Source organism: Anarhichas minor, unplaced genomic scaffold (genome assembly GCF_050575085.1).
Source record: "Anarhichas minor isolate MPS153535 unplaced genomic scaffold, ASM5057508v1 ptg000010l, whole genome shotgun sequence".
Lineage (NCBI taxonomy): Eukaryota > Metazoa > Chordata > Actinopteri > Perciformes > Anarhichadidae > Anarhichas > Anarhichas minor.
Window position 1 is genome coordinate 9,922,211 of NW_027466456.1, and position 121,209 is coordinate 10,043,419.

Consider the following 121,209-nt stretch of genomic DNA (forward strand, 5'->3'; position numbering starts at 1 on the left):
ACAAGCTCTAGTTTTGGAGAACGAAGCGTACTTCTGCGTCCTAGTGAAGTTGGTGCATGGTACAACGCATTACCGCACGTTGTCTAACACCTCAGCCGCCGCCACCTTTTTTCCCCCTCCTTGTCAGTGTGAGTGTGTTGGAGGGATATTGTGGTATGAAAAGTGTGTGCTCGTAACACTGCGCCTATTCATGCCGTCTGTTCATTCATCATCAGCATTTAGAGAATACAAGCGGAACTGTTTGGATTCCCAGCACAAGGCCGCTCCAAAATATGAAACCTGAACCTTTCTGTTCAGTGTGAACACGGGCGGAGTAAATATTAGCCTTGAAGATTTGGAGGCCAAGGCTGTGCTGTTAGCAACAATGCTTAAACAGAGCCGTGTGTCTGCCGGGATGAAGTCTTTTCTCTTAAAGACTGGAGTTTGAGAAAGACAAACTTTTCTCAGAGTTAGAGAAGAAAAACAAACTGACTCTCTATTTCCTCACCATCACTATTCCACACTTGAGTATCTTGGTCAAAAGCAGCGATTGGGCAGAATGAAGGAGCCGATCAGATCAGATCTGGACAGGTACTCTGCAAAAAAGTGTGCAAGTTAGTCAAGTAGACTCTAACTTTGCTTACAGTAACGATTAACATTTTTCTGTAACTATAGAGTCAGTATACCGGAGTGAAACTAATCAAAAGTTGTCTTATTTCAGGAATATTCAGGCTTGTTCTTTTGCATTATAAGTAATGAAATGACCTCATCCAACTGGCATTATCTTTTTTTTATTTGTTTGATGAAAGTAAGACCTCAGTCACCACTGGACTCGGTGACTTGTTAACATGAATATGGTCTGTTGTTTGGTCCCTGCCAGTCTCAGCGGCATTAATGGGGCTTGGCCCCGTCAGCGTTTGTTCACATGGTGTTTTTATGGAGGGGAAACGTCTCCAGTGGCGGCCCTTCATTTCTCCACAGGCAAGCCGACCACAGACTTCCTGGAAAAGGCCCGGCGGCCGATTCACCGAGCAAAGCCTGTGAGCTGGGCACAGCGGCCGGACCAGAAGGGCATCAGGTGACTTTTAAATTCAGATCTCATACAATCTGGCATTTATAGATGGTAAGAGAAGTATCTTATGGAGTGCAGGCATGGTGCTGCAATCTTCACTAAGGAGAAGTATCTCATTTTACTTAATAATAACATACTAAAAGGAATTCAGCTTTTTTTATGTTTAAGTTTATTTTTATTTCTCCCTCTTAGAATTAGCATGTACAGTATGCCATGTCTCTCCGTGTGTTGATTTATTTTCTTACTACTGCACAGGGTTTGAACAAAACTGACAAATATCAATATCAGATACAAAATCCAGTATAAGAGGCTATAATTCAAAAGCAGTTTCTGATAGAACTTCTAGATAGAAATGTGTGAAATGGTGTTTTTTTGTGCATCAAAACTGCTGAGACTTCCTCTTTCTGAAAGTTAAATGCAAATTTCAAAATGGCCACGTGGGAATAAAGTGAAAGCCTGTTGCCTCCGACCCTGCAGCCATTGACGGTAAATCCACAGTCATTATTTTGTGTCACTCTGCTTTCCCTTCATCCTGCTGTGTCACATCGACGGTTCGCACACGACATTTTGTGAGACGTGAGAAAAACACAACAAAACTCAATCACTATTGCAGAAGCTTGTTTAGTGTGTTTAACACGAGCGTGTCCAGAAGTATTGAGATGAATTATGATCGTCTTTCATTGTTTCGAAGAAGCAATGTGTTTTCAGGAACATTAGTTTGAAGCAGACTAAACGCACTCGCTGGTCTGCTGTACACACACACACACACACACACACACACACACACACACACAGGACTGCAAGTCATTTGAAGTGGTGGGCACTACTGGCATGCGTGCCTCTCATTTAACTAGCAGCAGAAATAGACATGCTGTAATTATTAAAGGTGGAATGGGATTGGGGAATACATCCACAGATGTGCATCAAGATTGGCACAGGGAGAAGATCATGATCTCACCAGTGTACATTAATGAATGAAGCCTCTGTGTATTGAGAAAAAAAATATTCATTTCCATCCCAGTTTGCGGTTAAACACAAAGCCTTGGCTGAGTTTAACATTCAGAGCGCTGTAGTTTTAGTTTATTGTAGTGACTTAACAGGTGGACGTATTAAAAATGATAAACTGCTATAAACTATAAACACAGAGAGCAGAAACATCACAAATCAAATGCTAGTAGGATTTGTGTGAGGCTGAAAATGAACTTCAGGTGAAGTCGGATAAAGTAAATACATTACAAACCAGGAGTAAACTCAGACTTACGCACAGTTGCCTTTCAGGATCCTTAGCTGCAGTTTCAGGCTGCAGAGGCCAAGAATTGTTTCCTCCGAATATGAAAGATTGAACGCAGCCTTCCCCCTGCTGGGCGGATTACACTGCTAAACCTAAACCCGTAAAGGCCTTAAAAGTACAGCGGAGGAGGAAAACACACTGTGATGAAAATAAAAACATCACGAACTAAAAAAAAAAAAGAAGTAATTTCTGATCACCTCCTGTACACACTAAATATTCCCCAAATATTCAGTGAAAAGCCTTTGTGGACAATTTCAAGCATGCGTGCGTAAATAGATAACATCACTTACTCGTCATCTGCCTGCAGGACGCCTGCATCGAAAGACATTTATAGTGTTTAACAAGTTGTTTCTCTGCAAATGTATTTCTTGTCGACACATTTTTTTGTGTTTGAAAATCCTTCAACCGTACTTTAAAAATCCAGATCCTGATTCTCGGTGTCTGTGATTTACATTATAAGTAGAGTCATTGACTCACAACCTCACTCAGCATGATGTACAACGGCAAAGGTGAAATAAGATATTACACTAAATGAGCTACAAACACAGAGAAGTGGAAGTGACAGATTCTCACTTGATTCAAGTATATTTTAGACACTTCATTGTAACTTTATAACTATAAATTGGATAATTATCTTGTTTCGCAAGAACGCAAAACATAATGGAGCAATTCTGCGATACCTTTAATAGACCATGTGCACAGTGGCTGGCTGATGAATTACTGCTTTGCCTCGCTGTTGAAAAACTCAAATATGATTAAGAGGAAATGTTGACGCCTTAGAGAAGATGTGAGACTCTTTCATTGGCTTCTTATTTTTATTTTTTTAAACATTCTGTGATGAATCCTCAGTCCTTATGTATTGAAGCTCTTACATATTACAGGTAGAATGCAGTACATGTATACTGGTATACAGACAGGCAATACAAAATATGCTAATATTACCAAAGAACAGCATATACAAAAGCTTACATAATGATTCAAGTACCACTAACTTCATACTTCAGTTCTCTGGAGATTTCAAAACCATCTGTACAAACTGTACAAGAGTTGTATCCCATGCTGTATCTGCCAAAGGTTTCCCCTGCGCTGCATATCATATGTCACTATATACTGAAGAGAGAAGATTTTACTGTTTTTTTTTTATTTTTTTAGAAGACAAACATAATGGCATAATTAATTTCTGGACATTTCAGTGCAGTCGTCTGATGTTGTCACAACTAAATCAAACACTCGACACATGAAATGTCAGTGACTCTCGTCCTCAGCTCATGCCTCGCTACAGAATTACCACATAGTGTAATAATCTCACACATATCTGGACTTGTGTGGTATTTCTGTAAAAACTACAGATCCACAACTTCCCAAATTCATTTCCAGGGAAGCTAACTTAAAAGTTCTCTGTAATTTGCTGCTATTACAGGGAGTGTTTAATTGGTACACGTCCAATTAATTCATTTCAATCACTTGCCTGCATTGCAGAGTATTGCAAAGCACACAGCAGGTCAGCTGAACATGCATACATGTGAATGCAGATGTAGTTAAGGGACAATGGCTGTGACTCAGCTGTATTTGCTTTCTTGCTGTTGATTGAACGGGGAGAGGACACCAAATCAAGTTCTCGTTCAATCTCGTTCTATCTGCGTTTTGACTGTTTTCGGGGGAGGGTGTTATGTATATGTCCATATTATTGTAGAGTTCTTTAACTCTAAATCTTAACGTTTTAATATCAGCGTGAGACTGAATCTACAAATGATCAACATCTCAACACGACTGAAGCTAGAATCAGCAGGCTGACGGACGCGTACTGCAGCTACGGACATGGGCAATTTAAATCGTTCAGAGAAAAGTGCAGAAAAAAAAAAAAAACAGCATTTAAAAAGCAAAAAAACATCAATAACATGTTTACTTTCATTAAAATGTCAAAGTTTTATCATCAAAACTGGTAAACATCAGTGGCGGTTTAAGATAAAGGGATTTGCGCAAAAGAGTAAAAGCATATTGTCGAGTTTACTAAAGCAACACTTCAATATAAAACAGATGCCTTTGATCAGAAAGAGAATTGAAAAGAAATAAATTGTCTTTGAATTTCTTCTGTCAGGAAGTGTGACACAAACGATTGAAATAACCGACCGCCTTGATGGCAGCTCTACATTCAGATTGTTCAGGACTTTGCAAAACCTTTCAAACACTGAACCATTCACTTATTGTAGTAGTAGGTCAGTAAAAAAAAAAAAAGGAAAGTGAGGTTTGCTGTTCACAGAAGTTCCCCTTAACGTGGGTGAAGTGGCTTTAACGAGGGCTGTATACACAGCTGCAAGACAACTATCTGATGAAAAAGGCGCTTTGGTCCCGTTACGGTGACACGAGTCCAGCTACGGCAGCACTAACCAGCGTTAATGCTCAATGACGTTGGAGGGAAAGTGGACGATGTCTGTCCAGACATCTTCTCGTCTCTCTTGGGCTGAGCAGACATGCATGTATGACATGTGTATCTGAGAGCTATCGGACGGCGTTTCTGTCGAGTCAGGGTCACTGCGGATCATACTGCTGGTAGCGGTTCAGCTTGTCCGGGTCATTGGAGGCCATGTGGGTGAAATCCTGGAAAATGTCCTGGTAGGTTTCATCTCCTGCACGAGAAACAAGGACGCGAGACATCAGCAACTACAGAAGGCAAAACAATACAAGTCAGACGGAGCCAATGGTTCCACTTGTTACACACATCCTTTCTGGATTTCCTCTAAGCCTGTAGATTCTTCTTTCCAATTACACAGCATGCTCCTTGGTTTCCACAGACTTCCTGCCGGCCAATCAGCAGAGTGGGGCTCAGAATAAAAAGGAAGAAGCCTGAAGGGTTCCCTCTCTTCGTTTTTGTTCTCTGCCTGCTTAAACTGTTGTTGATAACTTGTTAAGGTTCGTGGTGGGAGGTTGAGGACAGTAGGTGAGTAGTTACCCGTTACATTTTACACACACGTAGTTCCCTTTTGTCTAGATACCTGAGGATTATTGGCCGGTGCTGCCCCTGAATTTGATTTGGTAAAGCTATCTTGTTTGTTGTTTCCAGAGCAATAAGTTAGCCAGGCCCAGCTTTGTCCCATCCTCTCCGACATCGTTTGAGAACCTTTGTTTGCACGTAGCCGAGTTTAAATCAAATCCCCTTAATCGTTACTTCTACTCTCGACTCTTTCGTATCCTTTGGTTGTCGTTTTATCGCTATTCCTGAGACTCAAAAGAGGAAGTAACAGCATCATCAGAGCAAGAAGGAAAAAGGAAAAGTCGGCCATACCTGTCAAGCGTGTCGGCGCGGCTCGAAATATGAAACGCAGATGCAGAAAAGATGAGAAAGAACACAAGAGGCAAATGCTTGAGGGGGAAACAGCAGGTGAGCTTTTTCAATCAGGAACTGGAGATCGACTCAGGAAGAAAAGACAAGCTCACAGAGATTCGTTTTTCTTAACAACTGTATTGTGTTTAAAGTGCAGGAGTTTATGTACAAAAATACAGTTGTGTTGGCCTCAGCACCCCAAAGACAAAATGAGAACAGAAGAAAGGCACAAAACTCTGGGGAGGAGAGCGAGGAGAAAACAAAAAGAAGCAAAATACAGAAGCGAGAGTGAATTTACAGAGAGAGACACAAGTGGGTGAGAGAAATAAAGACGAGTGTGTTGTAGAAGTGAGAGAGCCTCCTCTCACACAAGAGCAGCGGTTCTCAATCGGTTCAAGTTTCAAGTGTACTTTTGACCTTTTCAGGATTTTAAACACTTTATAGAAGACAGATATTGATCATAGGAAAAATATATTTAAAATACATCTTAAAATAATTGTCATTATGTTTTTGAAACACTTCCTCTGGGAGTTTCCTAAATTAATGTTGAAATGCTCAACAACAACAAAACAAATCCCAGAGCAACCCGCAGGCTGAGAACCACCACTCTGCACTTCTTCCACACACTCAACCGGGGAGAAACACTCGAGCTGAGGGAACGGTGATTCTAATGAAAGGGTGGGTCGATGAGGTTAGTTCTCCTTCTCAGTCATTGACCCTGAATATCCTTCATCAAGCTAATCATCCGTCAACTGATTGGAGGCGCTGATGGAAAAGCACTCGAGTATCAAAGAGGACGAAGCAAAACAACGCGAGTATCACTCAGTGACTTCAGACTCCACCTCCGTCTCCTCCTCTCTGCTGTTGACCTTTTTTATTAAGGCAACGACATCCAGCAACACGTTCTGTACCGTTCCCTCTCAACAAAGTATTGCACACGCTAAAAATAAAATAAAATACTTAAGAAAAAAGAAGAATTCATTCTTTGTCATTCAGGTCCAAAGCAAAAAAAAAAAAGACCACGGAGTATAGAAGAAATGCAGCATTCAGGCTGATAACAGTCTGGCTCCCTAAAGCAGCACATCTAGCCCTCAACAGAAGATGCTTCACTCTTCTCAGACACATGGACAACACACATAAATGCACGAGTCCCTTTACCCGACGACCTAAGAGCTCTCTAGGAACCCCTCAGCGTCTACTCACACAAGTACTTCATTTACCAGTGAACACATTTAACAACACAATCAATCAGAACTCTCTATTCTAACGACTCAACGCATCCCCCACACACTGTTCTGTCAGCACCAGGGGGCGCTGCTCTACCAATGTGAATGAACAGAAAGGACCATTTAATCAGAGTTTTGGTGCACTGCCAGGATTGGGATGAAACCGGGGTACATTTCAATCCTGATTTTCATGATTATCGTGTCTGTTCATCCTCTTCTTTGTAAAGCTCCCTCATGATTAGGATGAATATAAGCTAGGACCAGCAGGTGATATACGTATATATATATATACACACACACATTGGACATTTTTCTAACACTACGATGAACCGTCCTCAGGCGGTTTGTCTATATTTGAGTAAAAACCCACTAACATTCAATACAATCAATGCAATGGCACTAAAAGGCCTTCGTCGTCTTACAATTCTGGATTTCCTGTGATGACGGTCCATGAGCAAGCACACAACCGACTAAGAACCGAGACACAACGCTGTCATAACGAGAAGTAAACAGCGTTCGATGAGAAAAGAAAAGTACGGACGTGAACACAGAGCAGTGCGGAGTCAGTCTCAACTCTGCTTCTTCTGTCCAGCTATGAAGAAACGTACGTCTGCACATCATTTACAACATGTACAGGAAGTATACTTATCATATGGTTCCTCGAATAATGTTTATAAAAAGCAAACTGTTCTAAAATAGACTTTTTTTTGTCACATGTCACAACAGCAAGATGCATTTTGGACATCAAACAGTTCAAATAAAGTAAACAGGCCTCGAAAATGGTTAAGACTTAAAATGGGAACCGTACAATCGCAGGACAAGGTACAGTAGTAGTTGCATAACCATTAATTAGGAATGTGCATAAATTACTTCTGACAGGTCATTTAAAAATGAAACTTGGTTGTTTATAGACACACACGCTACGCCGCTCCAGACTGGTCAGATGATTCAAAACAATGTCATTCAAAAGTCATGATTATTGCCGAATGGTGAAAAGTGCCGTCACTCTGAGGTCACTGGATACTTCTGGCAGTTACCGGTTAGATTTCTCTTTTTTGCAAAGAGACACAACACTAACTGAAAAATGGTCAAAAAATATATATATATATATCATTAGCTGCTATAAATCACTGAATACTTCTTAAATAGAGGGAAACAGCAAAGGCTATATTATTTAAACTTAAAGGGAGGAAGTACAGACGATCTAGTGAAAAGTGACACTGTTTCTTTTAGTTTTGAGCTATCAATAAGACAAGCCCAGAGTCGATGGCTTTAGCCCCGTCACATGAATACAGCATCGCACCTGGCAGGAGCTGGGACGCTAACATGATGCACTCACAGGACAGCAGCGACACAGGAGCACCGCGGACCGAGTTGGGCTGAGTTCTCTCGAATCAGTGGATCAAATCTCCTTTCACCCTGGGGTCTCGTAATAAAACAAAAGCTACCTCCAATTTGTAATCAGAAATTATTGACCGGGGTTTATCTGGGTTTTAATTTGCCGTTTTCAGACAACTGACCCCAACTGTGAAACCTGGGCTTTACATGTCCTCTGATGAGCCCGGGTTTCACAGCACGCTGCCCCTGTGTCTCAACGAGAGCGGACAGTTATTAAGTTTCATCCAGCTGCAGGCTAATAAACTCCTGCAAGCACTTCCTGTACTGCATGTCGGTGGGGCTGTTGGTGTTATATTGACCTGACTGGCTGTAGGGCCCCTCCGCCTCTCGCATCTCTTCGTTCATCTTGGCCAATCGCAGCCTGGGGTGCAGGTCAAGAAACAGGAAGTGACAGATTAGTCATCGGTACGAGATACAATCAGTATTCAGACTCTTAAAATGTCTCACTATTGCCGGGGCTCTTTTAGGAACCGAACTACAGGCCGCTGTGTTCCATCTAGAGGTGAGAGATCTGTAAACTGACTAAGTAGTGACACCTGGTGGAGGAAGTTGTTACTCCTCGATTAATGCAGACGGTTCAGCTGGGTTCGGTTCTGATAGACGCTTGTGTAATGGACGTGATAATGTACCGGTTGGTTTGTTTTAGAGAATAATTCTCTACCGGGTGATCTGTATCTGGTTCTTGTTTTACTCCATCAGGGTTTATATAGTGACAGCAAATGATCCCTTATCTAAAGGTTAGGAAAACCACAAAAAGAATAAACACTCACAGTGTGACGATGTCTGCGTTGGCTGCATCCACTGCTATTATCAGGGGGGTCTTCTCATCGATGTCGGTGGCATTTTGATTGGCTCCTCTTTTTAAGAATAAACACACTTGCCTAAAACAGAGAGACAAAGGTTTAGCATTGCTTTGAGTTCACACATAATCTGAGTTGTATCACTTAAAATAAGAGTAAAGGTTTGGTGACGTGATGAGATGTGTAAGACAAACCCCGTGTGTCCCAGCATGGTGGCGTGGTGGAGGGGTCCTCGGCCCTGAGCGTCCTGCTGGTTCACGTTCCCGGCGTTTTGGAGCAGAAACTCGCAGCAGACCAGCGAACCCTGAAAGGAATCATTTAACGATCATAAGTAAGTGTTGCTATTATCTAAAGATCAGCTGTTCCGTTCCACTGTGAGTTACTTGGCTGCTCACCCCCTGCACCGCCATGATCAGCGGCGTCCTCTTGTCGTCCTCCGTGTTGACCCAGTTGACCTCGGCTCCGTGGGCCAGTGCTTCCGCCATGTCCGGCAGGCTGCGGGCACATGCGGCCCAGTAGAGCTGCAGACCCGAGGAGAACTCCTTAGGCTCGTAGAAAACCACCTCCTTACACGGCGACGGAGGAGGCAGTGTGGCAGGCATCGGCATGGGGGGAGACTCAGCGGCGTCTGAAACGTGGGAAGAAAAAAGAGATGTGAGACATTTCTTCTCAACAAGAAATACACTTTTCAAGCTGTTGGGACAAACTCCAAACTTTTCCAGGCTGGGAAAATCATGATATTCCTTGATAAGGTTTTCCAAACCTGCTCTAAATTACTGGAGAAAACGTTCTTACTCTCCTATAACTCAAGAGGTTGTCCTTTTTGTCTTCCAACATAGTGAAACATTACAAAAAGACGAGGACATTTATTGTCTTTTTAACCATTTCTTCATTTTCTTGCAACATACTTATCCCCCTAAAGCTTGCTCAAGATATATCTATTATTTTACTTAATATGTCTCCTGCTTTATATTCAAACATGCAGGGATGTCTCTGTAATGACGTGCGTGAGTGTGTGTGTTTGTGTCTGACCTGCATCTATCAGGCTGTTACTGGAGGCAGTGGTGGCCAGCATCTCCCTGCTCCCATCAGCGCTGTTCTGGATGCCGCTGTCTGCACTTTTTACTGTAAAACAAAGAGAATGAATCACGACTTGTAGAACAACACACAGGTGTCATTCACTGAGTGTATAAAATAAAAGGAACACCTTCCTGCTGATTGTTTTCAGATCATCACACAACCCCTTTAATGTAGCCCCTCAGAAACCTTATGATGAACGTTTTGTTTTGTTTTGATGTTGAACATCTGCTGGCTTTTGACAGCTGATCATTTTCCTCCAGTATGATCACAACAAACAGCAGGTGGTCCTAATATTTTGCACAGTAAGTGTACGCACACAAGTCCCCGGGTGAAATCAACAGAAAGAGAACCGGAGGACAGATCCCCACCATCACCTTATGTTTCAGGTCCCTAAATAGCAAAAACATGATGAGACGGAGACAAATGCAAATACCAGGCACTGAACAAAACCACGTGAGAGAGAAACACTTCCCAGCCCCGGGAAAAACTAAACATCTGCAATGCTCTTAAAATGACGGGATGGTCCGTTAAGGTCTGGATGAAGGAGTAACAGAGCAGTGGATGAAGGGTTGATAGTCCAAAGACCCAAAGCAGGGAACACAAATGGAGAGCGGAGGATGGAGAAGCAAGCCGAACACTGAGCATTTAGTACTTACTGCTCCTGAGCTTGGCAGAGTTGTCAAAGTAGGAGAAGAGCGAGTCAAGCTCGTCAGCACAGAAGAGAGAGTCGCGGCGGGCCTCCTTGCCGCTGGCAACAGCTACGTTAGGGATAATGGGAGTTTGGGAATTGAAAGGCGGAGGGTGTAAATTGAGTGGCAGGGTGAGGGGGAGTTAAAGGGTAGGCAGTGAGAGCAGGGGTTAGTCCAGAAGCACATAACATGAAAGGGGGGGGGGGGGGGGGAGAAATATTGAGGAAGAGGAGAGAGAGAGGAAGGCAGGGTAAAAGCAGAGATAGTTAGACTACCAGCTTGGTGGACACTGGAGTCTGGAGACGGACTACGAGAAGCAATGGGAGGCAAGGAGGGCTGAGGCATGTGCTGTTCACAGAGAACATAAAGTATGCCGATGGGGGGACACTTCTCCATGGCGGTGCTTAAATCACATAGAGGATATAGTAAAAGAAAAAAAGGTGGCAATACAATCACAAATGACGCTGACCTTGCCATCTTGATGCAATTTTGTTTCGGAAGAGAAACTAACAGTTCTGTATAACAGAAACATCCAATCTCTGAAATTTGTATTCATTTTTAAACGTTGCAGGTGAATACTGCATGTGCTCCCAGCAGCTTGTGGGACCTCGTGGTCTTACATCCATCCAGCTAAAATTCAGTACACTGTTTTGAGTGGTAATCATTTGTGTTATCGTCAGACAAGAATCAGGCAAAGATCAGTACATTTGAATGAGTTTTGTCGTCAGTTATTTCATTAAGTTCAGCGATGAGTGAAAGGTTGCGGTCGACAGACTCTGTGTAATAACTGTGTTACGTTATGTTAATGTTTCGACTGACCTGACTGGCCGGGTCGGAGTTTTGGGGTGGGCGGTGGCGGTCTCGGGGGCAGATGCTCAGAGCTGCTGCTCAGTCTCTTCTCCTGTTTGCTCAGAGAAACCACTTTGTTGCGAAGCTCCTCGTCTGTGGGCCGGCGTACAAACCGCCGGTCCACGTATTTGGCTTTGATGTAGGCCTCGACCTCGTGTCTGTTGGGAAGCATAGCACAAGTTCAATGTGATGCAAAAGCTGAACAACAGTTTGTAGATTGCAGATTTAATTCATCACAACGTCATGTTTTGTCTATATAAAGATGATAATGCCTCTATTCTAATTAATTTTCTCATCAAAAACTATTATGCTACGCTGTCTACAGCTTCTGTACCTTGGGTCTCCTGGGTGCGGTTTTCTGGATCCCAGCTCCTCTCGCCGAGCCTCGTAGATCTGATTGATCACTCCGTTTCCAAGTTCACACATCAACTGTGAAAGGTTCAATCAAAATAAATTAGAAGCGTTTTGTTATCGGCGCTTTGTTGAAAGTAAGACTTTCAGTTTGAAGTGGATGTTTGTGTATATTTGTTCATGTACATCACCTTCAGAAGTTCTGGCTCCCATGTATCCAGAGTCAAAGACCGAACCTTAGAGAAGTGCACTCCCAGACTCCTGCAGGTCAAAGAAGCATTAGAGAAAAGCACAAAGGCATTGTTCATTCGTTTCAACACACTTGAGTGTAGATTTGTATTTTAACCGTAAAGTAAAAATCTGGCACGAATGATAGTTAAATATTTTACTCTGGAAACTAAAGTAACAAAAGGTCGTCACAACATCCCAAGCAGGCTGCGTGAGTTTACATTTCATAAATCCCTAAACACATCAAAGCATTGAACAGAAAAACATGCAATGAATGCTGATAATAATTTCCTGTTTTCATGGAACCAAAATGAACTCAAAATGAACTGTGATCCTGCAGAGTGGTAGATAAATAAATACAATGTGCTGATATTAGTTTCTTCAGTTTATTAGTTTCCTATTAGTTCCTCCTCCCTGGAACAAACCCCTTTACTTTTCATAGCACTTAAATGTGTAAGTTTCTTTTTCTTTTATTGCCATTTTTATGTGTCTAGCTCTTCGCAACCTCAACATTAAAAGACACATTATAAGGATTAATAAATGACTTTACCTGTGGATACCGGAGCACTGTATACAGAGGGTGATGCCCAGATTGATGCTGGCCCAGCGGGGGTCTGGCTGGCCACAGTCGCAGCAGCAGGTGTTGCCTGGGATGGCCAGGACCTTCTGCAGGGCACTCTCTCCTTTGATTGGCCTCTCCTTCGGCTCCCCGCCGGAATCAAGGCTCCCCGTCGACGTGGACGACTTCCTATCAAGCTTCTGACATAAGAGAGACAGGGAGATACACAGGATGGATGGTAAATATCTACCAACATGGGATAGGATGAAATTAAGCTAAATCAAATGCTTATCCCTGTGGTGTAGTTGTGGTATTATAGCAGCAAACACTAACAGTCTAGACAAGGGGGAACTGAATGTATACTTAAGTATGGGAGACTGGTTTTACATACGTGACCACAGGTTCATTAATGTTTCCATACCTGATCTATTTATCCATTTATTTAACTAAAGTATATGTGAATCCCTTCGACCATCCACTCAGTATATGTCAGTGTGTTTGGTTCTTACCTCGCCGTCTTCTCCCTTGTCGCGGAAGGCGGTGGCAATGCTGTTCTGGACGGCTTTGATCCAGGCCTGTCGCAGCTTCTCTGAGTCTGCCTGCAACATACAGCTCCTGTTGGGACAGACAAGCATCACACAACTGCGGTCTGCTAAATGTATATGTGTGTGTGTGTGTGTGTGTGTGTGTGTGTGTGTGTGTGTGTGTGTGTGCAATTGGGAGAAGGTGGGTACACTGCTACTCCACCTTCCCACCTTTAGTAACATATTCCACTGCTCACTAGACTAATAGGGACTTAAACTTACTTGGTGGGCGACACCACTTCGAAACAGAAACGACGCTCTACGTCCTCACAGTGTTTGACGGTACACAGCCTCAGGTCTTCCACCACCACTGTAGGGTTGTCCTGTGGGGACAGCGCAGCAGCTTTGGTTACAACACAACACAACCACACACACGCACACGCACATGCAAATAACAACTTTGCATAGATATGTTTCCATACAGTGCCTGATGTGTCAATCAAAGCTACAAGCTGTTTTTGTCCAACTGCTCTTAAAATGGAGCAAAAATATATAAAAATAATTCTTCGTTGTTACATAATACAAAACAATACATTTTGACATGGACTGCATCATATTAAACGATTACAGACACACATCTTCACATACAGCTGTGGTTTATTCTACAGTAAGCGTCTGTGTTGAAGTGGTTACTACAGCTCTTAAACGAAGCTACGTTAAAAATACATATGGGGGGGGGGGGGGGGGGGGGGGTCGAACACATGCATATTTGATTGTGGTCAGTGTGCAGGGAGTCACTCGACATACCTTAAATTTCTTCTGGTAAACTAGCTGATTGTTCTGGATGGAGAACCAACGCCTGAAAGACAAAACAGAGTCACATGCAGCTGCTGGTGATACTCCTGAAATCAGACGCTTTGACGTAGTTCTAGTGTGGATGAGAGCGATGGCAATGTCTAGAGAGAGAGCCGGTGAGTATCTCGATACAGTAAAACTACAATCTGCCGGATTCAGTCAGTGTTAACATTCACTTTGGAATAAAACGATGAGAAGAACAGCAATCCCAGCTGGAGCTTTGAATATTTGTTGGGTCGAAAACTATTATGCAACCTTAAGGGTCAACCTTAAAAGAAAGCGGTGACTGCGGTTTGATTGTCACGAATGGCGTGAAAAAAGTATCAAAACTGGTTTGAAAGTAATTGATGATGTAATCAAATTTAAAGCAATATCTCTATTCTAAATTTTGATCCTTATCATATAATGGAATTGTAAATGTATTCATAAGGAGACTAAATGAATTGTGTCTTTTGTACCTATTCCACGTCTTAAAGGCATTGCTGGCCCTCTTAAACAGATAACCCTCCATTGCGATGCCGTTGTCTGCATCCACATTGTACTCCAGCTTGGTGTCGTCATTCGAGAAGTCCTGAATAAAAAGAAAGAGAGCAAAGACAGAAAAAGTAAGCAAACATTAAATACAAATTTCTCAAATTACCAACATTTAAAATGTGGATATTTTCCTCTGGTCCTAGTGATTACTGCTCGGCTGCTTCTCATACAGACCTGGATGTTTCACACCAAGAACAGGACAAGATAGAAACAACACGCCAGCACAGCTGACGGTTCCAGAGTTAAAATCTATATCAATCATTTGTATTGTTTCATCCACATCTCCCTCTGTCGCTGAAGTTGATTTGACAAGTGGTACTAATAAGAGTAATAATTACAGTATATTCATAATAGTTAAAACCGTCAGTTACAATAAGTTAAAGTCATATACTCTGTGGTTTGCCAACTAGACCCACCATGTCCAGTCTTCCAAATACTCTAAACACGCACACGACTTCTTAAATTAAGACTGAGGCTACATCAACAAACGCCACTGAACAAAGATATTATAAGAGTTTAATTAGTTAGGTATTCAGACACATAGTTAGTGAGTTAGTTATTGTTTTCCAAGTAAAGTAAAGTTTTCCTACATCCTCTCTCTCACTGAGTTGTCTTTTCATGTCTTGCCTTAACTACCTGAGCTGCTGCCACACTTTCCTAACACCCTCCAAGCTTTCTCAGCTTCAAGTGACATTGAACACCATGATGCATTCATGTGTGTGTGTGTGTGTGTGTGTGTGTGTGTGTGTGTGTGTGTGTGTGTGTGTGTGTGTGTGTGTGTGTCCTTGTGGAGTCAGGTTACACCGAGTGTCACCATCTCCACAACCAGTCACGACTCCAGGTCTGTCACTGTAGTGAGCTGTGGAGTCACCTTCCCTGTTGTTCTTCTACAAACATTCAGAGTCGTTTCCTGACACCGACAGAGACTCACCTTATTTAACCGACGATGACGCGGCGCTCTGATAGAAAAACCCTGACCAATTGAAATGAGCTGGTAACACGGACTATTATTTCCTCCTAACTTCCTGGAAAACAACCATGCTAAACATGTAACAAGTGGACAAATATGTATTAAGATTCTACACATTCCTATTCTCAGTGGAGGAAACTAGTGGAGGAAAAGAGCAAGTGCTCTTGAGTATAGATCAGATCCAACAACAACAAACAACAAACTGTTTGTGTGTTTGATGTTGTGCATTACTTATAGTCCATGACTGCACATAGTCTCATTGCTTGGATCTGTAAACGTAACCTGAGCTTAAGTTAAACCCCTCTGCCCTATGATACCATGGTGTATCAGATGGATGCACACACACACACACACACACACAATTTTCCAGCAGGACATACACTGGGACAACTGAGGTTATTTTGGGTGCACAAGGGGAACAAACTGTGTCTGTATTAAGCTTCTGCAGAGGAAGATAATGGAAAGCACCAATCCAGGCATTCAACAAATCACCTTGAATATGAACCTCGGGAGTAGGGCCACACAATTCTCAAAATTGTCCTGATAACTAAAACAAATACATAACTCAGAACCTCAGTGGTGGAATGAAGGAAACAACCCATAATTTAGCTTTGGTCAGGAAAAACCTGACACCAACACTGGCCGCCTTGATGCAAGCGTGCGTTCCCTCGGACATGTACGCACACACACACACAGACACACACACACACACACACACAAAATGAAGCCCGAGGCCAAAGAATGAAACATATATTGTGCAACACTCTTGCTGTCATGTGAAAACCTTTCTGGTTCTCTTGTTTCAACCACAGGTTGAGAAATGACTGTAACCGCGTGGGCCTGAGAAACCCTGAACATTTAGCTGTCACACTAGAAGTAAGGCCGTGGTTCTTAGTTCCTGAAACATTTTAGAGATGCAAGGTTTTCGCCTGTCAACAGAGATGTGTGACAATGGACTGACAAGCAACCAAACCACTCACTGACATCAAACCAGCAACCTGAGTTCACTGCAGCACACAACAGCATCGCCAACGAGGCATCAAAACAAACATGCTGCATAATCAAAGCACATCAACACCAATGCATGTGTGGCACTCTGAAATGAGGAGAAAGACGAAGGTGTAAACATGTACACAAACACTGCGATGCGGTCTCTTAGCGTGTGCAGGAGAGGAGGTGAAAGACGGGGGGGGGGTGACTCTACGTACGGAGGTCGACCTCCAAGCGCGAAAGTTGCGGCAGTCTGACTCGAGCTCAGTCACGTCCTAAAATGTCACACACAGCAAGAGAACGGCACACAGAAAAAAAGAAATCATGTATTTTTCTCGCTACCACAGGAATATTAGAAATCATGGATTTTTCTCGCTACCACAGGAATATTAGAAATCATGGATTTGTCAAAAATACAAATGGTGTAGACACAAGACAAACACATACAAACATTGACTATTACTATAAATAGCCATGAGCACAGAGACGCTGTCGCATGCATGGACACACACACACACACACACACTCTAACTCAGCTTCCTTTGTTTAGGTGCACTCACCAGATACCAAACGTAGTGAAAACGGCTGAAAATCTTCATTTTCTGCCGGTTTTGTGTTTCCCCGTTAGGCCGATGAATCTTCGCTATCTCAAAGTCTCTCTGTGCAGCATCTCAATGGCAGTGTGTCACTCTAAGCAGCGTGGCCCGTCTCTTCAACAAACCCTCACCACCTCCTCTCGTATGACAGTGCATGTCCATCAAAACTTTCGTCACTGACTCTGCTGCTGCTACTCCTCTTCCTGAGGCCTAAGCGAAGGTCACCTGCGCCTATGTGTGTGAGTGTGTGTGTGTGCGTGATGCTAGTGTGGCTGTTAGAATAATTAAGTGGACCGTGCAGTGGAGCTTAGGCATCAAACATTTATACCGACTTCAATTTACCAGACGCGCGCTGAGCTTTTCTCCTCACTCTCTCATCTCCCTCGTGTGTGTGTGTGTGTGTGTGTGTGTGTGTTACTAAATGAGCTACTCCTGAAACAATGTTGAATGTCTGAGCTTTTGAAATGGCATTTAGTGTGTATGACAGTTAACAGACTCTGGCAGATTCTTGAAGAAAAATAAATCAGATTATTTTAATATCATAGTCGCTTCAAACCCAATCACACGTATTCTCTTTATCTCTCTCTCTTCATTAGCCCCATTGGGGCGCGGTAATGCCCTGTGGTGGTCATAGTGCTGCTGCAGAGGCAGATAGGAAGCATTCAAACACAACACCGGGTCGCCCTTCAGCTCTCGTGCGGATGAACGGTTTCATCAATACAGCGATAATGGGAAAGGTTTGTGTGCAAGCACAAATCAAGTGGACAGTGTGTAAATATTACTGTCGTAAAGTTGGCAATTAGTAAAGGTTTTAGTGCCAAATGACACACAACACGTAATGACATGTAATAAAATAACAGGGGGCTTATATGGTCATTCATCAATACCAACAACCAATTACTTTAGAAGACTTCTGCCTTTCAAAACTCACTTTCTGGCTCATAATCAGGTATAAAAGAAGCATTCTCTGTCCAGTGGAGTTTCACAACACTGCCCAGTATGCCCAACCTTCACGCATCATTCAACCAATAAGTGATGAGGACGAAACAACGAGTCAACGGTCTGCATCACCAACGCAACTACAAAGACAAGAGGAGGAGTCAGAGACATCCATAGAAGTCAGTTTACTTTATGTGCAAATGACCCTGGTCACTAATACAGGCCATTAGATCAGTTCAAACTAACTATAATGTATTTAATCAGCATTGTACGTTCTATTGCAAGGTGGTGAAGTAGCTTGATGGGTTGGAGAACCATAGATACAGTCCCTGTCACAGCAGGTACAAGTCGAAATACACAAATGCAACATGCTGAAGTGCCTTTGACTTAAAGTCAGCCTGGGAACGCGTGTCAGTCTAGTATTATAATACGCAACGTTATGGATATTTCATTAAGTAATGCAGCACTGTTGTGATATATATAATATACCAGAGTGAAGCCACTGTAAAGTGTTACCAAATCATCTTAACACCAAATGTTGCTTTTGCTCATTTTCAAAGTAAATATGTGCAAGTTCAATGCATTTCTTTTCTAATTGTGAAATACCCATAACTGAGTACTATTAGCATGCTTCACTTCATTCAACTGGAAACCTTTGAGAGATAACTGAAAAGACATGTGACGAAGACAATAACAAATACATTTAGCTTAACATATGTACATAACTGAACCAAACTAAGCACAAAACAAGCAGCATGCTGCACTGTGGCTAGTCTTGTGTGATAAAGCACAATTGAGGTCAGCTTATACACTAACTGCAAAAGGCACAGGGACACGCGTGATGACATGAATATATTAATTAGCATCATATCATGCATAATGCCAGTTGAACTCGTGATGAACCGGCTCCATGTACAGTATCTATCCAACCATGCAGACATGACACAGAAATGACAGTGAAGGGAAAAAAAGGAAGAGTAACACAGCTTACCTGCAGAGCAGCCTGAAGTGAGTAGAAAAAGAAGAGATGGGGGGGGGAAAGGAGCAGAAGTAGAAGAGAAGAAGAGACAGTTGGTTAGGTCTGTCTGTGTATGAGCAGCCAGACACGAGAGAGAGAGAGAGAGAGAGAGAGAGAGAGAGAGAGAGAGAGCGTATAAATAGCATCTAGATAAATTGAGGGAGGGGAGGTGGAGGGTAGGTGCTCAAGGACAGGCGGAAGTTGGCACACGTACCATCACTGACTGAGCAAGAGGGAGGAGAGAGAGGGAGGAGAGAGAGGGAGGAGAGAGAGGGGGAGAGAGGAAAACAGATGGAGAAGGCATTCAAAATAAAATTACAAAGCAGAAGGAAGGAACAACAGAGCTGGTGAAAAAAAAGAAAAGAGATCTCAGAAGATGCACCGCTTGCACACAGTTGGAGACTGAAACGAACGTCACCGATAGGCAGACGAATGAACAGAAGCCAAGCAGATGACAGCTTGGTTAAAAGCTGGCAGATGTTGTCTGGAGTCAACGATGTTGTGTGATGTACAATTAAAGCTAAGGGCAATTTACCACCACCGCATACTGTAACATAACACCTCATGTCCTGCTTTATTGTTAATTAATTTACTCGGTTGAGGGTTCATAGAGCTAAAAACAACAACAGCCTCCAAAATGAACACAAGACATTAATCCTTTGTTAATTGTTCTTGCCTCTTTACAGTTCCGTTTTTTGTCAAAACATCTGGTGCACCTTCTGGTATGTAACATATCAACAAGTGTGACTCAGTGGGGATTTTCGGGTTGGCGTGGGTGCTGACCAGAGACGGGAGGGTGCTGAAACTCAACCTTGTTTATTTGGAAATGGGTTTCTGTCAGCCGTCAATAATGCATGGGTGTGTGTGGCTGAGATCATCCTGAGGGATCACCTTACACCTGAGGGCGGAGTCCTACCTCCATTCACTCAAAAGACAAATGTACAGTGAATGGCTGAAGTTGATAACGTTATTATGTGAATGCCCCTTTGGGCAAATTATTTCATATGCAGTTGTTTTTTTCAATTCCAAATAATTGATTTGTCCTTAGCCTTTTTATTGCCTTGCCATGAAAGACTTAACTGTACTATGAGGTTGTGATATTTTAGCATGGTGACCCAAACTCTGGCAGCATTGTGAAGGTGAGCAGGTATAGCAGTGAGGGAGGCTACGAGCACAAGAGGCCGTGAGGTAGAAGGTAAGCCCTGCAAGATCCCAGAAGAGTGCTCCGAGTTCACTTTTAATGGGAGGAGGCCCTGAGTGCAATAAGAACGGCTTTGTGGGATCTAACAGCCATAACGTCACGACACATGCAGGAGAAATCCTGGCTCAGAGTATCTATGTCATGTTGAGCACACTCTGAGGTGAGCATGGGTTTATGTTTCTGTGTTTTTCATGTTGCTGGGCAGAGGAAAAGAGGATAAAGGTGTCATTTATGATTTATATTCACAAGTGTGAATGCGGTTTGGTTTCCATGTGCTTTGTGAATTTGTCTTTGAATGGAAGTGAAGATGGGATCATGTTGAGTGAGTGTACCTTTTGCTGGATGGTGGAGTGTTTCTGCTCCATGTCCCTCTTCTCTTTGGCAGCATCCACCACCAGCTGGTCCAACTGCAACAGACAGAACGACTGATAAGTCAAGCTAACCAAACCAGACATACTAGAATCAAAACAGCATACGCAAACGTTTAAGACACATCGCTCGAGTTGTTGTTTTCAGAAAACCCATTTTCTGTATTCTGTAAATTCAAATCAATGAAACCCAAATTGACAAAAACACAACAACACATCTTCCAATATTGATGAAGATGTTTTGCTTTGCTACCTACATGTTTACATTCTTACTACAGGCCAAATACGAACGAGTCACATTCTTTCTTTTGATTTATCTCGCCATACAATTAGAGACAGTGAGTGAGTGTGAAAGTCATACAATCTCACGCTGGGCCATTCAAATGAAAACACTCTTTTCGCCTGCACTTGAAAGGTGAATGCAAGCGTGTGTGTGCGCACAGAAGCTTTCCTTTCTATTCCTGAACGCATTAACGACTCCAGCAAATAAACAACTGTTCCCACAGGCCGCATCGAGACAGGACAGGCCTTCTCCTCTAAACAAGACGGGCAGTGGGGGCTTCGTCATGTGTGAAATTGGATCGGGGTTGATTGATTCTCCTCGTCCCCCCGAGTAACCATCGCGTGTAGTCAACAAAAACAAAAAGGATCTTTTGAGCAGAGACGAAAGCAAAAAAGTAAAAAGACTTTAATGAAGTGCTGGAGGTCATAGGGCGATGCCGAAAATGTGTTATTTCACCTAAGAGCAGTGAGATTGGACTGTGTGCCTTTTGATAGTCTGTGACCGCAATCTGACCTAAATCATTGTGTCTCCAGCTTCAAACACAGAGGGATCAGTATCTGCATGTTTACTACAGATTAGCTGTGTTGCTCACATGGTTGTAATGCCTGCTGTGGCTTCACAGACCACAACTTCAAACTGAATGATCATTCATACTAACGGGTTACAGAGAAGTCAGCGTGCCAAATGAGATAAAAGAGAGCAGAACCACTTTACCACTTCTGAAAAAACAACATTCTGTGTATTCTGTATAATTCACTTTGTTTTCGTTCACTAAATATAGTACTTTTAGGGGAAATATGACCAAAAAAAAAAAGAAGCTGCGACCCAATTATTTCAGAGAAGACAGCGTTTGAGGCAGCCGGATCTTTAGTTGTGTTTGGAGAGGAAATGGGTGGACGGCAGAGCGGCAGGCTGATAACATCAGATGGGAAATGTTTTCCTCTGTCGCTCCATAACTAGTCCAGTCCAGTTCCTGCTGTCTATCTGCTTCTATGTGCATCTACAAAGGCAGGTGTGTGTTTCTATCTCCCCATACTTTGTGTAAGACTCACCTTACCCTTCACATCTCATCTCTCTTACTATGCAAGACGCCAGTCTCCTGCCGACCACACACTGAAACATTTGGGTCGCTCGGACTTCTGCTCAGATCTGTCTCAACATGCAACACCGTGATGACAAAACATCCTTCTGAATGAATATGTGCACTCAACACATGTCCATCCCTGAGGCTTTGTGTCATGGAACGATGCAATCAGCAGAATATCGTATATTTAGAAGCCGTTTCCAAAGGCAAGGGTGGAAAAAGTAGCATCTTTGACATGAATCATAAAGTGGTCATTCAAACACATTGGAAAAGCTTAGTCTATATACCAGCTCAGTAACTCATTACCAAACAACCACAGGAACATTACTGTAACGGTTCCTCAGCTTTCTGCAAAAAACATCTTTTTATCTTTATTTTTATAATAACTCCAACAACCAGTCTTCTGTTCCCAAACAAAAACACTGGCAGCAATATCACGAAAGACAACTAAACGCCTACGATGCAGTGTATATTGCTGTAACGGAGTGGGAAACCAGCTTTGTTTGTTTACCTTCACTTCCATCATTTCCTCTCACCAAACCTTACAGAGTATATGAAGTATACGCACTAGCATTTTGTGGGTCTGTATTGTTGATTTTGCCCCCCTTGATCTCTGTCTCTCATTGGCTACAGGCATCGAGTCACATTATCAGACCTGTTGACAGCTCCTCCACACCTCCCTGCACAGCCTCTCCACCTTCTTCAGCTTCATGATGGAGAGAAGAAAAGAGATAATCCACAATCCTCTCCGTCGCGGCTTCCCACAGCTCGGCCTCTGATCTTCCTCTCCTTTCAGTTTCGCACTGTTCCAAATTCACTGCGACAGGCTTTACGATCCACACAGCGCCGGTGTACTTCTGTAACCGACCCTCTAGCTCTCTTTTCCTCCCTTTCCAGGGCCGGGTTTCTAAAAACAGTCTTTTGCACTTCTCTCCCTCTCTCCTCACACAAGACTTGCCGTCTTTTGAGTGTTGAAGGCTTACAGTCCATGCCTTTCCATTCTACTTCAATCACTTTTTGCTTTGAGAAGATTACATTTCGCCTCTTATCCCTTCCTATAATCTGCTTTTCAAAGTGGGTCCTCTGTTCCCCCTTCTCTTTTCTCGGCACTCTTTGGTTCTCTGTCAAGTTCTTGATAGCATCAACGTCAGATGGTTCCAACGTCAGAGCATGAGGGTTAGCAACTACACTCTTCTATCCCAACTCCTCAGATCTGGCTTCAAAAATGGTCTTAAAAAAAAAAAATTAAAACACAGTTTGATTCATTGGCCTTCTTTTTTTCTTGGTTAAAACGTCAGAAAAAGATGTTTACACGCCACGCTTTTCTCTTAAGAACTGTCCTCTACTCTTCTGCTCCCCACTGTGACTCCTTCCTTCCCTGGTCCTGCACCCAATTTTGAGAAATATCCTCTTTGTCGGCTCTTCTACTGCTCCAGTCTCAGAGTTTATGGTCCACAAGCTTCAGCATCAATCTCAGGTTTCTATGCTGTGTTCACTCAGCTGATAGTCAGTGAGTCCGGCTGTGGGAAAACCTTTTTCCAGCCCTCTGGCTGCTTTCTTCCTCATTCCTGCGCTTACTGTAACAGCAGCTCCACTGTGATAATCATCTTAAAGTCACAACCGGGCCATCCTCTGGCTCAGAGGGACGGCTCTGTTTATCAGAGGATGCACACAGACACACACACACAGAGCTGAAATATCAATTGACATGAAGATAGCTTTAAACACACACACACACACACACACACACACACTGAGAGGACAGGAACACAAACACAAAGAGAGAGGTCGTCTGCTGCTCCCTAATCATCGAGGCAAAACCCCACGACCACTTGTTTCAGAGTCCCTGAAACGAGCTCTACATGAGCCCCTGAACACGAACGCTCTCGGTAATCAAACAGCATTGTCCTCGTGTAAGTAGTAAAAAGGCTTTACCATGACAGTGCACTGGTGTGTAAACTTAGCTAACAGGTATTCCACTACTCTTCGATATTTGAGAGAGAAAACAGAACACTGTATAGCTGCTGCTGAAGCTTTGTGAACATGCGAATGCTCAGAGATGCGTCGCTGTACCTGTCCTCCAAGCTGCTTCATCAGAGGTTGCAGTTCACTGAAGAGGTCATAGCCTTGGTGGAAGAAGGTCAGGTGGGCGTACATGAAGGACAACATCTGTGGAGAAGACGGTGAACATTCAGAGAGCGAGTAGGTTTGCCGCACAGATCATCTCACGTGAAAGAAAATTGTACTTACCGATTTCAGGATTTCCGATCTTCTCTTTGATTGTAGCACATTGATCTGTAATGAACAAAGACAAACAGTGAGAGGTAGGAAGAACAAACTAAACTAAAAAACTAAATAAATCTACAGTGGAGATATATCTGAGAAAAAAATAAATAAAAGGATGAAAGAACACAAGACAGAAGGGAAAATGAGGTAAGAACAAAGAAAAGAACAAATTAAAGAAAGTAGACGAGCGTGAAATGAGTTGAACTGAAGCAGAAAAATCCCCCCAAGCATTACTGGACAGCAGTTCTTCCTAACGACACCAGGAGGAGCTCCGTGTCTCATGTTCAACTCAAGTCTCACTTAGCATCTACATTGCCCTGCTGCAGCCATTGGAGCCTCCTGTTTCGGTTTATTTTTCTGCGTGTGCGTGTGTGTGTGTGTGTGTGTGTGTGTGTGTGTGTGTGTGTGTGTGTGTGTGTGTGTGTGTAGCAGACTCCTCTTCATCTACAGAACTAACCTACACTGTGCTGCTCATCTGGCCTGGGAAGTTATTTTAGGTAAATGTCACAGAGTAGAGATGCATTATAACAGGTTGTAAATACGGTCATGCTGGCTGGCTTCACTGTGACTGAGAGGAACTCATGATGGCTGTGCGACAGTGGACTCACTGACTGGGCGTGGCGCATTCGACCACTTAAGAAGGCAAGGCAGCTTCTGGATGAATTTTAACACTCTGCCTCATGCTTATGCTTTGACCTGGGTCCAATGGTTTTCCTTTTATTTTAAACATTTGATTCCACTGAAGAACACAAGTTCAAATCCCTGCTGTGGCTGTACGTTGTGAGTCCCTTTTCCTTAGTAACACCAACCACACTTTGTGTTTATACACAGATGTAACTCCCCACCCAGGGGAGGAAGCTTATTATTCCATCTCCTAGCCACAGCGGCTGATGCATCACATCTTTTACAAGCCCCCCCCCCCTTCTCTCGATTACAGTCAATTAGTAGTTTTGAATCGAGTGGCAGCTATGAGCGATGGTTGTTTAAGTGTATCATGGTGTCAACAAACGCAACTGCCACGAGCAAAATGTATGAGCATCATGTTGGTAATTGGTTGGTAAGTTGTGGTAAAAGGATTTGGGCTTAATTAGTCACTATTGAGGCAAGTTTAGCAGAAAAACAACTTCAATGTATCTCTACTAACTGTGCTTCTGCTTTTACTGGTTTGTGTGTCAGAGGAGACGAGCTACATCTGAATGAGATGTTTACTCCATGTTGTGTTTTTCACGTCATACATTACATTTACGTGTTGTTTTTCTAGGCTTGACCAACATGCAATAAAGCAAACCAACAGTTTAAAGTTCAGTATTTTTATGATCTAGCTCTACGTGGCACAACAGGGCAAAAAGAGAAACGCTACATTCTTAAAATGTCATGAATGCAAGTCTGGCTTACAACCTCTCTCATATATTTTCCTCTCCCTCTCCCTCCACCATCTTGCATGTCACTGTAAACTGTGCGCTGTATAATTAAGCAAAAATACCACAAAAACAATCTAAAAACAACAAAAATTAAAGCTGGAATCCATCGGAAATGTTTCCTACAAGCAAAGCTGCAGAAGTTAGCAACATTTGAAAAGTGCTGACAGCGCTACCCGGATGAGAAACTTTAAAAGGAGACTCATTTGCATCAGCTGTGCAAGCTCTTGGGTGCATTGATTTCCTATAATCAGACTAAGAACTAATTTCTCACCGCCAGGCTTCAATTTATGAGAGAGTGATTACGCAGTGGGCCACTGGAGCAGACTGCCAAACCTATTTTGAAACCTGCTTTGTGGTTTCTTTTCAAAATCTAATTCTGGAGCGAACTGTGCCCGTACAGCTGCCTTATCAGAAAGCATGAAGCATTCGTCAGTGCTTCTGTGGCCACGAGGAGAGGCCGAGGGCTCGACTGTATTCAATGACGCATCGGTTTGGCTTTGACAGAAAAAAACACAGATCTACCAGATGCATAAGAAGAAGGAACATATTTGCAGAAAAGGGGATCTGCAGTGTTTGATTTAATTTATTTGGATACCAGTTGTTTTTCTTACAATGTTCAATTTGTAGCAGCATTCTTCAAATACTGTTAGACCCGAGAGGTTTTTATGAATCTCCTCCTCCTGCTTGTTCTATATTTATCTTACCTAAAAATATGAATCATTTCTCCACCATTCATCAAGTATGATGACTCATCGGCCACAAGAACATTGTGTTACTGACCAAGACTTGTCAAATTTAGGATTCTAACGCTTAACGACAGATCTATCATTTTTCATCAGTCTAGGAGGCCGAGTTGAGGCCTAATGTGAAAATGCATATTAACTCCTTAATCGGATGAGTTATAAAGAAGACAGAAGACCCAAATGAATAACTATCACGTCACTGTTCACACAAGAAGAAAAGGAAATCAAAGACGACTTCTTCTTCTGCTGCTGCTATTCCTGTTGACACTCCTTCAACAAACCGCTGCTCGCTGTGTCCTGCTTATCAATCTGCTTCTACCTTCTTCGTCTTTCTGCCCGATCGACTCTGATGAGGTAAACTGGAGCATGTGGATGAGCTTTGAATGCAACTGAATCTAACACAGCTGCTGTTCATTCCTCTTCGTGCAACATCAGCATATTTCAAAAGCTGCACGTCAACATTCTCTTACTGCATCACTTTAGAGAACCGAATGTATTTTTTTTCATGAGCTGTGAAATGTGGATTGAAATGAGGCTCAACAGGAAATGAATTCAACGATCACCGCATGTATCGAAATACACTGGACCGGGCCTTTCTCTCATTTCTCACACACTTTAAGTGCACGCATAGTTTTGCTATTTAAATCCCCGAGTGAGTTGCTGCACCTGTAAAACGTAGTCGAGGACGATGTGTCGGAAGCACTTGCGCGTGGCCGTGAGGATGTTGGTGGCCTCCTCCACCTCGTGCTGCTTGTTGCGGGGAGCCTGGGCGTTCTTGATCAGCGCGCCCTCCTTTTCCTCGCTGACTTTGTCAAATTGCTTCTTGGCTTCTTTGAACTTACGTATGTCACTGAGAAAGGAAGGGAGGGGACAGACGTCCATTAAGACAAACACATACAGTTAACTGCATACATTGTACAAGTATTTCTGAGCATGAAGGAGAGAGCCAATGGGGAAATCAAATTTAGGAAAATAATCTGCTGTTAATTAAATCTAAGATACTAATTGATTTGTTTGGATTTCAGAATAAAGGTTTTACAAATTATTTTTTGCGCTGTTGATCTATAATCTGAGGTGGAAATACTCTTAGTTGTTGCCACAAATATTTAAAGTGTTATAACAGCATGTTCACAATGTTTGACAAACTCTATGACCCGAGGTCAAATAGGACATGTCCTTTTGTTGTCAACAATGTTGTGAGGGGAAAGGTAAAATGTTAAAGGAAGCCAAGTTATCTCTGGATATGACGCAACACAACCATGGTCAGGCAACAGGAACACGCAAAGGTTAAAGGTGATTACATAAATCTAGGTCAGGGGGAAATCCAATAAGGTTGAAAAACTAAATTACTTTGTGAAGTTGCTTGATCCGGGTCTTGTGTCTCTGTAAGTAAGGGTTGTTCAGGACAAAGTGCTCAAACTCTGCGCCCCAAAACTTGTTCTTTGGTGAGATTAGTGTTCGAGTGCAGGAAGGGAGCGAGTAATAATGATGTTTCCCAGCCTTCTCTGAGAAGCATGGCTGCTGCTGATGTGGAAGTTAAGCCTCGGTGTGCTAGAGGCAAAAGCTGCTTAATCCTTATAATGAAATAAAGCAGAAGGCCTCAATGCTTCATACGAGCAGTCTGGAATCCAGTGCTGTATTAGGAGGCTATAAAGAGAAAATATTGTCCTGTATACTAATAACTTAGTCCTTACATGCACTGTCTGGATCATCATCTGATACATCCACCGTCTACTTTATATTCAGAATATTCAAGAGAGGGCTTTCTGTATTCAAAATCTGCTCCACTTTTCCTCCAGCATGGATTTGAAGCACAAGCAAGTTGACCTCATGTATGTCCAGTGTTCCTCGTTAAGTTGATCTGGGTACAATCATGAGTACAAATCTAAATGTGCTGTAGCTCGGTCTCAAACAGAGATGAGACAAAAAAAGTAAAATGAGGCCATTCTTCAAAAGCACAGATTGCCCAGCGGTGTAACCAGCTTCGTTATCTGTCTTTATCCAATTAATACTCACTCTTTGACAAATGTTAGAAGCTGGGTCTTGATTGATCTCTGAGCCTGATCGAATAATATCTGTGAAGAAAGAGGGAAAGAAAGAACAATTCAGGCATTTTACATTCTTTAGGCACTTCTCTAAGAAAGCAGCAAAAAGCTGATGCATGTATTCACTTTTCAGGCCACGGGATGCTTCGCGAGTCAGCGTCGGGCACCTCTGTTTAGGAGGATTTCTGTTAACATCACAGGGTGCACTTAGAAGGCTAAATTTACACAAACGAGCGGACTTTGTAAACTCCCCTCATAAAGACATAAACACGAGAAATTACGTGATTTGCTTATTTTTGGTACTGAGTCATACTCTCATTAACCTGCATGCTTCCTACAAAATGAGCTTCCGAGCTAAAGGCCGAACAAGCACATGAATCTCTAAAATGGGGCTTCAGTGTGATTTCATGGCCAGACGAGACAATATGAGCAGTGTGGCTGGAAGAGGTTACCAGTGACAAACAGATTGAGTACTGTGTTTGAGTGCATCGTGTGCTGAAAGATCGCTGAGTGGCAAGAAAACGATCCGACAGTCAGCTGACGTGACCACAGTTTCCCCTGTTGAGCCACAGTTGCAGGCCTGCTCTGTGGCTCCTGGAGGCTATTAGAGGTCTAGTCAAGGAAGCTAATAAGTGGATTTGGTGAGGAAAGACTCCGCTGTTGACTCACGGTAGACTGCCCACCGCAGCTTTTTGGGATTCTAGTTAAGAAGACAGAATACAGAACCTCATTTAATCTGGGAATATTACAGTCTGGCTTTAAGGTGGAGTCTGTAGAACAGCCACATGCATAATGCTCATTTAAAGCTTTTTTTATTTATCAATTAACTGTTTGCTCTGTAAATTGTCAACAAAAAATAAATAGCCCACAAGTTCCTTGAGTTCAACGTTAAGCCAAACTGCTTTATTTGTCTGATTAAGACAATAATAAATGTTCTGTTTATCTACTAATCTTCTCATAATATGCTAAATCTGCCCATAACCTATTTGACCATTCTCCTGCTTCACTAAAGGTGGTATTGGAAGTTAATAGCAGCAGCTGTAATAGTATCAATTAGGGAGGTGCAGAATAGGTATTTAACACTTTAATGGCGGCGTCATTAATGTTATCAGCTACAGTGGTAAAGTCAAAATGTCTTCCACAAATAAAGCCTTTTAATCGATGTCTGACATTCAAGTTGTTAAAATTCTTGATCTAAACAAATAATTTTAGGAATGCACATTTGGTGCAGAGGTTACGTTCCCATCCACAATACTCGTAAATGTTCAATTCCCAGTCGCAAATTCCCCCGGCTCCGTTTGTTCTAACAAACATGTCGCAGACAGCGTGATGCTGGCTGGGAACTCACACTGAACATGTTATGCGGAGCTAATAGAAACACGACATGACAGGGGAGATCACGCAATACACCTTCACTGTAGAACAAAAGGCCTCTAGCTCGCCCTGTGCCTCCTTAATGAGAGGACATTTCTGAATGGCACTTTCATTCCTGCCAGAGACGGACAACCAAGGACGCCGACAAGGGCACTCTGGGAAAAACACCTAATCAGATCGGTCCTTCAGGGCTCCTCGGAGAGTTTGGTCCATATCTAGTGGTTGGAAGTGGAAGCTTTAGATGGTCATGTCAAGCCAAAAAGCATACTTATATTGCTCTGACGAACGGTTCTTCTTGTAGTTCAGCTGTCTCCAGGGTGCCAGCCACATTGTAAAGTGCCTTTAACCTACTTTGCTCCACAACAGGCGGTATTGCTAGTTGCAGCCGTAGTATTGTCAGGTAGGGAAGGTGCAGAGCAGTTATTTTTAACAGGATGCCAACCACATCGTAAAAGATTGACCGTGACCAAGTTTACTGCAGTAACGCATGATTTATTCCAACAGATTCCACAACATGGGAGGCAGGGAATGAGTTTTATGAGACAGGAAAACCCTCTCTCTCTTTACCAGGGACTTTATATGCTGGGAGAAGTAGCAACTTTTGAGGATTTTTATGACAAGAAACCCCAAAGCTATGTTGGCATTTAAGAACAGATTCAAGAAAAAAAAAAAAGGGGGTTTCAGGCCTCTGACCCAAAAGGTTTCCCTTTAAACACTTTTTATAGAGGATTATGTTTGCAAATCCAAACTGGAAGCTGCATGTTATAGACACTTTCTTATCAGTTGAAAGGTAATGTCTTGCTCAAGGAAACCCAAACATTATTGCTAAACCTCTCAAACCAGTGGCCATCCTCTCACAGACCTAACGTCTCTCTCTTGTAGTCTGCTGCTGTAAATAAATAAAAACTCTGACAGTTAGAGTTCCAGACTGTCGGCCCAGCTGAGTTTTGTCATCACCCAGCCGTAGCGGTGGGGGAAAAAAAATAATGAGAGTATATATTGAGTTTCACATGGCAGTGAAAGCATACCGTGTGATAGTTGATCATCTCCTGCAGGCTCTCGGCAAATTTAGTGAGACTGGACTGTGGAGAGAAGAGGACAGAGGGAGAACGTCAACATATATTCTTATAACAACAACACACAAACAAAGTCAACGAATAAAGCAAGGCCTGTATTAAAACAAAATAAGATGCAATACTCTACACAGAAACTGTGGTCTTTTTGGAGACACAATAACACGCTGGGAAAGAATTATTTTGGCAAAGTTACTCCCTTCAAATGCATGCAGTGGCTGAACTTCAAACCCAAAGGAGAGGCATTGAGGGAAAGAGACAAAGGCAGAGGGGAAGTGCTTGCCTCGCAAAACTCATGTGAGAAAACAAAACATCTGACCTCGGCAAGACCCAGTGGACAGTGCAAGGTTTTTTTTATATTTAGATATAGTACGGTAATGTCATGAGAGGATGAAAACATGTTGCTCAAAAGAGACAAGAAGAAGGACGTGCATGCTAACAGAGAGGATCTCCAGTCCTCTTTATGACGGGAATAAGTCAGCCATGGCTTTACACGGTGCTGATTTTAACTATACGACTAGTTTTTATTTTACTATTATTAAACAACTTAAAATCATATTAAATAACTAACAATTGTAGAAAATGTCAGAAGAGGCTCGACTCCATAAAGGCCAAAAAGAAACGAAAAAAAACAAAAAACAATGAAATGGAAGTAATGTTGGTCGTTCTTTGTTTACCTCGATGACCTCATCTTTGGTGGACTGCTGGGCTAGCTCCCGGATCCCGGTCACAAACTGCTTGTTGGCTGCATTGTAGGCTTTGCCCGCATCTATCATCCCAATGCACAACTTCACCAACTAGAGAGAGAACGAGAACGAGGCAAACGCTTAGGGGTAAAAAAATAAGAGAGAGAAAAATGACGTAATGCAGCAATAGACAGAAGATGATAAAAACTTAAGTGAAGAGAAACTAGAAACCGCGCGGGTCATCTCATCAGGACATTCTCTCTAATTAACAACATTTGAAGCTTGCTGCTAAATATGGATTCAGAAGCTGTACATTTGCTGGAACGTGTTGCTGCAGAGCGAAGGGCCAACACTGATGCTCAGTCCGCTTCTTGGTAATTAGCAACAGGCACTTCCTCCCCCTCTGACTCATCGGGGGCAAAGATAATTCCAGGTTATGTAAACTGAACTCACAACAACTGCTGGCCGCTCTCCATCCACTCCTACACAGGAGATGACACAGAGCCTGAATGTGCCTCTGCAGCACAAGCAAACATGCTCATTTTAAGCAGTTTCCTAGATTACCGAGTTATTAATACATTAAAAAAAACTGATGGAATACAAAACTGACGTTGATATTTTGCAGCAAAACTCAAGTAAATTAGGGATTTGAATCAGAAATGAAATAAAACACAAACGACTCATTTGGTCATAAACTATATTAAACTAATCTAAATAATTTTGGATTCAGAATGTGGTATTTTATTTCTAAAACATAACAGATATTTCATATTTGAAAAACAAAAGAATTCAGTCTTAAACATATACCGTATTTTCCGCACTATAAGGCGCACTTAAAAGCCTTTAATTTTCTCAAAAAACGACAGTGCGCCTTGTAATCCGGAGCGCCTTATATATGGATCAATTGGTTAATTGGTTGATCCATACTGGTTGTACACGGCGCTCTGTCAAAATGTTTCAGTACGACTGGTAAACTACAAAGCCGCACCGCGGTAAACACCGGTACTGTGCTTACTCCTAGTCCAACACCACTTGTGTGTATAAAGACCCCAAAATGGCACCTTTCAAGAGACACGCTTACGACGCTATTCTATTCTATGCGCCTTATAATCCGGTGCGCCCTATATATAAAAACAGTTCTAAAATAGGCCATTCATTGAAGGTGCGCCTTATAATCCGGTGCGCTTTATAGTGCGGAAAATACGGTAACTGTATTGGTAGCAACGGCCAGAAGGTAAAAGGTGACTAACAGTGACCTGCTAACACCCCCCCCCCCCTCCCCCCACTCACACTCATCATCATAATCTGTGTTTCTTAAAGGATCTCCTTTACATAAGAGATGTATTGTGTCTTTCTTTTTGTCCGTCTGCCTCTAAAATATTCATACAGTTGAGACGTTTCTAAAACATTTCAACATCATGAAGGTTTGATTTACATTTTCCTCTTTTATGAGTTTGAATTCCAACCCAAACTGTAAGAACATCCGAAGCCTCGGCTAAAAGACAACAGCTAACTACTGTTACAGACTCCATTCTGTTAGGAAAACGCCCTTTTTATGAGCGGATATACTATTGGCTCAGTTCAAAGTCTGTTTACTTTTGGCAATATGGCAATATGTGTATGAACATGTCTGGCAGGTAGGACGCTCAAAGGAAAAGTTGAACTCTGGTGTCATTAGCCCCTTTCCACTCGACCCGGAGCACTAACACGTACACACTCAGACACACACACACACACACTATCACAGCCTTACGCACACAAAAACACCCACTCTCCAGCAGATCCTTCCTCTCGCAAGCAAGAGGGGAAGTGAGGCCGGGGCTGAGTCACAGAGGTGGGGTGAGGAGGAGGAGGAGGAGGAGGGTGGGACTCTGTGAGACTTGAAGTCCAGAAACAATGAACTGGGATCTTCCCAGCTCGAGGTCTCGCCCTCAGCTGGTCAACATACTCTCAGATCTGTGGGGGATCCACTGGGTTTGCTCTCAGGGCCGGACACAACTTCTGATTAAAACCAGTTTGTTCGTTTGGTTTATACATGTAGTCTAGTTAACTTCAGCAGAATAATCTGAACCAGCAACAAGAAACAATACGTTACTTAGAAAGTCTGACATAAAAGAAAGACGCTAAAATGTTGAGCAAATCAAACTATAGATGACAAACAAAAGTTCATCATCCGTACGGTCATACTATGTGTTAAAAATGCTGTTGCCAGAACAGATTCAGTCACCATTTTTATGATTTTGATGAATAAAATGTCATTGTTCACGAAAAAGATGAAGTGTTATAACCCGGCTCAAAGGCTGCAACATAAACGGGAGACCAGACGAGTTAAAAGTAATAAATAAGCACATTTATTCAAAGAATACATAAACTAAACTAAACAAACATGGAGAGTCAGCAATAAATAAATAATATATAAATGATAAAGTGAATTAATCAGGCACAGATGAACTGAGTCGGTCATGATGTTTAGGAATCATAGAAGCGCATACTGCACTACAGGGTGTTTCTTCATATACTTCACACACAGCCACACATTTCATAAAAGTGGAAGCGAGGTGCACAGAGTCTATATTAGAGTCTTATCTAAAGGCCGGGGGACATACTGGGGACGGTTCACACTCAGCGATGTTACTCACTTTGTCGAGCTTGGACTCCAACTCGCACACATCCCCCTCCACTTCCTCTATGGTCGCTCTGTGGGGAAAGAAAAAGAGAAAAGCGTTGGAAATCAAGTGTGACAATGACTCAACACTATCAACTTCACCGACACTGAGGGGCATTCATATGCTCGATGGTGGACGGAAGACAAAAGACACTGCAAGGGAACCCTCACGTAGAGGACATGAAGTCGCTCTGTTCCACTTTGGGTTACAGTCCTTGCTGCGTTATTACCATTTTCACATTCACTATTTGTCCTGCTGGTACACAGACCACAGACCACAGACCACAGACTCTATATTAGAGGCTGGTCGTATAGTCACCATGACATCATCCGTTGGTTTGTGGACTGCTGTTTTGAAGCCCCGGGTTTGACATTTGGCCGTCATCAGCTATGTTTTTGGTCGTCTGAATTTAGTTTTTTTGCAACCAGAAGCTGTTCGAGCCAAGTACAACCGAATACGGAATATGATTTTTTTTTTGTGCACCAAAACGGTTGCAATTAACTTTCATGAACTGTGAAAGGGTTAATGTTGTAAGATGCTTTATCCTCTATTTTACTCTAAATGGACCTTAATTTACTAAATGAACATCACGCTGCATTGAAGAAGACTTGCAATTGAGACCATAAACCCATGTTTACAATGCTTACTGAAGTAATAAATCCAGTGAGAAGTAGAGTCATTTTCTCATAGACTTCTACACAACCAGAGGAGTCGCCCCCTGCTTAACATTTGAAAGAATGCCAGTTCAAGGCACTTCGGCATTGACAACATCTGTACCATTTATATACAGGGGGTACTTCAAGTTAAATCGAACAGTTCAATTCCACCAAGAAGCCCATTTTCTACAATTACAGCCTCTGAAAACTACAAAACATGATACTATACACTTCCACGGTGTACTGACACGACCGTGCACAGAAACACACACACACACACCATTAGAGGCAGCCAAACTGAGAGCTGCCATTTTGGGTAATGCCACGGGGCTTTGAGTCGGGTCTGGCAATCTGCCCCTTAAACTGTGACAGAGCACAGCTCGGCTCTCCACGGGATCAACAGCCTACGAGTGAGCGAGCGCCACGACGGGGGAAGAAGAAGAAGCGATCGTCACAGGCTTTGGTGAATTAATCATTTTTGATAATAATCTATGCAGCTAAACGTGTTACCGTGTGACCTTCCTCCACCTTTCAGTGCTCAAGGAATATATAATATTCTGTGCCCCAATCAGACTCACATTTACAACAATCTAGCAGTAATAATCTACAGAAAGGGAAGTTTAAAACGAATTGGTTTTTAGGGTTATTATGCTGCATCGCTGGATATAGAATGTTAATTAACATTTAAATGTAAATGCCATTGTTTATATTTGAGGGAAAACACAAGATGTCATGCAGGACTGTGAGAGTGTGTGAGTGTGTGTGAGTGTGTGTGTGTGTCAGTATATAGCAAAGGGATTAACAGAGAGACCCGGCAGTAGCAGCGGGGGGCATTCCCCAAAACCCCTCCAGCTGTTTGTTCTTCCGTATGGTGTCACACTGACAGCTGCCAACATCTGGTCACCGTCAGGGGAAGAACAAGAGGCAGACTGAGCTAGCTCAACAAAATGTACTGGAATCAAGGATTCCTGTGTACATGTACAGAATCTCTCTTACTGTATAAGGGTTAGGGGTTCATCCAGCTGTATCATTTTCTTCATCTTTCAGTGCACACCGTCTGAGCTTGGGGCAACTTGGAGTTTGTTGTTTTTTCATGAAGAAGGTCGTAAAGTAAAGTACTGCTCCAGATCAGATAGGATCAGCTTTTGTCATATTAACATGTGTGCTTCATCAGCAAGTAACAAGGCTGTGCAGCCTTCAAACATCTGGATACCCTCCTTCTACAGAACATAACGGCTTCAAGTAAAGACTGAGCACAAGATAGAGGTCTCTACACTAAAAGGAAACACCAATATGTTCGATGAAACCAAGGTAAAGATCAGGCAGAATGCTGATGTTGGTGAAAAGCCAAGTATCCTTAAGTCCCTGACCAAGAATCTGAGCTCAAGCCCTGCTGCCTGGTGAATTGTTGGTTATCACGATTGACATGGATCCATTATGATGTTCACATGCTGGCTACGCTACCAGAAGAAGGGCAGAACGTGGTGTTGCAGCTAAGTGCAGGTTAAATAATCAGTAAAGCATGCACAGGACACCACTCACTCAGCGAGTTGAAACTAGGACATGCCAGAACCAAGCCTGCAGAAACAGACATGCTCAGTTCGGTCAAATATGTTTCACGCTGGTCCCTGAGGTGCTAAGCCTACACTGCATAAAGGATGCACCGTATGACAAAACTCATCTTGTGTACTCGGATTAATACATACCAACGTAAACTTGAACACCGTGCAATGGCATCAGTGTATTCAATGCATTATATCTTCTGTGCTTTATAATGCAACAAACCTGGTTTACAAGAAATGCTTGCAACATGTTCAACTGTACGTCAGCGAGCATCACTGTAGAGTTAGGACATTTTGTTAACCCAAACACAGGGGAATGAACTGAGAGCTTAAGTAGATACGGAGGAGCGAAAGGGGGTCAGAAGCAATAAAGAGCTTGCCTCTTTTAAAGAGACATTAATCCTGGTCACCAGCTAAAGAACATGGTCCAGGCCCTGTTTGCCTTTGTCAGTCGCTTCAGGCAAAGTCCATTTCTTTATAGAATCACCCAGATGAGGACTGGCTCTAGTGTCTAGTGTCTGAGGATTGTATAAAACTACATGCTGTAAGCAGATTTGTAAGATTTCAAATGTATGAATACTCTTTATTCTCTCAACAACACCTTTTGCTTTGTCTTTGATGAAAGCACTTGACCGTACTTCCTCAGGTAGAGCTGCTCAGAGACAAACAACAGCTCCCAGCTCTGAATGTGTGAAAGTGACTGAATGGAAGGCAGGATGGCCCGGAAGAGGTCAGGCACACTCAGCCACCTTTCCCCGGAGAATCAACCTCATGGTTTAGAAATCTTTGCCTTGGAAATCAGATCTCGATCCTGTGTCAGTCAGTCGCTCTCTGGCTTTCTGTGCGATCACGAGAACATGACCACGTCCTTCTAATCCCGTAACCTGAGCCTGCAGGGTGAACTTGTGAAAGTGCTGACGGAGGATAAGAACAGAAGGGGCCCCGGCACAACGAAAATCTGGGCCATTGCCTCACAGCTCTGAGCTCGGAGCGCGTGAGTGTGGATAATGAGCAGCAGAAGAAAGCTGGAGAGAACGGGACACACACAGGCTAGGAGTCTGGTAGGGTTGTGAGCGTCAGTGTGAAAAACGAATCGTCTGATTCGTCCCATTTGGGGTAATCACACAATTCATCTGAAATGTCTCTCCATCTATTTTGAAAAAGGTAAACACTGATGAAATTTCAAAGAATAGTGGCGGCGTTGCATGGCCTTCCTCCAGGACCGAACATAGAGCACGTGGGTCACTTTTCTTTATGGCTAGAGTACGTCAGTAGTTTATTATACCTAGCCTAGCTTTCAGGCATATGGCAGTTATGAGAACACCAAAGTACACAGATAACACCACGGCAACTGCATGTTGAACTGTGAACTACCCAAGAGCCCTGTGATCTGCTGCCCAGGTCTATGAACTATAACTCTCTTGGTATAAAATGTATTATGTCAATGCCGTTACCCAAAGACGTTTAAAACACATATGTGCATTTTAGTTTGAGAAGCATTGGCACTCTACCCACCAAGTGACACAGAGCTAAAGGGTCCTTCAGTCATTGCACAAGGAAGCACATATAAAAAGGAAATCACATCTCTTCAATCTCTTAATTCCAAATTCTCAAAGTATTATAATGAAGAGTGTAAACTACAGAATAGGGTTTAATGGTCAGCTCTAAGAGGAGTGCAACTAAATACTTATGGGAGAGGGTAATGGATGAGCAACATCATGGCAGGTTGTAAACATTACAAACTACATCTTTCTTTGAAAATGACCTCTTTGTTTTCTAGAAAATACAGACAAACGTCCACATTCTCAGTATAGTGATGCAGTGTTGTCTGCATCGTGGCGTCAATAGGCTTGCGTCTCTCAGCAGCACTCGTTGTGTGATAACGCACACAGGACGATGCAGGTATTCTGCTCTCAGTGCAGAGAGCTGCTGGCCAAACGTCTCGTATCTGATTTCTGCAAACTAAAATGAGGCGGCAGGACCAGACAACAGTCAGAACATGTCACATTAGGCTATACCTCTTATTTCAAATGTTTTGGATAGAGTTTTAGGGACCTGTTGATGTCCACCAACACTTTCAACTTGCGTGATCAAACTGTATTAAAGAAGTAAATGATTCGGAGTTAGTAGCTTTACGTTTTACTCATTCAGCACCAAAGAGAAATGATATCCACCACATGTGTTGACCTTTACAGCTGAGAGAGCAGGAAAGTAAAAAGGAAACAGCAACATGTGATTACTCGCTTCTTCACGAAATGGAACGATATAAATTAGGAAACTCAGACGTCCTGGTCTAAGTGCTGTTTGGGTGTGAGCCTGAGGTTAAATAAAGAGAGACCTCTGGTATGAATCACATGAAGAGAAGAGGAAGAAGAAAAAGCTTTCTGTGTAAACCACATCAGTGAGAAAGACGCCGACTCAGCGCCACTGAGGGAATGTTTGGGTCCTACTTCACTTTAAGTTGACCAAGATCACGCAAAGGGACACTGATCCACAACGTAAGCCAGACAGATGTGCACACGACTGTACGTCCAGAAGAGAAGCCAGCTTTGCATTAGATTGGTCCGGTGAATAAAATGTAACTTTGAATGTAATTATCCGTCAGTATTTGAATCGGTCACTCTGCCTTATTTACATTATTCAACATTCAACCTGGTAACCTATCAAGAGCTGAATCTAATCAGCTCTAGATGATGTATATAAAGTTTACATTATTGGGAAAACATCTCCATTAAATGTGTTATTTCAGAAGCGGGTGACTAAAAAGTGTCCCACTGCAACAACGACAAAGCCTTCGAACCTTTCGGTGCTGCTCGCCCTCCACATGTTACTGAGAGCTCTGACTAGCAACATCTTCTCTAAAAACAGAGACACCTAATTATTTTACAGTGATTCAGTGACCATGAACCAAAACAAATCGTGTGTGTGTGTGTGTGTGGCTGTTGGCAGCGGGCCAGCAGCACCGAGGTAGTTAAACAGGTTTGACGTTCACGCTGCACACACAGCAGAGACTTCTGGGGGCCGGTGGCACACACACACACCTGCACTTCAAAAGGCTTGAACTCTCCAAGGCCATCTGCTCTCTCCGCATATTTTCACTATCCTCAAAATTGGCAGATATGTGCTAATGCAGAGTTTCTGCACTCACTGGTCCGACTGAACATCAGTTTCCATCGTGCAACATCTGCATTTCTCTTCTTTGGTCTGAACCAAAAGATGAATCGATTCAATAACGAGCAGATTAACAGATAATGAACTTTTTTTTTGCTCCAGTCCCAAACTGAGTCATTTAGTGTTAAGTATCTGCCAACATAGAGCCTAATCCCATATTCATATTCTCCTACGTAATACAGCTCCAAATTCCACTGTAAGCTCAAAGCAGGCTTACTTTCAAAACGACTAGAACTAATCCAATTAAGACGTCTGAACTTCCCTTTGATGTTTTCTAATTATATTTCGTATAGCTTTGTGTCCAGTGGTGTTTTTTGCCATCTCTTCTTCCCTCTGTTACCTCTGCCTTCAACAATGTTTAATAGAAAGAAGATTACACATGGGGTCCGCTGTTTTGTTGTTTTATAATTTACATTCTTGTGTTTTCAATGAGGGAACGAATAAAGTTTATTCCACTGGGCTGAAATGACAGTGGTGGTAAACACTTTGAATCGGTCGCTGTGGATGGAAATGTGAAGAATGGGGTGAGCTTCAGTGCTGTGACGTAGATCCTGTAATTGTTAGACAGCGAGGGGGGGGGGGGTGTCCCGCTGTGGTAAAAACCCACCATTACACGCACACGCCTCAACATCAACAAGATGAGGTCATTACTTAAAGATAGACGGTTACAGAGAAGCATCCTCAGCCTTCCATATGTCTTACATAAGGAAACAGAAACTTTATCAAAAATTAAGAGCGGGAGAAACGACTTTCATTATTGTCATTTTCGATTCATCTACAGCATATTTTCTTAAATAATTGATTAATCGTTTAGCCTTCAAATGTCAGAAGTCGGTGTAAAAATAACCATTTCTAACCGTCTGTTTTATTCACTTTGCTGCCCCATACTTAATGAAACACAACTGTATCAAGCCCTACCAGTGCAGTCAGTCATGACATTTAATTAGCCATTAATGCCCTTTATTAATTAAAGGAAAACGAACCGCAGCTCAATTAAATCAGACTTCAACGAGCTGAGCGTGCTAACGAGCCTTCAGCTGGACTCCCACAGGAAGCTAATGAGGGACCAGAGCTCCTCTTCAGGCAGAAGGTTCTGTGTTACAGAAGAGTGACGGTTATCTGCCCGCTCTACAGCTGCCGGCCATGACTCAGAGGAAGCTGCAACCGGGGCGGTTCGACCGATGACTTCATACAATGGCCCTCCGCCGAGGTCAGAGTCAGCTAAACCAATCAGGAGCCAGCAATCATGTTCTCATGATTGAGAAGCGGGTGAGGAAGGTTGCTTTTTATTACAGAAATAAGCTCACTTTTAGTCAGTTCATGTCTACTAGGTATATATATATATATCCATCCTGCTCTTGCGATGTTTTATTTTCTAATCGCAAAAGTTAGCCTCCTTTGGGACCTTGCAGGATAAGAAATCTTATTAAATATGTAAACTATTTACTCATATACATGTGGGGGAAAGCCACGGCCCACTGAAGGGAATGTTCGACTCTCATAGTTGAAGAGGAGACAGAGTCTAATGTCGATTTTCAAGTGGAAAACTAGGCTACCAGGGTTTTACTGCCAAAAACACATCAGTTTTGCACTCGTGCGTCTCTCCTCCGGGCTGAAAGCAAGACAACTTCCAAACTAAAATGAAGATGAGAGCAAAAAAGATGTAGGGTGTGCCAAATTACCACTTGAAAAAACAACCCTCTCCACATTTGGGGGCTTCATATTCTCTGGCACAAAGTTGAAAGCAAAACACCAAAATGGCAACAGATGTTGAGCGAGTGAGAGGCGGCTCCACACACACTGGTGTATATATCCGTGTGTGGGGGGGGGGGGGGGGGGGGGGGGGGGGACACTGTGAAGATCAGTCCCAACGCGTCAGGATGAGCCCACAGTGGATTTACATTTAGGGAAATGTTGAGCGATGACTCTCGTAAAAGGACAAAGAGCACTAAAAATATAGATAGAGATGGAGCTAGCTGGACTCCTGGCTGCAGAGGATCATGGGAAATTTAACCATATTTTCCCCAACAGAACCTACATCTGTAAGCTGAAGTTATAGCAACTATGACATGTGTTTACTTCAGACAAACATTGTATGTTCCCCACATCAGAGCAGTTTCCTTTGCTTTGCTTTGCTGATAAACTGCACATCATTGACGCACACGACTTCTAACTGTCTGCAGTGTTGGTGACACACGTGGGATGTAAGTCACCACAGCGTTAGACCAGCCAGATTCAGGCAACACAGCTGACTGGGACGTTTCCCTTCATCCAAACCTCCGAATGTTAACATCTGTTCCTCGTTGTTGTTTTTTTTGGAGAGAGAGAGGATGTTGCAGCATTAGCGAAGGGGAGCTGTGGGAGGAAAGAGGCGCTTTCTCACATCTCTGGAAAACGCAGAGTGAGTGAGAAAGGAAGTGGAGAGCCAACAGAACATTTTCACAGCTTTTAAAGCTCGCGGGATTAAAAAAAAATAAGAAGAAGTTGTTGTGAGTGATGTTAGAAGCAACAGTGCTGCCAGGAATACATCACATGAACACACGAGAGCTCGCTTTACACTTTTAAGTGGACTCGGGCCATTATTCACTTCATGCAGATACTTAAAATGGAGGATGAGTTTAAAGATGTTCCACTTAATGTGGCTGGTGGGAGAAGAAGTGTAAGCCCGGTACTGCTTAAACCATCCATGAGGGGTCAATGCACTGAAAGGTTATTAACAAAGTCAGCGTTTTCAGCGAATATGCCAAAAACAAATGGTTTCATCTTCTTAAATGTGACATTTTACTGAATCTTCAACAATATGAATCTTAATTGTTTCGGGTTGTTGAGACTTTCACAATGTGTCAACTTGGGCTTTGGGAATCTGTTTTTCTACCATCTGCTGACATTTTATGGGCCAAACAATTAACCGACTAATTGAGATAATAACTGAAGGATGATGAAAATAATTGTTAGTTGCAGCGTATGTAGTTACAGTAGAGGGCTGGACGATAATTCAATATGATAATTTATGGTCTTTCAATATAATCGTGTCATAATTAAATCATATATCCAGATATTGTAATACTCAATTGCCTAAATTGGTGAAAGCAAGAACATGCTTACTCAAATTTCTCAGAAAATGTGCTCAAATACTTATATTAAATCAAACTATTATCACAGATTAACATCACTCTGTTTCTGTGTGGATGCATGTCAACAGATTCTGTGTATAGCTGCAAAATATTAACTTTTTTTTCACTGTAATTTCACTTAAATCCAGTTAAATAAGAAAGCATGGCACAGTGTGAAGTACTGCACACTCTCATACTGTATGCTTGACTTTTTAAACAATGCCAAATTAAGGTTAATGGCACAGACTGTGTCTTCCAGCATTCATTTTTAATATACATACATAATATACATAATTTATACACAATAAACCAGCACCAGCTTGCTCCTGCTCGTGTGTGCCTCACCGGTCAGTGAGTTTATGGCTCTCTGAGAGACACAAATAGAAAAAGAGGCATGCAGCAAACAGAGAGCTAGTTAATCATGATTAGCTTTAGTTAGCAGGCAGCTAAATTCACTGATACTTTCCTCTTGTGATGCATAAATCACCACTAACCAGGATTAAAGCGACCACTCACCTGAATCTTGGAGAGTCCTTCAAACATTCCTCGAAATCCACAGTGATCTTCATTGTGACCGCAGTGAGTAAAACCCGCAGACTCTCTTTGATTAAAGGCAGTAATCCAGGCTCAAGTGTTTCCGGTTAATTAGCTTGTTGTGCTAACGCTACTGTACCGCTGTCCGACCAGCTGGCTCCACTCTGTCACTGCTAGCCTCAGAGGCCAGCAGCTACGGTTACAAAGAGTCGTGGCAATGCAACCATAAACGACTGTGTGTGTGTGTGTGTGTTGAATGTAGAGTTGCTACAATAACAACAACAACAACAACAAAAAAGCGCAACAACGAAACTCTTCGAGGCAGCAGCGGTCAGTCCGGAGAGCAGAGACGTGTCGTCCGGTTGCTCAGGTCATAGCAGCCAGTGGGAGAGGATCTGTTCTTCCACGCAGAGACGACTGCCTCACTCACAGATCGTCTATGCTGGGGACAGATGGTTCACTATCCACAGCGCATGCGCTCGATTTCTGTGATCCTGTTCAGGAAAACGGGAATGGCTGTCGCTATCAGTATCCAGACATTGTACAAAATAATAATGAGAACAATGATAAAAAGGGGGAAACATACAGGACCAGCAAGTGCCTGTGGATTTCCACTCCTATTGTGCATTTTTTTATATTTAATTTTTTTTTTATTGTATATATTTTGCATTTTTATACTGAAATGTTTTATTTTTACTCTGTTACTTTGATTGCTTACCTGTATCATAATGCTGCTGTAGCGAACAAATGTCCCCTTGCGGGATTAATAAAGTGTCTATCTATCTGTCTGTCTGTCTGTCTCTCTGTCTGTCTATTGAATAGGAGCTACATCTTCCAGAGTTTATCAGAAGAGCCCTGTAACATAAATCTGTTTTCTTTCCAATTCAAGGAAATAAAAACAAATCCTGTAATCCATTGCTAGCAAAGTGTCAACACAATAATGATAATAATAAAGACGCAAACTAAACCAGAGTGATGCCTCTGTGTGTTTCTGCACGATCTTTGTGTCAGTGGACGGCCTCCTCCTCTCTTACTCCACCGTACTTTACACTGAAGATTAAATAACTCCTCACCTACAAATTATTCACACACTAAACACTTTAACAAGACGAATAGGTAAAACACGACATTTTATTCAAGTCTCTCGTCCACTTGCGTTAAAACGCTGTTTTGCAGTTGACTGAAACACTAGAACGTGCTTTCATTCTCATCTTTAAACCCACTCAACACCAAACATGTAGGATAATCCCTGCTAACACAGCTCCCTGTTTGATCCCATTAGAATTACTAGAAACCCAACGGGATTGGCAGATACATTGTGTTACAGCGCCACCTGGTGGTTAGAGAGGAGCACTGTCATTTTAAAGAGTACCTCAACGAGTGTAGTATTCAAATGTATATATAATTATTTTATGCAATGTCCAAACTAAGTGGACAATGTTTTTACTCCAGTAGCCTATACTTGTAATTGTGAGGTAGACTACTGGCACTTAATAACATTTCCATTCATTCCCATAATAGGATGTAAAACAACAAGCAGAGGCTTGAAACATGTTTAACATATAGTAACCAGCACGGGGAATATCATCTGGCTTTATTGATGGCCGAGTTACATGTTTGTTGTTATTAATCTTCACTAACATTAGTGACGAGCATGATGTTACTTTTAAAGTAAAGATGGGCCTGGTGTTGTGATGGAATACTACGTTTCAAATCTTTGAAACTTAATTTCTATACTTTGTAATAAAACATTTAAGTTTAAGTCAAAATAAAAGACATTTTAATGGTGCATATGACCATTTTGTAATTGTACTTTTCTGAATAAAGAGGTACTTTTCAAATCACTGCCAAGATAGATGATAAATTGGATAAAGCTGTGATCAATAATCTGGATATTGTTTTTGTTACCGTTTGGCACATGATGACAGACCGGAGGTTGCGTTCACCTTGTGATATTCGTCAGTGAACAAGAGAACGTTTGTTGTTTGCGTGAGGAGGAAAGCTGTAACTCCTTCAGAGGATTTAATCAGACAGTCAGCAATTTTCTGCATCATTCAACTTTTAGGCACCCGACTCTTCAGATCAATCATAGGCCACAGCAGATACGACTTCATAACATTTGTTTAATGGTAGGAGACAAAAACAAAACAGAATACACACAATCCAATGATTAAGGACATGCTTCAACTGGAAATAACTGAGACAGACACACAGTGTTCAACAGTCTGTCGTTCTTAGAAAACAAACCAAACAGGGCAGACGTGGTGCAGTAACAAAAAGCGAGTCGGAGGACACGTGAGGTGAAAGTAAAACGGTAACACGGAGCATAGCCTGTTCATTTTACACACATGTACATAAATACATAAGAGGCACATTTGACAGGTAATAACCACCTACAGGGCAGATCATTTGTGAGAACATAAACCAAACATCTCAGCTTCTCTGCCGCCGTCTGTCATCTGCCCACGAATTCAGTGAACAGAATAGAAGACGACGGTATCGTCAACATCTGTATTTCCAGACATACACCTGTATCTCTACAGTAACCATGTGATGATTAACTGCTCGGATGTGAACTTGTTGATTAGTGGAAATGGCCAAAAGGAAGTTGCTTTAACTTCAATAATGGCAAAAAAAAAACATAACACCACCAAATACTAAACTACCGAGAACAAAACGAACTGCAAAGGGACGTTTGCAGAAGACATACTGTTGTCTGTGGACTTTATATGAACTTTTGTATTTCTATTTTTTTTTTTTTTTTTTTTTTTTAAAAAGAGCTCAACACTTTCAACCACAGTGAGGAATTAAAGGGTCAGAAGAAAATGAAGAGAACACAAGACACACTCAGGGTTCCTCCATACGTATCCCTCAGGTTGTTCGGTTCTAGTGAAGTCATACAGTGTATAGCTCAATCATAGTAAAAGTAAGAATCCCCCCAGAAACTGACCACCAACAACTCCATGCGTGCCACCAGGATCATTGACTTTTTTTCCCCTCAATACTTTTGTCAAATGCAACAATTTAAGACTTTGTCGACACCTGTAGGAACTCCAGCTGTTACAAAAAACCTCCAATAAGCCTTAGTGGTGAACTCCGCTGGCAACATCTGCTTTAACTAAAGTCAGTAGCATCAATAACTTCTCTTTGACATTCCCAAGCTGCGTCGTAAATTAAAATGTGATGAAGCCAGGTGAGAAATTAAACAACAAGTAGATGAATGTACCTTCCTCGAATAATATTACACACAATTCTGTCTGGTGAAGCTCCCGTGCAGTAAGAAGTCAACTAAACAAATCATGTAAGAGCTGGTTTCTTCTTTGTCAAACCCTACATACGAGCTTAAAGACGGAGCACTGTGCTGTTAATCAGTAGCACAAGCTGTACCTCACATGTGGGACTTCAATACCGTCGATAGACGACCTACATGCCAAATGTATCAGTGGATTTCATTTTGGAAAAAAAAGGCCTATCGTCTGGTTCTATGAGGTATACGTGTTTGTTTTTTAAAATGCCAGAATTGTAATTGAGGTTTGCTGTGCTTGCTTGCAAAGAGAGAAGTAAATAAAAAGTTCTGGGGGAAAAATTAGCAAATTGCAAATATATATTAATGATGGTCTTTGTTGTTTTAATTGATCTTAAGCAAAAAGCCATACAATTGACTGCAAGCATCAAAGTGAGACACCACAGCACACGTGTGTATTAAGTATGTTATATATTAAGTATGTACTGTATGATGTCAAATGTGGATGGTTCTTTATAATGACATTTAGATGATGTAGGTCATGTTGTCTTGTGCTATTAGAGACTAATATATAGCTCCTAAATGATCATAACACCAGTATGCCAATATGAATGGCGTACCTGAATCACAAGGTAAAACAAAGGTGACAACCCAACTGGTCATCACAGTGTCCCAATTTTTTTTTTTTTTTTTTTTTTTTTTTTAAATCACAAAAAGTACTGAAGGAGGAAAGAAAATGTGACAGAGTGGTGAGTCACAAAGCAACAGTAGAAATAAAAGCCACCTGAAGAGCACCCAGTAAAATCGCTGTCGTCACGTCTCAGATATGCCTTCTGTGGGGTTTCCCCTGGTTTTCTCCAGGGCTCACGTACAGAAGGACTGTAGAGTGGCCAGACGGGGGTCCTGGTATCCGGCTGTTTGTTTTTTTTGTTTTTTCTAACGGACCTTGATCCTCCTTTCAGGGTCAGAATCACATATCCTTCAGTGCGATGCCAGTCCAGAGGAGGTAGGAGGGGGACATTCTTGGCAAAAAGGAGAGGAGGATGAGGAGGAGGAGGAGGAGGAGGGAGCAACAGTCTTCTCTTGTGTGTTGCATTCTGGGAGATAAAAACCAGGTTTGTTTTGAAGGTTATATTGCACAGTTTCTAAGGAATAGTCGAGAGAGACAGGTGACCGGGAGGTTATTGGCTGTTGAGGTTTGTTATACGAGTGGTGAAGCGGTGTCTGCTGTGCGGCCCGGCATTAAAAAACACAGAGCGCAGGTGGCATTGTCTGTCCCGATCTGGAGCCGACACACAAGGGCTGTAATTTGGGGAAAGAAGCCTCCTCTACGAGTCCAGAGAATCAGCTGGAGAACAAACAAGAGACAGGACAGACGTGAGAATAGAAAGACAGGAAGAGCTAGAACAAATAGAAATGGAATATTTATTTTCCTCTCTTTGTACTTTGATCCACTAAATAGAGTGGCTGGGGAAGCTGAACAACATTCCTGATTAAAAATGGGTTCCGTCTAACTTTGTGCACCGTGTCTCCTCCTCCCTACCTTCCTGTGGCGGGTCAACGCTGATCTCCTCCGTCTCCTCCGTCTCCTCCGTCTCCTCCGTGTCCTCCTTCACTTCCTCGGTGTCGTCCCTCATCTCTTCGTCTGCGTCCTCTTCGAGCTCGCTGGCGATGAGCTGACGGGCCAGCTTGATGTTCATGCCCTCATTGTAGTGCATCTTCCTCATCATCTGAAAATGCGTCTTTTTGGCTGCAGAGGAAGAAAACATTGAAATCGTTTCAAATTGGCCCAAAGCAATGGTTGAATGCAGCATTTAGAGTGGTTCATTATGCTACTATTATGACTACTGATAAAAGCTCTAATTCAACATTTTTACATCATAATCAACGGATTTCTTCTACATTCATACATGCAGGTTGCTCAGTAAAAATCTTCTCCATTTCTATTGTTTCTGACAAACGTATTTTAAAAAGGGGTCAAACTCCAAATGGGACACAGTGAGGTAACTGATGAGACTTATTTTAGTAAGCAATAACTTCCAAGTGCTTGCTGCAACCTCGACATGGATGGTAATTGAACTAAAATAGGATAAAAGGAGGGTGTGCCACAGACTTTATGCTGGGCTCTATGTCTGTGTGAGTGATGTGCCACCGACATATTTGGGATTATCTTGGCACTGCCAGGCTGAGACACACATTGTCTGTATGCAAAAAAATCAGCAACTCCAAAAGTGATAAATAGTTGTTACTATTCTCGTAGTTGAAGTAATTATAGTGTTACGTTACTTTGGATAAATATGTCCACTAGACCAGCGTTATCTGCTCACAAAATATGTCTTGTATTTTGTGTTGACTGCAGAAAAGGACTGAACATGAGAAAATATTGTATGTGAAACATTCCTAAATTCTCTTCAACTTGACTCGGCATGTCTTCACCTGCAGCTCTAATCAATATTTTTAAACTTTCCTGAAGGTGGCACAAGTTGCCATGCCGAAAACTGTGTCCAAAAACTGCTGTGGCTGGAGCTCTGCAGTTGGAGTATATCGATCGTATTTGCAGTTTCCAGACTGTTCTCTTGCTTTTACCCGCACAGTTCAGAAATACATGTGAAACAACAAGCGGGCATGTTCAAATTCTACAGCAGCGCCTGTTTGATTGTGTGCTAGTGTGTGTGTGTTGTAGGAAATTTGGGTTTAGAAGTGTTTTAAGAAATCATAATAGAAGTGTTTAATGATTCATAATTAAGAAATCATAATTAGAAGTGTTTTGGAATACATAATTAGAAGATTCATAATTGTAGAAGTGATTTGTAGTTAGAAGTGTATCTTAGTAGCACCTTTATATCTGTTTGTGAAACTTGTGAAGTTTTTGCCAAAAGTTGCAAATCCATATCTTTATATAGAATGTTTATCATAGAAGTGTTAAGCCATAAAAGACAGTCATTGAATGTATTAAACTGTGAAGAATAGCCAAGGGAAAGTCAGACTTCGAGACAGACATTTGCAGGTTGTGCCCGCGCGAGGGTTTTCGGAAGCCTGACGCCAGGAGGAGGCAACCGAAATTAGCCAATAGGAATTAAGATGGACAAAAGGGAGGGGATTTCAAACTGTAAGGGGAAGTGCTGGAAAGGTATTCACTCTCTTTCTTCTCGGCTCTCAGCCTGGAAACATCTGTGTTTCCAGGCTGAGTCGCGAGTGAATAGCTTTTCCGCGCGGATCATATTATTATATATTCTGTTAGTAGTGTACTTCATTCTGTAATTGTATAAGCTTCAGTAGGATTAAATACATTTTAATTGTAAACCAGTTTAGGGTAGATTTATTAAGAAGCAACTCTACTGTAAAACAGTGGAGCGTGCTCTCCGGCCTTCTCTCGGTGGGGAAGATTTCAGCCTCCACAAATTGTACACATAGAAGGTCAGAGAACAGTCAAAAGGATACTGACACAGTGAGAGTGTGTGTGTGTGTGTGACACACACACACACACACACACACACACACACACACACACACACACACACACACACACACACACACACACACACACACACACACACACACACACACACACACACACACACACACACACACACACACACACACACACACACACACACAGGAGCCCTTTCTAAAACAGATCTCTCTCCAGCAGCACTTAACTGTGGACCGTCACTCTCCCAGCTGCAGATGACACTTAGCTTGTATTAAGGTGAACTGTGGGATATGAGGAATAACATTACACTGAGACTGGATAAACAAGGGCACCAGTAGGTGTGGATGTGAACAAATACATAAAAAAAAGGAAAAGAATCGCCATGTTAACCTTGTTCTTCAGGACTCAGCTCGTCTTCCTCCTCCTCGCTGGTCTCCTCGTCTTCTTCTTCTACTTCTTCTTCCTTCATGAAGCGAGGCTCTGAGCTCTCTGCTGCCACCAGCCTTGAAATAAAGATTAAAAAAACAAAACAGACAGAAAAGGATAAGAAATATGAATTAGTGGCTTATTAAATGACCAAATAGAGACAGGAGATAACCAATAGCTTCTCCTAAAGTCGTTGCGGAGAGACTTCTAAAAAAGGCTTTCTATGGAGAGATTTTAGGGCAAGGTGGAGGAGAGAGGGAAGAGATGTGAGCATGTGCGAGTACTCAAGCATGAGACAAAAATAGTAAGAATTACTATCCTCCATCTCTCACACTCGGAGAGCTCTAACAGCAGAGGACAACATGAATAATGGTTTACGGCTCAGCGGACGGTAGTCAATTGGTGCAACTTACCCCGGGGAGGCTCCTGTTTACTGTACTACTGCTCTCCAACAAACTGGCCTGGTTCACCCAGAAAGAAGTCAATTTCCCTACCGTTTCAGAACGCACCAATAATAGTATCCGATATCCCGGGCAGATATAAAGACCGGCAGAAAGGAAGGAGGCAAGAAGGTGTAAGTGAAGCAGTGAATTAAGAGACGAGGGAAGTAAAGCGAAGAACGGCATAGCTGGATAAGTGATGTATGAGAGAAGAGACAGAGAGAGCATGCTGGAGAGATTGAACACGAGGACGGGGGGAGAAGAGCAGCTGTTGTACTATCTGGAGGGTTTAGTGTAGAACAATGGAAGCCGCTCTTGTGTGGAAGGACGCAAAAAAGCGGCTAATTGACTTGCAAAGCCCGGAGCTAATCACTGTCCTCTCTGTGGCACACACACACACACACACACACACACACACACACTCAAACCCGCTCATCCAATCCCTGCATCAATGCACTTACATAAGATGGCCCAGAAACGTAATTCTTATCAAGATTTCTTTCCTTCTAGGATGCTCTGTATGTAGCAAAATAATGGAATTAATAAAAATCAATACATTCAGAACACAGTTTGCACTGAAAACATAGAAATGTTACCAGATTATGTTTAAACAACACAAAAAACACACAGTAACACGGGTTGGGTCATGTCTGTGTAGTTTATAATGTTTGTGTGTATGTTATGCACACAATAGAGATATGTTAATTTTTTACAGGTGTGTTTCTTAGTTAGAACAAATAAATGCACAATCATATTAGGACACATCCCCATGAGTACCGTATTTACCGCACTATAAGGCGCACTTAAAAGCCTTTAATTTTCTCAAAAAACGACAGTGCGCCTTGTAATCCGGAGCGCCTTATATATGGATCAATTGGTTAATTGGTTGATCCATACTGGTTGTACACGGCGCTCTGTCAAAATGTTTCAGTACGACTGGTAAACTACAAAGCCGCACCGCGGTAAACACCGGTACTGTGCTTACTCCTAGTCCAACACCACTTGTGTGTATAAAGACCCCAAAATGGCACCTTTCAAGAGACACGCTTACGACGCTATTCTATTCTATGCGCCTTATAATCCGGTGTGCCCTATATATAAAAACAGTTCTAAAATAGGCCATTCATTGAAGGTGCACCTTATAATCCGGTGCGCTTTATAGTGCGGAAAATACGGTACTTTTCAAACCACAGTGCATTCTGGGAGTGAGTGTACTGCCTAGTGCTTACTGTGTCTGTATCCCGTGTGTGTGTGTGTGTGTGTGCTACACACCTATCAGTTACAACACATTCTTGTTTGAGGACAAGGACATTGGTGAGTGTGTTCAGGTGTGGCTGATCTGGGCTACACCTGAGCGCATAAATAATTTTTCTCCCTTTTCCAGGTTACATTTCTTCTTCATTAAAATTCTAAAAAGCTACAAACTGCACCAGCAACTACAAAACAAAGAAAAGAAATGAAGCTGTTACAGCGGCCAGCCTAATCATATTTCATTGCTTGCTTTCTACCACTGTACTTGGTTTGTACTCGTCTCCCTCCGTTCACATGTCTTACTTCGATGCCAGGTCATCAGCTGCGAGTCCGCCGTGGCCGTCCGAGTCACTCAGCGCCCCTTCATCATCCTCGTCCCCCACCATCCTGAAAGAGAGCAATTAACCGAATAAAGATAAGCCCAAAATGAGGCGAGAGGGAGGATTGAGAAGGGAAAAGGAAATGCAGACATAAACAGGAGCAGATAACCAAACAGACAAGTTGCCAGAGGGGATTATGGGTAGAGAAGAAGCAGAGCACAGGGGAACGTAGACTGAAAGAGGAAAGGTCCGTGACAAGGTCAACCTTCCCTGGCATATTGGATTACGAACCTGCTGACACACACACACACACACACACACACACACACACACACACACACACACACACACACACACACACACACACACACACACACACACACACACACACACACACACACACACACACACACACACACACACACACACACACACACACACACACACAACTCTCCCAAACTGGCACAATTTAAAGCCCAAAACTGTTTATACGATCATTTAAAGGGTCAATTCTATGGCACTTACACATGCATTCTCTATGGAAATATTTTTCAGCTTAGATAAGGATATACAGTTTTACAAGCCTCTAGTAAATGAATGTCTTCAGATAGCTTATCATTTATATAACATTTAAAATACGTGCAAAAGTGATTCAAACCGAATCCAATTTTATGAATTGAAACCTTCAAAAAGGGGTCAGAAGTACCTGTTGTAAGGTGTGCTGGGTTCATCGATCTTCATCATACCGTAGTCTTTGTCAGCCGGATGGTACGTGGCCAGGATGTTCATCTCATCCCATTTCTGGGATTTCTTCCTGTAAAAAGGATCAAAGGAAACACGGTGAGAAGGAAATGAAGGCTAAATGGACAGAAATCCCCCCCCCCCCCCACACTCTATTCCTGCAGGGAGAAGAGCTGCTAGGTTTAATCTAGGACCGAACGTGCTCCACTTTTCACTCTTCTATTTTGGGAAAACAGACAATAAAAAAAAAAAAGAGTCAGGCGATGTCATCGGCACCAATTTGGTTTCGGAGGATTCTCGGGAGTTGACGTGGTATTTGCTTTCATGTCGAGGCAATCCAGCACGGATGTGAGACCTTTATTCACCAAATAAGGGCATGAGTGAGAGGTAAGGATCGTCGGCTGTGAGTGAATAAGGCCAAAAGTCAAAACAACGGTCTCATTTGAGACAAGAGAGTTAATTTTTGTTCCGCTCACTCTGAAATAGACCGGTTTCCTAATCCCCCCCCAAATGGTTCCATTCTCATCTGGGGAAGAAGGCTGTCACCTCTGCATGCTCCGCTAGGTTCCGCTTTTTGTTCAGAATTACTCTAATCCTCGCTGCCCTTTCAAATCCTAAGAGGAAATGAACAGAAGCAAAGGCTAAATCAGCATCCAATGATACGTTTAGCTCGAGAGGATAACGCGAGGAACACCTGCCATTACAGCACAGGGAAGAGGAAGTAGAAGCTCACAGAGAAAATGCATAGTTCACTGTGCAGGTTTCAATGAATCCAGGAGCTGTTGGGAGTTATCTGGCTTGGGTTGAACCACCTCTGCTCTCCCTCGACTTTGCTGCCAAGATCTACTGTAAATCAGTCCCGACGTTGTTCATGGAACAAAAGGTCGGGTATCACGGGAGACAGGCAGGGGGTGGGTGATGCTAAATCCACTGCCAGCTGCTTCAGGACCGCTCCTCCCTCTAAAACAGACCTGAGCCACACAGGTTTGTCGATAAGTCGATCGATTCGGTTGCGGATGCTAAGCCAAGTTGATTCCCTGGATGCTTCACAGACTCTGATTCTCAGGAGATGGCTTTGGTTAAATAAGAGCTAAATAAGTGGAGGAAAAGGCAAATGTGCCAGTTTATTAGGCACGCTTAGCTAAAAAATAATACAGTCTAATATAAGAGTCCTACAATTAATCATACCGTGTTAACCAAACATCTCTTCAGACTAGGATTGCAAAGGGCCCGGACGTTTCCCAAGGAGAGTTTATGTAAATATTTTACCTTTTAATCGTTAACTTAAAAAAGCAATACATGCTTTGATTAAAAGTATACCCATTCAATTTAATTGTAACCATGCATTGCATTCAGCAGTGCACTCTTGCATCACAGATCATTTGCGAGCTTCTCATTAAAACAGGAAAATCAATAACAGGAAGATTCCCGTAAAATCCGGTTTCCCATAGAACGTTTGTGTAACTAGAACACACTTCAAAGCCCAAAGAGAGTGCATACCTCTGACATTACTACATCAACAAGACAGTTTTTGTCTGGATCTGGATCCAGAGAATCCTAAGAATATATAACTTTTGTTTGTTCAAGGAGGATAGTTTGATATCCTGCTACTTGGAAACAAACTCCAGAAACCTTCTCAGCAAAAGCCGATGAGTAACAACTGGGAGTGCGTGTGTTACGATGTTAGAGTGTGTGTGGTTACACAACAAATCCCAACCATGATCTATTTCCACTAAACCGCTATCGCCCTCAAATCCAATTCCAGTCCACTCAACTCAACTCATTCAGAGCAAATCATCACAAAAACAGTAAAGCAATGATGATGCACCTGTCAATACAAGAGAGGGGGGGGGGGGGGGGGGGGGGGGGGGGGGGGGAGAGACTACAGGAAGCCACTGAATATAGAGCTGCATGTGACAATGACCATCCCTCCAGGGTGCTCAATAGCTGGCGACAAAACGCTTCAGGAAAACTCATTAAATAGAGTGAGTCATCACTGAGAGCTGAGCTGTGATATCAGGTAGCACAGTCACAGAGGAGTGAGGAAAGGTCCAGCCACCACTGCCGCACCCACCAACAGCAGCAAAGGCTCATTCATTTGAACCAGTCTGAATTATTGTCATGTCCTAAAAACATTACACATTAGTAAATTAACTGTTGGTTGAATGTTGGGGATTTCAGAATGAACAAATGCTAAATGATTTCCTTCTAATCAACCCCACGTAATTGTTTTATGTTCTAAATGAAGTAGACTTTACACAGTCACTTCTATTTACCTTAAAATAGTAGAATGTAGATTTGATATTACTTTTATTTTTTATACTTTTCCTTATTGGAGGTTTTTTTTCCTTTTTGCAGTTATACACTAAACCCGAGTGCAAATCACTGCTCCTTCCTCTGGCGGCAGCAGCAGATTTAGGACTAATACCATTTCTTAAGCACTTGTCATCTGTCCAGACTTTAGAAAGTGCATCAGCGGAGAAGCGGAGTAATGAGGAGGCGTTGAATTCTCTGGCCACAAATCAGTGGTCACGGTCACCGTAAGGTCATGATGTGGGAAAAAAGGCAACGTCTTCTACAAAATATGAAAGAGATTCTCCCTTTCGGTACTGACGAGTAACATTTGAAGTGAATCTAAACAGAGTCAAAAGCACAAACAGATGCAGCTAGAGGGAGATCATTTTTTACTGCCTTGTCCTGAAGCAAAACTGCTCTTCTTCGTTGTAGATCAGAGGTGCACACACACACACACACACACACACACACACACACACACACACACACACACACACACACACACACACACACACACACACACACACACACACACACACACACACACACACACACACACACACACACACACACACACACACACACACACACACACACACACACACACACACACACACACACACACACATTAGTTCCAGATTCCTCATCAATACAGAAGCTCTATTCCTTTCTTGTGCCCACAGTTGGCCTCAGCTGACCTGAGCACAGGAGGGTTACTTGTCCGAGTAGTCTTTTTCTGTCCACAACATTGAAAGTGACAGATTCACTAGCTGCCAGTCAAGCTGTCCGTCACACAGTCAGGATGAGGCCCACAAGACAGTGAAGGAGAGATTGAGTGTCATGGAAGCGTCCATGAATTATATATGACTAGGTGTGTGCGGCCTATGCATCACTGTAAACTAAATAATGGTGGGTGATTGAAGGGGTAACAAAGGTGGCAGTCTCTAATGAGTTACCAAGGCCTACAATGCTTAAGGAAATGAATTAGAGCTGCGAGAGAAACAAACAAATGGCCTATGTGGGCTCCTGTACAATCCACACTGAGAACTCCTTAGTATGCACGGAGCCAGAGCAGTGAAGACCTGCCAAAGGTTTAGTATACTTGACAGCAGATGACACTGAAGGGTCATTGTCGTATTAAAAAAAGAATGCTGACTCACACTGTCATGGGGCTTATGAAGCAAATCACAATCAAATGCCATATAATGAGCTAATAAAAATCAATGCAGTAGTGTGTACGGCTTTGAAATCGCGTACGCTGTTACTGCATACAGTCGATGTATCTGCTTTAAACTTAAGAGCTGACAGTGGCAGCATGACGTAGCATGGACAGCCCTCGTTCTTCTCTGTGGATTTGGTGCTTTGCTGCATGCAAGATACTCCCAGAAATCTCTTCTTCCTCCACTTCCTCGTCACTAAAAGAAGGGACTATTTTTGTATCAACACAGAAAAGGCTGAAAGATTCGGTGCTGGGGCTGGAACTCTTTAGTAACTCTCGTCCTTTTATGGCCTAATTATTCACACTGTGGCTTTAACCAACCGAAGAATGGCTCCTTGCCTTCCAAAGTAAGAGAACATTATCACAAAGCGGATCATATACCCCATGTGCTGTATTCATGCATGTTGATCTAATGATCAGAGGCATCACACCATAACCACGTATTTTTTCTAATGACTCATTTTTTGAAAAAGATGTTCAAATCTAAATATGATTTGTCTAAATGATTCTACTGAGGAATCCACTGCCCAAGCCAACTGTTACAGTGGGCAGAATCTCCAGCTTGCATCGAAGATTTGGCAGCATTTGGCAGGTGGGTGGTGTCATTCATCACCCTGACTATAAATCAGACATAATTCAATTCATGTAAAGCCTTCAAAGCCATCATATTTGTGTGTATCTAGCTTTTAGATCGCATATTTTAAACCCTATACAAATGATGCAACGTAATGCATTTTTGTGTTTTAGCAAAAGATGCTCCCTCGTGTTTGTGAATCTCCCTTACATTGCAACAGCATTACTCAGGGAAGTCTACATGTCCAGAGATTCCTCGGGGCACAGAGAGGAGACTGAGAGGAGGATTGTGGGAGAGCAGAGACACTGAGACACTGGTGATGTGAGGCTCTATGTCTCGCTGCCACAGCAAAAGTGTCAGTGTCAGTAATCCCAACACATAAGAGAAGGGAAAGGCTCCAGAAAAAAGAAGCCAACTTCCAACCCGACCCTGAGACCGAGCACCTTTCGACGACAAAACAGCTGACCTAGCAGTCCCATGCGAGTTTACCCAGTCAGCACATCTTTAGATCATTATGGAGCCTAGTCACTCCACTAAACCGTGAGTTTGCACACACCCATTGTATCTCCTCTGTGCTGTTCTCCACCTCATCTGAGGCGCCCCCCATTGCCATCGAACACGATTGATATTTTAGCCGGGCGTCCTCTACAGCGAGTTGAGGGAGCCACACTATCATCCTGGTCAACATCGGGGTGGAATTTATGAAAAGCACGGTCAAAAGTCCTCTGCCAAAGAATCCAATAGGTGTCTGGACTAAAGGACACGTGAGATGTGTTTAGGAAGCAGGGGATTTGACAGCAGTTATACTGATAATGGTGAATATTCAACAGCAGTCTTGAGATGGTTGTAGAAGTTGAACTAAAAGCTAAGATCAGGTAAGAGAGGCTTCTTTAAAACAGACTGCTGCCAGTTTAGACCCGGCCTGTAACGCAGTTGTCGGTGTCAGATATAAGGTCAAGTGTTAGTCACTAGAAGTATAACTTGGGGTACACCCAGCTCTGCTTTGTTTACCCACTGGATTGAGATCCCAATCCCTCACAGCCCGTCAAAGGCTTTGAGCAGCACATATTTCACCGTTTTTAATTCAAAGTTAAACAAAACAATCTCAGTGGTAATACCCTAAAATGTGTTAATAGATTATAGTTGGCCTAGATCTTAAATCCCTCTAATGTAGCAGGAAACAGACAACTGTTTGTTTTGCAGTTTAAGCCAGCACTGCCTACCTCTTTTACTTATGGAGAAAACAAACTAATGATACTAATATTGAGGACATAAACAATACTTTTACTCAGTTTAGATGTCAATACGCCCTATAACGTTATTGCTCCTCGTTGGCTGGGGGTTGTCGCTGTTTAACGATACATGTTAACACTTGATAATATCTTTTAATCGCCACAATGTGAGGCAAGTCGTCCGTAAGAGTTATGTGTTTCGGTATCTTCGAACGGACGTTAACTACCGATGTGAACGTCCGTTAAAAACCGTTACAACCACACAGTCGTCATCTGAAATCATTGGCTAGTGAACGAGCTAACTTGACAGCTATACAATTAGCTCTTTGGTTACACATTCCATTACGATTTGAATCATTGGGAGGGAAGCCATAGTCATAGTCACAAGAAGCTACCAGAAAGTTTTCACATACACTCTGTTGACCAACATTACCAGCCCAAAGAGGTGACTTTTATGTCACAATTAACCTGACGTAGAGAGGCTAACAAGTGTTTAGCTAGCTAACGTTACCTGGCTACCAACCGCCTCACGACGGCGAAGCAAAAACACTTACTGTGGGTCATCTTCCGAGAGTACGGGCTCTTGTTCGGGACTGTCTTCCGGTACTTCTTCGGGCAGGGATTGGACGTTTGTCCCGCTGTTCTTGTTCTTCAGGATGCCTTTTATCGGCCGGAGAGCTGCCATTCCCACACGCTGACTGTCGGACCCGGCTGGCTCAACTACTTCTCGTCCACTAATTTTCTGATTCTGTGATTTCTGCGACTCAGTTAACGTTACTAAACACAGGATCGGTTTTAAACATGCTCCCCGTCAGTACTCAGTGCTCGTCCATAAACTCAGTGTAAACCTATGCAGGACTCTACGTGCACTGGCTCTTAGGCATATCTAGCTACGTACACTCCGGTTGTTCACTGACTGGCGGGGCAAGAGCACTGTGAGTACTATGATCACAACATCGCGAGATTTTGTTAAACGGGATTTCACATCATCAAATGCTGCCTTTAAGTGCTCGGAAATGTCTTATTTATAAAGGCGCCTTTATGCCATGTGTCTAATAATAACAGAGAGCAACAACAGCAGAATTTTGTATATTATATTTCAGAAATTTATATAAATGTAGGAACCCTAACCCCAAAAGGAGGAGGACCATGAGTAATTCATTATGAATCTAATCATCATCTTTATTGATACTCCACCACCTATGATTTAAATATGAAACACTGAACCTCTGCAGGTCCTTGTGTGTTTGCCCCTTCATATATAATTGTTTATCCCTTCATACATAATTTAAATGAAAAATATATTTAACAAAATGTATATAGCTGTGCAACTACACACATAGTGAAAGAGGGCAGAAGATGTTGTTGTTCGTGCTCTAAGCTAGTCCTTGCTTGGACTTTTGTCAAACACAAAATTGCATTTATGAATCCTTTCACTTCCTGTGAGTGAGTAAAACATGTTTTCAAATCAGTTTTATTTGTCAATATCTATATATATCCGTTTATCACTCTTTCTGTGAAAATCAATAAAAAGCAGAGATTTGGCTGAGCACAGAAATGTTTAATTTTCAATGACACACTAAGCCTGAGATACACTCCTCAGTTGTCTCTCGGAAGGATTCTTCGTCGTTCGCAGTTTTTCAGGCAGCCGATGGCGATGGGAGATCCATGAGCAGTTGAGCTGGTGAGAGACAGATCTGGATGAGAGTAGCAGGCCGTGGTGCGAACACGCTTCCTGATCAGGGTCCGTGCTATGCTCAACTGCTTCAACCAAGGCTTCTCTGTGAAGGTACTGCATAAGAGAAACATGCATTACACATAGTAGAGTAGAGCTGTCATGTATAGCATTTGAGTAACCTCTATAAGTTATTAACCATCATCAGTCGATGAACTGTAACTGTGGTGTACTACAGTCAAAAATTGAGACAACCGACAGCCTCTGTTTTATGTCTCATTACAGAAGCTACAGTAATTATAGAAATGTCTATATGCAGCAACTTTAGTTATTTTGGCCAGTTAAAGTGGTCATTTAATACATCTGTACAAAACCTAAATTAGCAATAGTAACAGACAGGATTGCAGACAAAAGAAATGTGTGGTGTATATAATTTGACTGCTAGTAAAACAAATTATGCCTTACTGATCCTGAACCCCATGGCATTTATGAAACCAACCACAATGTGTTTTTAATTGCACATATCGTATAATAGCACAAAGGATAAAGACCTGGCTACAGTCAAGCAGTATATGGCTTTTTCTCTTGGTGTTCGGCCACAGCGGTGACAGATGGACTCCAGAGACTCAGTCAGAATAAGGGAAGATTTTGGCTGGGATGGGATGGGAATGCTTTTTTTGTCGATTGGCAGAAGTATAAACTTGCTCTTCCATAAACTGCGATCGTCCCTGCAGATTTCATCCAATAAGCCATCTTCTCTGCTTTCAACATATTGTTTCTGCTTTATCTGCATCTTTTTAAAGTCACCAGGGCTCACAGACTGCAGGCCGGGGAGGTGTGGTACTGAAGGTAGGTTGCGGATGGGAGGTAACGGCTGCAAAGCTTTGGCCTTGATTCCTCTGCTTGGTTTGGTCGCAGCTTTCATGGATTTGGAAGACATATTTGGCTGGTTGAAGCCATCCACCAGCAACGTATCCCCCACCCTGGCTTTGAACGCAGCACTGGTGTACTGGCATCGATTGGAGGCTGCCCTCTTCTGCCCCAAATACACCCAGCGTTTTATCTGGAGGTAGATGCACATGGGCAGGGATATGTTTGACAGGGATACTACTGAGCACAGCTTGTTGGCTAAGTAGCGCACGCAATCGCTGTGACCATGCTGAAGAGCAACTTTCAAAGGGTCCCGACCTCCGGGGTCCAGACAAGCCAAGGTCAGAAGGTTTCTGCTGATGAAGAGTTTGAGGATGAGAAGCTGGCTGTTCTCTGCAGCTGTGTGGGTGGGACACTTTCCGGTGTCTCGGTGGGAGGTTTGGTGGCACCACTGGCGGTACGGATGGACCCCCACTGGTTTCTCAGCATGCACCCCCCTCTCCAGCAGCCAGCCAGCCAGATCCAGGTGGCCTAAAGCGGCAGCAATGTAGAGTGCTACCTGCAGCTGAAACCTGGATAAGCAGGACAAGAAAGATTCACTTTTGTGTGTAACATTGCACTCTGACTTTTTATGGATAAGCTGCACAACAGCAGTTTCTGACTTCATTACTGGCTTCTCTTCTGAGAGGTGGCTCTGGACTGTCAATCTGTGGCCCAGGAGGCAACCGTGGAGGAACTGCACCCACCCATCCCAGGTGTCCAAACGGAGAATAGTGCCTTTATTTAAAAAAAACAAAAAACCACGGTGTGGATTTCAAAATAAATCAGATTTATTCCATTTGTGTACTTTTTTTAATTTAAAATTTGTCTGTGCATGGATTTGGAGAGGACAGAAAACTAAGAGGCTCATTGTATAGTGCAACACTGCAAATTGTTTCTTTGTTCATTTGAAAGTGAAGCTCTTTTACATCTCTCTATACCTAAAACACAGTTCATATACCAGCCAACATTCAGCTGTGTACATTACACAATTTAACGTAATCGTCATTTAGAAGAAAATACATTATATCGAACTTTTTACTGAATCAACTGAATGTTCTCAGACTGTTCACAGTTGTTTGAGCTTCACAGCACTCACTGTGAAGATACACATATCAACCCGACAATAGGCAGGACATACCCTCTTCAATGGCGTAGTCTTGGAGTTGGTTGCAGTCATAGAGCTGCACACCAGCAAGTGTGCTCAGTCTGAAGATGCTGACAGGGAGGCCACTTTGCATGGAAACCACAGTTTTCAATCTAGCAACAGACATGTGCAGACAAGCCTCACTTCCCATGATTGGTAAGGTTTCTCCTGTCACAGCATTGAACACACACATCGCAGGCCTTCGTTCACTCTGAAAAATAATTATTAAGGCCTTGCAGTTAATAAGATAAAATAATAAGAAGAATTTAGTCACAAGATGGATCCCTGTTTTTATCAAAATAATATGCCAAAAAGTCAGCGGTATGAGTTACACATTTTGAATTTTTATTTCATTAGCTTGTTTATTACATTCTCTCTTTTTTTTTACTATTGATGGTATTTTTGTTTATGGTAATATTGCAAAAGTAGTACAAGCAAAGAGAAAGAGGAGTTTGCTGTAGAAAACAACTATTTTTATGAGAAGATGACAATGGGACATACGTGCTTACCACTGTCAGCTTTTACACAAGGTTGCCTGGTGATGAGCCTGGAATGTGTCTTGATACTAAAAACTGACGAATGGGAACAAACTAAAGATTTCAGGCAGCCAAGAACTAATTTCTCTTCCAGCATGTGGGAACATGTTGTTCCATATTAGTGCACCAGTCTGACATGAAATGAATTCACTTTAAGAAGGATGTCTTTGATGAGAAGTAACAAGTTATGTTTTGAAGTGAATCCTCAGTGACAGTGTATATTGAGAGAGGGGACTGCAGGTCCCTCAACATATGGAGGTCCAGTATAAAGCGCCTGTGGCAGCCAGCATAAACCCTGCTGAAGTATTGTTGTGCAAGAAATACTCACCTGCTTTCAGGAGTAGACGTATAGACCGTTTCAACAGAATTGGGTCCAAGTTTACTTACTGTCAGCTTATGTCATTCACATACACTGCAACAGGAAATAAACTTGGACACATTTGGAATGTTTACAGCTGCGAAATGGTCTATGCATTAAATAATTGTATTCTCACAAAGACGAAGTGAGTGTGTAACTTAGAACGTTGGAGGCGACATTACACTTTTATAAAATATTTGAACTGATTAGAAAGTTTTGGTAGCAGGTTTTCTTATTTTTCACATAAAAAGTCTTGGGTATGTGCAAATAAAATATGTTTTCAGGCGGACACTGCACTGCAGATAGATAGATAGCTTCTGAAGTGTAGGCCTAAAGCAAGCTGATTGTATTTACTGCAAATCCCAAAAACAGCTCCAAACCTCTAAACTCTTTTACTGTTTTAATACCTTTATCAGGCATCGGATGGCACTGCCACTTGTGATGCCCACGTCGCACAGAGCCCAGCTGTCCTGCAGCGCTGCACCACCGTAGCTCAGCTCCAGGTACTGCTGCTGTTTGTCATCTGAGAGTTGCACCAGAAAGTTATCCTACCGAAAGGGACAGAGTGGACATTAATGGAGCTGTGATAGAGTACTGACCAAGAAACAAAGTTCTTGATAGATCGTGTTCAGTGTCTGTAGCAGCAGTCGCTTCTCTGTCTGAGCTGAATAAAAAATGTCTCCAATGATGGAGAGATTTAGCTTTTTCTTGACATATATAACAACTAATAACTAACAGGTAACTAGTAACAGTCTTACAATCCATAGTATTTCACCATAAGCAACATCAGGCCTAAAAATGTGATAAATCCACCAAACAGTCTCTTTTCCCTCCAGTAATACGTTCAAATCATCAGGCACATTTTCTAAATTCAGTCAAAGCAAGAATTAAGGGCCATCAACCCTGGGCCACGACTGTAGCTTTGTATTACCTTCACCATCTGCTTCATGGCCCCCACAGTCTGATCTGAAGGGACATCAACAGGCTCACAGGAGCCCTCGAAGCAGATAAAGACCCTCATGGTTCGGACAACCGTCGTTTGGCTCCTCTGTTGTGTTCCGGTCGACCAGAGGAGTGTGTGTGGTGAGTTTGTCAGAGGCAAAGTCATTGTGGGGAGGGGGGGCAGGAGTTTGGTGGGTTGGGTTTGTGGAGGACACGCCACTTTATAAGTGAACAAAAGACAAAGCAATAGTTGCTTTCAAAAAGTGCCTAAAATGCCAGGTGTACAGACATTGACATATATTTTTGTCTTGGTGATGTGATGTTTTTAAAGTCAATCGATTTGGGTTTTAAAAGGGTTCCTTTGATAGGTGGTACATTTTTTCTCAACTCTCAGACTGAACCATCAAATAATGTTGAATAGGAAAATCTCAAAGTGCAAGAAAGGCAGATAAAATCGATTAAAAAGATGAAAAGATGTTGGTGGCTGTATAGAAAAACAACACCCAAGGGACTGGCCATGGTATAAGCACACATTATAAATATGCAAAGACTCGCTCTCTGACTTCTACTTAGACACCTGCTATTTAGTATAAAAAACGATTATATTATACTGGCCTATCTATCTCAGCATTTGAGAAATGTAATAAAATGTTGTGTTGCACATGACAATTGCCATTTATTGATGATTTGGTCTCATCTTTACACCTGATCTGCCTCGTTTTTTATAGCAGCAATATAGCCTCGCCACGTCTGGAAGTTCAGGTGCAGTAACAGACTTATTATCTGAGGTAATCATTACACAGCGATACAGGTGATGTTGTATATCAGTATATCTAACTGACTCAAAAAGCTTTTAACCATTCAAAACAGAACACAGCATTTTGATTCTAGTTATTGATTTTGTTCTAACATTGTATGCAATAGGCCTTTAACATTTGTTGAGTGGGCTGTTGTTTCTATTCTATTCTATTCTACTCAACTGCAGTACGTGAACATATTTGCAGAGAGGACTAACACAAGATTAAAGGTTCAAGAATCAGAATCTTAGAAAATAAATCTCAGGTGTAAACTGAAACACTTTATTTAACATGTTATTACCATTTTTACATCTAAAATAACTAAATAAGTATTTTTTATGTGGGATCAGTCTGACGTCAGCTCTTCGCGCTGCCTTTTTGTGGGAAACAAAGGGACTACCCACTGGTTGCACATTACAGCTTAAAATGTTCTTACAAAAAAAAGTTTTACAGGGTACAGCTACTTTGCATTTGACCTTTTAAAGTCCGACACTGTCCACAAAGTTTTTGTGTTAAATCTTGGCTTGGAGCAAAGAGTGACTTGGTTTCTCAAGGTTCAAGACATGCCAGTTATGATGCTTTCTGTTTTTGAATGCACAAATCAGAACACAAATGAAATCTAGAATTTTGAGAACTTGTACAAATTCATCAGATTATAGTTACACTTTATTTTACAAAGTAACTATTCTCTACACAAGTATTGTTGCAGGCAGAACCCCACCGTTGTAATAGCATTCACAATAAATAAAAACATATTTTCCACCTCTTGTTTGCAACCATTTAACAACACTGATCATACACAACAGATACCCTAAAAAGAAGATGAGCTCCGTTTACTATAGAGGGTGCTAGAGATTTAAAAGTGTTATCTGTTTTCAAGATTTTTCTTTTTAGGGTGGAGGATGACACCATTTGTGCTGACGAAACAAAATATATAATGTTTTCCAGATAAAATATACAGTTTCTACATGAACTCTATGCATCTTGTACTGCCCTGATGCAGTTGTAATAAAGCTTTAAATATAGACTTGCTGCTCGGTTCAGGCCGTTCATGTAACTGTAAAAGGCAGCAAATGTTTTCGTGTGCCGTCACGTGGATATGTTTACGTCTGGAGTCACTTCCGGAGTCAAATGATTGACAAACGGTTCGTCCAATCAGAAGCTGAATGTAGATCGGTGCATGTGGCGGAAGCTGAAGAAGCTAGCCGAGGGGATTAAACTGTAACGTTTATGTTCACATTCTCCGACCCATCATTCAAACGGGATGAGGTCCATCCAAAATATTCGCTGTTGTAAATGTTCCTCGGCACGACGCGCAGCGAAGGAGAGCGATGTCCCCGCCAGTAGCTAAATCCCTGGATAAGATAAACCTCCAGGCAAAAACCAAGGTAAACACCCGCGACAAACCGACTAGCTACCTGTATTAGCATCATGCTAACACGGGGGGTACAGGGCGCTCTGTTTAGGCAGCTCGCTAAAGGTTGTCCACACCACATCATTGGTTTATTTAGGTTTATAACGATACTCTGAAGAACTACAGCTATCTGTGAATGCATGACTTTAACGCGACTGGCTGTACTTGTTAAAACAGTTTGGTGTGGAAACCGTAACCCAACATTTCGCCACTGAGATTGAAGGTTTGGAAGTTAAACGTCAATGTCCGACGGTTGTTGACAATATTTGGCAGCTGGTTTTCCCATTAACTGTTTTATCCTTCTCACACTGGCTTTGTGAATGTAGCCGTCCAATTATAACCTCGTTGTGTCGATCAAATGTGATTGCTGTCACTTGATGTTTAGTTATCTTTGCTTTCACTTCCCCTTCGGTTCTCTGTTACTTGATAATTTAAGAAGAAAGAGATGTAAGCTACTGTTTCCGCTGAAAATGAACCAAAGTAACCCCATGCAAGTCATTTTATAACGTGTTTATGACACTGACATTAGTGTTGGGCGATGTAATGATGTATACTATAGGACAAAACAAAAATGTGTCAACTGCCACAAATTTGGAAGTAACTGTTACCAAAAATATATCCAAAAACAGACATTCCTGTTACATTACAGTTCCTCAATAACTTTTGTCTCTCTATGGTTCTTGAATGATCAATGGTTCCATGGTTTACATTTTGTTATTTCGATTCTCACTGGTAACATATGAATATTGGGATGATGTTGTCATTTATTGGTGATCTTTCAGAAATCTGTTCAAATTTGACTTCACTGTACGCATGAGAATATATATTTTTTTAAATAGATATATCGATGGGCTTATCACTTTTGGTCACAGTTATTTGTTAATAATCTATTTTGGCTATGAAACAGTACATGGGTTTTATTTTGACAATTCGTTTTTGAATGGGTAAACTGGGATTTCTAAAAGACATTTTAAAAACAACTTATTCAGTTTGAGGTGACAGGATCTTACAGGGTACCTTTAGTGACAGATGCTTAGACACAGTATAGTGTTTAGTTTAATAAAGGAGGACAGGTGCTACTGAAGCTGGCGTCCCCATCTGATAACTTCTGTTATGTTCTTTCAAAATTGTAAGTGAATCTGTTCAAAGCTTTACGGCTACAATACATTATATAAACTAGACAAACGGTGACATTTCACATCCATGGTGTATTCATTTAATTAGGAAACGTCTTTGTTTTCTACCAAATGTGCACCATACAAAACCATACGAACCATATAATCCTTAAACTCGACTTTCCTTTGCAGCATGATAACTCAGCTTAGTAGTCTAAAGCCTAGCTGTTGGTTTCTCCTGACCTGATCACATGCTGCCCTCCACTTTGTGAACTTGTACCTCCTTATGCTGCGATGTTAGTCCTGACGCTCACTTCAGTCTAAATGGCTGAAGTAGGACAAGTGAGAAGCACTTGTTCTGCAAGGTGAACTACCAATAAATTACACTACAACACATTAAAGCCCAAAAGGGCGTACTACACATGATGAGTGAGATAATTGAAAGACCAGACGGAGGATTGGAACAGCCAACAATGACAGACACCCAAACAACATCACACCTGCATGTGTTTTAAATTTGTGTATTCAAATCATGAAACTTCAACACTATTTCATCAGCGTACGTGAGTTAAGGCTTTATAAACACAACATTTGTGTCTTTTCTAGGTGTGACAACAACAGACAGTGTGAAGCGGTTCCGCTGCAGGCCAGTGTGCGTGGTCATTTGTCTGTGCGAGTGTGTTTATGGTTGTGTATGTTTATGAGTGGCACAGCAGCTGGGGGTTGTAACGTGATGCCAAGATGCTGCTGTCCCTGGGAATGCTAATGCTGTCGGCCACACAGATCTACACCATCTTCACCGTTCAGCTCTTCGCCTTCCTCAACCTGCTGCCCGTGGAGGCCGACATCGCTGCTGTGAGTAGTTCTAATTGCATGTAGGGACTAGACAGAAGCGTACAGCAATAATATGGCCGTGTAATACAGTTACACACACACGCAGAAACACACCTCCCATCCAGATTAACAATAACAATGTGATTGCATGATATTATAACTTGAATACAAAATAATTCAACCTTTTTTTTCTGTCTTTCAGTACTCATTTGACAACAAAACAGATAACTTCGAGGATCTGCCTGCGCGGTTTGGCTATCGGCTACCCAGCGATGGACTGAAGGTGAGTCCAGAAGGGTCCGAGGTGTTTGTGTGACAAAGATGAGTCGTTCCAAGGTGTTTATGATCTCTGATTTGATTTTTACTTCAGCATGTTTCTACTTTACAGCTCTGCGCCACTGAATTAATGTTTCACCATGAAAACATAAAAAAGCAATGTCATTTTGGCCTGATGAAAAGATTTTAATAGTTTAATAGCATTAAAATGAAACGGTTCCTAAACATTAGTGCTCTGTGTTGAGGATTGTGATCAATGTGCGTTGTTGTGAGGTTTCTGTATGCAAGCCCCCCCCCCCCAGCAACACGCACACTGCTTGATCCACAAAGCTCACAAACAGAAGGGTTGACTCATGTCTGCTTTCTAAACTGACCATTGTGACGCTTCCCACAGTCAAGAGCCCAGCTGTTGTTGTTCAAAGGCCTTTTAGGGCACAGAAGCAAGCCGATGCCTTGTTTTGTGTTTGTGCGTACGTGCAGGTTAAGTACAGTATGTTTGCACACTTGAAATTACTGCCACTTATCTGAATTCATTGACGCTATGTTCAGCATCATTATACCATCGTGGCAGTCCCACAGCATCATTTTGGCTTTGTGTGTCACATGAGTTGTGATCCTGTGGTATATTTTAGGAATGAAGCGTCTCGTTGAGATGATTGGCAGCATTGGTCTCACAACAGGAAGTTTGAACACACCCTTAGTGTTTCTATTTCCTGTTTGCGACTGTCTTATTTAAAAAAAAAAGTGAAAGTCAGGGGAAGTGACCGCAATGGAGTTTTAGAATTTTAGAATAAGCACTTTTATTGAGAATGGCCAGTTAACACTTCAACAGGTTAGCTGAGCTTCAATGAATAAATTGATTAATGTAAGAAATTGGTTGAATTTTATCCCATAGTGTATTACATGTATATGTATCCATGTTTGTGGACATGGGCCTCCCCATAGGTAGGCTGTTGTGAATGAAGTGTCACCCGGCAAACAGCAGGGACTATGGCACACTGTCATGTTGCCCGCTGTGTGTGTTTGAGCACATTATGTAAGATTCGGTGTTACGAAAGCCGAGAAATGACATGCGTCTGTGTCACCCGCTCTCTGTCTTAAATTCTCATCTAATCTACTGCGTCTTATTTTTCACCGCTGCTGTCTGGCCGGGGCAGTGAGGCCGGGTGCCATGCAGACATGGCCTCTAGTCCCTGAGGGCTCCGGTCAATCGGTCCATTACAAAGTACCCTCCTCTGCCCGGCCCGTGTCTGTGTCTGTCTGAAGGGAGCTTGGTGCAGAGACAAGAGTTTCAGCTGTGATTTACAGCTGCACTCAGCAGGATTGTAATGGAAGAGTATGTCCGCATTATCATCCATATCATCACAGGAGGGAGTGGAGAAGAACTTCCCAAGCGGAAGAATTTGCCGTGTTTGTCAAACAGTGATGATACTTAATGGGGAACTGTCACACATTCACAGAAAAAGTGGAAAATTCCATCCCCTGTAGATCCTTTTGAGTTTTAGGAACTCACAGGAATACATAAATATCCCCTTTTCGTGAAACCTCTGGCATCACAAGGCAGCACAAGCCTGTTTACTGCCAGACGTTTCCCTACAGGGAACGAGGCTTCAAACAGAGCCCTCCCTGTTTCCTCTTACACAACCGGGGCTGTTCACAGTCTCAAAGCAAGGCCTCTGCAAGCCTGTGTACACCTACAGTGTGCAACAGTTATGCTTTCTTTAATGTCTGAGGTGCACATTTGAGTAGCTTGAATCTGGAGATCACGGTGGAGTTGAAATGAAGCAAAACAAAACTTGCCAGTTTGAAATTCAACTTAACACCCCGTGTCTTAGATTTTACACTATGTCCCACTCAAACTTGAAGTATTGATGCAACACATGAGTAATTTGTATGCAGAAATTCAAATTTAGGGGCGAGGACGTTTTATTTCTAAAGCATGAAGTTTTTGCTACATCCTTAGATTTAAAGATTCACAAACAAAATAACTACTGCGCAGCCATCGCATAAATGTATAGGAGTAAAACATGCAGCATTTCCTTGTGTAGAAGTATTAGGTAGTACAAAGTGGGAAAGAAAAGTAAAAGTACCTCAAAACTATCACAGTAAAAACTGGAAAAGTCTCTGAAGTGCACCCTGTAAACTATGTGAAAGTGAAAAATATAGAATGTATAAATGTATTTCTTTTTGTGTACCAGTGAAGCCTGGTGTGTATGTGAGGGCTTGTCCAGAAATCACGTTTACTTACTTCTAATACTGCTTCAATATATTTCTGAATGGCTGACATATTAGTCAGCAGAATGGACTTCCTCCTATCAGTTGAGAAATACCCATTTTTGCACGAACCTCTGCACAGTTATTTCTTCTAATTGAAATCTAGCTGCATTTGATTGAAGCTGTGGGCTGTGGGTGTATACAGAGGCGGCAGGAAACACTCGAGTATCACACGTTGAGCAAAATATGGAAACATTGCACACGAGGAGGCTGCAAACTATTAGTGGATAATTATACATATCAAGTATTTATGCTTGATTCCACTGTGCTTGAGTGTGTTTCCTCCCGTTCCTCCGGTTTCCTGCCTCATTTTAAAGACATGCAGGTTAGGTGAACGGAGGACTCTGAATTGCCCGAAGGTGTGTTTGTGAGTTAATGGCTGTCTTCTCTGTGTGTAAGCCACTGCATTCACTCATTTCAAGTGACAAGTAACAAAACTAATTTTGACAGTGTGGCTGCTACTGCCCGAAGACGTTGCAAACTATATACACGCCAATATTACCAGTAGTATCATTGAGGTTCCATTGAGATATCGCTTCTCTCATTTCTGCATTAATTAACATTGAGTCAAATGGAGCAGTTGGTTGGAGTTCATGTCGCTTTCAGGCTCCCTGAACCAAATGTGTAAACCTGTTGGATTCCAGTGACACATGTCTACGACCAGCACACAATCTCCTACATTTTGACCTAAAATGGTTGATGAAGAGTGAAAACTATGGGAATAAGAGCAAGTTGTTTGGAAAACTTACAGAATATTTCTCATGCTCCTCTCCACTCTGGCGGTGATGTCACCGCTCTAGATCTGAACATTCCGTGCAATACACACCCATTATAAAATCTGAAACGGTCCCAAAATGTTCCTGAAACTTAAGCTGTGATTACATGAAAACTTGTGCTAGCTGTCAAAATGCCCATTTGGCCCAATAAAGGCCGGAGTGTTGTTCACATTTTAAACTTCAAATAATTTTTCTAAGTTAAAGTATGGCTAGTCAATGTGGGTCCAATGTTTTTTAGCTCTGTTCACGCCAAAATCCCATGTGTGTGTATGTGGAAATTTCTCTCAGTCTTTCGCGATTTTCGGGAAACCGGCTGGGTGAATCTCTGAGAAACGTCATAGCACGCGATTCCCCATCAGGCCGCACGTTTTGATGTATTTTGACGGATGTGTTGGCAACGCTGCGGGAGGAGAGGCACGGTGAAAATTAAGCTGATGGTGCCCTGGACTCCACATAGACAACCACCTCTGTTTTGCTTGAGGCCAAATGTGTAATCAGAAACATTGTTCGTCCTTTTTGGTTTATATAATAATCAAGCCAGTTGTCGGCTTAAACATGCTCACATCGCCAGTGTCAAACACGCAAACTTGACTGTGAAAGGAAGATGTGAGGGGTTTATTTTGCTCTCCGTTTCATCAATGGTTGGTCATGGAGATGAAGCACTAATGAGTTTAATGCTCCAGCATGAGTCATTTCTCTTGTGCCTGCTTCTGGTAAAATGTATGGTAATGAACTGATCATAGATGTTTTACAGCAGATAGTTTCCAGACAGTGTCCAGATGACTCACTGTACGTTTACAATGATGAACTTAAAGCTTTACTCTGTCCTTCTCTTGTTCTTTTGAGGGACTTTCAGGCAAACCCACATTGTCTCAGCCAGTTTAGAATGTGACCCAGAAACAAACTCACATTATTTTCACCTTTAAACTGCAGGGAGGGCGGTCTGAACATCAATGAATGTGAGTGTGGAGTCACACAAGCTATAATCTCCTTACAGGAAGCCCCAGTCAGGCTAGAGCGAGTTATTAATTCCTCTGTTTTTTTTCCTACCCCAGAGCAAATCTGCAAACAAGCCCGATTGTTAGTGGCGGGATTACGTGTGACCCACTGTGCAATAATTTGGAATAGTCCACCCGAGAAATCCCCTCTTCCCGCTTGGATTCTGCAACAACAGCAAATCCCTCTTAGTCTGTCAGCACTTTGCATTGTATTAGTGAAACAGCAGATTCTCTGGATTGTTGATTGTTTCATTTCTAGTTCTCAATGAAAACAACAATATATGTTTATGGTGAAGGGAATCTTTCACTGAATTCACACGGTTATCTTCTCAAAACTTGCGGTAGATGATTATCATTACGTCCGGTTGCAGTCAAGCTTTTAAGACCCGAAAGAAGCAGCAATAAGCGTCTTACTTCAGTGTTTTGATTTTCTGATTTCCACATGTTCCTTTCAAACATTAAGCTTTTTCTAACTGATGGACAACTTAGTCTGGTATCATTACAACACAAGTCTTCTCAGGGAGGTAGTTTGTCTTTTTTCCACTGTGTCTTTATTTCCCCAACAATCGATGGACAAGAATTTTGCCTAAATGATGTTGGTTTTCGAACATACGTACAATTCATCGTGGCTTATGCAGACAGCAGAACCTCATATTCGCCGTAAAGGCAGCACTACATTATGATTGAAATATAAATATTGTCACGCACAAAAAAGCCCCATGTCACCCAGCCTGGAGTCTTGACAGAGCAGTGGGAATGTATATTCAGTTTAAGGTGGTATTACAGTCTTGTGGTGTTAAAAGTTGCGCAGACAGCAATTTATCTACATCTCCTTTCAGTCGAGGGTTTCAGGATTTCCCCTCCTTCCTCAGTTATTTCCTGTTTTTCCACTGCCCTCTCCTCACTGCAGTTTTCTTTTTTTTTAAAGACGTTTTTCTACCCAACAGAGGGCGCCCTTGCAGTGGTTTCAAAATCTGGTAGAAGGGAATGTGAGGCAGTGGCACAGTGATGTCATTTGACTGCAAGGCGGGGCTGCACTGGAGGCGGCACCCAGAGGTGACGGTGATGGGTGATTCCCTCATGTTTGCTCTCACTGATCCCCGAATTTGACCTTTCGTACGTCAGCTCTTATTAATGTTGCACTAAAACCGGGGCGGTGCAGCCAGTCAGCAACTTTGTCTCTTTTGTCGTGCGGCTTGGCTCGAATTGTCAGCAAATGTGTGATGTGTCATTGTGGCCATTTTCCATATGTGGCTCAGCTGCTGTTTTGGTCGTCGGTGTGGCAGCCGGGAGGATGCACTCACGCAGAATCAGTTTGCTGCTAGCAGACGCCAACCCTGTGTGTGTGTGAGAGAGAAAGTGCTGACTCTCCTTGATATACGGGCGTTTTTTTTGTCTGTTGGCTTTAAGATAGAGAGAGAGTTGAAAGTGGCTGGCAGAGTCCCACAGCAGACCACACTTCCTGTCTACCACCCTGCCGCTGACACACACACACACACACACACACACACACACACACACACACACACACACACACACACACTGGTGTGAGTTACACTTGCATAAGGGCAGCAGAGGTTTAGAAATGCATATCACACCAGGTCCCTCCCTCCTTGTCTCCTGTGTATTTTCCTTTCATCATCTCTTCTCTGTTTATGCTCTCTTTTCTCACTATCTGCCTCTTTTTGTCTTCACCCTTCTATTTTTGTCTTTCTCCATCTGCCTTTTTTTTGGGGGGCTCTGCTCTTTTGTCAGCATTTCAGTGGGTCTCTCATTGCCTTTGCCTCCATATTTGTATCTTTTTCCTGTTTTCCGCCTTTGTTCTCCTTCCCTTTATCACTCTGTCAGCCTCTCTCTCTCTTCTTACTATCGCCGTCTCATCAGTCACTTCAAAAGCTGTTGTTGGAAATGGGACGAAGACAGGAAGAGGGAGAAAGAGAGATGGGAAATACAAGGTCCAAACTGAGAACACCAGCTGTCTTGAAAGCTATTAGACTCCATGAAACATGCAAAAACACACAGGTCTTTATGGACATATAGAGCCATGCGGCTTACACACACATCGTTTTTGTGTGCCAGTGAAAATCTTCACTCCAGTGGAAAGTTATGTCTTAATTATGCATGCATTACCATGTTCAATTTATGTTTGATTTGCCAGTGTTACATCTGGGGCTGCAGCAGGCCGCGTCTCAGCATTTTAATTTAAAAGAAAATTAAAAGATTGTTTTGATGGATGTTGGTAATCTGGAAGGAGCGGGAGGGTTGAACAAAGATGGCGCTGCCCAGACTTTTGGGTCATGGAGCTCACACTGGATACTGGGATGTAACTGTGTTGTCTTTAGCCTCTTTTAGGGAACACGGGCTCACTGAGCAGGTCCCTAAATCTGCATTTTAATCTGACAATCTGACAAAACGGTGTGAAACCCAGAAAAAATATCTTGTACCTCAGTGCTGATAACCTTTCATGTTCCTATGAAGCCACTGTCATTGATCACATTGAGCTATAGTGATTTATAGTGACTGCTCTTTATTCTAGTAGCATAATGCATTTCAAATGTGTCGTATTGTTGATTTGTGGGGCTATATAATGCTTTCTATAGATAATAGATATATTCTTTTGGGAAATCACTCTCGATTGACGCTTGTTTGACTTCCAGAGTAACTTGGATTTAAGCCATTCATGTGTGATGATGTCATCCCCACAGGGCTTCCTGATTGGGGCACGGCCCGGAAATGCGTGCGAGCCCATCGAGCCCCCTCCAAGGGACAACATGACGGGCGCCTTCATCGTCCTCATCAAGCGCTTCGACTGCAACTTTGACATCAAGGTACGGTGTATGCATTGGTTGATGTGTGTGTCTGTGTGTCTGTGTGTGTGTGTGTGTGTGTGTGTGTAGTTATTGTCAGAGATGTAAGTCCTTCCTTACGAAACCACGTCACCCCCTTAATCAACGCCAACTATCTTGAGTTTTAATCTAAATATAACTATTTTAACAGAACCAGTTTTATTCTGATAGCTAAATAGGGCACCGACTGTCTCACCAAAGCATTGTTGGTTCATTGAATTATGGCCCTTCCTTGTTTAGAAGTGAAAGTATATCAGAGCAAGCTGCCAAACAGTGTCTGTGAGGGACTGTACACTGATGTGTGTTGCCTCACACTGCATTTATAGAAGATCAGAGCTTGTCTGGTTCCCCTAAACACAACAACCTGCAAGAGCATCTATTCCACTCCACTGCCTTTTTGTTTTCTTCTTCTCCCGCTCCAGCTGCTGCTGCACTTTGGTGCGTGATGCTGGACTTGTGGGGTTAAACAGTTCTGCTTGCTGCTGTTAATAAGTCAGTGAAGTTGCTGAAAGACGGGGAGAGAGAGAGAGAGAGAGAGAGAATCATCTAACCTTAGTTAAAACTTAACTAACTCATGCAAAGTCCAGCACAGTGGCTATGGATTAACCCAGGGTTTTGTGTTGAACTGGGTCAGTGGCAGTTTTGAAGGAAACATGTCACATCAATTGTTAATTTGCATTCAAATTTGCTCCACCGGCTTCAATGCCTCTTCAAGTAAACGCCAGGAGGAATTAAAATTGAAAGATGACAACAAAGTAAAAAAAGCACACATAAATATTTCTCCTTGATGATACATTTCTTTTTTTTACAGATTTCAAGACATTTGCTGAACGTCTCTACTTTTTTCACGACCTGCAGACATACTTCAGTAGTGAAGACATTACGTTTCCTCCTAAAAACTTCACATTTGTGGTCTGAGCAAGTGAATTACAGTTTTATTATTATTAAAGCACCCTTTGCTGATTCCCGAGGACGATTTGTGCCAGACGTATGACTCAGAGTTTTCCAGTTTTTTGTTTGGTCACTTTTTTTTCTTCTCACTTTTGCAGTAAAGGAAAGTCAAAATGTCCACATGCAGAAACACGGTGTGGTAGATTGGTTCTTAAATGCATCGTAAACCTCCAGTTTTTCATGGATTCAGAGTCAAAAACAGAAGAGAGCAAAGGAAAGAGTGAGGTAGAGAGGGGAGAGTAGAGAGCCGGGGTTAGAGAGTGAGAGCATGGATGAGTAATGGGGTGAAAGCGAGGAAAGCATGCAGCCTCTTGGCAGCTCTCTCTCTGTCTCTATCTCTATCTCTCTCTCTCTCTGTCTCTCTCTCGCTCTCTCTCTCTCTCTCATACTTTTCAGTCTTACCTTTTCACTCTGTACCTTCTTGGTTGCTCCCCCCCATTCATTCACTCTCACATTTCCCATCAATCACTCTTTTTCAATCTATTTTCTTGGCTCTCTCTCTCTCTCTCTGTTGGTCTTTCCCTCTTGCTCTTATAGCCTAAGAAGGTCTTACTGCATCACACACGCACACACACACACACACACACACACATGTTGACGGACAGGGCAGTGAGGTGTTCCCTTTGCTGGATTGTAACCAGACTCTACTCCACATAGCTGTGTTTCACACAGACACACAATATAAACACACACACACACCAGTCTCTCTGAACTATGTCAGATTTGACATTTAACCTCCTGCACCTCTCAGAGGAGCAGCTTTGACTTGTTGAAGTTTCTTGTTGCTGAGATCTGGTGGCATTTTTCAGTGTAAACTTATATCACTCGTTCCCGCAGTTGTGTCATAAAAGGTGCAGAAACGCTTTAATGCATTTCTCACCAGCACCTCAAAGTAAGTTGTGACATCGAGGCCAAGTTGATCTGCTGTTGTAGTCGGCTATCAAGAATAAAAAAGCCAAACATCTGCATCTTTAGAGGTTAAAAAGAAAGCTTGATTCTCGTTTTATATTTTTATCTAATCACATATTGAGTATTTCCTTAAAGCCTCTCCTCCCTCTCTCCCCGCATTTCCTGTCAGTACCTCTAAAACTATCAAAATAAAAGTAAAATGTTGAGATATGACTCAATATGGCTCTAAATATAAATCCAGGTGTTTACTGCCTAGATTTTAATTTCTCATAATAAAAACAAGCTTAAAAAAGACACCCATTGATAACTATTCAAATAAACTGGGGTTTTACAGTAGGCTGGTAACTAGACCCTGTTTGTGTGTAAGGGAGGGTGTCTTCCTGTCTTTCTCCCTATTCTTATTTCTTTATATCCTTTCCAATCTCTGTTTTTCCCCTCTCTTTCCTCACTCGATGTCCTTGATTTTCTCCCCTCTGTCTCCCTTATATATGTGCTCTCACACACACACACACACACACCCTCACACACACACTCACTGTTTGTGGGGTCTGGCTGTGCTGCCTGACTTCAGTCTCTGGCTTAATGATTGCTCATATCTACACACATCGTCACACACACACACACACACACACACACACACACACACACACATACATACATATAGTCCTCTCTCTCTCTCTCTCTGTCTCTCTAACACACAAATGCACAAACAGCTTCCTCTGCCTCCCTCTTTGCCGTTGGCAATCATTTTCTCTCCATTCCTCCTCTAGGTACCTTTCCCTCTTACCGTTGTCTTTTTCTCTCCTCTCTGTCACACACACACACACACACACACTCTCACACACACAGTTTGTCGCTGGCATTCAGCTGTCTACCTTGAATTTCTCTCTCTCTCACACACACACACACACCCCCTCCCTCCCTCCCTCTCTGCCGGGCTCAGTTCCCTCCAGAAGCTGCAGGGAAACAAAGGAATAATAGATTCCATCTTGACTGAGACGTCGCACTCGTCTGTGTGTGTCGGTGTGGTGCAGGGGTGTCGCCCCCAACATGCCCGCTGCTTTATTTCATTGCCGTCCATCTCTCCTCTCTAGCATTTAGCCATTAGCATCCAGTTAACAACAGCGCAGAGTTTTAATGGATCCGTGGCCGTAATGGGCAATAAAACGGATGCTCACCCACTTAACCCTCCGTCAAGTGTTAGCTCCTCCACTGGTGGAGTGTGAGAGAGTGTGTTAGAGATGTGTGTGTGTGTGTGAGTGTGAGTGTTGCGATAAGACATGACTGAGAGGAGATTGAATGTCGAGAGAGAGAGTGTTTGAAATGGGGAGTGGTGAATCGGGATCATGTGAAGGGGTGTTAATGGGCACGAATGCTCTTTGTGTGTGTGAGAGAGAGAGACACAGCATTCCTCCATGGCTGGTCCTTTTTATAAAATAGATCTCCAGAGAGACGGGGTTTGCACTTCCTGTACAGTGGGATTCTTTGAGGGGGGGGGGGCTCCCTGGTGACCTTCTTGACCTTCCTGGGAGGGGAGTGGGAGTGAACAGGAAACCCGATCTCCTTTTCCTCCCCCCTCTCCCTCCTGTGCCTCCTTTACGTCTGAGCGAGATTCTCTGTTCGTCCCAGTACTGCCATCCAATAACACACACACACACACACACACACACACACACATACACACTGCAGGTATACATTGAGACATAATGTCCTCGTTATGTAACATGTACAGAGATAAGTCGAGCTCTGTGGAACCACGTTGTCACCCTCTTTCCTCTCTTTCTCTTATTTGATAACACTCATTAAGTCTCTGCTGTGCTGCCCTCTATGCCAAAACATAGAGATAGGGAAGGGTCATAAAGTCAACAGAGTGCCTCAATATAGTATGGTATCCAGCAATATCTTGCTTAAGTTTGCTCATATTCGCCACCCTGAAATCACAGTGTAAAAGTCAACCACCACATCACCTGGTGATCGAGACAGATGGGAATGAAATTAAAGAACGCTGTTCCTGTAAAGCCTTCTTTATTCACTGTTGCTATCATTAAAAAGCAAAAGCAGCACGTGTATACTTTCAGTATACCTTCAGTGGCTAGCGTAGCATAGAAGTGCTAACGCTATTTATTGATCTGTTAACGGACTCTGTTCATGTTAGCTCCACGGGTTGTTACGTAGGAACGGTAAGTTTTTAGAAAGGTATATCTCCTTACAACGTCTCAGGGTAACGAGTATCATCAGTAACATTTAAACCAGGACTAGCTTCGAGTCGCAAAACTAGCCTGAAAATGAAGAAAAGATAGCAGAGATGTACAGCTGTCTGATCCTGGTTGGAGCTAGCTAATGCTACGCTATGATTGGCCAGTCTGTGGGTCGAGGGTGGGACTTAACTAAGGGTCAAATCACTACGAGTGACCCCATTCACATGGTCATGATGCACAGCCACTGTAAAGGAGCATTAATACGTTCAGGAATCGGTCACACCCTGCTTTGTTTTTAGTTGGTAGTGACCAGAGTACTGTGTAAAAGCACACAGTGGAAGGTGGAGGTGACGGCTGTCTGTCTGGTGGAAAGTTCCCCATCTGAGACCCAGGTCATGCTATGAGACAGTCCAAACCTTGTCTGGCAAAGGGCGGCTCAGACTAAATGTTCAGGCTGGTATAAAAGCGTTATACTAAACAATTCTCTCATTGAAAAACATTTACCAAAAGCGTCAAATGTTCCTCCCTCAGTACTTGGCCACAGGTATTTATAGAGAATAATAATAATAAGGTGTCCTTATCTAAAAATGTTGTTTATATCATGTGATCTCAGTCAGAAGTTGTCATTTAAAAGCTGGAATTCAATAACGTAAACAAATGTCAGGGTTGAAGATGTGGTGATTAGATCAAGGTGGGCAAATAAAGGCTAAGGTCACTATTTTACACCAGTTTTTGGTGTATACTTTCTAATTGTAATTTTCTGTTCAGCACAAATTCAAGTTTACCCCCACAAACAAAATCTGCTGCATGTGGGATGTAATCCGGGTCCATGACGGGTTGCAAAGTGCCATTGATTGGCAGCTAATCCATCCAATTTAAATGTCCTGGCTGGGATCCAGTGAGGAATAAAAAAAAAAACAGCAGGAAGAAACGGGTTAAAGTCCCCCCAGCTTATCTTGAGGTGTGGCCATGCAGTATATTATCAACAAACTAAACAAGTCTGAAAAGTTCTCGATGACTTGGGAGCGGTCACAAGGGCCTCATTTACTCTGGAACAGTATAATCTGTCCAGTCTGCTTACGAGCAAGTCTAAAATCGTCTGGTGAGAGTTTGCTTTTACTAGCTGCAGCACATGTTGGTCAGCATTCATTCTGGTGGCTGGTAATTTCCCTGCTTACCTTTTGTTTCCTACCTCTGCCTTACAGTAAGTGCATTTTATTGTGCTGCAGTGACCTCACAGCCCCTTGAGCCACACACACACACACACACACACACACGCACACGCACACACACACACAGGCCTCAGTCTTTATTCAAACAATGATCTAGCTTCCTGCACACACTACCTCAGTCTTATGACAGGGTATAACTACGGCTGACTGGATGTATGACTAGCTTGTGTGTGTGTGTGTGAGTGTGAGAGAGAGAGAGAGAGAGAGAGAGAAAAAAAAATAGCCGTTTCTCTGAGCTGTTGTTCAGTCTGTTGCAATTTGTTGTGGCAGCAAACTGCTCAGCCTGCTCCGTTTGGCTTAGAGGGCAAATACGCACAGTGGGCACAACTACTTTAAAATTTCTCCAAACACATATCTTTAAAATGTTTATCCAGTTAGACGTGAGAACAAAAGTTTCAGAAGTCCGGATAAGTGTCATACAGACGGCGCTGATTATAGTATTATAGAAAATAGTAAAACAAACGTACATTTACACTTTTGTCCAAAGCAACTTACACCACATAAAGCATTGCAGTACATTTTCAAAACAAACGCACGCAAAAATGAATAAAGAATAACAACAAATTGGGGCAGGAAGCATCATTAAAGTGCATTATCGTTATCTTTATACGCAACACATTTAGAGCAAATACCCTCACACAGTTGCGTGGTTGCACTGTGCGGTGTTATCAGTAGTCATGGCCTCTGCCTGCAGTTTGCAGTTTTATTGAACTCGTTATCTAATCAGCCGTCTGGACCTTGAAACTAAAACCCAGCTCTGCTCTGTGCAGCATTCCTTTCAAATACTAAGGAGAGGAAAGGGGGAGGGCGGCATGGATGAGAAAGTGGGGAAGGGAGAGAGTAAAGGCGGGAGAAAGTATCAGAGAAGGGGGCCGGGCAGAATTGAGGAGAAGTTGGCAGCCGGGGGGATATAACGAGGGTAATGAGGGCAAAGAGAGGGGAGAAGTAGGTGGTTAAATTTAGAGGAGGGAGGGAGGGGAGAGGAAGGCGGGGAGTTTTGAGAGGGAGGGGAACTGAAAGGAGAGGAAAAGAGGGGAGGAGAAATAAAAGAGGAAGGGGGGCAAGAGGAGGCAAAAGGGTGGGAGGGGAAAGGTTGTGCGTCGGAAGAGAGAACGGGTGGGGGAGAGGAGAGGAACGTGAGGAGACATGAGGATGAATGAGAAGATAGGGGGAGCATTGGAGACAGAGCGAGAGGGAGAAAGTTAAGGGAGGAGGAAATGAGGACCTGATTGGGAGCCGCTGTCCAAACCGCAGAGGAGCAGAGCCGAGCTGCATCTGATACAGTTTAGGGAAATTTGAACCAATGGAGGTGTACTTAAAAACAGCCTTTCTTTTAATGCAAATCAAGCATTCTTCGTGTATTGTAATCTTCTCCCCTGGATACTCAGGAGGTGTATTTTCGGGCTGTATACATAAAATTGACTTCCGGGCGAGTCTGGAGAGGAGAAGAAGAAAGAAAAACATGACGGGGGAGCAGTTTGAGGTGGAGAGGAAGGAAGAGGATGAATTAGGGTTAACATTGGAGCCGAGGAGGAGCAGACCAGCAGCAGTCAAAAAGAGCAGCAACATAATAATAATGCCCTAAGAATAAATGTGAACGCTTCACAGACTAATTAAGAGAATGAATTGAAAGTCAACATATAATAGTTTACTTAAAACTTGAAACATGGGCTATAATGCGTGAGAAAGGTGTGCTGTGCTGCTCACACTCATTTACACAAAGCGTTGGTCAAGTATGCAAATGCGGACCAGAGAGGCTCCGTGCAGGTCGTTTCTACTGCCTGAGCTCCACGGGGCAGGAGGGGGAAAGAACGACGCATAAGAAAACAGGTGAAGGAGGAAAGACCCCAGTGGGCTGGTGAGAGAGGAAAGGAGAGGAAGAAGGAGGAAAAAGAGGGAGATTTGTGTGGATGAAAAGATGTCGGTGGTGGAAAAGGAGGAGAGGCAGAGAAGACGAGTCGATGTGTAATTTGGCCGGAGATGCACACACAGGAGTGAGGATGCAGTCGTTATTGACACACACGCACACGCACACACACACAGTGGTGATGCGGCAATACTTAGTGATGCTATCAGCACACTGTGTCCACACCACCAGTTTTTTCAGATGCTCGTGTAGGAGTGAAAAGGCAGATATGTGTGCAGCCATATTTACCCTCATAGGCGGCCATTTTTAATCATATCTTTTGGTAGATAATGTCAAGAAATTTTAAATTCATCTCGTCTTGTGAGTGAACTGTTTTTATAATGAACAGAATATACTCGTCCAACAACTCTTTTTGGCATCCAAACGGTTAAGTCCAGCCCCAGTGAGTGAGGCCGCTCCAGGTGGCACCGCTTCCACACCTCCAGTCAGCTGTGACCAACACGAATCGGGTCTCACGCGCTTACATACACACGTGCACAAACACACACAAATATCAATAGTTCAGTGACCTGTAGTGCAAAGCTACTTTGAAATGCTCTTCTTCTTTCTTTTTTTTCCCACGTTTTCCCAGTTGATTGTTTTGTTTGTTTTTCTCAGCGACACCTTCCTCCTCATTCATTCAGTCCCACGCGTTCACAGGAAGCCGCTCGACACAAAGACACAGCTGGCCTCCAAACAGCTGCAAACCTTCTCGCCGACAGCTGCGTAGACTCTGTAAGGCCTCAGTGTACTTAATGCACAATCAGAGTTCAGCAGGTTTGTATGGACAAACGGAACCTCAGCAGAAAATTGGGTAAAAATAGTTTTCCAGATCAGGGTTTCCCAAAGCGTTTTATTGGGAAGGTGCCCCGCCTCTTTAAGGCCAATAACACAAGTAGCGGCAATACAATTGAAAATATAAGATTATTAGCAACCAACTGCTTTAAAACACCATGACATGACATTTCCAGATATTTTAGATAGTTCAGTAATGAAACAGTATTAATTGCGTCATCATTATCCAGAATAATTATCCCACAATCGTATTAATTGTGTGCCTATTGGTGTTTTTTACTGTATGTAACACTGTGCTTTTAACCGCCTGACAAAAAGCTTCTGGAGCTCGTCAACTTCATTCGCAGGGCTCCAAAAACAACAGCCAATTAAATAGAGTCCACACTGCCTTTTAAAAAAATCCATAATTGCTCGACATCGTGAATACAACCTACAGTGTGTGTGTGTGTGTGCGCTGCAAGTCCAAACACCACAGGGTGCCGCAGTGAGAAAACGAGCATCAGATGGTCATTATGCTTTCCTGTTTGTTTTCGATCCAATAGGCCCGATGCTACAGAAAAGGAAGACATAATGTGGCGTCTGGAAGCTAGAAGTTTCCGGAGCCAAGTAATGGCGTCACATGGCGACGAGATGTCGAGATGCCCTTGAGGAAGGCACTCAGTGTATTTCCACTGTAGCTGCACAGGGCAGCAGCTACGTCAACACGTCAAGAAACAAAGTGCCCAGAAGCCAGATGCTGATTAGTCAACTTTCTTTGGTAAAATAAAAATACAATTTTTACTGAGATATTTACACCATCATAATTGCGTTGGGTGTGTGCAGAGGGAGAACAGCAGGATGTGTGTGGTCCCACAGGGATAATGGCAATTACGTGCTTTGATGAAGGCTGTTAAATTGACTTGGATGTTTGCGCTACAGCTCAGCACGATTGTCTGCAGATGGTAGAAGAGGTGGTGGAGGCATTCTTGACGTTAGCTTCTGTTAAGTGTGTTTATAGCCACACACTTGCATTCTTCCTTTTTTTTTGTTTTTTTTGTTTTTCCGGAGGTTTCGCGTCTTATGTTCCCTTTCTCCCTCTCCCTTTTTTCTGCCTCTCTGTCTGTTTTTTTTTTCTCTCCCTCTCCTCCGTCTCAGGAATGCATCGAATGTCCTTATCTTTGCCCCATGTTAACACAAGGGTGAACCAGCAGCAGAGGTTGAATTCCTCCGCAGATCCCAGGCAGACAGGCCGCAGACCACACACTGGCATCTAGACAACCTTCAGACAAAATGGCTTTTTTACGTTCACTGTGAGAACCAGCAGCAGGGGGGAGCAGACCTTCCAGAGATACTGCTTCTCAAATTAGCCACAGCTGGCCAACATTTGGCTTGTGGCAGTTGCTACAGTAGTTTCTTATTTGCATGATCTGATTTCCAACAAACTGGCAGACTAACACGTTGAGGCATAGCATGATGCAAATGACACTATATGCACGTACCACATTCAGGTTAATACAGTAGTGTTTCCATTACTTCCTCCTCCTTCAAAACTGCATTCAGAACCAACCTATTTAAATCCGCCATATTTGAACTGTTGACTTTGCAAATCGTTTCGACGAAAGATCAAAAACAATTGCCGCCTTCATTATTGTCTAGAGTTGCGAAATCTCGGCGTGAGAATTACAAACCATTGTGTCGTGTTCTCGTCCTGATGACACTTTTAACGGATTCATCCGTTACTCTAATTTGACTTCATGGATCGTATTTCTTGTCTCCCTCATCGCACAACAAAGGCCTCATGGGCTGATACGCAGCCATCTGCTAACTATATACCGACCACAAGACGACGAGTGTCCGGATCCATTTGACTCGGTTCAGGTGACGATGATCAGTCACCATCAGGTCGGAATATGAGAGGAAAGAAGATGAAAGCGATCAGTTAAACATCTGGCTGAGATGAGTTTTACAATCACAGCTGGATATAATATCATGATGTTAAGGTCATGCCCCCCCCCCCCCCCCCCCCCACTGTTATTAGTATCATCTGCACCCTTTAACTGATTATTGCCCTTCAGCTAGTTCCCAGTGCTATTTATCGACACAACTACGGCAACGAGCGCTTGAGCGACACGTCAACGATGACTCAGCGTTGTCGCTCGTAGTGTGAACACAGCACTACCCCCCCCCCCCCCCCCCCTCCTCCTTTCACCTAGCTCACTTTCCTTTCTTAAAAAACTCTCACACACACACACACACATCCAGACCCGGTGTTTTTTTGTTTGTGTCACGTATCCAGACCGCCTGCCTCAAGACGCACACAGTAGCCATTGATACCTCCTTCACAATACGCCCTCACAAGACAACACATGGGAACACAATGCTGCGGCTGCCATACGCGCTGCTTCACGTATGCCTGTGCATAACATTACAGTGACAGGGAGCGGACAAAAGACAGAGCTGTTCTGTATAAGCATCCACGCAGGCCACGACACACACACACACACACACACACGGTTCACCCCTCACAGGTCTACATGGATTTCCTTGCTTCACGACAGAGTACAATGCTGGTACAGAGAGGCCTGGCCGAGCTGCAGGGCTCACACACTGCACTCACACACCCACTGGTAGCTCAGGTCAGTGTGAGGGACCTCGTTCTATTATTTAACGGAGCAAACGGCTTTCATATCTTGACCCATGCTCATCTGATTATCTTTACTTGGTCTCTGTCTCTCACTCACACTCACACACAGTCTGGTTTTGGGTCGGGTGTTAATTTACCACGGGAGGGTCGCACGTGCTCTGAGTAATAATTAACATCCCCAGTTCCTCTGTGGCTTCAGGCAGCAGTGGTTTAAAAGGAAGAGAATCATAGATTCTTTTTACTTTTTAAACACTATTAATCTGTAATGTAATCTATAGTGTTTTCTGGTTTGATGTTATGTTTTAGTGTGTGTGTCAACAATACCTCAGACGGCCTTTCTCACTTCTTTTTCAGCAATAATTTGCTACATTTTTATAGAAATGGCAACCGAATGGCAGCTCTAAAAAGACTCCATTGCTCTTTGATTGTGAGGAGCCCAAATCTGATGTTTCATATTCCCGTCATTTGATTTGGTCTTGCAGCCTTATTATAGACATCTGAAACACTGTCCGCTTCTCTTCCAGCGACTCAAAGAGGGCTTGTGTTGTGCTCATCCCAGACGGTTCCCTGGTCGGAGGAACAAACATGGCAGTCAGAGCTTTTCTAGGTGGTTTTAAGAATGGGTCGCGAGGTCATCGTCCTGTAAAGAGACAGAAGAATAGGGACAGAAGAACGTCAGGAAACTACTAAAATAGGAGCCAATTTAGTGACCAACATGAACCCAATGTGAGACTGAATTATGATGTCAAAAAATGGCAGTTGAGTCTGATTATCAAATCTTGAAATATAGTCTAAGATAAAATAAAAATATAGCAGAAAGGTGAGGTACTTAGCTTTTGTGTTTAGGTTTTAGGGCAGAGTTTTCATGTTGTGTGTATCATAAACAAACTAAATCCATTAATTCTTTATGATTTTGTATAATATTTAGTTTTGAATTAGGAGACATTAGAATATGGTTTTCGCTGATAGAAGTATTGTTTCTGGTACTGCAGCATCACCGTTATTTTGAATGCGTCAGAGTGACATTTCCGTGATCGGATGCAAATTGCCCCCCCCCCCCCTCCCCCCTCAATTTTAGAGGAAACCTTCCCCATCCAAAGTCTGTCTCTGTCTGTGTAAGAACACATAATGATTTATTCCGGTGTTATATCGTCACATCCTATTTCCTCCACCGCAGCTGTTGTGAGCGATCAGCCTCAACAATGGTGGTACAGGATACTGTGGGCTCTCTACTGTGTCAGAGCCACAACAACAGCTCCGCAGATGGAAGAGCCTCCTTCCATCGGTTTCCTTTGCATCCACGATGCAGCGCACACGGCCCTCTGGCCTCTGCTGCGGGAGCCATCCCTGTTTGAACCCTTTTTAGTGTCTGGAAGCACGACCTGCTGTTGTTTTTAAAGGATTTTTAAAAACTTTGTTTGACAGTTTTTTTTCTGGTGCAACTTGCGTCTCATTACAGTTATGTAATCACAATCACATTTACAACGCAGCGTTCCTGCTGAATTGATTTTGCAAGCTATCGAGTTATGTAACATTCAGATGATGTTTCTGAGCTTCTAGTCGAGAGGGAAAAAAAAAACACTGACAATGTTTTTCCGAACCAATTTTGTGAATTTTAATATATAGGTGTTGACAGATATAAAAAATAAAAATAAATTTCCGTTTCGAGGATGACAGCTGTGCACACGGACACAGTGAACAGGTTACACTGAACGCTGAAGCATCCGTTATAATGCGGCAGTGAGAGGCTTAACTTCTACAGAGAACACATCTATGATTAATGAGAGCGTAGACATGGTGGCATGTTTATGCAACAGTTTAAACACATTTAACACACACACACAAGCATGCACAGATATACACGTCTACACTTTTTGCCAAACTGGAGGAGTGATTACTGTCTGAGCCAGTATTTATCACAAGAAGGCTGCTAACTGAACAGAAGAAAGTGCCAAAACAAGCTGGCTTCTAAACTAAAATGACTTCCAAGTAGAATATGTAAATACCAATATTTTACTTATGAATTTATCGAGATGAAACAGGATTTTAATATATATATAAAATGTTTAAATGTTGATGAGTAATGAGAACATTATTTTGTTTGCAGACATTTGTGAGTTCGTAGTTGTCTAGTGTGTGTTTCTTTATGCTTGTATAAGAGGACCTGTCAATCAGTGTGTACGTTGAACAGCTTTCAGTCTTGTTTTGTTTGTGTTGTGTTTGCGTTGCCATTGAGCTCGCTCTTTGGTTTGCATGTGGGTAACAAGTTTTGCCTGGAATTATTGTGAGCAGATAGTCGGAGCTCATCACGAGTGAGCAGGTCTGGCCTCGGGTGCTTTGCTCCAGGGCACAATGCTGTTTGTCGGGATCAAAACCTGTGACCTCTATGAAATATATATACAACCACCTATATGAAATAAAGTGCGGCACATTAATAGCAAGAAGAGGCGGCCAAGATAAAATCGAATTGAGCAAAATCAGTGTGCTGTATCTCTGCATTTGCCGTACTTTCTCTTCTAACCTTCAGCCCACTCTGCCACGCCAGCTTTCTTTGGGCCGCTGCTTCCGTCCTGTAACCGAACACTTCCTGTTTTGGTTACAGCTCGCCCTGCTTCGATGAGCAGTCGGTGTTTATGGTGGAGGAGCGAGCTGTCGGGGGGGGGGGGGGGGGGGGCGTGAAATGCAAACATCTTGTCTCCTACAAACACTTTCTGGGAAAAACGGTCCGTAAACATGTTGTCGAATGCTACTGTGAAGCCACAGAGCTCCTATTAACTGTGGTCTCCGCTGTCCTCTTAGACTGCACTATTCATTCTCCTTTTGGGAAAGCCAGATCATACATTCGGGTCACATGGGCAGTAGAGAGCATCCTCAAACTGGAAGTGGTACATTTGTAAAGCCAACGTGAGAGAATGGATCGTAGCTTTCAGATTGGACGATGGCTGGTGCATGTGAACCATCGCTAAAAGCCTCGAAGCAGAATAAGAGAGAGTGCTCCCTCCTAACCACAGCGGGTTTCTATCAGAGCTGTGAAGACGTATGAAACCATTCTATGACGACCCACCCGTCAACGACTCCAATGCGCAACGATTCTCGGTGCATCTCAATGTATCGCACCCTCGGCTTTCTTTCAGCCCGACATTGTTGAAACGCAGCAGCTGATATTGGTGGAAATAAAACCAAACTCCCGATTATGTTCCGTCACTGCCTCGATGCAGAGTCGTCCACGCCTCTAGTCGTGTCGAATGTGGTTTGATGCTGCTGGAAATCAGCTCTGGTCACATTATCTGAGACAGAACCCCGGTTCTCTCACATCCCACCTTCACCTAAGGCTGTTTGTTAGTCTGTAGCCTAGCAGCAGCTGAGGCTAGCCGACTAATAGCCATTTAATAATCGGAGTGCGAATGTTTTTTGTCTCCTCGCAGGTCCTCAATGCTCAGAAAGCCGGATACAAGGCCGCCATTGTTCACAATGTGGTCTCTGATGACTTAATCAGCATGGGATCCAATGATCGTAAGTAACCACATTTTATTTTCTCCTCTGTAGCACTTAAGCATTTAGCATCGCACATTGCCGCCTGGTTACGGGCCTCTGTTGACAGAGGATGTGCTTTGTTGTTCTCTTAAACCCTGAGCCTGAGGAGAAAGGTCGGGCAGTTTTATGGTGAGAAGTTTATTTCAAGTCTCAAGATGTATACGATGCCCTGCCCATGAATCCATGTTGTGTCCGGGGTTTTCTCTCAGTAGAGGTATCGCATATATTCTCACTCGAGGGGGTTGCAGCACAGTCATAAACTACCCATGAAGGCTTCTCGTCCTGATTAAGTGCTTCTCTAGATGAGTGGATGTCACAAGCTGATGGTTTATGTCACTGGGGGAAGCCAGTCAGTCGAGGGATTTCTCCTGTCGCTCCTTCGGCTCACTGAAGGTGTCTGTATGCGTCAACCGAAGTCGGACGGTCAAACAGACAGTTTTTAACAGGCTCAAATGTGTTACTACTTCCATTTTTTTATCAATGAATCTGCAAATGACATTTGCCCATCATCAGCCATTGCTTGCTTTGACTGAGCAACAGTCAAAAACACATGTTATTTTCAATGAAACAAGATTTGAGAAGCGGGAACCAGTGAGTTTTGGGGTATTGTTTTTTTTTGCTAAATAATGACTAAATGATTCTCTGGCGATCAACCAAAATGATTATTGACTAATCATTGCAGCTGTAGTTCAGCCGCTTCTCACGAGCTTCATCATGCGTTGAAGAACTTTAAGCAAACTCCATCAGTTGATGAAGACTGTTTAATGTAGTTAAACCTCCAGAGAGAGGAAGTAAGTGTTCCTCGAGTTAAGTTTTTTTTGTCAAATCCTGACACATTTAAATAAGTTTCTCAGTGTCTTTGATTTTGAACACCGGCCTCAAGAGCATGTTTCAAGATCGTTCAGAGGATTTAGGCATTAATATACAGTCATAAGATATATTAAATGTTTTATGTTTCCCTTTTCAGTGGATATTATGAAGCAGATAGGTATTCCCTCGGTGTTTGTGAGTGAGCAAACCGCCAACTCCCTGAAAGAAGACTTCACGTACGACAAAGGGTAAGTCTCAACACATTTCCCATCATCATTATATATATATAAATAGAAGCAGGTCTGTTCTCTGCGCAGCTTCTTCCAGACCAGCTGAACGTCATATTGTTGTAGAGTAATGCTGCGTGGACTGTAACAGAGCAAGGCGGAGGATTCGTCTTGTGATGAGTAGTTGTCGCTGCTGCTGATGTGGTAATGAAATGTCTCAGCCTGTCAGAGGAGCCCAGAGAGTCACAGAGCATTCAAGATTTAAATCAGCTGTGTGCTTGTGTGTGTGTGTGTGTGTGTGTGTGTGTGTGTGTGGTGCTTGTCAGATACCATCCAAACACTGAGGGTTATTCCCAAGACTTCTGCAGAGGAATGAACACCAAACATGGTCTTGGCAGCGTTCTGTCAGTGTGGACCGAGTTGGCCGTGCAGTGATATGTCTGCTGTAGAGGCAGTTCTGTGAGAAGAAGTAGTCCCCCCCAGTAACTCATCGTGTGAAATGTCACTACGTTGATAGAGGGCCCCATGTGTGTGTGTGTGTGACCGTTCACGCCGCAGTTTTTGAACAATGCAATGGCCGTAATGAAACCTCCACACAGCGTCTGTGGGGGCCTCGCTCAGAGTGTCTGTGTTACCTGTCAACACCTGACCGTGGCTCTGCTTGTTGTCCTAGGGGCCACGTGGTCCTCATGCCAGACTTCAGCCTGCCGCTGGAATACTACCTGATCCCCTTCCTCATCATCGTGGGAATCTGCCTCATCCTCATCGTTGTGTTCATGGTAGGTAGATCTTTGTCGCAAAGTACATTCTCCTGATGAACTTCGCTGCACATTTAAAGGCAGTGATTTTAATTTAATTTCTGTGTGTGTGTGTGTGTGTGTGTGTGTGTGTGTGTGTGTGTGTGTGTGTGTGTGCGCGCGCGCGTGCGCGCGTGTGTGTGTGTGTGTGTGTGTGTGTGTGTGTGTGTGTGTGTGTGTGTGTGTGTGTGTGTGTGTGTGTGTGTGTGTGTGTGTGTGTGTGTGTGTGTGTGTGTGTGTGTGTGTTTTAAACGCACTGATCTTAAAAGCGTTCTGACATCTTTCTTTCTTCCGCCATTCCTAGATTACCAAGTTTGTCCAGGACCGACACAGGGCTCGGAGGAGCCGCCTGCGTAAAGATCAGCTCAAGAAACTTCCCATCCACAAGTACAAGAAAGGTATGGAGGCCATCTCAGACACCTCAAGTACCTGTGACTGTATCATCTCCATCTCTAAGTCATTTACAGTACACACTCACTCTGAACTTTGGACCGTAGAGTCTGGAGAGATGCTACGTCCTCCTGTACCGTGCCGCTCTTTGTCACATGGCTAAGCCCAGAGGAGCGATGTCATCAATGCATTACGACACATCACTCCTCCCCGGAGCTAATCGGATTAATATGGACTTGATTTTTCCACAAAGCCCTCCGTGGCAGATTAGAGCTCCTCTCTGTTGTGACTGGACACGTGACTGACGGTCTGGAATGTAGTCTCATGCCAGAGGCATGACGGGGGTTTATGAAGTGAAGTGTATTTAGTTGTTTTTTATCTCAGACGTGTTGTGCTGCTGGTTTGTGAGGACGGTGGAGGAAGTAAGCACTAGATCTTTGCGTGACACAGAGGCTATAGCATTGTTTTGCAATGCAAATCCACTTTGTGCTACGGCCAAGTACCTTTTTGTTTTTTGTTTTTTTTTGCAAACTGGAAAACTCCTGGCTTCAATCAGCTGTGCTGGGGAACACCGAGGAACTTTGGAGACGACGGCTGGTGCATGATAAGTAGCCCCCCCCCCCTCGCAAAGCTGTTAATGGAGGGCGCTATGAGTCGAGCTGCTTCTCCCCCCCGGCCTTGGCAGAAAAACGGATGCGCGTCCGACACACCAGCTAAAAGCAGCATGTGTTGCTCATATAGGCTGTTCTCGTCACGTCAGGCTCTGTGGGGTTTTTTTTTTGTGCCCACTCTGACTCAGGGTTTCCACCAGGCACCGCTACAGGGAGGTAGGATGTCCAGGAAAGGGCCTCCAGGGGCGACGTCTGCACTCCTGTCAGCTGAGTCAGAGCACAGGAAGGGGACACCAAATCTCTACCTAAGCACATTTTAAGCCCGGGCACTCTGGAGCAAAGGCTAGCTTGGCAAAGAGCCGGGCGTCCTGGCTGTGAGCGTGGGGAGGGCCTGAGAGCATTGGGAAACTGCGTTCCAATGCGGTTTATTGTCGGACCGCTGATAATAGAAACGACTTCCTTTTTTGTCAATGTACTGTCATGGAAATGAGCTCAACACCTGGATAATGGTTGGTGTACTCGTCACCAAAAAGGTTTTTACTCAATAACCACGGTTTTAACTGCTCGGAAGTATTGCTTTTTTTTTTATAAAGGCTCACTAGCTGACTCGCGATCAGAGAGCATGAGGGTGTCATAGGAGCTTGCTCTGTGGGTGTTACAAGTCTGCAATTATTGAAAATGTCTTGAAGAAAAGACCATCATCAACATCAAAGTCTGTTTACAGGTCTCTGGGAGTACTACAGGAGCACTGTGATGTTAGTGTGGCTTTCAAAGCAACTTTACATGTTGAAGCCATTGTGCGAATGTCTGACGCTGCAGTTCCTATAGCGGCCACTTGTCTCTTGAAATAGAAAGACGATGACGTTGTGGTCTCAATAGGTTATTTCACTTTTCACTATACGGCTTCATTTAAAAGATGCAAAGGCTAAAGCCTGGAAGTGAGTCAGCAGTTTTGCTCTTCCTGTTCCCTTTCTTGAACGTGTTTTTTTTAGTCGGATGCCTGAAATAATGTCCGTGGTTCACACCAGCTTCAGATATTTGAATGTTTGTAATGATCAGCAGTTGCTAACAAGTGGCTAAATGAGACTAGTCCACCTTTTCGTCGAGGGAACCAGTGCGATGCCTCCAACAGTACGTCATCCCTGCAGCGCTCTGTGGGAAGTATCTCTTTGCTCAGAGATGTATTGAAGCTTTCTGGTTCCTCCTCATCTCCACCCGAGCTCTTCCGTCTCCAAATGTGAGTTTTGGGGCAGGTAACGGCCAATTTCTCTGCAGTTGTTAAACCCAAATGTTATGCGTCACAACTTCCCGTCAGAAACCAGTAAGCAGCCTAAAAGGGAGACCGCTTTTTACAATCTAATATTCGGATTCCATTGGTTTGTTTCAGAGGCAAACACTTTGTCAGTCGTGCTCTTATTGAGCTGTTTTTTTTACAATCTTTATTGCTACTGCTGTTGAGCATGTATCCAAGTTCTACCATTGATATTTACCTCCACAGTTCTCATGCAGATTTGAGCCAGAGGTGGTGATAATGTCAGACCTGCATGTATGGAAATAGAGTTCACAGGCTGCAGTGAATAGTGGCTCACACAAAGGCAGTCTTTATGGACGCTGCACAATGCCTTAATGAAACCATGGTACGCGTGTAATTCGCACACAATACCGGTCTGAGCAGCAGCATGCGACGGGAGATCCGTCTAAATGTTCAGGGTTATGTAACACCAGCTGCCACAGCTGTCGGCGCACAGCGCCGCCCCGCCATTAACTTGACGTACGCTCTGCTTTTATTGCAGAGCCTTGCGTCATGCTGACGGTGATTTTTGGCCCCTCTGGGTGGCGAGTTTCGCCAACAACCGGCGTCTAGCAGCCGTTAAAGCCAGAAATTGTGAACACACACACACACAGTGAACTGCAAACTGGCTGAGGAAAACGAGGGGGGTTGTTTTAGACCCTTCATTAGACCGAGAGGCTGGATTCTCCCTCTGACCCCTGAACTCCAGTCTGATCCCTCCCCTCCACCGCGTTCCTCTTCCAAACCATAGGCGGGGAGCTGAGCGCGCGCACACACACACACACACACACACACACACACAAGCAGTGAACAGAGCAGCTGCAGTGTCTCAGCCGTCTGTGTGTGTGAGGCATGTTGATGTCAGTACAGAGGAGCTCTCTCTGTCTCTCAGTTCACTGGCCTCAGTGCCAGTTGCCCTCGTCCGGTTGGCTCAACCAGCGACGAACTGTGCAGAAGCCTTTTTTTTTATTTTTTATTCTGTCACCCTCTCTTCCAATTCACCCGACGCTCAGTGGGACAGTGTGGTTTCCTCTGATTGATGAAACATAGTGGGGGAGGAGAGGTGAGTCCTTTAAAGATGCCCCAAAAACGCTCACGTAAGGGATTCCCAGCATCTGAAAAACATGATCTAGAAGTTTTCGATTGGCCTTGAAAAATAAATTTGACCGCCCAACTTCAAAGCTGACTCAAAACACAGAGAAACCACACACAGACTTGTATTGATCGCCGTTTAAACACTTTGGTAGAAATGGTTTTATTGAGCCGTTCTTTCACAGATGTCTCGCTGCTGCGCATGTATTTATTTATACACGTTTTTAATATTTGCTCTATTCTCTCTAAAAACGAGCACTGCTCCTGACACACACGTACTGTACCTGTGAGACTCACGTGTGCGGGTCACAGGGACGACATTGCTGAAGCTTGTAATGTGTTCAGTGAGGAGGGACGACACTGAGTTATGTTCTGCTGCAGAACGCTGCGTGGCTCTCACTCGACACAGTCCTGGGCCAGTTAACCCAGACCATGTTGTTGTTGTTATTACCTTAATAATGTAATGGACCAAACCACAAGAGACCCAGGTTGTAAAAAAAAAAAAAAAAAGTTCTGAGTTCAGTAAGCCACTGAACCTTTTCTCTCTGCTTCACTCAGAATAGCTCAGCATTTCCTGAGTGTACACTGGATCCAAGCCTGCACAAACGTTCCCTCTTTCTCTCTCTCTCTCTCTCTCCCCCCCACTGGCCCGGGAGGGTGAGAAAGAGAGGTGGAAAGATGGAGGCTTGCTTAGAGAAGTCTCGGGTAATAAAAAGATCGGTGGAGATAGTGAGTGAGGGAGAGGGAGAGGAAGAAACGGAGCTAAAAGTGTGAAGAGGGAGTGGTAGTTGAAAACACTGCCATGAGTTGAAGTTGCTGACGCTCGGAGGGAAAAGGAAGGGGGGGCTGGTCGATATGACTCCATCCTTATACGGTCACATGCAGCCCTGGCACGAACACGGAGAGCCGAGTCGGGGAAAACATGCTCATTTAGAGCTTACGTAAACACACATGGACCCGCAGCCCGGGCAGGCGAGAGGAAGGGAAGGAAAATGAGAAGAACGCTGAGGAATGTCAAAGGGGAGTGTGTTGATAAATTCCTGAGCTTTTAGTTCTCCAAAAAAATGACGCTGCACCTCCTGTAACGTCCAGAGATGCAGCGCTGTGCATTGTAGCGGTGTCGGGACATCCTGTATGTGGGAAAGTGACTCCGTTTAGACAATTTAAGGAAATGAAAGACTCGTGAAGCAGTGGGACGTCCTGATTGTCGAACACTCGCACCCCATTTCACAAACCTAGTTTCCCGAACTAACTATTTTATGCATTATTTTTCATAACTGCATGGTTCATAGTGGATTAACACACTCATAGGACGGCCACACCTTACATTATACCGCTTCAATGTTTGAACAAACATTACTTTTGTACTAGGAATTGATGAACATAATTATAGCAGTCAGAAGATGAATGTGTCTCGTCTTTTTTGACACAGGGGACAACTATGATGTGTGCGCCATCTGCCTGGACGATTATGAAGAAGGGGACAAACTCCGAGTCCTGCCATGTTCTCACGGTGAGTCTCAACACTCGTAAAATGTTGACTCATTGACTCATTATTCAGAATGTGAATAACTGTTTCTTTGTTGTCCTCAGCGTACCACAGTAAGTGTGTGGACCCCTGGCTGACCAAAACCAAGAAGACGTGTCCGGTGTGCAAGCAGAAGGTGGTCCCCTCGCAGGGCGACTCCGACTCGGACTCCGAGGAGGGCGAGAGCGGCCCCGACGAGAACGAGGAGGTGTCGGAGAGCACCCCCCTGCTGCGCTCCCTGGCCTCCACCAGCGCCCACTCCTTCGGCACCATGTCGGGGGCGTCGCGCTCGGAGCCCGACCAGGAGTCCTCCGACTACGAGGACGACGAGCTGGACAGCAGCGACAGCGAGGAGGAGGTGACGGTGGAGACCGTGGTGGTGCAGATGCAGCAGCCGTGCTCCGAAGGCCTCGAGCACGTCCCGCCCCGGGCTTGATCCGGCCGACCCGATTGGTCACCGAACCCCCCCCCCCCCCCCCCCCCCCCTCCCCTCCTAAACCTCTCCGCCTGCAGAGACTTTTGTTGGGGGGTCACGAAACAGTTTCATCTTTTCTGTCACTGCTTACAAGACATTGTAATTTATCTCCGCCCTATAAGTTCAGTTACAAATCTTAAATTGTTTTTTTTACATGATTTCGGATAAAGGGCTGATTGTGACAGCGAGTCAGTGAGCATGCCGTAGATCTGACAGACACTGATGTACAGTAGACTTTTATACTGTACTTACTCATATAAAAGATTTGCACAAATGAGTGGGAAAGTCCCAGACACACAAGATCACGCTTCTTCATTTATAAAGTGTATATAAAAAGTATAAATCACAATAAGTTACGGCTTTGATTATCTCCTAACCCACATGTTTCACACGACGGGGAAAGTTTCATTATTGTACATGTTCCTGCTACACCGACACTCTTTGAACGCGCTATGCAGCATCCTTTTTGTCAAACAATTAAACATTCAGCAAGTGTAGAAAGATTTAAAGCCACAGCAATATGGTTTTTTTGCCAATTTATTTCTAGCGTCGTGTGTGTGAAGGAGCCTGCACTGTGCCACGGTTTATCTGTTAGTGAGTCACACTAAGAGCTGAAGCCACATGTGAAGCAGAAAGAATGTGCTCTCCTTGTGTGACGTCACATTCTGTTTAAGATGTGGAGAGACACTTGAGTGGAAAGTATGTCCACGCTGCCTGTGGCGAACTTCAGACCGATCACTCTATTTAACACAGGGGGTTATTTGTGGCTAGGCCTTGTAATACACATTTAACTGACCATCTCCCATTTTAATGCAGTTTATAGTATAATCTTCATCATGTGGCTTGATCGGTTTTGTTTTTGTTCATGAAACCCGTTGCCTTTTTCAGTTGATGTATTTTGTCTCGTCAGTGTTTTCCTGCTCATGTAAGTCTGTTCAATACAAATTTACTTCAATAAAAGGAAAATGACACTTGACAAGGAAACTTCATGGTTGACATATTTACTCAGTTTGACAGAAAATATATTGTAATATGGCGAACAATCCAACATTCGTCCTACTAGTTCCCAGTGTTGTCTGAAGATTTGTCACAAAATGTACAGCTGCAGTGTTCACCATGTTGAGTAATGAGCCGATTATCTGATACAATCAGCCCGACTGAAGTCTGGCACGGCACCGCTACACTCGTCAGATGTCACCGACTCCGCCGTTAAACACTGGAAACTCAAGTGGGTTTTCTCAAGATGGAGGTTTTCAGTGGACCCGAGTGTCTGGCAGAGGACTGTTGCATTTAATTTCACATTACCTATTATTTCATAAAAATGCATTAAACACCCCAAAATATTAAGACAACATCCCCATGGTCCATTTAGGAGACATCCTGGAGCTTTTTGTCCTGGACGTGTAATGAACACTTCAATGACATCTTATCCATGTTGTTTCAAACCTCCATCTGATATCAAAAGCTACAGACCAGCTCAAGAGTTGACCTCAGGTTGAAACTCAATGAACATCTTTACAATAACTCAGAACAGAGAGGCCCGTCCTGGTCCGGTTAATGATGCAGCACTAAATTCTAGACTAACATTTGGTCTTAATTCGATGAGGCTTAAACTTACTTTGACCTTCCAGACAGAGCCAGCCAAGCAGGCTGCCTGTTTTCAGTCCTTGTATTAAGCTAAGCATGGCATCGTCTCATAATGCAAGTAATGGAAAAATAACAATCCTGTACGATAATAAAAGAGAGCAAACTTTTATCTGGTTGGAATAAATTTATTTGATCTGTCTGTAAACAAAGTGATAAATCAATTTATGGCATTTCTTGGTTTTATGCATATGAAATCAGATGCATTAAATAAAAGAAAAAAAAAAAAAAAGTGGTGAAGAAAAAGGAAATGAACATAAACAGGACTTGAAACTTTTTCTGTTTTGTAGTGAGTACACAGACCCCACAAGGCCTAAACATTGGAGCTGAAGCTAAAAAAGAAAAAAAAAGTGACAATGAAAGGATTCTTTAGTGGACAAGATCCATGTTAGGACAGCAACAGATCTCGATTATGGCACAAGGATACACAGGTTCTGCAGTTAAGCTTCAACAAGACAACCAGAAGAGTCTTTGTTCCAACCAATCCCATTGAGTGTCGTTTCTACTTTTGAAAGGTTTTACAGTTAGCAGTGCTGACAGACCGTGTGATACCCCAGAGCTCAGCTGACTAGAGAGTAAAAGGCAATTTATTCCACAGTTTTGTAGTTGTCAACACAGCATGGTTTGTACAAATGCAGTCGTTCGTTTTCTTAACAAGACACAAAAAAAGAACAATGAGAATTTTCTTCATATACTCCCACCCTCACCTCCCCTGTAGCTTCATGTTTTTAGTGTTACTATCTCGTAACGGTTCCTTCGTCAGGTAAAAGTTAGCAGTCATCCTTCACATGATTAAGAGACTACACTTGGTCCTATAAAAGAAAAAGAAAAAATAAAGAAAGTCTAACTGGACACGTTCCAGATGTTATATGCTGGGAAATATACGGTCCAAAAATGGCAGACTTTCACAAAAAAAAAAAAAAAAAAAAAAAAAAAAAAATGAATTACAGGAGCTGGCAAACCAAACGGTATCAAGTGCCTGAGCCATGGTTACTGTGGAATGTCCATGGGGTACTCGTGTGGTTGGGGAAGAGATGCTACCAGCATTTGGTCGACACCAATGCTCCGGCTCATGATAGTCAACTGAGCCGATCTAAGCACCCCCCCGACACACAGACCCCTCCCCCCCGCCCTTTCATAAAATGCATTTAGGACCGAGCAGTGGGTCTGAAAGGAGAGGGGTTAGGGGACTGGTTGGTTGGTGAAGACGAGTCTCCTGCAAAGGTTTATAATAAACAGGATGGGGGGGAAACAGGGAAAGGGGTGGGGCTAAAACTTTTGGCAGGAGGGAGTGTGGGGGGGAGGGGAAACAGTGGACCGACATTCGCAGTCTCCCCTTCCACACGACGGTGGAAATTAAACAGGAAGACACGATGAGCTTGGTTACCGCTCAAGTGCTTAAGTCGTCGGCTGCTCGGGGAGGAGTGTGTACGGTCGGGTTTGGGAGAGATTAAGTAATGGGCACCATGACAGAGAAAAAAGAAAAAAAATATCTACTTCAAATTGACAGTAAAGCTTTTATTGTCTCGAATGTTTTGCCAGATCTTTCTTAGCTGTACAGATTTGTCATGACATCCTGTTAGCAACATGCTCTTCTTTGCTATGGATCAACTTGTAGTGCTCAAGAGGACACAGCACAGGTGTGCTGAGGGGACAGGAAGAGGGGAACAACATATGGGAGAACAAAGGGGGGAGGAGAGAAGGCAGAAAAAAAATGAAGCTACCAACTAGGACTGGAGTAGTGTGAAATGCAACAGGGTGGTAAGGGTGAGCTGTTAGGTGGCTGGGTACAGGCTGCTTTAGTATCCGGACTTCCTCAGGTAATCAGCCATATCAAATGCTTTCTTGTTGAGCTTCCCTCCATGGACACCTTCCTTCCCCATGACAACAACCAATGCTGGAGTACACAAGGAAAAAAAAACAAAATAAATGAACAGACATGGTGATAGCAGGACTGGAAAAGAATATACTTTGTTATTGCCACCCTGCTAAATGTGGGGCTACATGGTTGAGAACGGAGCCTAAACCATCGCTTTGTTAGAAATGCTCAGTTTGGGTGAAACGTGGGCTCGACAGTAATTTGTTTTTAAAGTTTTGTTTTTTTTCCTCTCCCTCAACTCTCCACATAAGCTACGTGAAAACTAAACTAGAACCCTGAATCCCTCAAGTATTTTGCCATTGAGAATGCCTTCTTATTCAATCCGCCTCCATGGACCCCTTCTTTGCCCATTACCAAGACCAAGACTGAAAGAAAAGAGACAGAAGGGACATTTAGAGAAGGTGCACAGAACACACACAGTGAAAAGAGAAGAGCCAGAAGCAGCAGGCGGAAAAGACGGCTACAGAGCAGCACGATGCACAGAAACCATAGTGGAGCTTTGGGCTGAAGGCGGCATCGAGCCTAAACATTCAGTTTCAGATCCTTGCTGCTGGTGAAACAAGACATTACAATTAGGAAGAGGGAGAGTACAGCGGGAGCACACATGTAAAGGATGCATGCAAAGCTGTTTCAGTCTCTACACTTGGGATGAGCAGAGGCTCAGAGCTGTAGTTGAAGTGTCATTTTAGAATGAAAGCAATGTTTGATACGTCATGAACTATTGATTAGAAGGGAGCTCATTGTGCACTGGCCTCACGGCAAGGATCAGTATTGACTGAGTTGGGCTACAGCTACACAAACTTTCACAAATTCATGTTAAGATAGTCAGATTGAGTTCCATTATTTTTTTGAAAATGGCTGAATCCAACATAGAGTGCTTCAGTGTATTCTTTCCTTAAAGTAAATATAAAATGTACACTAGAGCTGGACAATATATTGAGTGGCATTACTCCTACACATCTACAACAGCAAGTCCCAGCCAAAGCTTGCACACCTGTCAGGAGGTAAATTTAAGTTTACTCATCCAAATGTTTTGCCAAATCAGCTTCTTGCTCACTTTAGACAAGCAGGTTGTTTGGGTGTGTGACAGATTTAAGTAGCTTGGGTGTTCAAATCCCGGTCTGTACTTTGAGTTTATTGCACTCGTCTTAGTTTCATTTGTAATCAACACAATGCCAGCAGCAAAGACTAGGAAAGTTAAGGTCCTACTGGATACTAACAACCATGCAGACACAACATGCTTCATGGTACCTCTCCTCAATACACGTCAGAGCCCTGAATAAGCCTTTCACCAGGAATAGAGTGGAAGCAGGTGAGCGGGGGAAGATTCATAACTTGAGGGTAGAGAGTGTGTTAACCAGGAAAGAGGAAGATGCATGCACTTAAGATAGTTTTTAGGAAGTCCTGGCCCAGTGTGTGGAGAATAGGAACCAGCTGCAGTCTCACCTTTAAGTTTTAGTAGTGGGGAGGACAGGGCATCGGGGCCCATACAGGAAATATGAACTCACAACTCTCAGGCAAACTCCTAAAAAAAAGGGACTTAACTCTACTTCTCTTTGTACCATAAAGAAATTGGTAAGAATTTAGGTATCGATTGTTGCTTATGTAAAGCGCGTCGCCTCCAAAATGTCCATTTTGACAGAACATTGAACGCTTTCTGTTGTAAAAGAAATATGTAGGCATCTATCCTGTGTTAACACATGGTAGTTTAGTGAAAGTCTGGGCTAATATAATTTATTCAATTAATAAATACGTCAGGAGCCCGGAAACATTAAATCTCTAGAGAACTCATGTACAAGATAGATACCAAAGAGGGGAACATGTGACAAACGTGTTCGGAATTATTTGGGATTGTTATTAGTTAATCTGTAAGATGTCTAGTCTTCCTTAAGCTAACAAAACATGCATCATAAAAATTATATTACACTGCAATACCGCTATAATTAGCATGGAAGACAATGATACTTCAAAAGGAATTTCCATTTTACCATCACCCTTCTGATATGAATCTGCTCCTTACCTCTATCAAAGTATTACAGTTAGCAGAGATGCAGTTTCCTATCGTAATAAAATGACATCCAATGGTAACATCCTGTGAGTTACATACATTCAACACCGGTGTCTTATATTGAGGAAAGGCGCATTCAAGATCTATCACACATGCACGGACGACATAAGTTTATAAATGTAGCTAAACTAATGGCGCCATGTCAAAGCAGGCTACGCTGTCACTGCAGCACTACTAAACTGTAACCAACACTGAACGTGGCGCTCACCTTTGGAGGCTTTGCCTAGAGAAATGTTGTATGTTGGCTCTCCTCCTTGACTCTTTGTCCGGATGTCCATTGTCCAGTCGCTGTCAGTTTGGATGCTGTCTCTAATTACAGAGCACTTCTTATTGCCTAAGGTTATCCCAGTGGTGAAGAATCCCATGCGGTCCTTTCCTGTTAACACGTCAATTTCTTCAGGCTGGGGGGGACACAAAAATCAAGAAGTCAAGTACAACTCTATAAATGATTAATGCAGACAGAGACTCAAGTCTTTTGTGGTTCTTTTTTGTGGCCGTCATTATACTCCAACATAATTCTCAATTACTGCATAAAGTGCGGGCACTGTGAAGCATTTTGAGATGAAGCGCTATACAAATAAACAGCTTATTACTCTGCCTCTTAGCTCCTTGTTTTCCTCAGTTATTCATGTTTTTTTAGGCATTTGAATACTAGGGCTACAATTATTTAGTGACATTAACCATTAACTCCCACAACACAACAACAACTCACTCATAAAATATGCACTTATGAAAAGATATGCATTTAAGTATACATGTTGGATTCAAATTTAGAAAAAGAGCATTGCGTGGACCGAATGAGGTTACATTTCAGATGGCCATCTGAGGCTTTCCTTGAAGTCATACATCCTAGCAGAATGAATATTTAGTCAAATGAAATTTAACCTTTCCCTCCTTACCAACTGCATGCAATTGTTGTAATCTAGGAATTAAAGCATGTGCTAATGCTGGACCAGTTTCTAGTGCAGCAGCTAAATGTGAAATGTATGAAGCTTATACATTTACACCAGAACATCACGAGCAGCAACACAAATCTAAATGATTAAATCCTTCATCAAGATGTACAAAACATTTATCTACAAAACACAAAAAAGACCTTCAAGTCTACTTGACTATTTTTCCAAGAAAAGGGGTTAGCATTCAATACTGTTTTTTTTATTCTAAACGTGCCAAGTTGGTCAGGAGTAGTGGCAACAGTAGATAATAGAGTACTGCAACTAGTGAGAAAGGATGTCCAGTCTGTTTAAAGACACAGCTGACTCCAATATACGAGAGCTGGCAAGTCCTGAAATCTCAGAGGCCCATTAGAGCTGCCAAAAACACAATGCTGAAAAATCTGATACAAAAATGTATGTCTACTTTTATTATATTTTTGAGACCACTACTGCTTACTTGTGCAAAAAAAAGTATTTGACCGCATTGTAATGTTTTTAAGGTTTATTCTTTGAACCGATCTACAGAACAAAAGGCGTCGCCCTGTAACACCAGAAGTGCACAGTCATGGCACACAGGAACTCCTTCAGGAAAACACGAGAAACTCAAAGGATTTCTACTAACGTTAGCTCACATAGCGTTAGCATGGCGGCTAGCAGCATGTATGGGCCCGGTCAGCCGATTTAATTACATTTACCGCCTTTAGAGGTCCAATGCCATGTTCCCGAAAACTTGCACCGTAGTTTCACTTTTTTTATTTTACTTTCCGCATTCCAATGGCCGGCTTTGTTTAACAAATGTCGCGGGGCTGGAGGGTGGCTAACACTGGTAGCAAGCTGGTCAGCAGGCTCTGGCTAAAAATCACGACACGTTTTTTTGGATTCACCCAATGACTCATTGCGTATTCACCTACACACACACACAAATACTCGAATTATTGACTAATCGTTTATTTAATAGACAAAATGGAGACCCATAGACGCGCCAGAGACTATTGTTTAGCAGAGATAGCTTCACAAAACGTAAAACGCTGCAGTGTTATCGGGTTTACGTACAGCAGTTTAAATACACTGTTCAAACGTGGACCACTGCTACACATGATAACCGTGACAAAAATGAACAAACTGAATGGAGAGTGTCCGCCATCTTGGAAAATAAGGGGCGGCAGCGGCAGTGAGATTCACAGAAGCCGAATGGGCGAAAACGAGAAAGACCGAGCACGCCAGCGCGTGAAGAACGCACGTGAGCAGCGCTAACGCCTGCGCTACTAGCGTTAGCCAATCATGATTTTCCAAAGGAGATGACCGGCCTGATTTTAGCTAATAACCGCGAGCTGTAGTTTGATAACCAATGTTTAGCAATACCATTGGTAGGCGATGTTGCATGCTTAAGTTAAACTTTACTATAAAGCAAAATATCCTCATTTATTAGGCACTGGTCGAGATTTAAAAAAAAGGTTTGCTTTGTCCGACGTGCTCATCTTATCGGACCGGCATCACAAGCACACAGGGCTAGTTTAAGCTAACGTTAGCTAGCTAGCCCCATTAGCTTGAGTTCGCGGCACTGGCTTTGGCTATTTCCGGCTGATCTTGTGGTGATTTCTAAAAACAAAATGTTAACATTGAGACCACAGAGTGTGGTTAATTTACCAGAAATGGTAAAACTACTACAAAGACGGGTTGAAAAGCAACGGTGCATACGTGCTAATGAAGCTGGATTGTGACCAACGGATACCATGTGTACCACACACACACACCACTCGTCTTATCCCCATTCAACAAGGCCCGGCTATGCAGACAAACGCACCGGCATGGAAAATGTACTTTTTCCTTCCCGTGTCACCACAGATACTGACACACTTAGCATACTAACCGTCATATTGGCAAAGGTACCGCCGGCGTTCGATGCCCAGACGTATTTGGCGTCCGTGTACCCAACAATGGCCGCGTCCTGGCAGTTGCCATCAGCCAGCAGGTTGTCCACGTAGCTTTGCCAGGACATGTTTGTGAGATTAGTTCAAAGATGCAAAAAAAATACGTAGGGTTCGAGTTAGGTCACAAACGTCTCTTGAGCGACGAAGAAGCGGTGATGAAAGCTGTATTTATCAGCGGTTTAACGGGCCTCCAACAAGCAGAACCCCCCCCCGACTCCGTCACGTCTCGGCTTTCTTCTGGTCTAGGAAACGAAGAAAAAGCCGCTGCAATCGTACAGGCGCTTGGGTGTAGTCTCCAATAAATCACTCCGCTTACGTCGTTGTTCGCCCTACATCGCGTTAATATACTGCGCGGCGGATGAATATATCATGGAAAAAAGCTAGACGGACTATTTCGTTCTCCACTACATGAAATACTTGTTACAGCTTGCCATTGTTGTTATTGTTTTATGACTAATATGATTTTTTTTAGAGGTTGAACCAGTCAAAATACACATTTACACAGATTTAAATCTGCACATCAGAATTGTGTTAGTTTCATAGTTTCAGGCGGACGTAAATCTCTGAGATTTACAAGGTACAGTATATACATTTTAATACACATTACACAGTAGTTTTTACCTATGATGATCACTGAAGCCACTGATCATTTATCACAATGTGGTTTCATCCAGCTCTTTATTTGAGATTCATGTAATAGCTACTCCACTTTAATCAGCTGGGCAAACTTGCACCTGGACACAATCAGCAATTCTGCAGTCATTTTGGTCACTCATCAAGCACTGAAAGACAGGAAAACACCCTCAAAAGGCCACTAGTTCATCACAGGTTAAAACATTGAGTAGCCAACTCATTATGCTGATGAGCAGTTTTGGATCTTCAATAAACATGGCTTAAATATCTCCGGACAATGGGAGATATCATGCTGTAAGTAGCTTACATTTTGGAAGGGATAGATAGTATTTCATATTCCTTAAAGAAGAGTCCTTATGTGGGAGACTCTCCGAGGCTGCCATCCTTAGCGCTGTGTTAGAGGGTGAAGCTGTATTTCCATATATGTGTGTACGTTTACATTTTAAGCGTATCTTTCACTCCAGAATGTCTGCCAGAGATTGAGCAGCAGGGATGTTATTGTTGGTTCCATTCACCATTTTCTTTGTGAGTTTTCCATCATTCTAGTCTGGGATACTTCATAATAATCTTCATAATGTAAAATCCTTGTGTGTACTACACCAAGTATCACTAACTTGGTAAAGAATTGTGGGATAGGGCCTTTTTGGGAGCAACTTGTTTTTCCGAAAATATATTTGGTTTTGTTCACACTGTTAGTTGTTAATCTTATTAAAAATTCTACATTTTATTGCCCTTTCAGTATAGTTTTTGCTTTGGTGAGCTCACATAAAAAGAACAAAACCGAAACCAGCATATCACATACAGTACCTACACTGAGACATGAAACAAGTGCTAAAACATAAAACAATAAAACCTTTAAATAAACAATCCTACCCTTTCTCCTCTCATCTGTGCGCACTAACTGTGAAAGTAGTAGAACACACAGACAGACTTTAAACCCTGCAGATTTGAACTGAAAAGAAAAGACTGAAATGTTTAAGAGTTTGTATATCTGAAATGCTGCATCACTGTGAGGTTTATCCAGGACTTTTGATAACTTTTTTTGAACCGTTTCACCATTAGTAGCACAAGTTCACACCTGGGAGCCACTTCTGTTGAGCAGGTGTACACCAGCAAAGGCACCTTGTTCAAATCAACCACATGAGTGAATGGAGAGCATTAATCAGTGACTTTCACCGCTCAGATAAACCTGACTCCCAATTGCATGATGCACAACGAGTGATATCAAATCAATCATTTACATTCAGACTAATGTAAAAAGAAATGTAAGTGAGAAACTAGACAACTACTGGAATTGAGATGACTTAACGTCACTGAGCTCAGTTCATGTTCATACTGCAGGGGTTATGCTTGTTCGTTATTTACATGCACCACATGTTCTTCCTTCATAAGTCTTTTTGAAGCCCTACACCATGTGACGGTTTTATCTTTATATAGAAACTTCCAGTGAATTCTTTCTCTTCTCTCCCTTCCCGGGAAGACTGAGTGCAGAAAAAAAGTTATTAATTGACCAGGCAGAAGGAAGAGAGCAGGACTTGTCAGACACACCCATATCCTATTCTTTCATTGGATAGTCAGTTTCCATGGCCACCTCTGTTTTGCACTTCTGCTCCGTCAAAATAATATCACTCAGGCTGCACATGAGTCATGGAGATACAGAAAGGAGCTAACTTGTTTGCTTTAGCAAAGGCTTGGTTTTGAGCAAGGCCATTAGCATCGTGTATTGTCATCTTAACGACTGGATAACACAGATAGTCAGAGCAAGTTGCAATTCTCCTGTTTTCCTGCAGGCCATATTTTACCATGCATATAAGTTTGAGCATATTTCAATATACTTTTAAGTGATAAAAAAACCAAAACCTTGTGGTTTTCTCTGTTAAAGACAATAGATCAGTATAGTGCACACTCTGACTCTGGGACTGTGACTTCCTGTCAGCTCAGCAGGCAGATGTATATACCATGTGCCTGCAACAAATTTACAACTTAACACATTGTTATTTTTTCCGTCTACGTTGCCTCTACATACTATGGAAGCCCATTTCCCCCAATGCCATGAAAAAAAATGAAGATCCTGTCAGTCATCATAATGAGAAACATTCTCAAAATAATGACTTAGTATCTTATGAGGTACTAAGTCATCATTATAAGATGCTATGTAATAATTATGAGATTCTAAGTCATAATTCTGAGGTACTAAGTCATTATTTTGAGAAAGTTTCTCATTATAATGATTGACAGGATCTTTATTTTTTCATCACAGTGGCGGAAATGGGCTTCCATAACATACATATATTTCTAATGAAGTAAAAGTAAAGGAGGTTTTTAAAAAGGCAGCCAGCATTGTGTGCTTTTCTGACTTGTGACACCATAACACAAGGCAATCCATACTTCCCATTCCACAGTCTGTAGCTGCATGCAGAGTAGTTCAGCAAACAAATAGTTTGCTCTTTTCAGGGTGTTACATTTCTGACCCCATCAGTTTTAAAACCACTAAGCTCAATTGTAAATCATAAGTTGCGTAACTCAAGCATTTTGTTTTGCATTTAAATGTTCATTGTTTTTAAGAACTTTTAACAAATGTTAGTCACACAGGAGGAAACTGTGCAGTTGTTGGTCGACTATTTTCAGTTATCTGATTAATATCATTTGGTACTCTATTGAGTGTTTACAGACAGTGGGATTGACCCAAAATAAACAAAAATGTGCGCCTTGATACCCGAGTGATTACAGCTCATGTTTGTCATACCCCCCCGTCTCGCTCTCAAATAAAGGCGAAAAATGCCAAAAAATAACCATAAAAAAATAAAATGATCTACCATGCTTATCGCAATGAAGGAACGTGTCACCTGGTGCAACAGTGTGGCTACATTTTTTAGTTTTTGGACAACAACCGGTCACGTACTGACTATATCAGAGTTTGGCTACACAGTCAATACTTATATCTTAATAAGTTCATCCGTGGTTTTGGTCTTTGTGTGAGATTTTTGGACAATAAAAAAGATATATAAACTCCAAAGATGTATTCCTCATAATTGTTTGAAATGTTTATATTATTAGTTAAAAAAAAAAAAAAATATATAAAGATATCTGTAGAATCCCATTATATCTCACCGATGGTGTTAGTTTAAAGGACAATGTGAGGCCTTTGCCAGCGAATAACATGTATCCCTGGTTGTGTTTCTCATTACAGTTAACAGAGGGTATATATGGCTAAGTTTACATTGAAATAAATACAAGAGTAGCACAAGCTTTTATTCGTAGTTGATCAATATGACAAGCAACCAACAGGAAAGAGGTGAAAGGTCAGAGCCACAGCTGCCTGGCAGTGTTTGAAGTTATCGGCCTGCAGTCCTTCATGACTCAGCAGGAGGCTCTGCTTTGTCTTGTATAGTCTGAACACAATTCAGGCCATTTTTTCACCTCAATTGGACAAAATGATTTATTCATGAGCGTAGTTCACTCTTTGTCTTGTGTAGCAGTAGAAGAGGTAGACCTATTTTTAACTCACACGGATGAACACGCTCAAAGGTCGATGTGCTAAGACATATCGGTTAAATAAATAATTTCCAGTCAATGACACGTCCCATTCTTGGTATTCAAGCTCAAATCACATTTTCCTTACAGGTTGCGAGAGCTTTATCGGCGTGAGTGAAACAAATCTCAACACAACGACCATGATTTAAAAGTAACCGAGCTTTCCATTTTCATTCCTCCCTGGAGTGGCTCAGCAGGGCATTAAATATTGAGCAGCAGCAGGTCGGGAAGAAGGTGGCGCTGCTCTTTTCCTAGAAAATGTCTCCCCTCTACTCACCAGGCCCCAGGTCTGTCACACACAGAGGAAATCAATAGTAGCCAAGGATTGGGGGGGTGAGGGGAGGGAAGGGGGCAAAGGATGCACACACCCTCACCATCTGAGACATGCAGTGGAAAGCAGAAGCTCTGACAGATGAGTGGTCATCAGTTTCATGAGTGTGCCTTCAAGAATGTGAATGAAGCACATTTACTCAACATTGTCAGGGCAGCCGGAAAAAAATACCATTATCATTTGATAACGTATCTCTTGTTTACAGCAACTTGGGACAAAACATGTGACGATCAGCTTGCCTGGCTCCAGTAAGCTTTGCCTCCTGATAAAGGTCAACATGGGAGATCAAAGGTGGTCCATCTGCACGGTCAGCAGAGTCAGTATGTATGCTAGAAACAGCGTGACAAGCAATGAGGCAATCTTTTCAGAGGTCTGCACCCCCCCCCATCTGTGGAATGGATCAACACCCCCATAAATCACCACTGCAGCGCGTGGCTGTCACACACACACACACACACACACACACACACACACACACACACACACACACACACACACAGACACACATGCAAATTAACTCTGAAAAGTACACACACACACACACACACATTTTTCTCATATAGACATGTAAAATGTGGCAATGCAAACACACATGACGCTTAGTCACCACACACAGAAAAAACAAGCATTACCGAGGGCAGCGGGTTAGTATGGATTTGGATAGCGATGATGCGGTCAGAAGACCTCACGCACGCAGAAGAAGAAATAAAATAGAACAGACTTAAGAAAAAGAGACAAATGATCTCCTTCTTTGTCTTGTTTATTTGCATCACAATGGTGAACGTATCACAATAAATGTGTCATACACTGATATTGAGAAATGTTGACCTGCACCCTTAAAACATCTAAGCAGTAAATCCATAAAACGCATCGTTTTAAGGATTTGTGCCCTGAAATGTGTTTTAACAGCACTTTCAGCTGCCCTGGTATGAAACTCTGCCTGCCTTGTTGTTTCCTGTTCCTCCTTTTGGTTAGTAAACCTCCTTTTTCTTTTTCTCTCAGCATAGAAAAATGCTAGAGGAATGCTTGTGGATCATCCAACGCCCACATTTTGTTTTTCTTAGAGAAGGTCAGTTACAGTAAAAAAACAAAAACAAAGGCGCTCCTCTGATTTTATTTTTCATTTATCCACTTTAATTCTCAAAAGCATGCTGAGAAGACCCATCATAATGCAATTTATAAATACATTTAACAGGAATAAACATTTTTTTGCCTGTCAGGAAGCACAGACTTGTTGTTCTGCAGATCTACATACTGTCCCGTCCTTCATACTCGGGTAGTGTGGTATGATCATGTACAGACTGGAGATAAAGCCCCACTGTTCTGCACAAATGAATAGTCAGGATTCATAGGGAATGAAAGGATGAAGTGAGTCTCACTCTCACATTTTCATGGTCTGATCAGTTTCACTGCTTTACTCAATGTCTACTTAATAATGTTTCTTTTCATCATGATTTTAATTGATGCCATTTTGTACTCTCATTTAGCCACTTGATAGCACTTCTTTAAGACACGTAAAAGCATACAAATTCACAAGATATTTACTGATGGATTTGATATTGTAGAACAAAATGTTAATATCTCTTGGACTAAACATCACATATGTTTTCCTCACTTGATGACACTTTTCACACTTTTCCCCCCATATGACTGTAAAAGAACACAGATGAATTCCCTCTCATGGTGTTGCAGTTGGAATAGAAGCATCCACCATATACAGTGGCAACCAAGCATTTAATGTCAAACTCATTAAGTGATCAATGAAAAAGTGAACTTTTCATTCGAGTCAGATTAGAGATGCTCTTAACTGGGTTTTCTGTAAAAGTAAAACATAAAAACCTGTTCATTAATGGGAACAAAAAATCCTCGAGGCCAAAATTGAGAGGCGCCACTGACTTGCATTTGTTTTGTTTATTTTACTGCTCATTTGATTAGTCCTGCAGTAAACATACATATATATACATACATACATACGTCAATGATGAACTCCCCTCGAAAGGCGTGCGTCCACACCTAGTTCAACCTTCGACCACTACACCCACTGATATGGACACGTTGTCACAGGTCACATATGAAACGCCCGCAAGTGTACACACACCCACACACATGTCTCAAAGCCACAGCAAAAGTCTTCCTAAAACAGCATACAACAGTATGCTGTTTCTGCTGTTTCTGCTGCTGTTTGTCATAATAATAATAATATAAATAATAATAATAATAATAATAATATTGAATTGCTAAACCATAAACTACTATATATATATATGCAATGTAGTTATTATCTTGAAAGCTGAAGAATGGATGGAAAGATGGATAGATACAGTTGTGTGAAAAAGTGTTTGCCCCCTTCCTGATTTCTTATTTTTTTGCATGTTTGTCACACTTAAATGTTTCAGATCATCAAACAAATTTAAATATTAGACAAAGATAACACAAGTAAACAGAAAATGCAGTTTTTAAATGAAGTTTTCATTATTAAGGAAAAAAAGAAAATCCAAACCATGTCTGAAAAAGTGATTGTCCCCCCTGTTAAAACATAAATTAACTGTGATTTATCACATCTTTGGAAAGCTGAGTTCAATTTCTCTAGCAACACCCAGGCCTGATTACTGCCACACCTCTTCTCAATCAAGAAATCACTTAAATAGGACCTGCCTGACAAAGTGAGGTAGACCAAAAGATCCTCAAAAGCTAGACATCATGCTGCGATCCAAAGAAATTCAGGAACAAATGAGAAACAAAGTAATTGCGATCTATCAGTCTGGAAAAGGTTACAAAGCCATTTCTAAAGCTTTGGGACTCCAGCGAACCACAGTGAGAGCCATTATCCACAAATGGCGAAAACATGGAACAGTGGTGAACCTTCCCAGGAGTGGCCGGCCGACCAAAATTACCCCAAGAGCGCAGCGACGACTCATCCAAGAGGTCACAAAAGACCCCAGAACAACATCCAAAGAACTGCAGGCCTCACTTGCCTCAATTAAGGTCAGTGTTCATGACTCCACCATAAGAAAGAGACTGGGCAAAAATGGCCTGCATGGCAGAGTTCCAAGACGAAAACCACTGCTGAGCAAAAGGAACATAAAGGCTCGTCTCAGTTTTGCCAGAAAACATCTTGATGATCCCCAAGACTTTTGGGAAAATACTCTGTGGACTGACGAGACAAAAGTTGAACTTTTTGGAAGGTGTATGTCCCATTACATCTGGCGTAAAAGTAACACGGCATTTCAGAAAAGGAACATCATACCAACAGTAAAATATGGTGGTGGTAGTGTGATGGTCTGGGGCTGTTTTGCTGCTTCAGGACCTGGAAGACTTGCTGTGGTAAATGGAACCATGAATTCTGCTGTCTACCAAAAAATCCTGAAGGAGAATGTCCGGTCATCTGTTCGTGACCTCAAGCTGAAGCGCACTTGGGTTCTGCAGCAGGACAATGATCCAAAACACACCAGCAAGTCCACCTCTGAATGGCTTAAGAAAAACAAAATGAAGACTTTGGAGTGGCCTAGTCAAAGTCCCGACCTGAATCCGATTGAGATGCTGTGGCATGACCTTAAAAAGGCGGTTCATGCTCGAAAACCCTCCAATGTGGCTGAATTACAACAATTCTGCAAAGATGAGTGGGCCAAAATTCCTCTACAGCGCTGTAAAAGACTCATTGCCAGTTATCACAAACGCTTGATTGCAGTTGTTGCTGCTAAGGGTGGCCCAACCAGTTATTAGGTTTAGGGGGCAATCACTTTTTCATACAGGGCCATGTAGGTTTGGATTTGTTTTCCCCCTCAATAATAAAAACCTTCATTTAAAAACTGCATTTTGTGTTATCTTTGTCTAATATTTAAATTTGTTTGATGATCTGAAACATTTAAGTGTGACAAACATGCAAAAAAATAAGAAATCAGGAAGGGGGCAAACACTTTTTCACACAACTGTAGATGGATGGATAAATAGTACAGCACAGTATCTGCAGTACTGTTTTACTGCTCAGTGACGATACCTTGTGGCCATGATTGTTAACTGCAGCTTTGATTTTATATTCTGGAGTCATGTGCACAGTGTGACACAGATGGTGCACTAGAGCCACTGGTTAGGAAACAATTGGCAGTTCAACACAAAAAAAATCATCCTCAGGCTAGAAAGGAAGAAAAAAGGAAAACGCTAAAAGGCAGATAGATCAAGTCAGATAATATCAAAGGATCCTTCAGGAGCCAATTACAAATAAATGTAGGCTGGGACAGTAAGTTGATTTAAACTCTGTGTAACTGAAGAGCAGTTATCAAATGACCCGCATGATGTCACTCCTCTCATTTACCTGTAAGCTACCTGTGCATCTGAAAAGACATGCATTGACTTGAACTGCACTGTGCAGCACATGGTGTCTCTATAAAGGAATTTTACCTTACAACCAATTAAGTTCTGACATGACAACTTGTCTCCTGTAGATTTACCTCGAAGTTTTTTTTACTAAATAAGTACATAACTTCTGCTTCCCCACCTGTGCGATTGTCATCATTAATGTTGCACAGCTATCGACTTTGAAGTTTTTAATGGAAGAAATTGTGAAACTGTGAAAGCAGTACTGGACAACAAATTAAATGATAGTGATTACAATTTAGTTGAGACATCATAAACAGGAGTTAGACCAAAGTTATTGTTAGAATTGTTTCACAGATTCATACAACTATAGACTTGCAGTCAAATTAGTAATGCTGAGTTTCATGACAGGAAGAAAGGATTATCACATGTGAAACATTGTCTAAGAAGAAAGAAGAGCAAAACAGTAATTATTGTAGTAAACACACACAAAGAGTCCATGAGAGTTAAAGTAAAAAGAGTAAAATACATAACAGTAATTCAACAGTTACATAGGATGGTGGCGTGGTGGCGAGCACTGTCGCCTCACGGCAAGAGGGGTTCAATTCCCGGGCTGGACGGCCCTTCTGTGTGGAGTTTGCATGTTCTCCCTGTGTCAGCGTGGGTTCTCTTCGGGTTCTCCGGCTTCCTCCCACAGTCCAAAGACTCATCAACTTAGGTTGATTGAGAACGGTAAATTGCCCGTAGGTGTGAATGTGAGCGTGAATGGTTGTCTGTCTCTCTGTGTCAGACCTGTCATAGCCTGCCTTCGCCCAATTGTCAGCTGGGATCAGCTCCAGCCTCCTTGAGGCCTTGAACAGGATAAGCGGTTAAAGATAATGGATGGATGGACTTAGGCTGTTGTATTAGCAATACATTAGCCTCAGACAACCACTATAGTGCCTAGCTTGATAGGCAGTAAGCTGATCATAGAAAAACTAAATCTAACCAAATTAATCGTAAAGCAGCTGTGATAGAAACAGTACCATACAGATAATACTCCAACAAGGGCATTTGGGGAGCAAATAAAAGATGCCTGTCAATATTTGCTTGGTCACAGATCTGACATGAGGCTAACGTTATAGCAACACATCACCCAACTGAGATAGAGTATACATTCCCCATAATGCCTAAAATGAATATATGAATAATTTGCCTCCTAAAAGCCCGCTTCTCTCAAACTCTGCACCTCTAGTTTGCAACGCGGAATTTCAATTAAAAAGTCTCAAACCCAACTCTCGCCCCATATTAAGCCTCCTGATGGCCCCACTGGCCTCCGATACACCAACAACACACAATAATCCCCTTCAAGCCTGCCAATTATGAAAATGATTTGCTCAGGATTTGGAATACAATGAGAAGATTAAAAGATGGAAGCACACCTGCTATAAACTGTTGGGGAAATTATGTCTGTCAGGTGTTATAGTTAAACTTATAACGAAGGGAGGAGGGGGGAGCAGGCAACTAGATAACAGTGCGAGGATGTTATTTTGACATAGATTTCATTACATTTTGCGGTTTTAGGTCTGTGCTTCATTATAATGCGGTGTCAGCCCGTAAGGTTGTATTGCGCTGAGTTAAGTGTAATCAATAATTATTCATTATAAGGGTGTACTTTTTTGAATCATCATCATTCAAAGGTCACAGCTATGCTTGCTCAGGTATTTGCTCTCGGCTCTCCATACTGCTCTTTACTTCAATGCTGTGTAATGCTACTGCTGCAGGGCAATGGTTACATACGTCTATATATCACTTTGAAATCTAGCTTGCAAAAACATTGTGTGCATTTTGCTCAAGGCACAACTCTGAGTCACTGGGTGGTGCCGATCCACTTATCTGTAACTGTATGTAGGCACTTCAATGAGCAGTTGAAAGTTCAAGATTACATTTCTGTAACATCATTTCTGTTTGTGTCATATCCATTGAATACTGCTTTTTTGTCTGTCAATCAGATTAAGGAACCAAGTTTAGAAATAACGAAAGGCTCCTGTAACTTCTGATTGGACATTCCTTCCTATTTTTTGACTTTTTTATGTTAATAAATTGAATCAATGAAAATGTAACTGGTAGATTTATTGACAATACAAGTATTTTTAGTGATAAACAGATGATTCAAGTCACATGACACAGCCTCCAGTGTTGAATTTGATTACTTCAGACAAAATAAAAGATGATTGTTTTTATGTGCTTATGAATGAATAATTGTACCTTCATTACTGTTCTGGGGTCTGTAGACAAAGACGAGTTACACAGAGATCAGAGCTTGATTTAATCGCCTTGCATGACGTAACATTCACTTAAGAGGAAATGGATGGATTCCAGCTTAAAGATAATGATCTGTACTTGCTTTGATTTTTTTCTCTTTCTTAGTAACCTGTCTCATGTCATCCCAGCACCACCTCTAGCTGCAGTCCTAAATTACATGTGCATCATATACAGTACAGTGCAATTGCTGAGTTCTTAGAAATCTGTGCCTCGCAAACAGGCAGTGGCAAGTGATTGCAAACACACATATACACACACACCAACACTTACACATATATGTATTGTAAGTCTTATAAATAAAAATAAAGACACGAATAGACAGCGATGCAAATGATTTCCTGTGAACAAGATCTTTCTGTCCAAACAAGTCGAGCAAAATATGATTTTTCTGAGTAATCAGGATAACCATCTAACCATGAGCATGGAGGAGAGTGGGAGTAAATCACTGCCCATTTTCCATTGAAAACATTGATATTTTTCCTCCCAAATGCCTCTTTATAATCTCTCTCTGTCCAGGCACCTGCATTGCGTCATGTAGTCTCAACAACAAAATGGCAGAAATTCAAAGAGTAACCAGTTCAAGTGGATTTTAGATTTCCTTTGGAAATACTTTGGCACACGTTGTGTAAATATACACTTTCTGTTATATGTGGGCGTGTAAGCATACATTATTGTTTCTATGCTTAGAAACTGTCTCTCTTTCTCTCACACACACACAAACACTCTCTTGATGTCACTCAAGCTGTTTGAAGAGAGATAATCTTTTAGGCCAAGTGCTTACATTGGGGGAGATTTCTTTTGTTTTTGTCTGCAGTTGTTAACAATGAATCAGAACTTGTGTAATTGGATAACAGCTCAAAATCTGTTCCACCAGGAATGTTATTTCACCCTCTCTGTGCTTATTTTACCCCGGTTTTCAGGGTAATTGGCACTATTTATTGTGTTGTAAGGCTTTTAAGACTCCAAGACCCTGCACTTTGTACTCCTTGTTTTTTTGGTAGCTTGTGATTTTTGGTGATTAGGGAATTTAAACACATTCTAATTGTACAGCAATGTTGTTGTTGCTGTTATGATAAGACGTTGGGCCTGTATTGTTGACCATTTCAGCTTTCAGTGTACTTTGCTCTGTAGCAACTTAAAACTCTCTCCCTGAGGAAGAGCATCAAACTTTAGAGTAGCTGCACAAGCCATTTCTATGTTGTTTGTGCCATTAAATGCCTGTACTTTTCTACTTTCAACAGCTCCCCTCCTTTTCCTTCTTACCAGTTTCCCTTGTGATGCCAACATGTAATGTAATAAAGTTAAGTGTATGAACCTGTCTTTGAAGGCAGTTAGAAGGAATGCATGTTACACAAGTAGCTGAATAAGAAATGATTCACATCTTGATGGCACAATCACAACTTCTCATCTAAAGTCAACAATATTTTATCGTTGACTTTGGGGACAAATGGCCCAAAGGGAAATAAGATTTCTTTGGTGATCTTATGTTCCTCTGTGAGTATCTGTCAGTTAATATACATACGTGTTATAAAATTGCAATACCATATTGTTACGACTTTCCACTACGGGTCTGTTTCCTGTTCGCTGGCTCTTTTCTGTCTTTCAGGATGTTGGTCATCAGCTGATGAGCCACACCTGAGCCTGGTGTGGTTCCAGCTTTAAAGTCTCTCCACCTGAACATTGACAGTTTCTTCCTTGGCTGACATGGCTGCTGTTTTGTTTGTTTCAGACCTTTCCACACAGCCACACATGCTGACATCACTGAGTACTGATTTTCCACGGTTGTTTTGTTTAATTATTAATATTATCTGTTTAATAAATGTGGTTATTTATTAATTTTGCACTTGCATTTATGTTGCAGCATTTGAGCCGGGTTGTAACAATATGAAATAAGAGTGTAAAAAGAAGTTGCTAAGCGTCAACATATTTTCATGTCTGTGTCTTTGGAGACTCTTTCCTTCCCGCTCTACCATACAGACAGACCCTCTGCACATTACTGGACATTACTCACATACAGTATTATGTAATCTCAGGATATTGTGTAATAACTGAACTATGAATCCCCAATAGGTCTATTCTGAAGGAATTCATGAGGTAGTGAAAAATAACAGGAGGAACATTCATAGCTCAACAGAAAAAATACACCCATTGATCTCCAAAACTACACCAGACTTTAACTCCAAGCTTGTTCTGTGAGTCTTGAATATTTGGAGCTAAAAGGAGGCTTATTTGAAAGAAAAAGGGTTGGAGCTCCACCTTGAAACACACACACATGACGGCAATTTACCTTTATTTAACACTTACTGTTATTAGCAGTCAGACACAGGGAAGTAAATAGTTCAGATCAAAAACTAACAAGCCAACTTATGTTTCTCTGGAAAAAGGAGCCCAATGAACCTGAAACCATGCACAATGTTCACTTGCTTATTTCATCATTCCGTTTCAGGCTGGTCAAGTTGCCCTGAACCAACCCCTTGTGCCCTTTTCTCTGGAGAACCCCTTTTTTTAGCAAGTGCTGAGTGATGTTTGGTCAGTCTGTTTGTTGATCGTGCACTCTCCGGCCCCATGCTGCTTTGCTAAAGGCCATAGTTCTCCCAGGTTGGGCTGCTGAGAGTGACCGCTGGCCAGGACCCCGGGCCCCAAAATACAGCGGTACAACGCCTGTCTTGTTACTGCGGTGGTACACTGAAAGTGGACCCAGCATGCTGGACTGTGACGCGCCGCAGCACAGCCTGTTAGTCTTCGCCCTCAGACCAGAGCAAATAAACACATCCAGCTACACAAACACTTTGGCTGGGGCTGGGAAAGCCCACGCACAGCCCGCTACTAAAGAAGGGCGTCTAAGTTTATAGGTCTTGTTGGAGCTGATGTTGCAACATTGTTTTCAGGAGTTATATCCAGGTTTATAAGAGAGGAGTAAGCAGTAATGTTTCATGTTTATTTAAAGCATGCTGTAATTCAGTCGCTTTTTCACACTGTGGTACTTTTTTTAGACAAACTGATAAATAAATGCTTTCGATCATAAGGCCACCGTCTTCAAAAGAGCCTTATAGCTTTCCACACAAGTAATCTTACTTCTATTTGTTTGCGTAATAAACATTTTATTTGTTTTTCCACCCCTTATGAAATGCAACAGGAATACAAATGAAATGGTGTATTTTATTACTGTGTCAACACACATCTAGATTGACTTGTTTTCCGTCTCCTCTGTCTTATCTGAGGACTGCATGAAATTGTTTTCATCAGACAGACCTTGTGAGTCGGCAACCGGAAATTATGTAACTGTAATTCAATGATTAGTCAGTCGTATTAGGGGAATAATACGGCAGAGCTATTTTCAACCTCTCAGTTCATCAACCGTGTAGAAAGTTGATGAAAACACTACAGTTAGATTTGTATTGCCATTTCTTACACACTTTGCGTTTTTTTAAAATCAAACAGAATGCAGTAAATAAAGACAGACAGAATGGGAAGATGACCTATTTGGTTTAAGAGATGAGGTAGAGAGGTCACATGTTTGAGTCTGTCCTTGAGCGATACACAAAACCTAATATTAACCCTTTCTCATGAGGGTCAAAGGATGGAAGGTGTTGCATGTTAACTTTAACTGAGGACAGTGAGATGGTTACCCCCAAGGCCACCAGTAGTCCCCCAGTGAAGCTTTTTATAAAACTCCTGATCTGTGGTTGAATCAAGATCTGCAACAAAAACGAATCACTTGTTTTTTGGCTCATCAGAAAATTACTAATCAGAAAATATTCCTCCTCCAATACTTTTTGGAGAAGACAATTAAAGAAAAAACAACTTCATTGACCATGGTCAGAATTGACGTCCCTCAAACATAAGCTAACGTCATGACTCGTTTAGTTTTCTTTGTGTCATGTGTTGATCTTGTGACAAATTGTCCTAGTGTCTATCACAAGCCTTCAATGGTCTTTATTGAAGCAATAACCTCCATCAACAGTTCATTGCTAATGAGTCACCATCAGGGAATAAAGTAATTAATTGTGGGTGAAATAAGGTAAACAAGTTACTTTAGGGACTAAAGGTGCTATTTTAAAAAATAAGTATCCTCTTTTCCAAAAGGAGTCCAAATTATTTAAACCTCTGTGCGTCATTCACACCTTACATGTTACGAGAGCTGCCGAAGTCACATATGAGTCATCGTGGTCATACAAGATGTGAATTTTTAAATGACCTGGTCATTGTCTTAAGGATGCATTACAATATCCTAATAAGAGGTGTTTTACAGGCCCAAACCTCCTTATTTCAAACATCTGTAATTTCTGTCCAAATTGTGAATAGTTCTGTCCTGCTTTAGTGTGTGTGCTGCAGTTCGGGCCTCAGTTTTACTCGTTCATAATAGTTCCTTAAGAATCTGATAGAAAAACATAATTATAGTGTGATGGTAAATCTTGTTTTTTATTCTTCCAAAGTAAGACTAGCTTCAGTCTTCGGACCGACTCAAAACAGATGTATGGGGGTGTATGCAACTGTAGATCATAACTGTTACTCAATAACACATTTGTTTCTTTGGAACATATTTAATATCTAGGTCTATGTCCAATGAGATAACACATGCAATAATCTTTGTTAGAACTGGAGGACAAAACTGTCCAAATGATTAATAAATGCTGCAAATACCAAACATAGACAGGA

At 42.5% G+C, this 121,209-nt stretch overlaps 5 protein-coding genes and 1 long non-coding RNA gene across 12 annotated transcripts; 2 read left to right on the plus strand and 4 right to left on the minus strand.

Annotated features, from left to right (window-relative positions):
• Positions 1-3,138: 3,138 nt before the first annotated feature.
• Positions 3,139-43,958, minus strand: LOC142946652 (arf-GAP with coiled-coil, ANK repeat and PH domain-containing protein 2-like). Its single transcript, XM_076088100.1, has 23 exons — positions 43,519-43,958; positions 34,474-34,531; positions 31,826-31,945; positions 31,104-31,157; positions 28,673-28,731; positions 27,323-27,506; positions 24,457-24,501; positions 24,280-24,375; positions 20,804-20,878; positions 14,682-14,794; positions 14,176-14,227; positions 13,651-13,751; positions 13,354-13,459; positions 12,836-13,044; positions 12,249-12,318; positions 12,041-12,135; positions 11,677-11,864; positions 10,121-10,213; positions 9,484-9,716; positions 9,283-9,392; positions 9,059-9,169; positions 8,588-8,649; positions 3,139-4,969 (listed from the first exon to the last, which is right to left on the minus strand). The coding sequence occupies exons 1-23, from the start codon at positions 43,569-43,571 to the stop codon at positions 4,872-4,874; spliced, it is 2,385 nt and encodes a 794-aa protein (XP_075944215.1). The 5' UTR covers positions 43,572-43,958; the 3' UTR covers positions 3,139-4,871.
• Positions 43,959-45,639: 1,681 nt separating this feature from the next.
• ppp1r2 (protein phosphatase 1, regulatory (inhibitor) subunit 2) lies at positions 45,640-59,628 on the minus strand. The gene is made up of 6 exons (XM_076088103.1): positions 59,266-59,628; positions 53,357-53,464; positions 52,634-52,717; positions 50,604-50,716; positions 48,324-48,530; positions 45,640-48,128 (listed from the first exon to the last, which is right to left on the minus strand). The coding sequence occupies exons 1-6, from the start codon at positions 59,394-59,396 to the stop codon at positions 48,109-48,111; spliced, it is 663 nt and encodes a 220-aa protein (XP_075944218.1). The 5' UTR covers positions 59,397-59,628; the 3' UTR covers positions 45,640-48,108.
• A 682-nt stretch (positions 59,629-60,310) lies between these two features.
• Positions 60,311-64,357, minus strand: LOC142946395 (protein ANKUB1-like). Its single transcript, XM_076087587.1, has 6 exons — positions 64,268-64,357; positions 63,744-63,884; positions 62,437-62,653; positions 61,919-62,033; positions 61,208-61,828; positions 60,311-60,503 (listed from the first exon to the last, which is right to left on the minus strand). Exons 1-6 carry the CDS (start codon positions 64,355-64,357, stop codon positions 60,311-60,313), a joined length of 1,377 nt encoding a protein of 458 aa, XP_075943702.1.
• Positions 64,358-66,237: 1,880 nt separating this feature from the next.
• rnf13 (ring finger protein 13) lies at positions 66,238-97,961 on the plus strand. Of its 7 annotated transcripts, none has more exons than XM_076088104.1 (10): positions 66,238-66,463; positions 68,211-68,459; positions 68,641-68,721; positions 75,468-75,590; positions 89,648-89,735; positions 90,724-90,814; positions 91,467-91,572; positions 91,895-91,988; positions 96,407-96,487; positions 96,568-97,961. In XM_076088104.1, the coding sequence occupies exons 2-10, from the start codon at positions 68,346-68,348 to the stop codon at positions 96,936-96,938; spliced, it is 1,149 nt and encodes a 382-aa protein (XP_075944219.1). In that variant the 5' UTR covers positions 66,238-66,463; positions 68,211-68,345; the 3' UTR covers positions 96,939-97,961. The 7 variants fall into 7 exon arrangements, with proteins under 7 accessions (XP_075944219.1, XP_075944220.1, XP_075944224.1 ...); XM_076088105.1 differs by lacking the exon at positions 66,238-66,463 and adding an exon at positions 66,551-66,712; XM_076088106.1 differs by lacking the exons at positions 66,238-66,463; positions 68,211-68,459; positions 68,641-68,721; positions 75,468-75,590 and adding exons at positions 81,987-82,892; positions 83,423-83,581; positions 84,142-84,356.
• On the plus strand, positions 85,750-87,634 carry LOC142946660 (uncharacterized). The gene is made up of 2 exons (XR_012953107.1): positions 85,750-86,649; positions 86,747-87,634. It is a non-coding gene; the product is annotated as an uncharacterized LOC142946660 (long non-coding RNA).
• Positions 97,962-100,118: 2,157 nt separating the features above from the next.
• Positions 100,119-105,722, minus strand: pfn2b (profilin 2b). The gene is made up of 3 exons (XM_076088112.1): positions 105,374-105,722; positions 102,777-102,969; positions 100,119-100,518 (listed from the first exon to the last, which is right to left on the minus strand). Exons 1-3 carry the CDS (start codon positions 105,500-105,502, stop codon positions 100,421-100,423), a joined length of 420 nt encoding a protein of 139 aa, XP_075944227.1. The 5' UTR covers positions 105,503-105,722; the 3' UTR covers positions 100,119-100,420.
• Between the last annotated feature and the right edge of the window lie 15,487 nt (positions 105,723-121,209).

Coding starts and splice junctions, on each gene's coding strand:
- rnf13 (XM_076088104.1), top strand. CDS start 68,346: ATGCTGCTGTCCCTGGGAATGCTAATGCTGTCGGCCACACAGATCTAC. Junction 75,591..89,647: donor ACTGCAACTTTGACATCAAG/GTACGGTGTATG, acceptor GTCTCCTCGCAG/GTCCTCAATGCTCAGAAAGC. Junction 96,488..96,567: donor AGTCCTGCCATGTTCTCACG/GTGAGTCTCAAC, acceptor TGTTGTCCTCAG/CGTACCACAGTAAGTGTGTG.
- pfn2b (XM_076088112.1), bottom strand. CDS start 105,502: ATGTCCTGGCAAAGCTACGTGGACAACCTGCTGGCTGATGGCAACTGC. Junction 102,970..105,373: donor GTACCTTTGCCAATATGACG/GTTAGTATGCTA, acceptor TGTCCCCCCCAG/CCTGAAGAAATTGACGTGTT. Junction 100,519..102,776: donor TCTAGGCAAAGCCTCCAAAG/GTGAGCGCCACG, acceptor TGTGTACTCCAG/CATTGGTTGTTGTCATGGGG.
- LOC142946652 (XM_076088100.1), bottom strand. CDS start 43,571: ATGAAGATCACTGTGGATTTCGAGGAATGTTTGAAGGACTCTCCAAGA. Junction 13,045..13,353: donor ACAAGGGAGAAGACGGCGAG/GTAAGAACCAAA, acceptor CTCTTATGTCAG/AAGCTTGATAGGAAGTCGTC. Junction 12,136..12,248: donor GGGAGCCAGAACTTCTGAAG/GTGATGTACATG, acceptor AACCTTTCACAG/TTGATGTGTGAACTTGGAAA.
- LOC142946395 (XM_076087587.1), bottom strand. CDS start 64,357: ATGAGGGTCTTTATCTGCTTCGAGGGCTCCTGTGAGCCTGTTGATGTC. Junction 62,034..62,436: donor AGACTACGCCATTGAAGAGG/GTATGTCCTGCC, acceptor TTTTAAATAAAG/GCACTATTCTCCGTTTGGAC. Junction 60,504..61,207: donor CCACACCTCCCCGGCCTGCA/GTCTGTGAGCCC, acceptor TCTCTTATGCAG/TACCTTCACAGAGAAGCCTT.
- ppp1r2 (XM_076088103.1), bottom strand. CDS start 59,396: ATGGCAGCTCTCCGGCCGATAAAAGGCATCCTGAAGAACAAGAACAGC. Junction 53,465..59,265: donor CTCTCGGAAGATGACCCACA/GTAAGTGTTTTT, acceptor TCCTTTTTACAG/GAAGAAATCCCAGAAATGGG. Junction 48,531..50,603: donor GCTGAGTCCTGAAGAACAAG/GTTAACATGGCG, acceptor CTTCCTCTGCAG/CCAAAAAGACGCATTTTCAG.